The 144,179-nt window shown below is 41.8% G+C and overlaps 2 protein-coding genes and 2 long non-coding RNA genes across 5 annotated transcripts; 3 read left to right on the forward strand and 1 right to left on the reverse strand.

Annotated features, from left to right (window-relative positions):
• Positions 1 to 6,721: 6,721 nt before the first annotated feature.
• Positions 6,722 to 36,059, reverse strand: LOC115208300 (uncharacterized). 2 transcript variants are annotated; one of them, XR_003881138.1, is made up of 3 exons: positions 35,983 to 36,059; positions 35,210 to 35,382; positions 6,722 to 7,093 (listed from the first exon to the last, which is right to left on the reverse strand). It is a non-coding gene; the product is annotated as an uncharacterized LOC115208300 (long non-coding RNA). The 2 variants fall into 2 exon arrangements; XR_003881139.1 differs by lacking the exon at positions 35,983 to 36,059 and adding an exon at positions 35,549 to 35,574.
• LOC115208299 (uncharacterized protein KIAA1755 homolog) lies at positions 11,618 to 71,173 on the forward strand. Its single transcript, XM_029776241.1, has 24 exons — positions 11,618 to 12,465; positions 38,027 to 38,224; positions 38,997 to 40,605; positions 41,685 to 41,897; positions 42,056 to 42,179; positions 45,074 to 45,167; positions 45,784 to 45,870; positions 49,293 to 49,409; positions 49,587 to 49,685; positions 49,780 to 49,928; positions 50,432 to 50,570; positions 50,789 to 50,911; positions 51,810 to 52,007; positions 52,461 to 53,512; positions 55,912 to 56,161; positions 56,739 to 56,828; positions 59,710 to 59,934; positions 63,888 to 64,058; positions 64,625 to 64,802; positions 66,127 to 66,243; positions 66,424 to 66,696; positions 69,567 to 69,820; positions 70,204 to 70,254; positions 70,458 to 71,173. Exons 1-23 carry the CDS (start codon positions 12,463 to 12,465, stop codon positions 70,240 to 70,242), a joined length of 5,802 nt encoding a protein of 1,933 aa, XP_029632101.1. The 5' UTR covers positions 11,618 to 12,462; the 3' UTR covers positions 70,243 to 70,254; positions 70,458 to 71,173.
• Positions 71,174 to 84,553: 13,380 nt separating this feature from the next.
• Positions 84,554 to 105,939, forward strand: LOC115208301 (protein-glutamine gamma-glutamyltransferase 2-like). The gene is made up of 13 exons (XM_029776242.1): positions 84,554 to 84,793; positions 94,229 to 94,408; positions 95,544 to 95,762; positions 97,028 to 97,146; positions 98,944 to 99,072; positions 99,239 to 99,416; positions 99,630 to 99,765; positions 101,800 to 101,903; positions 102,178 to 102,417; positions 103,318 to 103,593; positions 103,881 to 104,041; positions 104,407 to 104,543; positions 105,547 to 105,939. The coding sequence occupies exons 1-13, from the start codon at positions 84,784 to 84,786 to the stop codon at positions 105,695 to 105,697; spliced, it is 2,040 nt and encodes a 679-aa protein (XP_029632102.1). The 5' UTR covers positions 84,554 to 84,783; the 3' UTR covers positions 105,698 to 105,939.
• A 1,051-nt stretch (positions 105,940 to 106,990) lies between these two features.
• On the forward strand, positions 106,991 to 108,101 carry LOC115208302 (uncharacterized). Its single transcript, XR_003881140.1, has 2 exons — positions 106,991 to 107,342; positions 107,375 to 108,101. It is a non-coding gene; the product is annotated as an uncharacterized LOC115208302 (long non-coding RNA).
• Positions 108,102 to 144,179: the final 36,078 nt, after the last annotated feature.

A 144,179-nucleotide genomic window follows, 5' to 3' on the forward strand; every position in this document is an offset into this window, starting at 1 on the left:
CATGCAGTAGCAGAGAAAACAGTCTATGACTTGGGTGACTGGAGTCTCAGACAATTTTATGGTCTTTCCTCTGACACCGGATGAGCGATGGCCAAACAGCATAGGCAAGATGCAGTAGATGGCATAGAGTACAGTATATACATATATTTTTTAATTTTACCTTTATTTAACTTGGCAAGTCAGTTAAGAACATATTCTTATTTTAAATGACGGCCTAGAAACAGTGGGTTAACTGCCTTGTTCAGGGGCAGAACGACAGATTGGTACCTTGTCAGCTGGGGGATTCAAACTTGCAACCTTTCGGTTACTAGCCCAATGCTCTAACCACTAGGCTACCCTGCCGCTCCAAATGCATATGAGATGAGTAATGTAGGGTATATAAACATTATATAAAGTGGCATTGTTTAAAGTGACTAGTGATACATTTATTACATCCAATTTTTTATTATTAAAGTGGCTAGATTTGAGTCAGTATGTTGGCAGCAACCACTCAATGTTAGTGATGGCTGTTTAACAGTCTGATGGCCTTGAGATAGAAGCTGTTTTTCAGTCTCTCGGTGCCAGCTTTGATGCACCTGTACTGACCTCGCCTTCTGGATGATAGCGGGGTGAACAGGTAGTGGCTCAGGTGGTTGTTGTCCTTGATGATCTTTTGGTCTTCCTGTGACATCGGGTGGTGTAGGTTCTGGATGGCAGGAAGCTTGGCCCCAGTGAGGTACTGGGCTGTACGCACTACCCTCTTTTAACTTCATGATATATCACTCAAGTCTGGTTTTTAGATAGTTGACAGCAAGGGCGTCACGCATGGCAAAAATCTGAGGGGGCACAAAGTAAGTGAGGATGGCTTGGGGGTGGGCCAGCTTTTTCATAATCATTATGCTTTATTTCATGTTAAAAAACATGTTTATTGTTCTACATATCTAAGCATACCTCTTGAGCTGTCTGTGTCCCCTTCACTGGATTTTTTTTTTTTAAAGAAACTAAATATGCTTCTTTACTAAAATCTGGGTAAAAGATTGAAAGGAATGTGAGTCTTATTCAGTACATTTAGTAATTGTTTGCTTTTCTAAACTCTACCAGTCTTGCCAGCAGGCATGCCAGCTACAGTAAGACAGCTAGACAAGCTAGCTACTCTAACTTAAGTGATAGTCTGAAATGGCTTCTTGGTAGCTAGTTATGATTAAGAGGTTGGAAGTTTGGAAACCTATCTGGGCTAGCTAAAGCCAACTTCATAACATTTCTAGGTGGCTTGTAATATTACAGAGAAACAGCAAATGTAACAAAAATATATTATTATTCATATTTCTAATACAGGACAAATCTGAGGGGGCACGTGCCCCTGTGCCCCTTATGGGCATGACACTTCTGGTTGACAGTCTACTATACCAGACTGAACAATGACGTTATCAGGAATCAAGGTAAGACCCAGATGCAGACCGTGTTGAAGTAACAATGTTTATTACAGCAACAGGGGCAAAGGTACAGGAATGCAGGCAGGCTCAGGTTAGGCAGAGGTCGGTAATCCAGAGGTGGGGCAAAGGTACAGGACAGCAGGCAGGCTCAGGCAGAGTGGTCAGGCGGGCGGGTACAGGGTCAGGTCAGGCAAGAGTCAAAAACCAGGAGGACGAGAGACTGGGGAAAAGCAGGAGCTGAATAAAAAAACACTGGTTGACTTCACAAACAAGATGAACTGGCAACAGACGAACAGAGGTATAAATACACAGGGATAATGGGGACGATGGGCGACACCTGAAGGGGGTGGAGACAATATGAAAGACAGGTGAAACAGATCAGGGTGTGACAGAAGTGCAGGCAGGCAGGCAGGCATAAATGCAGAATTCCAGGCTGTTTTACTCAACCCTCAGGAATGCACTCCTTAGTGTTTCCCAGTACGACCTTTGTAACCTATAAGAAATACAGCAAATGACACACTAGCAGTCCAAACAAGTCTCTTAATCCCTGTAAGCCCCTCTTAAAAGAGGTATGCCCCATGTGAATACCTCACACAAAATCACATCTGGAGTGAGGACAGATAGTTGACGACGGTCTGCTCTACTGCCTGCTGTCTGTTAAGAGAGAGAATGTAAGTTGGTTTTCATTATGCACCAAACGGAAGATAACGGACTGAAACAGGGAGGGACTACCATTAAGAAGCGCTCAATTGCATTGTCCGTTGCAAACTTTTTGCAGTAGAGTGCCCTAATGAATATGACCTAGATAGTCTAAATCACCACTATGACACCCCAGGCCAAGAAGGATATGATGTCATAGTCTATATAGCTGCTGATCTCCAGACAGAGATAACAAGACACTCTGCCTGAGAAAAGTTAACTGAGAAGGGGAAAACAGATAACATCAGAGGAAGAGGCAAAGCGACAGGGATAAATGGGCCCAAAATCTTTCTTCTCCAGCAGGTGGCGTTTTTACTTTTTTGTATGGAGGTCAATGGGTGTCGAATTTGGTAAACAAAAAATGTAAAGGCTTATTTGCTACATGTGGCTTATTTGATCGAATACACGTTCCGTAATGATTAGGTTGGTACAAGTGTGCTGATATAGGTAAGACATGTGACATCCTGACAACTTTGAGAAAAACCACTTTCAATCAGCGTTGTGCCTGGTCGTCACTAGTTACCACAGCTACAACATCATAAACCCTGCCTATTTCTACGTCTCCTCTTAAAGAGCGACTGCCTTTAAAAAGCAACACATCCATTTGAAAATGGCCTATGTGGCATCGATATGAGTCAGAAACAATTATTCTAGTATCAAAATTGACAAAGTGTAAATAGGATACTTTTGGTCATAAGGTCCATGCTTCAGAACGGGTAAATTAAGGTTGGGTTTTGATTTGACGATGTCTATTTGCCCACTAACATGGGGTGAACAGCTGCGGCGATTGATCTCTATCCAATAGCATAGACCCTGAGACAGACTTGCCCGGCAGTTCCGACTTTGTTTACATACAGTAAGCCAACATGTCGCGCATTTTTTTTACTTGAGAAATACTGGACCAAACACCTTAGTTAGATGTAAAATTGCGCAACTAAAACAACCTCGGCAAAAACGTAAGAATTCTGTAATTAATTGACGTTATCTTATATTCATTCTGGAGATTTTGAGGAAGTGCCTCATGGGGGACAAACGTCATTAACCAATTGTGGAATCGGGCAGGAAACACGCCTCCAAGACTCAAATCCCGTTTTTCTGTGGCTCTTTAAAATGCGCTTTTAAACCTAACCTTAACCACAATGCTAACCTTATGCCTAACCCTGACCTTAAATTATGACCTTAAATTAATTTAATGGATTTTTACGCTACAGCCAATTGTGACGTCGTGGCTGTGGTAACTAGTGGAAACCAGAGTGCCTGTTGTTCACACGTGTACACTGAGTGTACAAAACATGAAGAACACCTTCCTAATATTGAGTTGCACCCTCCCTTTTGCACTCAGAACAGCCTCAATTTGTCAGGCATGGACACCACAAGGTGTCAAGCGTTCCACAGGGATGCTGGCCCATGTTGACTCCAATGCATCCCACAGTTGTGTCAAATTGGCTGGATGCCCCTTGGGTGGTGGACCATTCTTGATACACACGGGAAACTGTTGAGTGTGAAAAGTCCAGCAGCATTGCAGTTCTTGACCCAAACTGGTACGCCTGGCACCAACTACCATACCCCGTTCAAAGGCACTTAAATATTTTGTCTTGCCCATTCACCCTCTGAAAGGCACACACACACAATACATGCCTCAATTGTCTCAAGGCTTAAAAATCCTTCTTTAACCCGTCTCCTCCCTTTCATCTACACCAGCTATTCCAAACTGGCTATTCCCCAGGGTTACGCCCAATGTCGTCGGGGGTACGCCAAATAAAAGTGTGATTCACATTTTCAAACAGTCCATTTTGATTTTCCAATGGGGCTATACATTTGGGTGATGTTTTTTTCCTCGGCTGAGTAGTGCGTACAGCCCAAAAATGAAATTAAACCATCTAGTGTTCAGCAGAATAACAACACAATGTCAAATACAGGTAGCCTAGTCAAATAATTAACATCCAATCACATTAACCGTTACTCTCTCGCGGGAAACCTTGCGCAGACATTTAGAAACGAAACATGCCCATTTGAAAAATAAGCCACGGGAGTTTTTTTGAGCGAGAATTAAGATGACTTTCAAATAGTAAGACATGTATAAAAGCAACAGATACCATTTATAAGAAGGGGCTAGAAGCGTCTTATATGGTGAGCTACCGAGTGGCTAGGACAGGCAAGCCCCGTACTATTGTGGAGGACTTAATTCTTCCTGCTGCCGTGGATATGGCTGGGACAATGCTGGGGGAAAAGACACCAAAAAATATACAGACAATATCTTCATCAAACAACACTTTCATGACGCATCAGTGACATGGTAGGAGATGTTTTGAAACAATTACTGCTTCGCATACAAGCTAGTGAATTATATGCGTTACAGCTGGATGAGTCAACAGACATGGTGGGCCTGGCACAGCTCCTGGTATGTGTCAGTTACATTTATGAGGGAGTCAATTAAGGAAGAGATCCTCTTCTGCAAACCACTGGAAACCAGGACAACAGGAGAGGATATTTTTAAAGTACTGGACAGCTTTCTGACATCAAACGGACTTTGGTGGTCAAGATGTGTTGGTATCTGTACGGATGGCGCAAAAGCCATGACAGGGAGACATTGTGGAGTGGTAACGCACAAGCAAGCAGTACACTGCAGCATTCACCGATAGGCTCTTGCTGCCCAGGGAATGCCTGACAGCTTGAAAAATGTTTTGGACACTACAGTGAAAATGGTTAACTTTGTTAAAGCATGGCCCCTGAACTCTCATGTATTTTCTGCATTATGCAATGATATGGGCAGTGACCATGGAACGCTTTTACAACATACAGAAGTGTGCTGGTTGTCAAGGTGCAAAGCATTTACATGTTTTTTTGAATTGAGAGACGAGCTTAAAGTTTTCTTTACTGACCATTTTCACTTGTCTGACCGCTTGCATGATGAGTCTCTCACACGAATGGCATATCTGGGTGATGTTCTCGCCTGAATGATCTGAATGTAAGATTACAGGGACTCTCCTCAACTATATTCAATGTGCGGGATAAAATTGAGGCTATGATTAAGAAGTTGGAGCTCTTCTCTGTCTGCATAAACAAGGGCAACACACAGGTCTTTCCATCATTGAATGATTTTTTGTGTGCAAATGAACTCAAGCTTACGGACAATGTCAAATGTGATATAGCGAAGCACCTGAGTGAGCTGGGAACCAATTACCTATGTGAGAGTGGGTTCTCGGCCCTCACTAGCATGAAAATGAAATATAGGCACAGACTGTGTTTGGAAAATTATTTAAGACAGAGACTCTCTCCAATTCAACCCAACATTGCAGAGTTATGTGCATCCTTTCAAGGACACCCTTATCATTAACCTGTGGTGAGTTATTCACCATTTTTTATGAACAAATAAGATTTTATATGTAAGATGGCTAATTAAAGGGCAAAATTATTGATTATTATATAATCATTTGTGCCCTGGTCCTATAAGAGCTCTTTGTCACTTCCCACGAGTCGGATTGTGACAAAAACTCACACTCATTCTTATGTTTAATAAATGTATTGTGTGTGTGGCAGGCTTACAATGATGCGCTGACCCTGGTGCTAGAGGGGGTACGCAGCTGGAGGTTGAATGTTTTAAGGGTTACGGGACTATAAAAAGTTTGTGAACCACTAAGAATGAGTGATTTGAAGTGGATTTAACAAGTGACATCAATAATGATCATAGATTTCACCTGAATTCCCCAGTCTATATCAAGGAAAAAGCAGGTGCCCTTAATGTTTTGTGCACTCAGTGTATCTGATAATATGACTTGACTATTCCCTGATGTCTATCCTTTCATCTCACCTCAAGTTTTATAGACACACACACACACACACACACACACACACACACACACACACACACACACACACACACACACACACATACACACACACACACACACACACACACACACACACACACACACACACACACACACACACACACACACACACACACACACAGACTCTGAATTGCAATTTTAGGGTACGGAAGGGAGCAAGGGAGGGGGTTATTTGTTTAAAGTAAATCACTGCAGGAAAGGGATGGAATTGGGGAGTGAAGGGTGTTTGTGTGTGTGTCTCAACCTGGTGTTTGTGTGTGCTCACCTAGCTGTGTGTGCACGTGTGTGCGCGCGCCCGTGTGTGCGCGCCCATCTGCGTGTCATCATCTATATCTGGCTACCAGTATCGCTGCATGCGTTTGTCTTTCTCTGTGTCTACATTACGTCTGATTCAGTGCTTGTGTTCATGTGTCTTCATGTGTGTTGATGTCTTGGATATTTCCATGTGTGTCTGTGTGTGAAATGACTGGCCCAGCTCTGCCTCATCCCTCGCCGGCATGACCGTGGGGGGGATTTGAGATTAATGTCAGCTGGTGTGGCCTCTTTGATCCTGCACAGCCTGACCAGACAAGCATCTTTCATATTGGGCGACAGCACCAGGAGGGATCGCCTCCTAGCCGATGAGTGAAACCAAAACAAGACACAGACAACTTTCCTACATGTGCACATTGACCAGATGCATATTGAGGCACATTCAGTGAGTTAGGAAGTGCAGTGTTGAGGAATGTTTCGGTACAGAAGTAGAATGAATGGAAAATGGTTCACTGCCAGAGGTTCTGAATCTTTATGGTGAATATGTACTGTGTCTTGAGCATTCCATGATGGCTTTTCAATATGCCCCCTGGTCCTTTTACCCATGCAGAAAGCTGACAGAAAGAGAAAGAGAAGGAAAACGGAGAGAGAGAGAGAGTGTGAACTTCAGATGTTTTAGAACCAGAGAGAAAACCTTTTACCTTTTAAAAAAGGGGGAAGGGAAGAAAAAGAGGTGGGAGTCGGAGTACAGTACCTGCTGGTTCTCTCGCTGGCGTCCTAATCCCCTCTGCCAAAACATCTGTCCATTTTAAGGCCCTCTCTCCCCGAGTGACACATCTGTACACACATCTGTGGAAAACCTACAAGCAGGCTCTTGCACTTCTCGGAACCAAAGATAGAGAGAGACAGCACCTGCATATTTCTACATTCCACATAAAGTATTTTCACCTATACTGATATAAATGTAAATGCAACAATTTCTAAGATTTTACTGAGTTAAAGTTCATATAAGGAAAACAGACAATTGAAATAAATTCATTAGGCCCTAATCTATGGATTTCACATGACTGGGAATACAAATATGCATCTGTTGGTATACCTTTAAAAAAACATAGGGGCGTAGATCAGAAAACCAGTAAGTATTTAGTGTGACCACCATTTGCCTCATGCAGTGCAACATCTCTTTCGCACTGAGTTGATTAGACTGTTGATTGTGGCCTGTGGAATGTTGTACCACTCCTCTTCAATGGCTGTGTGAAGTTGCTGGATATTGGTGGGAACTACAAAATGCTGTCATGCACGTTGATCCAGAGCATTCCAAACATGCTCAATCAATGACATGTCTGGTGAGTATGCAGGCTATGGAAGAACTGGGACATTTTCAGCATGCAGGAATTGATGAATGGGGACTCTGTTCACAACATTGACATCAGCAAACTGCTCGGCATCACAACGCCAAACACATGGTGTGTGGTTGTGAGGCCGGTTGGACGTACTGACAAATTCTCTAAAACGATGTTGGAAGCTGCTTTATGGTAGAGAAATTTAAATTGAATTATCTGGAAACAGCTCTGGTGGACATTACTGCAGTTAGCATGCCAATTACACGCTCCCTCAAAACATTTTAGAGGGGCTTTTTATTGTCCCCAGCACAAGGTGCACCTGTGTAATGATTATGCTGTTTAAATAGCTTCTTGATATGCCACATCTTTCAGGTGGATGGATTATCTTGGCAAATGAGAAATGCTCAATATCAGGGATGTAAACAAATGTGTGCACAACATTTTTGAGAAATAAGCTTTTTCTGAATATTGGAACATTTCTGGGATCTTTTATTTCAGCTCATGAAACATGGGACCAACACTTTACATGTTGTGTTTCTATTTTTGTTCAGTATACACTACCTTTCAAAAGTCTGGGGTCACTTAGAAAAGCACTTTTTTTGTCCATTAAAATAACATCTAATTGATAAAAAATACAGTGTAGACATTGTTAATGTTGTAAATGACTATTGTAGCTGGAAACGGCAGATTTTTTATGGAATATCTACATAGGGGTACAGAGGCCCATTATCAGCAACCATCACTCCTGTGTTCCAATGGCACGTTGTGTTAGCTAATCCAAGTTATTCATTTTAAAAGGCTAGTTGATCAGTAGAAAACTATTTTGCAATTATGTTAGCACAGCTGAAATCTGTTGTGCTGATTAAAAAGCAATACAACTGGCCTACTTTAGACTAGTTGAGTATCTGCAGCATAAGCATTTGTGGGTTCGATTACAGGCTCAAAATGGCCAGAAACAAAGACCTTTCTTCTGAAACGCATCAGTCTATTCTTGTTATGAGAAATGAAGGCAATTCCATGCGAGAAATTGCCAAGAAACTGAAGATCTCGTACAATGCCGTGCACTACTCCCTTCACAGAACAGCGCAAACTGGCACTAACCAGAATATATAAGAGGAGCGGGAGGCCCCTGTTCACAACTGAGCAAGAGGACAAGTACATTAGAGTGTCTAGTTTGAGAAACAGACGCCTCACAAGTCCTCAACTGGCAGCTTCATTAAATAGTACCCACAAAACACCAGTCTCAACGTCAACAGTGAAGAGGCGACTCCGGGATGCTGTTGCAAAGAGTTTCAAAGAAAAAGCCGTATCTCAGACTGGCCAATAAAAATAAATATTAAGATGGGTAAAATACCACAGACACCGGACAGAGGAACTCTGCCTGGAAGGCCAGCATCCCGGAGTCGCCTCTTCACTGTTGATGTTGAGACTGGTGTATTGTGGGTACTATTTAATGAAGCTGTCAGTTGAGGATGTGAGGTGTCTATTTCTCAAACTAGACACTAATGTATTTGTCCTCTTGCTCAGTTGTCCACCAGTTTGCACTGTTCTGTGAAGAAAGTAGTACACAGCGCTGTACAAGATCTTCAGTTTCTTGGCAATTTATTGCATGGAATAGCCTTCATTTCTCAGAACAAGAATAGACTGACACGTTTCAGAAGAAAGGCCTTTGTTTCTGGCCATTTTGAGCCTGTAATCGAACCCACAAATGCTTATGCTGCAGATACTCAACTAGTCTAAAGTAGGCCAGTTGTATTGCTTCTTAAATCAGCACAACAGTTTCAGCTGTGCTAACATATTTGCAAAATAGTTTTCTACTGATCAACTAGCCTTTTAAAATGATAAACTTGGATTAGCTAACACAACGTGTCATTGGAACACAGGAGTGATGGTTGCTGATAATGGGCCTCTGTACCCCTATGTAGATATTCCATAAGAAATCAGCCGTTTCCAGCTACAATAGTCATTTAGAACAATAAAAAATGTCTACACTTTATTTCTGATCAATTTGATGTTATTTTAATGGAGAAAAAATTAGGACATATCTAAGTGACCCCAAACTTTTGAACAGTAGTGCACATTCTTTTGATCTGTTTTTAATAAACACTATTATGCGATCTATCTATGCATTTTTCTCTCTCGCTCTTCATGACAATGTTTGCGGCATATAGTTGGGTCTTGAAGCCATATTGAACCAGATTGAGAAAGTGAACAGCTCAAATGCTCTCCATTCCACCAACTTAATCTGCATTCTTCCTGTGCGTTTGTCTGAGAGAAATAAACACTTTCTCACTTTTGTCTCCCGTTACAAATGAAAATGTTTAAGGAATGCTGTTTACCGGCTCTCGAAACCATCGACTTGAGGGAGAGAGAGCCGCCATATTCAATTTCACTTTATTCTAAGTCCTTCACTTTAATTCCTTGTAGCTTTTGGCTGCTAGAAATAAACACAATTATCTTTCTCTCTCGGTCTCCCGCTACGAAATTGTTCAAACAACCCCGCCACTCACACACTAGCTCTTGGGTTTCATTCACCATAACCCTGCATTCCATCAGTCTGCTGTGGAAGCAGCAAGCTACAGCTAGCCTAGCACTCTGCTAATGTCCTGCCGGTGCCCCGGGTCCTGTTCATTAGGAAACAAGTGGAATAAAACGGACTGAAACAAGGAGGGACTAGATGGACCTGGTCCAATAAGTTCAAAAATCAACATTCATTGTCAATGTCTGTTGCAAAAACATGACCCTGGATGAAGTGTTGAAACGCTGTAAGCCATTCCAAAAAGTCACCCTACAGTATTCCCTATACAGTGCATTCTTAAAATATTCAGACTCCTTGACCTTTCCCACACTTTGTTACGTTACAGCCATATTCTAAAATATATTAAATGAAACATCAATCTACACACATTACCCCATAGTGACGAAGCGAAAACAGGTTTTAAGTATTTTTTATCTTATTTACATAAGTATTTAGACCCTTTGCTATGAGACTCGAAATCCTGTTTCCATTGATCACCCTTGAGCTGTTTCTACAACTTGATTGGAGTCCACCTGTGGTAAATTCAATTGATTGTGCATGATATGGAAAGGCACACAGTTGACAGTGCATGTCAGAGCAAAAACCAAGCCTTAAGGTTGAAGGAATTGTCTGTACAGCTCCGAGACAGGATTGTGTCGAGGCACAGATCTGGGGAAGGGTACCAAAAAATGTCTGCAGCATTAAAGGTCCCCAAGAACACAATGGCCTCCATAATTCTTAAATGGAAGAAATTTGGAACCACCAAGAATCTCCCTAGAGTTGGCCACCCGACCAAACTGAGCAATTGGGGCACCATCCCTACTGTGAAGCATGGTGGTGGCAGCATCATGCTGTGGGGATTTTTTCAGCGCCAGGGATTGGGAGACTAGTCAGGATTGAGGGAAAGACGGACTAAACAAAGTACAGAGAGATCCTTGATGAAAACCTGCTCCAGAGCGCTCAGGACCTCAGACAGGGGCGAAGGTTCACCAATGACCATAAGCACACAGCCAAGACAACGCAGGAGTGGCTTCAGGACAAGTCTTTGAATGTCCTTGAGTGGCCCAGCCAGAGCCCAGACTTGAACACGATCAAACATCTCTGGAGAGACCTGAAAATAGCTGTGCAGCAGCGCTCCCCATCCAACCTGACAGAGCTTGAGTGGATCTGCAGAGTAGAATGGGAGAAACTCCCCAAATACTGGTGTGCCAAGCTTGTAGCGTCACACCCAAGAAGCCTCGAGGATGTAATCGTTGCCAGAGGTGCTTCAACAAAGTACTGAAAATGGTCTGAATACTTATGTAAAATGTGATATTTCAGTTTTTTTATTTTTTATTTACAAACATTTCTAAAAACCTGTTTTTGCTTTGTCATTAAAATATATTGTGTGTAGATTGATGAGGGAAAAAAACAATGTAATACATTTTAGAATAAGGCTGTAACGTAACAAAATGTGGAAAAAGTCAAAGGGTCTGAATACTTTCCAAATGGACTCTATAATGCACTACTTTTGTCCAGAGCCCTATGGGCCCTGGTCAAAAGTAGTGCACTATGTAGGGAATAGGGTGCCATTTGGGGTGCAGATATAGCCTGCAGCAGCCACTGGGTGTCTTTGGTGAAAGGAGTAAAGAGAAGAGACTCTAAAGGGGACTAAGCTATGAAGCTATACCCTACCCAAGCCCTAATGAATAAAATAGAGAGAAGGGGTCCACTAGAAGGAGGGGTTGGATTTTTCTGTTTTGTTCTCTCTGATGCTGGCTGTGTGGGGATAGAGTGTGTCTTGTAATTGTGTTGTGTGTGTGCCGACATTTGAATACTGATTTCACTTTAGATCTTAATACAGTATTCAAATGAATGTGTGAGGTGGCCCAGACACTCATTTAAATAATGTATTGAGATCTAAATTTAAATAAAGTTTTCAAGTGTGTATGTGTGAGCATGTGTGAATCCCACACTGGTCTGAAGCTGCTGCTGCCTCTGAAAAAAAGCCTGAAAAGCCTAGAGGGGATTTCCTTCTGAAAGGCAAAGCTTTTCTCCTCCCCCTTCTCCAGCAGTCTTTCCCTCTCTCACGCTCCCACTTGCTCCAAAAACACAGTGCTGCCAGAGAAGCTCAAGACTGGAGCCAGCGAAGCAACAGGAAGCAAGACACTTCATCGCTTGGAACTCAACTCACTCAAACTTGCAGAAAGTCACTAAGGGATGGGAACGTTCCTACTTACTCGCAGACCACTAACTGTCATGTGGACCTACCTTCATCAACGGCATTATCATGGCTAAGAAACATGAGAAGAAGACCTCGCTCTCACTAGAGTCAATTATCTGGACGGAATTATCAGGACAAAATGTGAAGAAACATTCTGCAGGATAGAAGAGATACTGTCAGAAAGATGGTAACTAATGATACTTTTTCTATTGAGCTGTCATGTGCTTTTGTCTCCGTTGTCTCATGTTACCTCTTCCAGGTCTGTGAGTTGCGGTGCTCCACTGACCTACTGAGTGAATAACCTACGGGTTTGTCTTTCTCAGTGGCTTCTTCTGTAACGCATAAATGGAGTGTATCGTGTATGAATTTTGTATTCAAAGCACACTGTCTGCAAACTGAGACACAGAGTACATTACGGATTGCATAGATGAATAGCAAAGCAAGATACTTAGACTTTTTTTAAATGGAATTTAAATCATGGTAGCTAGCAGTTCTACTGCAGCAAGTACTGCATTTTGATATAGCCTTGATTAAACACATTTATTTCAGATTAAAGTTAAGTCACTACAAGTATTGACCATTTTGCTCTCCTAAAAAAGTTACACATATTCAATATGTTGTCCCTAAAGCACAGTGTATGTTGTTAGGGACACCGTTTCATGCAGCGAACTGAACACAGCATCTCAAGCCCCTCAAGTGTCCCTCCACTAGAGAGAAAAGAAGCTGCAGCAAAGAGTCTTTGTTTTGTTTGCAATATGTAACTTTTTGGGCAATCCGACTAAATTCAAAAAGAAATGTCTGTCATTCTCATTGAAAGTATGTCTAAGAAGCGGTAGATCTGTTCTATGTGCGCTATTTCTATGCTTTCCGTTCTAAAGTTTTTCGGGTTTTTTAAAAACTTTTTTAACTTTTACTTTCGGTTTTGTACACCAGTTTCAAACATCTGAAAATACAATATTTTTGCATATGATAAAGATATTTTCACAGCGGTTTAGATTTTACAATGATTCTCTACACTATAGTTGTTTCTTTTGCCACATAAACTGAAATTAAGCAAACATTTATGGAGCGATTTCTGCATAGTACATCTTTAATCATCGTTATTGTGCCAATAATCATCTACAAGTTAGTAGCAGGCTGCATTTCACACACCAAGTAGGATAGTGGGAAGACAGGCAGCACTTAATAAAATATATGGCCCTAGCAAGCAAAAAGACAGTACTAGACAACAACAGATAAAGACACAAATTATACTTATCACTCCTGGAGAGATCAGGAGTCCTCTAGCTATAGAATGAAGCACTCTTCCCAAGTGTCTGATCACGCTGCTCACACTGCTCTGATCTGGGGAAGGGTACAAAAAAATGTCTACAGCATTGAAGGTCTCCAAGAACACAGTAGCCTCCATCATTCTTAAGTGGGAGAAATCTGGAACCACCAAGACAGAGCTGGCTGCCTGGCCAAATTGAGCAATCGGAGGAGAAGGGCCTTGGTCAGGGAGGTGACCAAAAACCCAATGATAACTCTGACAGAGCTCAAGAGTTCCTCTGTGAAGATGAGAGAACCTTCCAGAAGGACAACCATCTCTACGGTACTCCACCAATCAGGCCTTTATGGTAGAATGGCCAGATGGAAGCCACGTCTCAGTAAAAGGCAGACGACAGCCCACTTGGAGTTTGACAAAAGGCACCTAAAGACTCTTAGACCATTAGAAACAAGAATCTCTGGCATAATGAATCCAAGATTGAACTCTTCGGCCTGAATGCTGCCAAGTGTCACATCTGGAGGAAACCTGGCACCATCCCTACGGTGAAGCATGGTGGTGGCAACATCACGCTGTGGGGATGTTTTTCAGCAGTATGGACTGCGAGACTAGTCACGATCGAGGGAAAGATGAACTGAGCAAAGTACAAGAATCTCCCTAGAGTTGGCCACCCGACCAAACTGAGCAATTGGGGCACCATCCCTACTGTGAAGCATGGTGGTGGCAGCATCATGCTGTGGGGATTTTTTCAGCGCCAGGGATTGGGAGACTAGTCAGGATTGAGGGAAAGACGGACTAAACAAAGTACAGAGAGATCCTTGATGAAAACCTTCTCCAGAGCACTCAGGACCTCAGACTTGGGTGAAGGTTCACCTTCCAACAGGACAATGACTGTAAGCACACAGCCAAGACAACGCAGGAGTGGCTTAGGGGCAAATCTCTGAATGTCCTTGAGTGGCCCAGCCAGAGCCCGGACTTGAACCCGATCAAACATCTCTGGATAGACCTGAAAATAGTTGTGCAGCAATGCTCCCCATCCAACTTGACAGCGCTTGAGAGGATCTGCAGAGAATAATGGGAGAAACTCCCCAAATACTGGTGTGCCAAGCTTGTAGCGTCATACCCAAGAAGACTCCAGGCTGTAATTGCTGACAAAGATGCTTCAACCAAGTACTGAGTAAAGGGTATGAATGCTTATGTAAGTGTATTATTTACGTTTTTTATTCTTAATACATTTGCAAAAAAAAATCTATAACCCAATTTTTTTCTTTGTCATTATGGGGTAATGTGCGTAGAATGATGAGGGGAAAAAACTATTTAATGTAATGTAACAAAATGTGGAAAATGTCAAGGGGTCTGAATACTTTCCGAATGCACTGTATAAACTGGTTACCAACGTAATTAGAATAGTACAAATAAATATTTTGTCATACCCGTAGTATACGGTCTGATATAGCACGGCTTTCAGCCAATCAGCGTTCAGGGCTTGAACCATCCAGTTTATATTTAATGGGTTCTAACTTAAAATTCTTTGTTAGTTTACAATTGTGAAATGTATGCTCCCTGCATATAAAAACCACAAAGACTGGATCCTAATTTCTATGACTCACACGGTGGAAGAACATATTGCCTGTAGCCTACTGTACATGGTTTATTTTTGTACGGAAAATGGCTGTGAGGACTTTTTCTACAATATTCACAACATATTGACACAATTACAATCTTAATCAAATTAAAATCAAATGTATTAATTTACATAAAGAAATATGTATTTGATTGAACATAATAAACTAGCAGCAGATGAAACAGAAAGTGAATTCTCTCCTCCCTCTCTCCCTTGTTTTAGCTTGCCGTCTAGCTGGCTAGGTTTTGGATATTTACTAGCCCATACCAGTGACAAACTTAGCTATGTTATCGACATATGGCAGTACACAAACAGAATCTATCTCACTAATTTTACTAGCTAGAAAGAAGTAGCCACTAATTCATTCAGAAAAGGTGGAAGAGGATAGCTAGCTATAGCAAGCTAATGTTAGCAGCTGCCTCTTCAATAAGAAGCAACTGGTGATAGCATTGATCCTAGTAAACTTTACCTTTGAGTAAAATCCACAATCCACCCCTCCAAAGAAAGCATGGCTCTGGGGCTTCTCTGAAATGCCACTGCAATCACTCAGCAGGCTGTATAGAAAAGTCCTATAGTAAGTACACCAGCATCAGCAATTAGCTACCAACAGCTGGCAGACATGTTTACATTTGGTTAGTTTCATCAGTGTTATTTAGATGGAAGATGTGAGATAAATGCGCAATGGCTAACTAACATTAGCACAGAGGTAGCAAGCTAGCTCTTTGACTTTCACTTACACGGCTGACTTCCATGCTCATTGAAGCCCATGATAATGCTTGGTCTCTGCTGGTGCTGCTGGCTGTTTCAGATGCTTTAAAGCCATATTGGTGGTAAAGACAGCATCCACTTTGAGATACATCCACTTTGAGAACTTCTTGCTGAAGCACTCCTTCCATTGTTGATAGCCGTTCCACTGTTTATGGGCGTTGTAGGATTTTTTCCGAAGTTAGAGCTGATTTGGAGAAAACCTCAAAGCCAACTTTAAGAACATTATAATATTATAACGATTGATTTAAGAGTTTGTAATTTGGGATTGTTTTCTTGAGTTTCTCTAAATTACTATTATATGCGTTTCTGGCATTGATAAATAAATGCTACATTGCCTTTAAATGCATTGGGGTCATGCAGGGCCTATAGGTTGGCATGCTATCTCTCAGTATGCAGCTATTAATTAAGCCAGTGGTTCTTAAACTCTACTAAACTAACATATGGAATTGTTTTAAGATGGTCATACCAAGGATAATTTAGCTATTTAATTTTAGGACCCCTTTAGGTATAAAAAAAATAAATAATAATAATTTGATGAAACATTGATTTTGGTCTTACTGCTATTAGACCATAGAAATTCATTGAATAACAGATTCATACATGGAAAAACATCTTTCCATAGAGTGGTGGACACCACAGACGTTTTCATGAGAAGACCGACTTTCGGGATGTCTCATGGTCTGACAAACACAGGTGTAGCTAGACCACCTTCCACCACAGAGGCGGATGTGGTGGATTGAGACGTAGCCCATGCATGGGGATGTTTTTATTATGCCGATTAGATTTTTGCGGGGCACGGACATCGGCTCTAGTGGGTTAATAGGCTATATTTGGTTATTATGATATGTATTAAATAGCTGTGTAATATAATTAAACAGTGTAAGTCATTACTTTATTCTTTAGACTTGAATTGTATTAATTGCATACATTTTTGTTTCTAAGGTATGTCATTTTGAGAATATTTTTTTTACATCTCAAAATAAGACGTTGCACTTTTAAGACAATTGCGTTCCAAAAGAGATATCAACCTGGCTACAGGAAAAAGTGAATCTCTATTTTTGTAGCTTTCTTTATGCAGACTATCTGAAAGTAGCCAGCATATTGCTAGTATGGTCACTAATGAAGGTTTACTTTTGTAAATTACTTTCTCTTTAATAAATAATCTCAATAAGAAGATTGATGGGCACTTATTTTTGTCCAGGACAGATTTTGTGTGCTGTGTGAACGTAGCTATCAACTTCTGTACTGCTCAAGAAGTTGTGGTGTTTGAATGAACTGCCAATCGTATTGCTCAAATACGAATAGCACAACTTTTCTGCATGTAGTCATCAATGGTTTTCAAAGGCAGACTGCGACAGAGCAGGTAAATGTTGAAATGGAATGCAAAAATATGCTAAGAAGTTACTGGCACGGTCTGTGCTGCTGCTTTGAAACTGGGGCAAATGCTGTCTCGCCACACGTTTTCCGACGGCTCTGCGTAGTATGCAATTTTCGGTGACCACTTTTGGCTTGTGAACACTACTTTCAGAACTACTGGCTAAAAAGTATACAAAAGTACGAGAATCTCTTAAAAACTCTAAATTCTGTTACCAAATCTGTAACAGAATTTCTAAAAATCTGTAACGGAATTACTGCAGTTAGTAATTCATAGTCACAAACCACAGCTGGGCCACCTGCTACTGTCCTCCCTTCCACTAGCATACTGTTATGTTCAGCTCATAACTGTTTATTTTCTATTTCTGTCGTCTGGTGGTCAAAGCAAGTGTTTAAGTTTTAGTTTAGTTTATGTGTGCTTGTTTGGAAAATAAGCACACATAAAACTTGAAAAAGCCATACATGCACATGAATAAAATCATTGAGGATAACACAATAAAGTCGGGGACTTATTTCTGTTGTGGTCCTCTTGAAACATTATGGCTAGGGAAGATCAAACACGGTATGACAGCAAGATAATAAAACAAAAATGCAAAGAAGAAGAACATCTATCTCATCGTTGCAGTTACATCATAGGGGTCATTCATATTGGCACAGAAGACAAACAGTTTTTTACTTTATTTTTGAAACTGGCTAGAGAGGACGTCGTTTTTATGGGCAGAGGCAACTCATTTCACTCTGAGGCTCCAGTATACAAGAAAGTACCTTTCCCAGCATTACTCCTGAACCTGTATAAGCACACATTAGCAACACCTGATCTGGTGCTGTGATTGTGTGCATCCGTAACACAGGGAAAGTAATCAGATAGATATCTGGGCGCAGAACCTAGATACTAGATAGATATAGATACTCCTGTAAACCAAACCCAGTCTAATCTGGGACACCCTAGCCTCAACAGTTGAGTTCCTGAAAGCAGCTCCTGCCTATGTGAGTATGTGGACTCACCTTCAATACTACCCTGGGCTATCTGGAGCTTTCTAGACAAAAATGTAGTCCTGAAATTAACCTTCCCTAGCACTTTAGTGGCCATGCTCACACCTCCCAAGCTTCCGTTATGGATGCATTCCAGGTAGCTAACAGAGGTTTTAGTAGTCAGCACCTCACCCCCTAACTCCACTGTGATATCAGAGGACCTACTCAATTTAAGTCTGGATCAAAAAATAATTGCCTCAGTTTTACCACAGTGCAGAGATAGCTTATTATCTCCAAGCCATTTACTAATGTTAGTAAGCTCTGTGCTCAGTATGCTCTCCAACAGAGTTTTACTTTTGTGAGACACCAAAAGTGTGGAGTCATCCGCATAAAGGAACAGATGACAAGAACAGCATCTTTCATATTGTTAATATACAGTAAAAACAGTAGAGGCCCAAGCACGCTCCCCTGCGGAACGCCACAACTCATTAACCTCTACTACTTGCTCCCTACCTAATAAATAGGACTTTACCCAGCCTAGAGGGATATTGCTTAACCCCAGCGCCTTCAGTTTGGAGATTAGGAGACAGTGCTTAACTGTATCAAAGGCCTTTTGTAGGTCAAGTAGTACCATTCCACAGAGATTTCCTTCATCAATCTGTTTACTGATAAAGTCAGTCAAGTGAAGTAGACATGAATCAGTGAAGTATGTTTTTCCAAAACCCGACTGAAAATCATACATTAGACTTTGTTTGTTGACATATTCATAAATGCTTGAATAGATTCTAGAATCTCATGATTAAACCAAGGGCAAGACAGTCTTGACAACCCTCCCTTTCTCTCTCCCTCCCTCCAGTTAATGTCACCTCTCTCAGCTCTTACTGACACTTTGACATGAACCACCTCTCTTTCCATTTACTGAAACCAGCATCCTTACCCACTGAGCACCAACACCGGACATCTGTGGACGTTGAACAGTAGTTGAAATTTGGTCAATCTACCCTTGCTTTGATTTCAAGGTCCACAGGCATCATTTTTTGGTACGGTCCAGACTGGCTTTAATTTCAATGTCCACAGACTTTTATTTTTAGTGTGGTCCAGACCATCCTTGATTTGGCACAAACATAGACGTCCATGATTGGTTTAGATTTAGTCCAGTCTATGTTTCACAACTTTGGACAGCACAGTACAGTACAGTAGAGCACAGTAGAGTACATACGAGTACAGTACAGTCCTGTAGAATATAGTTCAGTAATGTACAGTAGAGCACACTAGTATAATGTACTGTACTGAAGTATACTTTACTCTACTCTACTGTGCTGTACTGTACTCTACTAATCTCTATTGTGCTGTACTTTATTGTCCAAACTTGTGAAACATGGACGTCTATGGTTGGTTCAGCTTTGGTAGGGTCCGGACCAACGAAATTTGATATTTGTTGGGGGCGGTGTGTAGAATAATAACCACATATGCAAAGGAGGATATTGCATTTTTCTAGCTTTGTGTCCCTATTCAGGCTATATCGGCATTAAGAGAATGATATTCATATTCATAATTATGCATTTCTGTATATTACAGATCAGGGACCCATGATTAAATTCCGTTACTGTAATTCTGTTACCGGATGTCAATCCACTTCACTTACTGTAGTTCAATAACCCATTTGTTTTTTGAAGTCAAGGCGTCATGTCATAGCTGACACTGGTCACATAAACATATATTTTTTAACCGAAATTCTGTTACCAAACTTTGCATCTGCATAGTTCTTTGAGTAAATATATTTTTTTTAAATGTCAGTATAAGTTGTTAAGATTGGTCCTTGTGCATAGAGTTGAATGGTTAAACTTTGAAATCAATGGTTTTTGTTTGACATACATTTTTAAGTCAAAAATCTGAGTCTCAGCAAAATGCTATTATTGTGGAATTGCTCGTACCAAACATTTAGGAACTCTTTCTTCTGCATGTGCATTAAGTTCTCTTTAGATGACAACACAATATTTGATTTACTGAGCCAACCCTATTGGAGATGCAGTATGTGAGAACTACTTTATCCATGAAGGATGTTTCACAATATCATGGCACATTACCACAACAGGACACTCATACAGTACGTACTAGTAGACCGTTATTGTAAATAAGAATTTGTTCTTAACTGACTTGCCTAGTTAAATAAAGGCTAAATAAAATAAAATATATTTTTTAAATACTGTAAATTCCATTATGAATGTAGTCAATGAAAGTTTCCAAGATTCTCTACATAATGGCAAATGTGGCAATGATCCACATTTACAAATGCTACATTTCAGTGCAGTAACACGTGATAGGCTACATACAGTAGATCACATAATAGATGTACAGAAACAGACACACACTGTGTGTGTGTGTGTGTGTGTGTGTGTGTGTGTGTGTGTGTGTGTGTGTGTGTGTGTGTGTGTGTGTGTGTGTGTGTGTGTGTGTGTTTCTGGATGCTGATTGGTCAGCAGACGTTTGAAGTGGTCATGGCATGTAAACAGCCACGCCTGAGCCATCTAGGCCTACATCTCCCACCCCAGCCATTTGACAACTCATCGCATCTCAACAATGACGCTGTTTGTGTTCACTTTGGCAGCCAAGAGTTCAGACTACTTCAGTTCAGACCACAGGATGCATTCTATGTGTTGGCAGGGCTATGTGAAAACGTTACTAGCTGTGAAATCCTTCCCCCGTCCTGGTTTCCTCAAATGCTCTCAAAGCACACTTAAGAGGTCTGAGGGAGAAAGGGAGCTTGGATCCTCTCTTCCAATGAGCTTTCAGAGGAGTTGAGGAAACGAGTACGGAGGAAGCAAGAACTTGACAGCTAGTTTTCCGATTCAGTCGAATAATCCCATCTCAGCAGCTACAGATAAAAGTGTACAGGATGGGCATTTAGTGTAAAGTGTGTTATTGTAAAATGTGACTTTTAGTTGTCTTTCTGTTTAGCCCATTCAGATAACTGACATAGGGTAGGGCAGAGTACAGGTTAATGTAGTGGATGGCTAAGTAAGTGAGCATCACTTAAGCCTTCCTGAAAATTGAAGAACCGTTGCCCCAGACCCAGAAATACCTTGGCCGGGGTTGAAATCTCGATAGACCATGTTATACCATGTTATATTCCAGATGTATAAACTGTATTCTACTGTATTTTGGTCAATGCCACTGCGACATTGCTCATCCTAATATTTACAGAATATATTTCTTCATTCCATTCTTTTACTTTTAGATTTATGTGTATGGTTGTGACTTGTTAGATACTAATGCACTGTTGGAGCTAGGAACACAAGCATTTTGCTACACCCGTAATAACATCTGCTAAATATGTGTATGTGACCAATAACATTTGATTTGATTTGATTAATACTACACCACTGGTGCAGTGTATTAAGGGAAAGGGGGTTACCTAGTCAGTTGTACAACTGAATGCATTCAACTGAAATGTGTCTTCTGCATTTAACCCATGGCCTCTGAATTGGGTTTACTGTCTCTAGTTCAATGTGGGTCAGGCCAGAGGAAGTCGAGACCGTTGTGATCTAAATTTACTGGCATCTATTCAGAGAAAGTATTAATATGTGGCAATAACTTTTCTAAGAGTGAGTTTCTCGTGTGAAGTCCTTCCAGGGACAGAGTGAGAGTGTAACGAAGTGATTTCCTGCCTAGACTGAGCATCAAAGGTGTTTATAGCAGTCTGTCTTTTCAGGAAGAGAATGATTGTAGGTCATTGTTGTCTTCTAAGCATACTGTGGTTTTTGCAATGGTGGGTCTTCTCCTTACTTTAAGTTAAAGTGATAGTTCACCCAAATTAGAATTTGACCTCAACTTATGAATATGTAGGAAGTCATAAACAGACCAAAAAAAAATTCAGGAGGAGACTCCATGCAACTTAGTGGTATACTTTATAAGGCCAGGACGATGCCAGTATTGCGATACTCATTAGTATCGTGGCAAGGAAACAAAACACAAAGCTGATTTAACTTCTTTAAGAAAACAGCCTAATGTTGGAAACATACATCATTATGTTGTCATCCAGAGTCACATTTATTTATTTTCCAAGCTACAGCAGACAATATTTTACATCTAGGTTTTTAAAGGACCAGAGTTGGGTCTGCTTCGTGTTTACATTTTTGCCATAGAAAAAATATTGTGATACTACTATTGTCCCGCCCCTAATACTTTCAGAGATGGTCGAAGTATCGGTGTCTATCCCAGTTATCAAATCAAATACATTTTTATTTGTCACATGCGCCGAATATAACCGGTGTAGACCTTACCGTGAAATGATTACTTACCTTAACCAACAGTGCAGTGTTAAGAAAAATATGAGCTAAGAAAATATTTACTAAATAAACTAAGTTAAAAAAAATGTATGATAAACGATATTGAGTCAATGTGCGGGGGTACAGATTAGTCAAGGTTATTGAGGTAATATGTACATGTAGGTAGGGGTAAAGAGACTATGCATAGATAATAAACAGTGAGTAGCAGGAGCGTACAAAAAAGTGGGAGGGGGTCAATGAAAATAGTCCGGGTAGCCATTTGATTAGCTGTTCAGCAGTCTTATAGTTTGGTGGTAGAAGCTGTTAAGAAGCCTTTTGGACTTAGACTTGGCACTCCAATACCGCTTGACGTGTGGTAGCAGAGAGAACAGTCCATGACTAGGGTGGCTGGAGTCTTTGGTCATTTTTAGGGCCTTCCTCTGACACCGCCTGGTATAGAGGTCCAGGATGGCAGGAAGCTTGGCCCCAGTGATGCACAGGCCCATTCGCACTACCCTCTGTATCTCCTTGCGGTCGGAGGCCGAGCAGTTGCCATAACAGGTGCTGATGCAACCAGTCACGATGCTCTCGATGGTGCAGCTGTAGAACTTTTTGAGGATCTGAGGACCCATGCCAAATCTTTTCAGTCTTCTGAGTAGGCATTGTCGTGCACTCTTCATGACTCTCTAAGTGTGTTTGGATCTTGATAGTTTGTTGGTGATGAGGACACCAAGGAAATTGAAGCTCTCAACCTGGTCCACTACAGCCCCATCGATGAGAATGAGGGTGTGCCTGGTCCTCTTTTTCCTGTAGTTCACGATCTTATTTGTCTTGATCAAGTTGAAGGAGAGGTTGTTGATATAGTATATTAGGCTCCAAGAAGGTCAAAATCAAATTTTATTTGTCAGATGTTCCGAATACCAAAGGTGTAGACCTTACTGTGAAATGCTTACTTACTACAAGCCCTTAACCAACAATGCAGTTCAAGAAATAGAGTTAAGAAAATATTTACTAAATAAACTAAAGTAATTTCTTAAATAAAAATAAACACAATAAAATAACAATAAGGAGGCTATATATATATATATATATATATATATATATATATATATATATACACTTTTTTTATTTTTATATTTCTCCTTTATTTAACCTGCGACCTGGCCAAGATAAAGCAAAGCAGTGCGGCAAAAACAAAAACACAGAGTTACACATAAACAAACGTACAGCCAATAACACAGTATAAAAATATGTACAGTGTGTGCAAATGTAGAAGAGTAGGGAGGTAAGGCAATAAATATGCCATAGAGGCAAAATAATTACAATTTAGCATTAACACTGGAGTGATAGATGTGCAGATGATGTGCAGTAGAGATACTGGGGTGCAAAAGGGCAAGAGGATAAATAACAATATGGGGATGAGGTAGTTGGGTGTGCTATTTACAGATTGGCTGTGTACAGGTACAGTGATCGGTAAGCTGCTCTGGCAGCTGATGCTTAAAGTTAGAGAGGGAGATATACATGTAAGACTCCAGCTTCAGTGATTTTTGCAATTCGTTCCAGTCATTGGCAGCAGAGAACTGGAAGGAAAGGCGGCCAAAGTAAGTGTTGGCTTTGGGGATGACCAGTGAAATATACCTGCTGGGGTGCATGCTACAGGTGGGTGTTGCTATAGTGACCAATGAGCTAAGAGAAGGTAGGGCTTTACCTTGCAAAGATATACACAGGGTACCAGTACAGAGTCAATGTGCGGCGGTACAGGTTAGTCGAGGTAATTTGTACATGTAGGTAGGAGTAAAGTGACTGTGCGTAGTTAATAAATAGGGAGTAGCGGCATTTAAAAAAAGGGGGGGGGTCAATGCAAATAGTTCAGGTAATCATGTTCAGCAGTCTTATATCTTGGGGATCTGAGGACCCATGCCAAATATTTTCAGTCTCCAGAGGGGGAAAAGGTGTTGTCGTATCCTCTTCACGACTGTCTTGGTGTGTTTGGACCATGATAGTTTGTTGGTGATGTGGACACCAAGGAACTTGAAACTCTGAACCTGCTCCACTACATCAGTCATAAGTTAGCATGGTGTTATGGATCCCTATGTATCTTGTGCTCCATGTCTTGTGATACTCCAGCTGTTGGAGCAACTCCACAGCTCGCCCACTGTTAGGAACTTTTGCTCTAGGAACTTTTTGGCCTCAGAGAGAACTTGGCATGAGCAGAGAGTGACAAAAAACACAGCAACTGTCAGTGCCATTCAAATCAAATAAAATGTATTTATAAAGCCCTTTTTACATCAGCAGATGTCACAAAGTACTTAGACATTCGCTCACATAAACACACACACACACTACACCCCAGAGTCTTCACAACAGCATTTACACACGGCAAATCATTCACCGTGATATCTGGAGTGCCTAGGGTAAATGGGATGCCTTTCGGCCTAAGACCACCCCTATTGACGCTGCGTCCACTGCATTGGCCTACTTAACCTGGTGAACGGTACTCAGGGAGCCCAATACTACAACTCCCCAAAAACAAACAAGTACTTTTCCTGATGTTTTTCCCGAAAAGCAAGCTCTGGGAATACTCGGAAGATGAGGAAATGTTATTGTTTTGTCATGCTAAGTGGGTCATCAGAGTTCAGCTGTAAGAAAAGTGCCATATAAAAAAGTTAAACATCTTAAAAGCTGCCAACTGTTGCTCTCACACTAGGGGCTTTTTCTTTGGGCCAGATTGCCAGATTTGAGGGTGAGGGTTGAGTGTTTGCATGCCAAACCTGTGGTGAGCCCAGTGCAAATCCTGCCCCACTTCCTGGCAACCCTGTGTCCCATTTGACCCAGTTCCACAGGTGTGCATCTATGTCGGGCATTGGTAATGGTGTTGAGATGTAAGGAGCTCACTTGGAAAGTTTTTTTTATCCTTCCTTTCTTCCAAGCAAACAAAACAGACATAATTGAATAGATGAAAGCCAGGTTGAACTTTATATTACTTTCACCTACTGTACCATAGCATGACACTAAATTCAAGGACAGGAGAAAGGAAGGATGCAATTTCCACTATTCAGGATTCTGCATTTAAATCATAACCACTGCTGCTTTTGGCTAAAATATGACAGGGAATGCTCACCCAGAGGTGGCACTCCTTGCGGCAGGAAATCAAATCCATTTTACATCATTTCTACCAGCATGTCACCTGTGCAACTGGAGGCGAAAAAACTCTAGATCACCTTTATTCCACAAACAGAGACACATAATACAAAGCTCTCCCTCACCCTCAATTTGTCAAATCTGACAATAACTATACCCTCCTGATTCCTGCTTACAAGCAAAAACTCAAACAGGAAGTACCAGTGATGCACTCAATACGGAAGTGGTCCGATGAAGCAGATGCTAACTACAGGACTGTTTTGCTAGCACAGACTGGAATACGTTCCTGGATTCAGTGACCATACAGTGACCATACGTATATATCCCAACCAGAAGCCATGGATTATAGGCAACATCCACACTGAGCTAAAGAGCTGCCGCTTTCAAGGAGCGGACACTAATGATTATAAAAAATCATGCTACGCCCTCCGACAAATCATTAAACATGTAAAGCATCAATACAGGACCAAGATCGAATCCTACTACACCGGCTCTGACGCTCGTAGGATTGAAAACTATCACGGATTACAATGAGAAACCCAACTGTGAGCAGTCCAGTGACGCGAGCCTACCAGATGAGCTACATACCTTCTATCTTCACTTCGAGGCTAGCAACACGGAACCATGCATGAGAGCTCCAGCTGTTCCGAACGACTGTGTGATCACAGATGGCTCACATCAACACCATCATCCCAGACACCCTGGACCCACTCTAATTTGCCTACCGCCCCAACAGAGCCACAGATGATGCAATCTTTATTGCACTCCACACTGCCCTTTCCCATTGGGACAAAAGGAACACCTACATGAGAATGCTTTTCATTGACTACAACTCACCGTACAAGACTATATTGCACTCCAAGCTCATCACTAAGCTAAGGAACCTGTGCTGAGGAGTATTTCTGTCTGTAATAAAGCCCTTCTGTAGGGAAAAACTAATAGGTGGGCCTGGCTCACAAATCGGTGGGCCTCCCAGGCTGGGCCAATTGTGCGCCACCCTATGGGACTCCCAATCACAGCCGGATGTGATACAGCCTAATTGACTGAATTACTTATTTGAACTGTAACTCAGTAAAATTGTTGAAATTGTTGAATGTTGGATTTATATTTTTGTTCAGTTGTTAACCAGTAGCTACCCGGACTATCGGCATTGAACTCTTTGTTACTGCTGTTACTGTTTATTATCTATCATGTTGCGTAGTCACTTTATCCCTACCTGTATGTAAATATCTACCTCAATTCCCTCGTACCCCTGCACATCAACTCAGTACTGGTACCCCATGTACAGTTGAAGTCGGAAGTTTACATAAACCTTAGCCAAATACATTTAAACTCAGTTTTTCACAATTCCGGACATTTAATCCTAGTAAAAATTCCCTGTCTTAGGTCAGTTAGGATCACCACTTTATTTTAAGAATGTGAAATGTCAGAATAATAGTAGAGAGAATGATTTATTTCAGCTTTCCTTTCTTTCATCACATTCCCAGTGGGTCAGAAGTTTACATCCACTCAATTAGTATTTGGTAGCATTGCCTTTAAATTGTTTAACTTGGGTCAAACTTTTCGGGTAGCCTTCCACAAGCTTCCCAAAATAAGTTGGGTGAATTTTGCCCATTCCTCCAGACAGCTGGTGTAACTGAGTCAGGTAACTGTAGGCCTCCTTGCTCGCACACGGTTTTTCAGTTCTGCCCACAAATGTTCTATAGGATGAGGTCAGGGCTATGTGATGGCCACTCCAATACCTTGACTTTGTTGTCCTTAAGCCATTTTGCCACAACTTTGGAAGTATGCTTGGGGTCATTGTCCATTTGGAAGACCCATTTGCGACCAAGCTTTAACTTCCTGACTGATGTCTTGAGATGTTGCTTGAATATATCCACATAATTTTCCTGCCTGATGATGCCATCTATTTTGTGAAGTGCACCAGTCCCTCCTGCGTCAAAGCACTCCCACAACATGATACTGCCATCCCCGTGCTTCACGGTTGGGATGGTGTTCTTCGGCTTGCAAGCCTCCCCCTTTTTCATCCACCGGTACACCTACAATTGACTCAAATTATGTCAATTAGCCTATCAGAAGCTTCCAAAGCCATGACATCATTTTCGGGAATTTTCCAAGCTGTTTAAAAGCACAGTCAACTTAGTGTATGTACATTTCTGACCCACTGGAGTTGTGATACAGTGAATTCTAAGTGAAATAATCTGTCTGTAAACAATTGTTGGAAAAATTACTTGTGTCATGCACAAAGTAGTTGTCCTAACCGACTTGCCAAAACTATAGTTTGTTAACAAAATTTGTGGAGTGGTTGAAAAATGAGTTTTAATGACTCCAACCTAAGTGTATGTAAACTTACGACTTCAACTGTATATAGTCAAGTTATCGTTACCCATTGTGTATTTATTCCTCGTGCTATTATTTTTCTATTATTTGGAAAGGGCTAGTAAGTAAGCATTTCACTGTTAGTCACCACTGCTGTTTACGAACCATGTATCAAATAAAATATGATTTGATTAAATTGTCATACAAAGCAATCATCATGGTTTATGGTGCCATTTAATTACTCTAAGCCTATGGTCCTCAGAGCCATGGCACAATACTCACATATTTTCTGCATGACTAATGTTTACAGTACAGTAAAAGCCTAGATATTTTTCATCTGTAACTCAAGATTCAAATAATTTGTTTTTGAGTTGGAATCCCAGCACACCCACAGGGACCTCTTTTTAATGCTGGCCATTCTGAGGACAAGGACAAAAAAGACATCAGACACCCAATACATTGTTTATGTGGCCTCTTAATTTCCCTAACACAGCCTGAGAGTCTTACAGGCCTGGTAAAACAAGTATTATATAGGCCCTGCCAAATCCACTTGTAGGCACCACACAAGACTTCGCAAAAGCAAGCTAGATAGATAGATAGATGAATGGGTGGAAACATGCAGGGGGCCTTGTCTTGTTGGGGCACTTTTTTATTAGGCGGTTGTGTGCCCCTTTGCCAAAGCCCTGAGCCGAGGTTTTACAAGAGGGTCTCAGACAAAGACATTACTGTCCCACCAACCAACAGGAGTAACCCTCTCCTGAAGAAAGGAGGAGGGGATGAGATGCTGAAAACAGGGAAAGGGGTTGTTGCACGTCGGAAGCTGGAAATACAGGCCTTCTTACACCTTAATGCATTCTGTTTTTGCTTTGTTTATTTATAAATGTACTGCACATTTATTATACATGTCTTCACTAAAACAAGTATCTTGCCCTATATAGAGCCCATTTATATTGTGTGGTGGTTGAAAGTAGCTCTACTTGCTGACACATGATGCATGAGGTATACGGTACAAGTTACACTATCAATCAATCAATCAACCAATCAATCAAATGTATTTATAAAGCCTTTTTTACATCGGCAGTTGTCACAAAGTGCTTATACAGAAACACAGCCTAAAACCCTAAAAAGCAAGCAATGCATATATAGAAGCACGGTGGCTAGGAAAAACTCCCTAGAAAGGCAGGAACTTAGGAAGAATTGTTTTATTTAACCTTGATTTAACTAGTCAAGGCAGTTAAGAACAAATGTTTATTTACAATGACGGCCTACACCGGCCAAACCCGGACGACACTGGGCCAATTGTGTGCCGCCCTATGGGACTCCCAATCACAGCCTGGAATCGAACGAGAGTGTCTGTAGCGACGCCTCTAGCACTGAGATCGAGTGCCTTAGACTGCTGCGCCACTCGGGAGCCCAAGAAACCTAAAGAGGAACCAGGCTCTGCAAAACCGGACAGGAAGATCACGTCAGTGACTCAACCCACTCAAGTCAAGTACAGCGAATGCACACAAAAAGCTTATTTGTCTCAAATTTTGTGAACACATTTGTTTACATCCCTGTTAGTGAGCATTTCCCATTGGCCAAGACAATCCAGCCACCTGACAGATGTGGCATATCAAGAAGCTTATTAAACAGCATGATCATTACACAGGTGCACCTTGTGCTGGGGACAATAAAAGGCCACTCTAAAATGTGCAGTTTTGTCACACTACATAACATCACAGATGTCTCAAGTTTTGAGGGAGCGCATGCAATTGGCATGCTCACAGCAGGAATGTCCACCAGAGATGTTGACAGAGAATTTAATGTTAATTCTCTACCATAAGCCACCTCCAACATTGTTTTAGAGAATTTGGCAGTCTGTCCAACTGGCCTCACAACAACAGTCCACGTGTAACCACACCAGTCCAGAACCTGCACAATTAGCTTCTTCATCTGCGGGATCATCTGAGACCACCCACACAGACAGCTGATGAAACTGAAGAGACATTCTGTCTGTAATAAAGCCCTTTTGTGGGGAAAAATCATTCTGATTGACTGGGCATGGCTCCCCCGTGCGTGGGCCTATGCCCTCCCAGGCCCACCCATGGCTGCACCCCTGCCCAGTCATGTGAAATCCATAGATTTGGCCCTAATGACTGATTTCCTTATATGAACTGTTGCATGTTGCTTTTATATATTTTTTCCGTATATTTTACAATTCCCGTAAAACAATGTTGAACCTTGAATATTTATTATCAAAAAATGTGTTAACTTGCATATGTTGTAGCATAGACCCTATTTTACATAATCGAAGGTTTTTGTGATGTGCCCACCATCGGTTGAGACACAACATGCTCTTGAATATAAGGTGTGAATGGGACCAAATCGCTATAAGCCAGAAATAATTTTAGATAGAGAGAAAGCATTGAAATACAATGCAATGGCATCAATACTAATGGAAACAAAGCAACAAAAAATGTATCCTCACTTCCCCTTACACTAAAGTATGGGGTTATTTTGGGCAGTAGGGTTTGCATTCTGGTTTCCTATTTTAGGTGATTTGCTATTGTTACCGAGTTGCTCATACCATCACATTCCATTTAATCATAACTAATTAGATATTAGATTTTAGAGTGCAGGTAGCATAGCAGTTAAGAGCGTTAGGCCAGTAACCGACAGGTCGCTGGTTTGAATCCCTGAGGCACCTATGTAAAAAAAAATCAGTCAATGTACCCTTGAGCAAGGCACTTAACCCTAATTGCTCAAGTATGTCGCTCTGGATAAGAGTGTCTGCTAAATGACGAAAATGTAAAGCTGCTCAAAGCCTGGTCCAAAGCTGGTCTAATTTAATGCTTAGCGTGTGGTCGGAGGCCAAAAAGGCTGCTATCAGAGCCCCATCAGAGAGATGGTTCCTTTATGCAAATACCTGACCCATCTGCCAACAAACACAACGTTTTTTCCCTGGGAAGAAGTCATGCTGAACTGCGCCTGGCCATGGCCTGTTTAGCATGTGGCGCTGGCAGTTTGTCAAAGGTAATAGGATACAAAATAACTCATAACACCACCTCATCCTCACTCCACTTGGCTTAGGGGCAGTCTGAACTAGGTCCAGCTGCGGAGCTACACTATCTATACACAAAAGTATGTGGACACCCGTTCAAATTGGTGGATTCTGCTATTTCAGCCACACCTGTTGCTACCAGGTGTATAAAATTGAGCACACTGCCATGCAATCCCCATAGACAAACATTGGCAGTAGAATGATCTTACTGAAGAGTTCAGTGACTTTCAACGTGGCATGCCACCTTTCCAACAAGTCAGTTCATCAAATGTCTGCCCTACCAGAGCTGCCCCGGTCAACTGTAAGTGCTGTTATTGTGAAGTGGAAACGTCTAGGAGCAACAGCAGCACAATGCGCAGTGGTAGGCCACACAAGCTCACAGAACGGGACCGCCGAGTACTGAAGCGCATAGTGCGTAAAAATCGTATGTCCGTCAATGACGGCCTAGGAACAGTGGGTTAACTGCCTTGTTCAGGGGCAGAACAACAGGTTTTTACCTTGTCAGCTTGGGGATTCGATCTTGCAACCTTTCAGTTACTAGACCAACGCTCTAACCACTAGGCTACCTGCCGCCCCCCAAAGTGTTGATCCCATGTTTCACGAGCGTGCAATTGGCATGCTGACTGCAGGTATGTCTACCAGAGCTTTTGGCATTAAGTCCAACCGGCTTCACAACCGCAGACCACGTGTATGGCGTCGTAGGGGCGAGTGGTTTGCTGATGTCAACGTTGTGAACGGAGCGTCCCATGGTGACGGTGGGGTTATGGTATGGGCAGGCATAAACTACGGACAAGAAACACAATTGCATTTTATCGATGGCAATTTGAACGCACAGAGATACCATGACGAGATCCTGAGGCCCATTGTCGTGCCATTCATCAGCCACCATCACCTCATGTTTCAGCATGATAATGCATGGCCCCATGCCGCAAGGATTTGTACACAATTCCTGGAAGCTGAAAATGTCCCAGTTCTTCCATGGTCTGCATACTCACCAGGCATGTTACCCATTGAGCATGTTTGGGATGCTCTGGATCAACGTGTACGACAGCGTGTTCCAGTTCCCACCAATATCCAGCAACTTCGCACAGCCATTGAAGAAGAGTGGGACACCATTCCACAGGCCACAATCAACAGTCTGATCAAATCTATGCGAAGGAGATGTGTTGCGCTGCATGAGGCAAATGGTGGTCACACTAGATACTGACTGGTTTTCTGATCCACGCTCCAACCTTTTTTTTAAGGTATCTGTGACCAACAGATGCATATATGTATTCCCAGTCATGTGAAATCCATTGATTAGAACCTAATGAATTTTTTCCAATTGACGGATTTCTTTATATGAACTGTGACTCAGTAAAATCTTTGAAATTGTTGCATGTTGCGTTTATATTTTGTTCAGTGTAGTATGAAAAAGGGAAAAACACAATGGTGTGTCCCCACCCCTGTTTCGATAAAAAGCTGAGGGATGGGTCTGGATAAATGTTACCACTCTCACATTCATAGACAAAGCTATGGATGCAAAGTCTGATCATCCATGATATCAAAATTATTGTTTTAACCATGTTTTGAGGCTATATGCTGTTTGTTTACATATACTTTCTTTATAAACATTGGGTACAACAGGTTAGGGCAATTGAATGCAATTTTTTTTAAATGTTCACAAAAGATTTTTAAAACATTTCTAGCCTGTCTATCCGTGGGGACCCAGGGTTTACGTGTTATACTTGAACCACTCAGTTGTCCACCACAAAACAGCCAAAAAGAGTAGAACCAGCCCAGCTGCTTTTACACTATGATTTGACTATGAAATGTTTATTTTGTAAAACATTTGTTTAAGGAGTAGTTTCACCATATTAAAATGAGAGATCAGTTCACGTAGTAGGTTTGACCTTAAAATGAGGGGCAGGTTATTTTTACTTGAACATGAATCACTAAATCACATGAAATAAATAATGATCTTCAGCAAATGCCTTTGTCAAGGCATCATTATAACTAGGGCTTTAGAATGGTGAAAACCTGGATTAATGTTTGGGTGAAGTGGGCTAAAATGTTACTGTAAGTCACAGAGGGTGCATGGATGGACATGTCAAAATGCCGAAATTTGGCATATTAGCAAGTCTTTATTCATAGAAGAAATATATTGAATACTTCATGTGGTCTATATTAAAGGGCACTTCATTGAATATAACAGGCTTTTAAAATGTAAAATTGGTGCACAATTTCTACATAAAATATCAAAGGGACAAAAAGGGCACTCATTTCATGGAATGACCCGTTGGACTTTTGATTTTGCGTGTAACATCCTTTTCAACCTCTTCCCAAATTGCTTCCGTATGTTTTGTTTGTACTATTCTCCACAGCTGGTCGAAGTAGCAGAAACTGGGGCATAACCACAGATGTGACCTAGTTCTTAGTTCCTATTGCCATGACTATCTGAAACAGACATGTGTAGCCTAGCATATATGTAGTAAACGCTACCATCATGGATGACTTAAGCGCGCAATGGTGTCCTTTTATACAGCCTTCTTTCTACAGCGACTTGTGATGGAGACCGTATATTTCTTCTTTCTCTCGCTCGTACTTGTCCGCTTGAATCTGATCAGAACCTCACCCTTCCCCAGCTTGAAGTATACCAACTCAAATGAGGTGTATCTTGGAAGTACATGAAACACTCACAGAGGACAGAGCTAAGCATATCCAGAGCATGGCAAAGGCTTTCTGATTAGTTTATTTCACTACTCAAACAGAAACCTTGATCTTTCCAAATGTCTGTTTTTTATTTCCCTCTTGAACTAAGAATGAAGATATAGACTGAAATGTTTACATTTTAGAGGAATTTTTTGGTTTTGGGGACATTGTTCCTCCTTTGCATCATTAAAATCACTTTTGTATGATGTGGATGTCTATGCTGAACATGAAGACACAACTGAAGGCTACAAAGCCCCCAAAATCACATCTGTACTGTTTACTGCAGAGCAGTGGAGGCTGGTGACTTGAAAAAATGAGGAGGATGGTAGACTCTAACTTTAAATAATATTTATCTCAAAACTGTGATTCCTAAAAAAAAATGGTCAACTCCGTCAGATTTGTCTAAAATCCTGAATTAATCAGGAATGAGCAGGGGCAGCTATACCATAGTGACCCCTTCTTCATGTCCTCATTACATGTTGTGCAACAAGACCACTCATGGTCTGTAACGTTCTCTACTTTTGATAGATATTGAAATCACCACGGTCACGATCATAAACTGTCAACTCCATCTCCCTGGTAGATTAAGAAAGGATTTTCATTTTGGTTCAAATAGGTTTATTTTAAATAGGGTTTAGAGTCATAAAGCAACTGAGGGAAAAACTAAATTGATACTTTGTAGCTCTGTAAAACATCGACTCGGTCAGATTTTTGTCTAACGTCAACTCCGTCAGGGTGCTGAAAGATCTGATAGAAAGATTATTTAGTTATATATTTATTATTATTAATAATATTTTTCTATATTTTACAAATGTTAGTATTGAACTTTTCTTTTTAGAGACAAAAATATGTCTGTTTTGAGTATTTGTTGTCAACTCCATCAGTGGCATGTCAACTCCGTCTAACCCCCATAAGATCGATTTACTTGTAAATATTAAAAATATATATTTTAATCACTGTTCTGCAACATTATATGTGCTTAAACTATTGACGTATTTGCTGTGCTGGTCTAAGGGATAATCTTTGCTTTATAAATGTTGTTTTATGTTCTGAATCTAGAAAAACATGCCAAAATGCTAACGGAATTAGCCCTGGAGCATAATATAGCGCTATAAAATAAAACCCCAAAAAGTTTGGATATTGTTATTACATATTTGAATAATCTCATGTTAGAATCAAACAATCAAGGCCTTTACACTTGTTGGACAATAGATTTAAAGAATTAAATCCCTTTTATGGTGTCTGACGGATTTTACATGAATCCAGTTAGTTGCGTTTTATGAAAAAATAATAAAACATTTGGAGGTTGTTCCTTTACATGGTTTGATAGCTGATACTTTAGTCTATGAAAATACAGTATATACTTCAAATGTTGTTGTTATTATTAAGAAAAATATTTGTGGAAAAATATCTTTTCAAGTTACTGGTCGACTATGGTATTTTTCCAAACATGAGAGGGCTACTTACGCATGGATTGAATGACGTATGAGACATGAGTTGAGGTGTTCAGAGGCTTGACTTCAGCGCAGGACAAGGATTGAGGTGTTCAGAGGCTTGGCTTCAGTGCTGGACAGGCTCATCATGGATGGATGGCGTTTGAGAAGAGCTCAACTCTTCCACTGAGGGCGGACAGAATTTGACTGGGAAGACAAAAAACAATGACACAACACAGTTAGACAAAATAGCTAAGAATGAGTTAGTCCAAGCAAGAAGTAAAATTATCTTGATGTGTAATAATGTGATTGTGTTTGTGTATGTGATTGACTCTACATGCAGTATTAAGAGAAAATTGACTGGGCTACTCACAGTGCTTGGAAAGGAAACATGAATTGTGCCAGTGGATGAGAGGGCACATGTGACATGGCTTTAGTTCATGTCAGGAGAAAATTGACACTGGGAGTGGAGCGGTCAAATACAAATAGCAGATGCATTGAGTTGCAGAGGATCAGGGGCTTCAGTTCTTCAGAGGGCCTTGGGTAGACCAGGAGGGCAGAGGACCAGGGGCTTGGTTCTCCCCATCACAGTAAAACACTTGCAGCTCTGTTTTCAGACATGAAGAAAATGTCAAAAGGTCTGCGATAGGCTTGTCAAAGCATCATCTGGGAACTCTCTCTTGAATTAATAAAATGTACTACCATCTAACAACTCCAGGAATTGCATGGTGTCCAAGCTTTTGTACCTCTGCTATCTGAGACTTGATGTTATTGTGAATTGAGTCATACAGTGCATTGTAGGTGTACCTCATCCTGAGTGCCCTGCCGATGCTTTCCCTCTGTGCATGATCTCTGGAACCTCTGTCATGCTTGCTGCCTTCTCATATATGTCGCTGAATAAATATTTCATCAACAGTGAGAAAATACAAATATCTTCCAGCTTTGCCTTGAACTCATCTGCACATGACACAATATCATCATGCATGGTAGGGTGCTCTATAATAGAGTGACTGTGTCCTTCAGTTGCTCACAATCTTTCGCAACAGTGTTGACAATTCTAGAAGTGAAATTCCAATGTGTTTGTGCATTTTTCGTCAAGCATGCACATCCAGCCTGTTCAAGCAACATCATCCTCTTGGTCGACTTCACCCCCCAAAAAGTGGTGAAGCCGCCAAGTGTCACAAAGAAAACCTTATCTTTGAGAATGTATAGCAATGCACAAAGGTGGCCATTTTAAGTCAGAAGCCATTACAGAAGCACCATCATAGGTTTGGGCAACAAGTTTCTCCATGAACTTAAACTCTGACCTCTCAGATTTCACTAAGTCAAACACAGACTGCACATCTCGCCCACTTGACACATGAAAGTAGCCCAAAAAAACCGCTCCTGAATAAATCCCTGATCGTCCACATACCTGATGATAACTGACCACTGCTAGTGACTGCTGATGTCTGTGGTTTCTCCATTTGCCATGTGAGAAAAGACACTGTTTCAACCTCTTTTTAATCTCTCTTTTAATGGATGACGCGATGGAAGCTATCAAATCATTCTGAATTGACTTCGACAAGACAGTAGAAACGTCCATATGGTCAGTAAGTAAAGCATCATAACATGCAACTACCTCTGCAAGCTCCCTGTAGTTGCCCTGGTTGGCGGAACTTTCCCTCTCATTGTGCCCCCTAAAAGCCAACTCTTGCTTGCCCAAAAATGCAGTAGTGTCGATAAGACAACACCCGTTTCTTACCTTTTTGTTGTGTTGCACAGGTGGAATACGCAGACCCTTGTCCATTACATGATCAATGCTGCTTTTTTTCCAGAAGCTTGAATCTGATGTGGGCATCTATTTCTGTGTACTCCAGAGAATGAAAAGGGTTCTTCAACAACAACAATTCACTGTACTATTCACTATTTCAATCTCAATCTCAATGTCAATCTATCCAACTCACCACGCTTCTAAATCACACATGCGTAGTATTAGGTTCCTTCTCTGATCCTTTGATTGGATGGACAACAAGTTAGTTCCTACTGCAAAAGCTTTGATTGGTTGGAGGACATCCTCCGGAAGTTGTCATAATTGAGGGGGTGAGGAGCACGAGCATCCTAGGTTTTGTATTGAAGTCAATGTAGCCAGAGGAGGACAGAAACTAGCTGTCCTCCGGCTACACCATGGTGCTGGCCTAGAGTGTGTTGTTGAGACTAATGTAGACCTTCATTGTAAAACAATGTGTTTTAATCAGGTATTTGGTGACGTGAATATATTTAGTATGGTTTTATCTAAAGAGGATACATTTGTATAATGTTTCAGAAAAAAAATCTAAATCGGTCCTCCCTTTCCCCCTCTGAGGAACCTCCACTACCGTACAGTACTTCAAAGTTCAACATTTGTTGGTTGCAGATGCAAAAGTGATTTGCTTAGAGACATTCCAAAGGGCCCAGTACAGGGGTAAAGGCCAACAAAAATAGCTGTCCCGTGGCTTGACATTTACCGTGTGTTTATATTTTTGGAAGTTCTGCGGTTATGTTTACTTTCTTCAAACAAAGTGGTGCTGTCAACACCAGTGGAAGTGAAAATTGACACTGACCTCTGAAGCTATTCACGCACACGCACACGCGCGCACACACGCACACACACGCTCATATTTGGGGATTTGCACTCTGGCAAACACACTTGCATTCCAATTTCTGCAATGAAAAAAAGGGTCAGGGTACAATTACATTGTCATTCACTCTTTGTTCATGCTCTCCTATCTTACATGAAAGTGAAATTAAATAAAAGGGGACTTGTGTGAACATGTTAGTTGATGTGGGAGGTGACTTGAAACAAAAATATCTCTTCCGCCCCGTCCCTCAGAACCCAGAATCCCTGGACTCGTCCATCCAGAGTGCCCTGTCAGCTCTGTTCCCGCCCTTTGAGGTCACAGCGCCCACCGTCCTCAGTCAGCTGTTTAGGACCATCGAGGAGCGCTTCCATGGTGACGCCCTGCACTGCTTACTGGACTTCCTCATCCCGTCCAAACACCTCTTGGAGAGTGTGCAGCAGGCGGCGTGTGTGAGTACACAGAAGCACTCACGCATGCGCACACACACGCTCACACAGAATAGATGGAGCAACTTGAGTTCAGTAACAGTAAAACCGCAGAGGTTCACATTGTGGTTCTAACTGTATTGAAAAAAAGACATCAACAAAAGGTTTACTTGTCTGTCGCGGGATATATCCAGGCTGTTGTTTATGCTTTATGAATTTTCTGTGGATCCTAGCCAGACATGCAACTGAGCTGACATCGCTCAGCAAAGGATCACATTTTATTGTTTCTCCTCAAAGGGTTCAATAGAAAAGAGAAAACACAGTCTAGGATTCCATTTGTCTTTGTTTGAGGCTCAAGAAAAGTCGGGGTTAGGCCAGAATCTGGGGTTCAGTTTTTCATAACCACAGCTCAGCTATGAAGATGAATTTGAGTTATTTATCCTTCCCTCATTGCATTCCAGTCTGTAAAATGCAATTTAAAGTAAAAGTAAGCCTGATATGTTTTAGATTATAGTCTTCTCATGTCACATAATACATAGCTGAAGAACACCCCTAGTGGGAACCCCGGGAATTTAAATGTTGGATCATTTAGTATTTTTTCTTCAAGTCCAGCATTAACCCACCTGATTAAACTCATCAAGGGAGTTGATGATTGGTTAAGATCAGTTGAGCTGGTGCTGGGCTGGAACAAAAAAGTGCCATCCTACTGCAGTACTCACGATGAGAAACTCTGACATAAGGGATCATAAATCCATGCAACTCACCCCCTCTCCAATCTCTCCCACCCCCTCCCCAGGCTGCATACTCGGATGTGCTGTTCCGTTGTGAGGGCTGGCCCCTGTGCCTCCATGACAGGACCGTGATCCAGCTGGCCCCCCTCAACCCTCTCCTGCTGCGCCCCGGAGACTTCTACCTGCAGGTGGAGCCCTTTGGCGAACAGGCAGCCCGCATTGTCCTTAAGAGTCTCCTGGAGGAGGGCTGCCACGAGGTGGAGGAGACCCCCATCCCCGACACCACTTACCCCTATATCTTTACCCTTGATTGGCTGAGGGAGGTGAACGACGGCCGCCATGGCACCCCGCTGTCCCACTGCCTGCTTTCCACCGACCAGGGAGTGATGAAGGTGCCCTGGGCGCAAGTGGCAATCCCCGAGTTTCTGGTCAAGCACAAGATCATGACTAAATCAAGTGTTATCCGGGACGTTCCGTTTGAGTCACGGCAGTTGCAGATTCCATCCTCTTCCGACTCTACCTCTTCCGCCCTTTCTCTGGAGACCATGATCCTTCCTGCCAGGGATGGGATATCTGTGTCCTTGCGACTCATGGACGGTACCTCGAAACTAATCAAGGGTGACCATGAAAAATCTGTCACCAAACCACATGTCAAACCATTAGTCAAGCCTGTGGGCTGGGTGTCGCCCAACACCTGGGACACCAGCTGGAACTACTGCGAGATTGAAGGTGACTATGTGGATTTAGTGGAGTTCTCCAAGGAGAAAGAGTCTCCTGCGGGACGCAGTAGGACTCCCAAACCTTCTAATCCTCCCCCTTTGTTCAAACCGGTCAGGCCCCCTCCTCCTATACCACTTGGGAGCAGCACCCCCTGTGGGTGCACCCTCAGGTTTTCGGAGGAGTCTTGCACACCATGCAGCCAGAGGAGGCTAGGGCAGGAGCCTAGTGGACATGAACTAAAGTGCAGGTACAGGGACTCTTACCTAGCAGCACTGCGCAACCCAGTTCCCTTTGAGAGGGGGAGCGTAGGACTGCTAGCTGCTCTGGAGGAGTCCGGCCCCTGCGGAGGGGAGGAGTCGGGCTTCAAGGGTCACGCCAGAGGTCTGGGTCAGGATCACTGGGAGTGCTGTAACCACTATAAGGAGCCTATTGTAGGTCACGAGCCACACCAACATGGGCACTTTGCTAAGGAATCCCCAAACCTAAATCACATACCACGCAAATCTATCAAACCTGCCATAACTCACAATCCAGGAAAACATACTAAAGAACCTCAAGTCATTCATAAACTCTACCAAGTCGAACCCCATAACCAGGAACTTCAAACAAACCACAAAGCCCATCAAACAGGACCTGACTCAATGCTAATGTTACCTCCAGTGGGCCATCACCAGGGTGCGGTTGATGCCTTTGACTGTGACTTCACCTCCAAGCCAGTTTGGAACCCGGAGGCAGTGAAAACCATTGGTAAACACAAGGCCAAGCCCAGGGCACTCTCCACTGTGTCCGAGACTGCAAGAGGAAGTCCTCTGGTCCATAAACTGAACAACAGGAGCCACAGTGACATCTGTCCAGAGATGACCCCCGTCTGTGTCCAGGTAGTGCAGTGTAAGAAAATCAATGCCTTCGGCCTGGTGTCCCCCAAGCTGGAGAGGCGGCAGTCTGCAAAGAATGGTAAGAGGGACTACTGTTCCCTTTACACACTTTTGTGCTGACCTGAACCATACAGTGATGTCATTGGTATTGCAACAAAATTGCAACATAGACTAGTATTGTTGTTCCCCATCCAGCTTACTGTCTTGCGTCATAAATAGTGCATGTTTCAAAGGGACAGTGAAACCATCTCTGAGAACACCAATTAATTTAAACTCAACCTCGGCTCCGTTTTGCTGAAGGGAGTGTGCTGTGTCGAAGGGGGCCCTTAGGCCAGTGGCCATTGGCTATGGTAGTAAACATGACATTCCTTTTATAGAGCGAGACAGGGGGTGAGGGAGGAGAAGGCACTGTTCCCATTCCCTACACCCTCACACAAGGGCACTCAAGAGGTCTAGCAAGGGGCTAGGGAAGAAGGAGAGGGGACTGTCCCCATTCCCTATTAAACCCTTCCTCCCTACACCCTCACAAGGGCCCTCCGAGGACTCAAGACTATTGGACTGGTGAGGGAGAGGGAGCACAGACGAGCCTTTGTTGGCTCTAGAAGAAGCCAATTAGGATGCTAGAAATCAAAGCCATGCTTAACAGCCTGGCAGTGTTTGGTTACAGGGAGACAGCATGTGCAATGTTTAAAGGCTTTACATAGTGCAACTGTGGCACGTAAGTTTAAGGTTTGTATGAAAGACAGCCATTGAGATCTATGTCCAGAAAATAAATGCTCCCAGTGCTAAAAGGTCAAATCTTGACCAGGAAGACTTTACAGTAGAGCGTTGTTCTTCAATCCTGGTTAGTGAGAAATCTATTATGCGTCACTGATGTCTCCTTCTGTGTTTATCATTTAAAAAAAAAATGAATCAGTATTGTTCAAGACTGTGAGCAGGCTTTTGTTTTAGCCCAGCACTAAAATACAGTATGTGATGATTAGTTGTTTAGTTGGATGCGATGTGTTGGTGTTAGGCTAGAACAGTCTAAGCACAGTCTTGAACAACATGGATTAAGTTGATTAAAATGATAAACACAGACATAATCAGAAGATGCAATAAATGACGTGAACACATTCACTTTCTGGTTGGTCAAAAGTATCTGTCATTTTTTTTTAGCTCAAGATCCCTCGCCTGGCAAAGTTGAAACGCAGGCTACTGCATCCTCCATCGGACCTGACACCAAACTCCAGAGTCCAAAGACCAAGCCCTCAGCGCCCCCAATCCTACCCCCCTCCCACATACACAGAGCTCCTCCATATCCCCCCTCCCAAGACTCCATCTTCAGAAGTATCAGTGGCCTACTTCACCTGGGCTTCATCAGTCTACCAGGTATTGTGTTTGTTCTGCATGCCATCCAGTGTTACCCAGTGTTGTCCAATAACAAACACAAATGTAGCTACGGTGTTCCCTTATGAATACGCCCCTGGTCAACACTTGTCTTTATCTAACCTCTCCATGACACCCTCTACTGTCCCCTCCACCCCCAGGTAGCAGAGACAGGGTGGGCAGGGCCGTGCTGGAGGTCCATGGGAACAGGCAGGCCTGGATGTCTCCTCTGCTGTCTGCCCAGGAGGTGTGTAAAGTGCTACTTTACCTCCACTCCATCCCCAGGTAATACCAATCAATCCCTAAACATCTTCGGTGATAGTTCAAGGGAGTTTACTGTATGTGATTTTGTATAGGGTGTAGGTGATCAACTGGTTTGGGCCCAGTTTCCCAAAAGCAATGTTACTAAAGTTGACTATCAATACAAAGTTGCCAATGTCTTTGCAACTGTTTCAAACAAGCAAAGGATTAAAACATTTTTGGAATGAAACCGACATGATTGCATTAATAGCCTACAGTTCTGTTTTGCAAATTGTAGGCTGCACTGTCTGTTATTTTTGACTCAACACACACTGATCAAAAATATAAACGCAACATTTAACAATTTCAAAGATTTTACTGAGTTACAGTTCACTGTTCCCCGGACACTGAAGACATGGATGTCGATAAAGGCACCCCTTGACACCTCCCTGATTCAGAGGGGTTGGGCTAAATGCGGAAGACACATTTAAGTTGAATGCATTCAGTTTCCATATAAGGAAATCAGTCAACTGAAATAAATAAATTAGGCCCTACTCTATGGATTTCACATGACTGGGAATACAGATATGCATCTGTTGGTCACAGAAACCTTTTTAAAAAATGGTAGGGGCGTGGATCAGAAAACCAGTCAGTATCTGGTGTAACCACCATTTGCCTCATGCAGCGTAACATCGCCTTCGCATAGAGTTGATCAGGCTGTTGATTGTGTCCTGTGGAATGTTGTCCCACTTGCTTCCCACACCCTGTCGTACACATTGATCCAGAGCATCCCAAACATGCTCAATAGGTTACATGTCTATTGAGTATTCAGGCCATGGAAGAACTGGGACATTTTCAGCTTTCAGGAATTGTGTACAGATCCTTGCGACATGGGGCCATGCATTATCATGCTGAAACATGAGGTGATGGCGGCAGATGAATGGCACGACAATGGGCCTCAGGATCTCATCACGGTATCTCTGCGCATTCAAATTGCTAATGATAAAGTGCAATTGTGTTCGTTGTCCGTAGCTTATGCCTGCCCATACCATAATTCCACCATCACTATGGGGCACTCTGTTAACGTTGACATCAGCAAACCACTCGCCCCTACAACGCCATACATGCTGTCTGTCATCTGCCCGGTACAGTTGAAACCGGGATTCATCTGTGAAGAGCACACTTCTCCAGCGTGCCAGTGGCCATCGAAGACGGTGGAGAATGGTAGAGAAATTAACATTAAATTCTCTGGCAACAGCTCTGGTGGACATTTCTGCAGTCGGCATGCCAATTGCACGCTGCCTCAAAACTTGAGACATCTGTGGCATTGGGTTTTGTGACAAAACTGCACATTTTAGAGTGGCCATTTATTGTCCCCAGCACAAGGTGCACCTGTGTAGTGATCATGCTGTTTAATCAATTTCTTGATATTATCTTGGCAAAGGAGAAATGCTCAATAACAAGGATGTAAATAAGCTTTTTGTGCGTATGGAAAATTCTGGGATCTTTTATTTCAGCTCATGAAACATGGGACCAACATTTTACATGTTGAATTCACATTTTTGTTCAGTATATTTCATGATGTGTAACAACATGTCTGCAAGGATGTGCCAAATCTGTGATTTCATACATTATTATTGGTTAAGCATTAGAATACGCTTCCTCAATAGTTGCAGCGATATAAGCCTGGGGGATTATATTTCTCTGATCCGAGAGCAGCAATGCTGTTTTTTTGATGATATCAGTATCAACAACGCATTTAGCAAACGTTCTTTCATTGTGGTGTTTTGGGAAACACGTTACATATTCGGACATGGTAGGCATGGTGCATCGTTAAAACTCTCATAAGCCTAAATTCCATCGCTATCGGGAAACCGGGCCCTGTTCTGTCCACTCTTACCTTACTATAATTGTGATTGATGCATTTTTTTGTGTGTCCTTGTAATACATATTGTGAACACACTATGAAATGGAAGTAAATATTCTACATTGTTTGGAAGTCATTTAGGTAACCCTCTCATCACTTTTTAATGCATGCTGTCAAAACATTTGACATGGATTTGTGGCTTTATCTTTTCACCACAGGAGGGCAGTGAAATATCACCAATCGTATGTCTCACGCAACCCTACTATGCCCTTTTCGAATACTTTGATAATGCATCCTTCCTTCCACCCTTGCTTGAACTTATCAGCAAAACTGACATGGTTTGTTGTGAAATTGTTAAATCATATCAGTGATTACTCCAATGGAAGGAAGGAAGGAAGGAAGGAAGGAAGGAAGGAAGGAAGGAAGGAAGGAAGGAAGGAAGGAAAGATGCAGTTTTAAAGTATTTGAACAGGGCCATAGTCTCCCACTTCTAAAACGGATTAACAAATAAAGACATGTCATCCACTGTGTTCTCAGTTACCCCCAGCTGACACTGGTCTCGCAGCCAGAGCTGTTTATAAGCCAAACGTTCTCATAATTCACATTTTACAATCTAATCTCTTTACACAGCTTTAATGGACACACATTGAAATTCAAGGTGACGGCCGTCTTGTTTAAACAGATTGGCCCTTTAATGTCGTCCCCGGAATGTTCCTCATTTAACCTTTTAAGAGGCATCCCGTCCTGACAAACCACAATGACAACATTATTGCCCGCAGGCCATAGGCTGACTGCCAACTGTCTGGTATGCAGGTTTGTAAAGAACAGCCAGACCCAACTGGTAACCTAAGATAGAGCAATTACGGTGAGGCGTGTGTGTGGGGGGGGGGGACTTTGTGTGCATGTGGTGCATGTGCGTGCATGAGACGGACAGACTCAGTCAGTGGGAGAGGAGAGGTGAAACCATTAAAACTGCTCAAATAACACTATCGATCTGATAGTGAGAATTCCAGGACAGTGTGAACAACTTTTAAATGTGCCCCAACACGCTTCCCTGTTTTTTCTTTTCTAGAAAAGAGGTCCAGGACCTGGGAATGACAGTGGTGATCAATGCCAGAAAGATGCACCCTCCCTCCCTCTTCTACAAAGCCCTAATGATGGTTCAGGTTAGGAAAATATGAGTCATCACATCGCAATAAGTCAACTCTTAAACTATAATACACACATTTAGATTTGGAGATAGAGAGCTGATTGTGGTATATCTAGTTACTCACCGTTGAAATGCAATATGGGGGCAGGTCAAGCAGTTCATCAGTTCAGATCAGTTTAGTTCGCGTTATTGGCTCTTGCAAGATTTCTCTTGCATTCACAAGAACTGAGGTAAAAAAGACTATCAACATAGACAACATGGCATAGATGACAACAGGTCATACAACAGAGCCATACAACACAAGCTATTGCTCTGAGTAAAGTAAAGTATTGTTGCTGCAGTTCATGATAGTTTGGGGATTGCTGTGGCCTGGGAAGTCCACAAGGAGATATTGGTTGCTGCACATGACTGACTTCACCAAATGTATCCTTTATGAATTCATAGGGATTTCTGTCCACTGCACAGTAGTCAATTATGTCATTGACAATGATCTATCACTTTCTATCATAGATATTTACAGACCATTTGAACACATCTTGGGGACACATACACATGTGAATCCCTAGAGTGAAGAACACATTATTATGAGCTTGCCTTGTCCTGACATGTTTCCTTATTGGTCGACCCCAAAGGAACAAGCCCTGAATGCAGTCCATAGTGTGCTGATACTGGTGGATAAAGACACAAGCCCTCGCTCTGAAAGACACCCTGGGTTACAGGTCAGAAATCACATACAGTACCAGTTAAAAGTTTGGACACACCTACTCATTCCAAGGTTTTTCTTTATTTTGACTATTTTCTACATTGTAGAATAATAGTGAAGACATCACAACTTTGAAATAACACATATGGAATCATGTAGTAACCACAAAAGTGTTAAACAAATCCAAATATATTTTATATTTGAGATTCTTCAAAGTAGCCACCCTTTGCCTTGATGACAGCTTTGCACACTCTTGGCATTCTGTCAACAAGGTTCATGAGGTAGTCACCTGGAATGCATTTCAATTAACAGGTGTGCCTTGTTAAATTTAATTTGTGGAATTTATTTCCTTCTTAATGAGTTTCAGCCAATCAGTTGTGTTGTGACAAGGTAGGGTTGATATACAGAATATAGCCCTGTTTGGTGAAAGTCTATATTATTGCAAGAACAGCTCAATGACAATCCATCGTTACTTTAAGACATGAAGGTCAGTCAATACAGAACATATCAAGAACTTTGAAAGTTTCTTCAAGTGCAATTGCAAAAACCATCAAGCATTGTGATGTTACTGGCTCTCATTAGGACCACCACGGGAAAGGAAGACCCAAAGTTACCTCTGCTGCAGAGGATAAGTTCATTAGAGTTACCAGCCTCAGAAATTGCAGCCCAAATAAATGCTTCAGAGTTCAAGTAACAGACACAAGACTCAACATCAACTGTTCAGAGGATACTACGTGAATCAGGCCTTCATGGTCAAATTGCTGCAAAGAAAACACTACCGAAGGACACAAATAAGAAGAGACTTACTTGGGCCAAGAAACATGAGCAATGGACATTAGACCGATGGAAATCTATCCTTTGGTTTGAGGAGTCCAAATTTGAGATTTTTGGTTCCAACCACTGTGTCTTTGTGAGACGCAGAGTAGATGAATAGATGATCTCTGCATGTGTGGTTCCCACCGTGAAGCACGGAGGAGGAAATGTGATGCCGTGGGGCTGCTTTGCTGGTGACACTGTCAGTGATTTATTTAGAATTCAAGGCACACTTAACCTCTCTCGGGTATGTGGGACGAAATCGTCCCACCTAGTCAACAGCCAGTGGAATCGAGTGGCGCGATATTCAAAAACCTTAAAAATGCTATAACTTCAATTTCTCAAACATATGACTATTTTACACCATTTTAAAGACAAGACTCTCGGTAATCTAACCACATTGTCCGATTTCAAAAAGGCTTTACAACGAAAGGAAAACATTAGATTATGTCAGGAGAGTACCCAGCCAGAAATAATCACACACCCATTTTTCAAGCTAGCATATAATGTCACAAAAACCAAAACCACAGCTAAATGCAGCACTAACCTTTGATGATCTTCATCAGATGACACTCCTATGACATTATGTTATACAATACATGCATGTTTTGTTCAATCAAGTTCATATTTATATCAAAAACCAGCTTTTTACATTAGCATGTGACGTTCAGAACTAGCAAACATACCGAAAACTTTCGGTGAATTTACTAAATTACTCACGATAAACGTTCACAAAAACATAATTATTTTAAGAATTATAGATACAGAACTCCTTTATGCAATCGCGGTGTCAGATTTTAAAATAGCTTTTCGGCAAAAGCACATTTTGCAATATTCTGAGTAGATAGCTCGCCATCACGGGCTAGCTAATTTGACACCCACCAAGTTTGGCGTTCACTAAACTCAGAATTACTATAAGAAAAATTGGATTACCTTTGCTGTTCTTCGTCAGAATGCACTCCCAGGACTTCTACTTCAACCACAAATGTTGTTTTGGTTCAAAATAATCCATAGTTATGTTCAAATATCCTCTGTTTTGTCCGTGCGTTCAGGTCCCTATCCGAACGGTGACGCGCGGACTCATGTCGTGACAAAAAAAGTTGAAATATTCCATTACCGTACTTCGAAGCATGTCAAACGCTGTTTAAAATCCATTTTTATGCTATTTTTCTCATAAAATAGCGATAATATTCCGACCGGGAGACGTTGTTTTCGTTCAAACGCCCGTGTCATTGTTCTCAGATCGACCACTTTCTAAATGCGCTACTGTTTTTCACCCAGGGACTGCAGAGTCATCATTCCCCGTTCTGGCGCCTTCTGAGAGCCTATGGGAGCCTTAGAAAATGTCACGTTACAGCAGAGATCCTCTGTTTTCGATAAAGAGGCTATAGAAGGCCAAGAAATGGTCAGAGAGGGCACTTCCTGTATAGAATCTTCTCAGGTTTGGGCCTGCCATATGAGTTCTGTTATACTCACAGACACCATTCAAACAGTTTTAGAAACTTTAGGGTGTTTTCTATCCAAATCAAACAATTATATGCATATTCTAGTTTCTGGGCAGGAGTAATAACCAGATTAAATTGGGTACGTTTTTTATCCGGACGTGAAAATACTGCCCCCTACCCAAGAGAGGTTAACCAGCATGGCTACCACAGCATTCTGCAGCGTTTCACCATCTCATCTGGTTTGCACTTATTGGGACTATCATTTGTTTTTCAACAGAACAATGACGCAACATATCTCCAGGCTGTGTAAGGGCTATTTGACCAAGAAGGAGAGTGATGGAGTGCTGCATCAGATGACCTGGCCTCCACAATCCCCTGACCTCAACCCAATTAAGATGGTTTGGGATGAGTTGGACCACAGAGTGAAGGAAAGCAGCCAACAAGTGCTCAGCATGTGTGGGAACTCTTTCAAGACTGTTGGAAAAGCATTCCAGGTGAAGCTGGCTGAGAGAATGCAAGGAGAGTGCAAAGCTGTCATCAAGGCAAAGGGTGGCTACTTTGAAGAATCTCAAATATAAAATATATTTTGATTTGTTCAACACTTTTTTGGTTACTACATGATTCCATATTTCAAAGTTTTGATGTCTTCACTATTATTCTACAATGTAGAAAATTGTAAAAAATAAATAAAAACCCTTGAATGAGTAGGTGTGTCCAAACTTTTGACTGGTACTGGCACATGGAAAGCACATTCACAAGCACATATACACACACACATAATCCTGTTTTACAAGACACAATGGCTGTGTCTCAATAGTCTAATAGTCAATGTCTCCTCTCCATCTTCTCCTTCAACTAATCTGAAAGCAATTGGAGGGATGCGTCTTCAAGTATGCTATCTGTGACTATTGAGACACGTCCACATTGTCAGGCCCTCTATCTGAAATATGACTGACCCCTCCCCTCATTGTGGGGTGGCAGGAAGCCTAGTGGTTAGAAATTCGGACTAGTAACCGAAAGGTTGCAAGATTGAATCCCCAAGCTGACAAGGTACAATTCTGTCATTTTGCCTCTGAACAAGGCACTGTTCCTAGGCTGTCATTCAAAATAAGAATTTGTTCTTAACTGACTTGCCTAGTTAAATAAAGGTAAAATAATAAAAAGGCCTCCTGTCAATCAGATGGAAGTGGTGACCTCTCTGAAAGCCCTGCACAAGACAGTGGAGGGACAACAGCTGACCTCTGACCTAGGTGGGAACTTTCCCTACAGCCACACTGATTGGCTGCAGTTTCACCAGGTGCAGTATAATATTTATAAATGGCTTTAGTGGGCAAGAAATCGGTTTGGAAGTGAACTTGTTCGCAATCGTGTGGCTGTTGTCTTTACTATTCTGAAGCATCAATCCAAGAAATCTATTGTATCGGCCTTGTTTTGGGAAGAATCTGGATCCTAAAATCGTTTGCCTGTGTTTCAGAAACTGGTTTCCTTTGTGTCGGACTTGCAAGGGGCAGCCCATTTACTACATAGAGCAATCAAGAAGATTGATGCTAATCCAAAAACGGACACCGCCCAGGTAGCTCATTAAAATTATAAATTAAAAGTCTATAGCATTATTTTTTCAGAGCTGATTTTTTTTTTTTTTTTACATTGGGTTGTTTTTGGTTCAGGATGTTCAGCTATCTATTCAAGATCAGAAGACCTCAATGAAAGAGGTGCTGCAGGATGCCCGATTGGTCCCTTTACAGAGAGAAGGTGGGGCCATTCTGACCAGAATGAGGAGGGAGGAGTTTCGATTTACCAAGTCTGACGACTACAGGTACTGTTATTTATCTAATTCGTAAATGGTTGCGATTAACTGTGTGTAGCACCCTTAGAGATGGAAAGAGAGCACACCTATCTTTGCCATTGATCGCTTCTATGTCCCACCTACCCAGTCGACTACTTGCCCTCCGTTGCATTGCCCATTCTAAAACAGGCTTCTTGGCAAGTGAGCCCTCTATCCATCTCTATGGTAGCAACCATCTGTGTCAGGGGTACTCAATTCTTACCCTACGCAGTCCGGAGCCAGCTGGTTGTCTGTTGTACCTGATAATTAATTGCACACACCTGGTGTCACAGGTCTAAATCAGTCCCTGATTAGAAGGGAACAATAAATAAATGCAGTGGAACTGGCTCCGAGGTCCAGAGTTGAGTTTGAGGGATCTAGGTAATATCAAGGCAGCCTTTTTCTGCCAGAACACCACTGACCACACATAATCTATCAAGTTGGAGAGGTAAGGACTGGAGTGAATGTTTGACAACGTCCACCTCTCATTACAGGGATGCCTTGGAGTCAGCGACGGTCCTATATAACCAGGTGGAGGAGAATGTTCACACCCTGGTGATGAAGTCCAATGAATCACTACAACATCTGGACTTCCTGCTCAAACTCAGGGAGGCGGAGTCAAATCTTAACACGGTAGATAAGGAGGTTCTAACCTTACAGAACATTCAGCTAGAAGTACTGTATATTGTGTAGTACATACCTTCTTCCTTATTACTAAGGAACTATGCCTGCTTGCTCTTACTAAATCAAGCACACCTAACATTATTGAAAGAAAACGAATACTCTTTTCACCCGGGTCTGTTCGTATGCCTTATGATGTATAATTCCATATCTGAATTTGTACCTGGTAGGCCAAGGCATGGTTTGATACAGAAGGAGAGCAATGGCTGAAGTCCTCCAACTCCACTGAGGACACACTGGAGAGTGTGAACCAAGCCCTTCAGCGCTTTGACACCGCCCTCACTCAGGCCAAGGTACAGTTGGGTTGGGGGTTAGACTATAAAATAAATAATATAAATACTGAGCTATATTGTATGCTAAGAAAAATGGGGAAATGTATATTATTTTATAATACAATTGCTCAGATAGAGATTTTGTTCAAGTAATATTCTTTTTCTCAAAAAAATGGGGGTAAAAATGATTGGCACCCCTGTTTTAAATACCGTTCCATACCTCACATTGCGAGGATAACGGCACTGAGCCTTTTTGTAAATGGTTTTAGAATATTGGAGAACACATTAGGGATATTAGACCCTTCTTCCATACAAAAGCCTTCCAGATCCTTGATATCTTTGATCTGCACTTTTCAATTCAAACCACAGGTTTTCAATGGGTTTCAAATCCGGAGACATGCAAAATGTTGATTTTGTGTTAAATTAACAATTTCTTTGGTGATTTTTCTGTGTGCTTGGGGTTGCTGGAAGTTCCACTTGCAGCCAAGTTTCAGCCTCCTGACAGAGGCAACCAGGTTTTTGGCTAAAATGTCCTGGTACTGGGTAAAGTTCATGATGTCGTTGACCTTAACAAGGCCCAAGGACAAATGGAAGCAAAAGAGCCCAATTACATAAAAAATCTGGCGTGAGGTTCTTTTCTGTTTATGCATCCTTATTTCGACACCAAACCCATCACTGGTGTGCATAGCCATAGAGCTCTATTTTCATGTAATTTGACCATAGCACCGATTACAATCCTAGTGCCAATGCCGTTTAGCAAACTCCAGGCATTTACATTTGTAGGATGACATGAACATAGTTCTTTGGCCATGCACACCAGTGGTGGGTTTAGCGTTGAAATAAGGGTGCATGTGCAGAAAATAACCCTACTGTAAAATATGATGGTGGAAATGTTGACATCTTTTGTTATTCATCATAGGAGAAGAAACAGAAGACCTTGACCCTGGTGATGGAGGTGGAGAAGATTCTGGGTTCCACCAACTCCAACCCCGAGACTGAGGTTTTTAGGACTGTCATGAACACCTTCAAATCTAATATGGCCGACTTTATGTTGCGAGCTGAGCAACGGCGTACCGAGCTTGACAACATGGTGCATGTCTACCGCTTCTGTGAAGAGGTTAGTTGAGGAAGACCCTGGTCCTGTCAAAATACTCAGGAAAAATAGTCCATTCCTTCTCTCCCTTTCTTAAGTCCTTACCTTCTTAATTCCATTTAAATTTCTCCCAATTGCAAGAAATGTTTCTGACTTTTATGGAGGAATGTCAACTAATTCGAATTGATATGAAATTGACCTTAACTCTGCTTCATTTCTCCAACCATACTTTTACCACCACTACCACCATGCTGTTTGTTGTAACTCATATCACGTATGAACTGAGGAACTGAAGGAAGGATTGATACATTTTTACAATATACGGACAGGCCACCTATTTAACCCCTAGCCACAACACTCATCAATATTCCCATCAATCTTTTCAGAACCCTGACTCCCCATCCAAGATATACACAAATAAAACTAACTTCTCTAACACTTCTGAAATAACACTGATCTCTGTACTGTTTTCTCTAGGCTGCTACCCTTGCCAAGGAATGCAGGCAATATCTTGAGCAGCTAGAGACAGGGCGCTATCCTGCCAAAGCCTGTCTAAGCATGCTTAAGACCTACGAGGAGAGATTGGGTGACTGCTACTCGTCCCAACACTTCCAGAAGATCAAAGCCAAAGCCTGCAGCGTGAGGGGCTCTAGGGGGATGAATTTGTGGAATGCAGCCTGGATCCAGTGCCAGGAAGTCAGCCAGCGGCTGGGGGAGAGACTGCAGCAGCAGGGAAACGCAGCCAACCAATACCAGCAGCAGCTCACAGCTGGCGGAGCTCAAGTGAAGGACAGGGTGTTGGAGACATGGAAGGAGAGGGAGGAAGATGAGGAGGAGGTGGTTGTGGCCCCTTGCTCCCTAACCCAAGCCTCAAACTCCCCTCCAGGGGTGGCCGATATGGCCAATAACTCAGGGAGGGCCTCCGTGGAACAGATGGAGAGCAGAGACAGCCGTGCTAGGTACAGCGCTAACATCGCGTGTTTTAACCTCCCTTTCAAAGAGGACTTGAAAGAGAGCAAAGGAGCCAAAGAAGCATCCCAGTTGGCCAAATCCCCAGGCGTAGAGGAGAAACTGACACCAGTGGTGCCCCAAGATGGAGAAGGTGGACCAGGAAGGCACCACAGCGAGACGGACCTCAAAACGGGGGATCTGGTTGCTGGGTGTGAGGCGTTTCCATGGAAACATGGCACTTTGGGGGGATCCCTGAGTGAGGGTTCCTGTATCAGCTCTCCCCTGTCCTCAAAGTATGGCTCCTCCCCCTTGTCGGCAAGACACTCCCATAGTCAGGCCTTAGTAGTGGCCCTGCAGTCCCCCCAAAACACTTATGATATCTCCCATAATGGAAGTTTCTGCTCCTGCAACTCCTGCTGTAGGACAAATGGGGAAAGGGACGATGACAGAGAAGATGGTGACCCCATAGAGGTGTCTTCAGTGTCCTTCCTTGACCCCTGTGACCCCACTGGTGACAGGACCCAGAAGGTCTCATCATTGGCCGACACACAAGCTGAAGATAATGGCAACAATGTTCTGTGAGTGATGCACCTCCCCCTTCTCAACAGCTATGAGAAAAGCAATCCCAAAATGACATGCAAATGTTTCCCCAGAAATTCCAACAAAACCAACATGCCAACAGTCACCCAAGAGTTATTAACAATCTGCAATTCAGACAAACAAAATAGCATTGTTATTGAAATGGTTCTGGGGAAACAAGTCTTGATATCATGCTTACTGGCAGTTTAAATAAACAAATGAATGACAAATTACATTTACAGCATGCAGTGTTAGTAGAAGGGCAGCATAGAGATGGTTTTTCTTTGGGTCTTTGTTAGATTTCAGATGAAGATTATTTGCCTGAAACGTTGACAATAACTACACTAAGTATACCAGTCACACTTTATTAGGATATACCTACATGAAAAAATACTATTGTATAAACAATATAGTATTCACTGTAGTGTTTTTGCAGGCTAAAGTCTCCAAAGACACTACAGTGAACACTGTAGTATGTACTGTATTATACTGTAGTATTTACAGTAAACTATAATATACAGTGCATTCGGAAAGTATTCAGACCCCTTGACATTTTCCACATTTTGTTAGATTACAGACTTATTCTAAAATGTATTAAATATTTTTTTCCCCTCATCAATTTACACACAATACCCCATAATGACAAAGCAAAAACAGGTTTTTAGAAATGTTTGCAAATGTATTAAAAATAAAAAAAGTAAATTACATAAGTATTCAGACCATTTACTCAGTACTTTGTTGAAGCAACTTTTTGCAACGATTACAGCCTCTAGTCGTCTTTGGTATGACGCTACACGCTTGGCACCTGTATTTGAGGAGTGTCTCCCATTCTTCTCTGCAGATCCTCTCAAGCTCTGTCAGGTTGGATGAGGAGCATCGCTGCACAGCTATTTTCAGGTCTCTCCAGAGATGTTTTGGCTGGGCCACTCAAGGACATTCAGAGACTTGTCCCGAAGCCACTCCTGCATTGCCTTGGCTGTGTGCTTAGGGTTGTTGTCCTGTTGGAAGGTGAACCTTCACCCCAGTCTGAGGTTCTGATTGCTCTGGAGCAGGTTTTCATCAAGGATCTCTCTGTACTTTGCTCCAGTCATCTTTCCCTCGATCCTGACTAGTCTCCTAGTCCCTGATGCTGAAATGCATCCCCACAGCATGATGCTGCCACCACCATGCTTCACCGTAGGGATGGTGCCAGGTTTACTCCAGATGTGACGCTTTGCATTCAGGCCAAAGAGTTCAATCTAGTTTTTTTGGCTTATGCCAAGCGGACTGTCATGTGCTTTTATCTGAGGAGTGGTTCAGTTTGGCCAATCTACCATAAAGGCCTGATTGGTAGAGTGCTGCAGAAATTGTTGTCCTTCTGGAAGGTTCTCCCATCTCCACAGAGGAACTCTGGAGCTCTGTCAGAGTGACCATCGGGTTCTTGGTCACCTCCCTGACCAACGCCCTTCTCCCTCAATTGCTCAGTTTGGCCAGGCGGGCAATTCTAGAAAGAGTCTTGGTGGTTCCAAACTTCTTCCATTTAAGAATGATGGAGGCCACTGTGTTCTTGGGGACCTTCAATGCTGCAGAAATGTTTTGGTACCCTTCCCTAGATGTGTCTCAACACAATCCTGTCTTGGAGCTTTACAGACCATTCCTTCGACCTCATGGCTTGTTCTTTGCTCTGACATGCACTGTTAACTGTGGGACCTTATATAGACCGGTGTGGGCCTTTCCAAACCATGTCCAATCAATTGAATTTATCACAGGTGAACTCCAATCAAGTTGTAGAAACATCTCAAGGATGATCAATGGAAAGAGGATGCACATGAGCTGAATTTCGAGTCTCATAGCAAAGGGTCTGAATAGTTACATAAATAAGGTATTTCTGTTTTTTAATTTTTTATAAATTAGCAAAAATGTCTAAACCTGTTGTAACTTCGTCATTATGGGGAATTGTGTGTAGATGGATGAGGAAAATATTTAATTTAATCAATTTTAGAATATGGCTGTAATGTAACAATGTGGAAAAAGGGGTCTGAATACATTCCAAATCTACTGTATATGTGCATACTGTAGTAAAATAAAACTGTAGTGTATATACTGTAATAAATGTAGTGTTTTTGCTGATTGAGGTATAATGTAGTATTACTGTAGTATTTAATATAGTGTTTTTGTTTTATTATCTTTGGCTCAGAAGTGGAAGTGTTCACCTTGAGAGAACCTACTGGTGAAATACTAAAAGAGCACATTTTCCATAACCTGTAGGTAGGCAGGACTGAACGGACAGCTTTTCTTTTCTATAACCTATAGGGAATGCAATATATGGTCTATATTTGGCATGTATGTTTCTTAATGTTGGGAATGCTTTGTATAAATCTTAAAAAAGATCCCTATTCCATGTTTCTTGTGTGGACAGGAAGTTGCAGAGGATCATGGAGGAGCTCTTGTTGACTGAGAGGGAGTATGTACGATCTCTAGGTTATGTCCGAGAGCACTACTTCCCCGAGCTGGAGAGGCCTGACGTGCCTCAGGACCTAAGGGGCCAGAGGGGGAGCATTTTCGGCAACCTGGAGAAACTCCATGACTTCCATCGACACCACTTCCTGAAAGAGCTGGAGGGCTGCCTCCGAGAGCCCTTCAGGGTGGGACGCAGCTTCCTACGACATGTAGGTTCCCATAGTTACGTGCCTTAACCGCTTGATAACTAACCCTAACCTTAAAGGGATATTTCACACAAAACAATCTTTCATTATTTTGTTCATAAGTCCACTGTTATTATAACAATTGTTCTATAGTTTTCGAGATCAAAAACTGTGATGCGTTTAAGTGAAGGACGGCACCCTTTCCAGGGTAGTGTCCCCATCACTTCACAGAGAAGTTAAAAGGAAAGTAACACTGGTATAACAGTATCTTGTAATCCAACTGCTCTTACACAAACAATCAACAGAAACTTATTAGGGTGAGAGACGCTTTAGTCTTTTTATTGGATCTTATCTGTGATCTGCAATCACCAACAAGTGATGTGGACCACATGCCACAAGTCAGTTCAACTAAAATCTTGTTGAATCAACAAGCAGGTAGTGTCTACCACTGTCTAAAATATTCCAGATGTGCACACTGGTGATTAGACAGAGTTCCTGAGAATTTCCTAAGATTTTTATCCCATTTCCTGTTTTCCCAACAATACGAAAAACGGGGATATTTTCTGTTGTCTTTCATTTCATTGTTTTTTCCTCTATCCAGAGTGAGAGCTTTGGTCTGTACGCCCTCTACAGCAAGAACAAACCCAAGTCAGACAGCTTACTCATCAACCACGGCCATGACTTCTTCAAGGTGAGGACTTCAACCATCCCTCACAGTACACTGATATTAGATAAATTAATTTGTTGTGGAAGTGACACTGGAACAACCGGTTTTGCAAATAATTATGAGGCCTTAACCTCTCTAGGGCCGGCGGGACGAAATTGTCCCACCTACGTAACAGCCAGTGGAATCCTGTGGCGCGTTATTCAAATACCTTAGAAATGCTATTACTTCAATTTCTCAAACAAATGACTATTTTACAGCATTTTAAAGACAAGACTCTCGTTAATCTAACCACACTGTCCGATTTCAAAAAGGCTTTACAACGAAAGCAAAACATTAGATTATGTCAGCAGAGTACCCAGCCAGAAATAATCAGACACCCATTTTTCAAGCTAGCATATAATGTCACAAAAACCCAGAAGACAGCTAAATGCAGCACTAACCTTTGATGATCTTCATCAGATGTTTCAGCCTGGGGCTGCCTCGATATCGTTCAGCTTTTTCGCGGGCTCTGAGAGCCTATGGGAGCCGTAGGAAGTGTCACGTTACAGCAAAGATCCTCAGTCTTCAATAAACAGAGGCAAGAAGAACAACAACTTGTCAGACAGGCCACTTCCTGCATGGAATCTTCTCAGGTTTTTGCCTGCCATATGAGTTCTGTTATACTCACAGATACCATTCAAACAGTTTTAGAAACTTTAGGGTGTTTTCTATCCAAAGCCAATAATTATATGCATATTCTAGTTACTGGGCAGGAGTAGTAACCAGATTAAATCGGGTACGTTTTTTATCCGGCCGTGTAAATACTGCCCCCTAGCCCTAACAGGTTAATAGTATATTTTAACATGCACTTCCCAATACTCCTGCATTTTCACAATCTTTTCCTATTGTATGACATTCCTACTAAGACGCTGTTGAAGGAATAACTTGCATGAGCAAAGGCCTAACAAATCAATACTAAAGTAGGGCACTGATGTATTGTATCTACCCTAAATCTATTGTAACCTATAAAGTGCATTCGGAAAGTATTCAGACCGCTTGACTTTTTCCACATTTTGTTACGTTACAGCCTTTACTAAAATGTATTAAATAAATGTCCTCATCAATCTACACACAATACCCCATAATGACAAAGCGAAAACAGGTTTTTAGATTTAAAAAAAAAAGTATTACAAACAGAAATACCTTGTTTACATAAGTATTCAGACCCTTTTCTATGAGACTCGAAATTTAGCTCAGGTGCATCCTGTTTCAAATTGATCATACTTGACATGTTTCTACAACTTGATTGGAGCCCACCTGTGGTAAATTCAATTGATTGGACATGATTTGGAAAGGCACACACCTGTCTATATAAGGTCCCACAGTTGACATTGCATTGTCAGAGGAAAAACCAAGCCATGAGGTCAAAGGAATTGTCCGTAGAGCTCCGAAACAGGATTGTGTCGAGGCATAAATCTAGGGAAGGGTATCAAAACATTTCTGAAGCATTGAAGGTCCCCAAGAACACAGTGACCTCCATCATTCTTAAATGGAAGAAGTTTGGAACCACCAAGACTCTTCCTAGAGCTGGGTGCCTGACCAAACTGAGCAATTGGGGGAGAAGGACCTTGGCCAGGGAGGTGACCAAGAACCCTATGGTCAATCTGACAGAGTTCCTCTGTGGAGATGAGAGAACCTTCCAGAAGGATAACCATCTCTGCAGCACTCCACCAATCAGTCCTTTATGGTAGAGTGTCCAGACGGAAGCCACTCCACAGTAAAAGGCACATGACAGCTGTGGTGGAATATTCTAATCAAGTTAGAGAGACTTTGTCATTTCTTCAAACAATCATCTTTATTCAATATTGATTAATTATTGCAATAATGAGACTGGTCCACCCAACAGTCTTGACTGTTGGGCTGAATAGCCTAACTGAAAATGAACAAAGATATTATATTGGACCTAAAAATGCTTAGTCAGGGCTGGTTCAACCCCTCCCATAAGCCACCTTGGTCCATCTCCTGGTTATCTACACGGGATGTTGTTTTACCCCAACCCAGCTTAGTTTCCCAGATTTGAAGAAGATGAGACAATGAGAGATTGTTCTAAACTCCTCCAGACTATCTCTATCTCGGGTCACACACACCAACATCTTGTCTATGGATTGCCAGCTTTTATGTTTTTATCACCAAGTCGTTGTCAGCTCAAGCTATCTCTAGTAAAAACCATTTCCTTGACCCTCTGTCATGTCTGGAGGAAACCTGGCACCATCCCTACGGTGAAGCATGGTGGTGGCAGCATGCTGTGGGGATGTTTTCCAGCGGCAGGGACAGGGAGACAAGTCAGGATCGAGGGGAAAGATGAACGGAGCAAAGTACAGAGAGATCCTTGATGAAAACCTGCTCCAGAGCGCTCAGGACCTTAGACTGGGGCGACGGTTCACCTTCCAACAGGATAACGACCCTAAGCACACAGCCAAGACAACGCAAGAGTGCCTTTGGTGGCCCAGCCAGAACCCAGACTTGAACCCTATCAAACATCTCTGGAGAGACCTAAAAATAACTGTGCAGCGACATTCCCCATCCGACCTGACAGAGCTTGAGAAGATCTGCAGAGAACAATGTGAGAAATTCCTCAAATACATGTGTGCCAAGCTTGTACCATCATACCCAAGAAGACGCAAGGCTGTAATTGCTGCCAAAGGTGCTTCAACAAAGTACTGGGTAAAGGGTTTGAATACTTATTTATATGTGATATTTCAGTTTTTTTTCTTAACCTGTTTTATCTTTGTCAGTATGGGTATTGGGTGTAGATTTATGAGGGGGAAAAAACTATTTAATCAATTTTCGAATGAGGCTGTAACGTAACAAAATGTGGAAAAAGTCAAGGGGTACGAATGCACTGTATATCTCCCCAACATTCTAGCAAAAACAGACACAGCTGGGCGACAAGATGGATCTGTCATCGTACCTGCTGAAGCCGGTGCAGCGGATCAGCAAGTACAGCCTGCTGCTGCAGGACATGGCGAGGGATTGCGGGCCCCACCGGGGCCGCGAGGAGGCCGAAGTCCAGCGTGCCCTTGAAGTCATCCAGTTCCAGTTGCGCCATGGCAACAACCTGCTGGCCATGGACGACATACAGGACTGTGATGTGAGTGTTAGGGGGTGAAGCCAATCAATCAAATGTATTCATGAATCCCTTTTTTAGTGGGGGTTATCGGCAGTTGTCACATGTGCTTTTACAGTAACCTGGGCTAGACCCTAAAGAGCAAGCAGAGACAGAAACGCCATCTTTATTCCATATATACTACCGGTCCAAATTTTAGTACACTTACTCATTCCAGGGTTTTTCTTTATTTTTACTATTTTCTACACTGTAGAATAATAGTGAAGACATCAAAGCTCTGAAATAACACATATGGAATCATGTAGTAACCAAAAAAGTGTTAAACATATCAAAATATACTTTATATTTGTCACAGATTCCCTCGGTACAGCTGCTCATTCCGTTCAGTTCTAAGTCACCGGCCTTCCAGGCGTCACTGAACTCGATCATTACCACCAACCCCGGACTGTCTTGTCTCATTACGCACACCTGGTTCCCATTCCCCCTGATTAGTATGTGTATATATGTGCCCTCTGTTCCCCATTGTTCTTGTTGATTATTGTTCCATGTCCGTTGGTCTTGTGAGTACCTGTGCTCTGTTGTATAGGCTTGCGCGTTACCGTGTTAGTGTGCACTTGTTATTACGGGTTTCGTCCTGTGTATTTATTATAGGTTTACACCTCGCTCTTTGTTTGTGTTACAGCCCTGTATTATTTATTTATTTATTTATATATTATGTACTCTATTTTGAGTAGAAGAATAAAAAAACTATTTCGTATTCCTGCTCCTTCCTCATATCATTATACAACGTGACAATATTTGAGATTCTTCAAATAGCCACCCTTTGCCTTGATGACAGCTTTGCACACTCTTGGCATTCTCTCAACCAGCTTCACCTGGAATGCTTTTCCAACATTCTTGAAGGAGTTCCCATATATGCTGAGCACTTGGTGGCCTCTTTTCCTTCACTCTGCGGTCCGACTCATCCCAAACCATCTCAATTTGGTTGAGGTCGGGGGATTGTGGAGGCCAGGTCATCTGATGCAGAACTCCATCACTCTCCTTCGTAAAATAGCCCTCACACAGCCTGGAGGTGTTTTGGGTCATTGTCCTGTTGGAAAAACAAATGATAATCCCACTAAGTGCAAACCAGATGTGATGGTGTAGCGCTGCAGAATGCTGTGGTAGCCATGCTGGTTAAGTGTGCCTTTTAATTCTTAATAAATCACTGACCATGTCACCAGCAAAGCACCCCCACACTGTAACACCTCCTCCATGCTTTACGGTGGAAAATACACATGCAGAGATCATCCGTTCACCCACACCGCGTCTCACAAAGACATGGAGGTTGGAACCAAAAATCTCAAATTTGGACTCCAGACCAAAGGACAAATTTCCACCGGTCTAATGTCCATTGCTCATGTTTCTTTGCCCAAGCAAGTCTCTTCTTCTTATTGGTGTCCTTTAGTAGTGGTTTCTTTGCAGCATTTTGACCATGAAGGCTTGATTCACATAGTCTCTGAACAGTTGATGTTAAAATGTGTCTGTTACTTGAACTCTGAAGCATTTATTTGGGTGGTAACTCTAATGAACTTATCCTCAGCAGAGGTAACTCTGGGTCTTCCTTTCCTGTGGCAGTCCTCATGAGAGCCAGTTTCATCATAGCGCGTGATGGGTTTTGGGACTGCACTTGAAGAAACTTTTATAGTTCTTGAAATATTCCATATTGTCTGACCTTCATGTCTTAATGTAATGATGGACTGTCGTTTCTTATTTGAGCTGTTCTTGCAATAATATAGACTTGGTCTTTCACCAAATAGGGCTATATTCTGTATACTCCCCATCTTGTCACAACACAACTGATTGGCTCAAATGCATTAAGAAGGAAAGACATTCCACTAACTTTTAACAAGGCACACCTGTTAATTGAAATTCATTCCAGGTGACTACCTCATGAAGCTGGTTGAGAGAATGCCAAGAGTGTGCAAAGCTGTCAAGGCAAAAGATGGCTACTTTGAAGAATCTCAATTATAAAATATATTTGGATTTGTTTAACACTTTCTTTTTTGTTTACTACATGATTCCATATGTGTTATTTCATAGGTGTGATGTCTTCACTATTAGAAAATAGTAAAAATAAAGAAGAACCCTTGAATGAGTAGGTGTTCTAAAACTTTTGACCGGTTGTGTATGTCCCTATCTAAACATTACGTTCTTACACATCCTCTTCTTTCTGGGTGTACCGTAGTAGGCATGTGGGGTTGGGTGGGGGATGAGGTCCTCTGAGAGTAGAGGAGAGGACTGGGCAGGACAGGACTAGACTGGACTGTTGGTTATTCATTGTTGTAGTGTTGGATAGGACATACTACTCCCGAGGCGACTTTATCCTTGGAACAGTTGTGTGTGTGTGGAATGCTAGTTGTCTGTCTCATATCAGTTCCAGTATGTAAGAACATAAACTGTAGAATAGATAGGGAAGAATAGGAAATTAAGATGGATTGGGGTACGGAGGAGTGGACAGGAGTAGTTGGTGGTCCTATATTGTTAGTTTAAAAAACCCAAGTGGTCAAAGCCGTTTTCATTGTGGCTCAGGGAACTCACTTCATCCACTACCAATGTTCTAGCACCCATCCTGGTTTTATTATGACAAGACATACAAAAGCAACATTTTTATCCAATATTATCTCAGCATGGGTATAATATTGAAATGTAACAGAGTACAGCTTGTATTCAAAGGATGGAATGAGAGGGAGTGGAATGGAAAGCAGAGGTATGTTGAGTGTTATTTATTCAGATTTGGTGTTTGTGATAAGACAGACTATCGAAGCAACATTTCTATTGATGTTTGTTTATGGGATACCGGTTGTCCATGTCAGTGGTTTTCAAACTTTCTTTCAGAAGACCCACATTGGAAATATGATTTACCAACATGACACAAATAACTATCTGTAGCCTATACTGTGAACCACATTTACATTTGACATTTTAGTCATTTAGCAGACGCTCTGATCAAATCAAACTTTATTTGTCACGTGCGCCGAATACAAGTGCAGACCTTATCGTGAAATGCTTGCTTACAAGACCTTAACCAACAGTTAAACTCAAGAAGATATCAACCAAACCACCTCACAAACTTGTTATCTCTCTCAGAATGATCTTCTTGACCCTAGCCAGTCAGGCTTCAAGGCAGGTCACTCAACTGAGACTGCTCTTCTCTGTGTCACAGAGGCTCTCCAACAGCACCTAGAACCCTAGTCATCGTCAGCCATTTGCTAATCTGATCTGGGGCCTTGGATCCTCAGCCAGGAGAGTCATGACAGATGATATCAGAGAGTGTGCAGAGCCTGAGACGCCCAGCCCTGAGAGGGTGGAGAGGAGGATCTGATGGTTCAGTGTCGAAGGCAGTGGATTGAGCCTGGAGGATGAGAACAGAGGAGAGGGACTGTCAGCTTTGGCAGTGCTGAGTGCCTCTGTGACACAGAGAAGAGCAGTCTCATTTGAGTGACTTGCCTTGAAGGGTCAAGAAGATCGTTCTGAGAGAACGAGTTTGTGAGGTGGTTTGGTTGCTTGTTTGTTTGGTTTTGTAAGATAACAAGCTTGTTTTAACCCTTTCACTCCTGCCTGTGCAGGCAGTATACTGTAGACCTGTATACTGCCCATGCAGTTGACTGCACTCAGTCCACAACTCTTGTTATCTCTGAACTTCAAGGCACCCCTTGGCTCTGATCTACTGTGCATTGGTAACTGACCTTGCGGTCATACGGTATAGTGCAGGGGTCTTCAAACTTTTTTTTTCAGGTGACTCACTTTGGCATAATGATTTACCCACCTGACCCAAATAACTATTTACCACATTTGTGAGGTTGTTCAGAACCTAAAAAAACGGGGTGAACACAGTATAATGTCAAATGTCAAGGTACTAAAAATGGTCCATCTTACCATAGAAATATCCTGACAGAATACAGCCCGCCCTCAATGTCATCTTTCTTTGCCTCTAGGTCAACCTGAAGGAGCAGGGGCAGCTGATTCGTCAGGACGAGTTCCTGGTGTCTTTCAGGAAGAAGAAATGTTTCCGCCACATCTTCCTCTTCCAGGACCTCGTCCTCTTCAGCAAGACCAAGTGGACTGATGTGGGCAATGACACTTATGTCTACAAACAGTCATTTAAGGTATGCAGACAGTAAACAACACAGCTACTTCCATTGGCTTTCATTGAAACACATGTTTAAGTTATAAAAGGCCTTGTGTGACATGAGAGAGCATTATATGGAGTTTCCCATTTGACCTAGCTGCACTCCTAAAGTTACGCTTCCTCTATTGCTTAGAAAAACTGTATATGATACATTAAAAAATACCCTACTTTAAAATGGAGAAGGAAAACTGTGCACTGCAGATGACCTCGTCTGTCTAGGGCAGGGGTTTCAAACTCATTCCATGGACGGCCTAGTGTTTGAGTTTTGGGTTTTTCCTTTCAGTTAAGACCTAGACAACCAGGTGAGGGGAGTTATTTACTAATTAGTGACCTTAATTCATCAATCAAGTACAGACACTCGGCCCTCAGTGGAATGAGTTTGACACGTGGTCTAGGGTGACTAATTTCTCAGCAAAAATTAAGACGAAGTTGTACACAATAATATCCGTAAAGTGTAGGCCTTTAGTCTTTATAATGTTTATGAAGACTTCATAAGCCTTACAAGTTGTATTTAGGTAAATGCCACGTTGTCTATTTTGACAGACCTCTGACATTGGGATGACCCATAACTCGGGGGACAGCGGGCTGTGCTTTGAGATCTGGTTCCGAAGGAGGAAGTCCCAGGACACGTACACGCTGCAGGCCGGGAACAGTGAGGTGAAGGATGCCTGGACCAAAGACCTTGAGCGCATCCTCTGGGAGCAGGCTGTACACAATAGAGGTGAGAGGTCACCCTGCCAATCAGGTCTCTCAGAATCACCAGAAAGAGTCCTCAGGTGATCTGGTCTGTGTCGGAAAACATTACTAAACGTCAATTGGTAATTGAGGAAAGAAGGACGGTGGAAGCAAGGATTTTAAAGCTACAGATGTAGGATCTTAATTGGATCAGTCTTTTGTTGCTGAGAATTTTCCTGTACCGAAGGAAATGTAGATTCATGATTCACATAAATGCACTGAAAAAAATGCAACACACGGTTATATGAACAGTATTCCCCTTTTCATGTAGCCTAATTTTGGCCAGCTAATAGCCTTACCGCCGATCAAGCAACATTATGGACTAAATGATAAAACCCTGTTTCTGCAGAATGATTTTGCTGCTACAATACTGGTCACAATAAGATCCTACACCTGTAGTAACATTTTCAGAACTGTCATACATTTATGTGCCAGAAGTGATAGTAAAGATGTAGTAGTAGTAGTAGTAAAGATGTTGGATCTTAATTTGACCTGTATTGTCACTGCAAAATGATCCTGCAGCAACAAGAACGTTTAGTCCATAATGTTGCTTGATTGTTGGTTAGGCTATTAGCTGGCCAAAATGAGTTTACATGAAAAGTGCAATACGGTTAATATAACCGTGTGTTAATGCATGTTTTCAGTGAAATATATGTATATCTTGAAGCTCAATCATGTGGTGCAGGAACATTTTAACCAACAATGAAGTGATCAAATTAAGATCCAACACCTGTAGGTTTTATTGGTTTCAAGCAGTCATATAGTATGTCATTCTCTTTCCCGCATTCCCCCTGATGTGAATGGAATTGATGGGTGAGTGCAATGTGATGTACACCAACACTTTCAACTGTGATCATTTGGTCAGGTGGTTATGAAGGAATAGAGGCAAGGCAAATAAAACATGTCAGGCTTCTGGCATATAGCTCGCCTTGCCATTACTATTAACCTGGATTTTAAGTAGAAGCAGAAAGTGCCATGACGGGAAGCTCTTGCAACAAAGTAGTACATTTAAAGCACTCTACCTGATGCACTGTTCAAATACACATCTTGGAATGAGACTAGTACACAGCCATAGTATTTCTTGGGTCAATGTTTGAGTTTTGTTGTTGTGTTCCTACCCTTATATGTCAATTACTTACTAACTAAATCCTTTTCATTCCTTTGTCACATGCGTAAGGCTACAATTAGATCCTTCCACTTCTTTCTGTCCATGGTAATATGTTGTGCCTTGCTCCAAGAAAAATGTATCTGTCAGCTCATCTCTCAAAATAGGTCAATGTTTAAACGGTATTATGTTTGCTATATTCTAGAGATTCGTATGCAGGAGAGGGTGTTCATGGGTATCGGGAACAAGCCCTTCATGGACATCCAGCCTAGCGATGAGGCCATCAACGACAGGGCAGTCAATTGTGCTCTGATGGGAAGAGGTACACACCCGTAATAGAATATTTAAATTAGACTATAATTGGAATGGTTCTTCTTAGTAATAAATTAACACCATCATAAATATGTTTTTCCGAGGTCCTGGTTGATCCACCTTTGGAATTTCAATTTTTGTCTCATTCATATCCCGTCTTATACAATTTGATTTCATCTGGCCCTCCCAGAATCCAAGGCTTTGGCCTCCTCGGGGACGTCTAGCTCGCAGGGCGGGTGTCCTGTGCTGCGGCCTAACTCCATTGGCTCGGGTAGCTGTTCATCGTCTTCCGGCAGCCACTGCTCTTCCTCCTCTGGGAGAGGGTCCCTGTCGTCCGCCGTGGAGGGGTACCTGTGTGGCCCGAAGCGGAGGGGGGCGGGGGGTCATGGGGGCTACTCCCCGCCCCCTGGGGTCCTGGAGGAGGATGACATGGACCAGGAGAGCGGAAGTCAGAATCTACTGAGTGAGTGGATATAATGAGAAGGGTAGCTAATTTGGGGAATATACACTAAAACATACTAATTTGGGGAGAAGTTTGCATTTGGTTTTGACAGTAGCCAGGTAAACAAATCCAAAGCATGAATTGCTGTCTCCTTGTCCGAATACTGTTTACAGGGTCAGACGCTCTTCCTATGATTCCTATTTGTTGTAAGACACAGCTACTGTTGAGAGAGGCTAGGTGGTTCTCAGAAATGTTTGTTATGAGTGACCCAGCCACCAAAAATGGTGGGGATTTTTCTGTGACCCCAGAAATTAAGAGAGAATGATCTATTTCTGGAGAGGACCAAATCTCATACCACAGCCCAAAATTAAGCAGCCATGATCAAATCAAATTTTACTGGTCACATACATGTGTTTAGCAGACGTTATTGTGGGTGTAGCGAAATGCTTGTGTTTCTAGCTCCAACAGTACAGTAATATCTAGCAGGTAATATCTAACAATTTCACAACAATACACACAAATCTAAGTAAAGGAATGGAATTAAGAATATATAAATATATGGATGAGCAATGTCAGAGCGGCATAGACTAAGATACAGTGGAATAGAATACAGTATATACATATGAGATGGGAAATGCAAAATATGTAAACATTATTAAAGTGACTAGTGTTCCATTGTTAAAGTGGCCAGTTATTTCAAGTCTATTTATATAGGCAGCAGCCTCTAATGTGCAAGTGGTGGCTATTTAAGTCTGATGGCCTTGAGATAGAAGCAATTTTTCAGTCTTTCGGTCCCAGCTTTGAAGCAACTGTACTGACCTCGCCTTTGGGATGATAGCGGGGTGAACAGGCAGTGGCTGGTGTGGTTGATGTCTTTGATCTTTTTGGCCTTCCTGTGACATCAGGTGCTATAGGTGTCCTGAAGGGCAGGTAGTTTACCCCCTTTGATGTGTTGGGCAGACCGCACCGGTTACGGGAGTTGCAGTTGCCGTACCAGGCGGTGATACAGCCCGACAGGATGCTCTCAATTGTGCATCTATAAAAGTTTGAGGGTTTTAGGTGCCAAGTCAAATTTCTTCAGCATCCTAAGGTTCAAGCGGTGCTGTTGTGCCTTCACCACACTGTCTGTGTGGGTGAACCATTTTAGTTCGTCAGTGATGTGTACGCCGAGGAACTTGAAGCGTTCTACCTTCTCCACTGCTGTCCTATCGATGTGGACAGGGGGGTGCTCCCTCTGCTGTTTCCTGAAGTCCACGATCATCTCCTATGTTTTGTTGACATTGAGTGAGAGGTTATTATCCTGGCACCACACTCCCAGAGCCCTCACCACCTCCCTGTAGGCTGTCTCGTCATTGTTGGTAATCAAGCGTTCTACTGTTGTATCGTCTGCAAACTTGATGATTGAGTTGGAGGCGTGCGTGGCCATGCAGTCATGATGGCCCACCATTTGGTCCCCAACCCAACATTTGGGTATCAAAAACTGACATGGGATAATTTACTTCATAGAATAAATCATGCACACAACCCACTGGGCAAAAACTGGTTGATTTTTAATGTTTCCAAATAATTTTCCAAGTCATTTCAACCCCAAATATCTGATGACATTGAATCAATGTGAAAAACTGATTGGATTTGCTAGAACTCATCAACGTAAATAAATGTAGTATTTTTTTTCCCCTCAAAACATTTTACTTAAATCCACAGGGCCAGATTAAGAAATCACAGGTGCTGGGGCTTTGTTTTTTGGTAGCCCCCCCCTTCCCCAACCTCCTGTCACACCATAATTTTCTGTAAACAAATCAATAAAATTCCAATCAGCAGATGCCACAAAGTGCCTATACAGAAACCCAGCCTAAACCCCAAAGAGCAAGCGATGAACAGTGGCTAGAAAAAACCCCTAGAAAGGCAGGAACCTATGAGGCCAGTCCTCTTCTGGCTGTACATGGCCATTAAAGCGAGATCATTCTTCAAGATGTTCAAGCATTCATAGATGATAAGCAGGGTCAAATAATAGTCACAGTGGTTATAGAGGGTGCAACAGGTCAGTGCCTCAGGAGTAAATGTCTGTTGGCTTCTCATAGCTGAGCATTCAGAGGTCGAGACAGTGAGAGCCTCCCCTCCCTCCCCCAACGGGCCTGGGCCCAGATTCTTCAGCTGGGGTAAGCCCCTGCATTAATTTGGCCCTGTAAATCCAATAACACAGTGACATGTTTTTTTGTTGATTTCATGTTGAATTCAATCCACAAAAGAAAATGACCAAGGCTATTTTACACCCTCTTCCAAATGGTAGCTTTAAAGGCAGAAAAAAAATGTATGAAATGTGTTTATAAAAGGACACTTTTTTTCATGCAAAGAAAGGAAAGAAACGTACAGTATCTGTTATAGCCTAGCCTAGGCCCACTCCACTACTCGCTGCTGTCTTTTCTGCTAATAGGGATTGAGTTATGTTATAATCTTAAATTATGAGCTTCCAATTTACTCATCACCTTAGCAATAGTAGCCTATCTTACATAAGTCTGTAAATGCGACGATGAATGGAATGCTTTATTATAAAGGTCAATTTGTATGGTGAAAAGGTGCTTCGCAAACTTGAGTCTCACTGCCAGACAGATAACTAATTGCATTTGCGAATGCTTTATTAATATGACAGAGGATCTATTTTATAATTTATGATTGAACTAAAGACAATGTATAAAGAATCAGTCATTTAAAAGCCCTGAGCCCATATTTACTAAGTGTCTAGTAATGTAGGAGTTCTGATCTCGGATTAGTTTTGCCTTTTGAGTCACAATGAATAAGAGGTGGGACCTGATCCTAAATCAACAGTCCTCTGAGCACTCCTTTCAGGTTAGAATGTGGACAAGTCTTACGGTTTCCTCTTCCTATTCCAGTGAACAGCTCAGAGTCTTCAGGAGAGAGCGTGAGCGGCTTCAGCAGCTCCAGCCACAGCTGTCACTCCGCCATTGGTAGAGAGGCGGAGGACGCCTCCTCCGTGTGCGCCTCCGTTGTCAGCCTGAAGGAGGTGCTAGCCCACAGACCCGAAGCCAACCTCCACAAGGCCAAGAGTCCCACCCGGTCCACAGAGAAAACCACCTCGCCCTCGCTCCCACACAGACCACCAGCCATGACTAAGGATCCACCTAAGGTGTGGGTTGAGCCTAACCATGAGTTGTACAATTTCCCAGGATTATAATACTATTAGGATGAATTCTAAATCAAATGTTAACCTAGTCATGCATTGAGGTGGTGTAGAGCCCGTGGTATAGTGGAAACACAGCTGGCGCTGGTATGCCTCCCCACCGAAGACCAGGCCCGCCTTACCTCCTGCGTCTCCCTTCTTTACCTCCTGCATCACCATCTACTTCTGCACTGTTTGAATAAAGCATAAAAATTACTAAAAATAACAATATAAAAAATAAAGTCATACACAGATGTCAAAGGGAGGCTAAGTGAAAATTCACCTCTTTGTGATCTGGTAAGCTATACAACATGAAGTGATGTTTTATTATTTTATTTTTTCCACCACAGGTTCAAAATGTGGCCATTGGAAAGTCAACTGAGGTTTGAGCTCTGAGTTTGGTAAGTTTGTCTGTAATAATGAGATCACTATTCACCATCTATAGTTGGCCTGTATTTATGTCTACGGATTTAAAAAAAATATAATTCCATATGTTTGTTTTGTATGTAACTGTATGTACTGTATTTTACACATGGATGTTTCATGCTTTCAATCATTTTCCTTAAGTTATCCAACTACAATCCTATATTGTCTCTCCTCACAGAATTGGACCTATCGACAACAGAAGGACACCATGAACTGTGTCACTGTATAAAGGGGACTATTATATGACTCTTATATGACAGTTACTGTACTCTACTTTTTCTATTCCTTTTTTATCTGACCACTAAAATGTACTGTATTTCACATATGTTCTTATATTGTTTTGCAATTTAAACATGTGCGTCTGAATTATGTTTGCGCTGTGTAAGACAAGTACATTCAACATGTAATTAACCTTAGTGTTATCTCAGATTCATTAGATTCCAATACAATATGGTCCCTCTTTTAAACAATCTACAACTTAGCCTTTATGTAACACATGACATTACTTTTCCTATCTGGGGCCTTTCCTTAAGACTAGCAATGTCACATACATGTAATGTCATCATATGCATTGCACAATGTCACCCTATGTAAAGCACAGCTTTTTAGGGGATTGACAAAATAGGTTATAGTGAATTGCAAAATGTGACAAAGGAATTGTTGCACGTGATGCAACCATCATACCTGTCCTTGAGCGTGCTCTGACCTGGAGCGGCAGGTGTGAATGTCATCCCAGGCCAAGAGAATGTTTTCTGCCAAGCTAAACCAAAAACCCATGATCTCAGTAAACTGTGCAGGTAACCTTTTCATAAATACAGTGGTGAATTAATCAATGAATCAACTTCAACTGTCTTTTTATGTATACTGAAAAAAAATATAAACACAATATGTAAAGTGTTGGTCCCATGTTTCATCAGCTGACGTAAAACATCAGAGATTTTCCATATGCACAAAAGCTTATTTCTCTCAGATTTTGTGCACAAATGTGTTTACATTCCTGTTAGTGAGCATTTCTCCTTTTCCAATATAATCCATCCACCTGACAGGTGTGTGTGATATCAAGCAGCTGATTAAACAGAATTATCATTACACAGGTGCACCTTATGCTGGGGACAATAAAAGGCCACTCTAAAATGTGCAGTTTTGTTACACAACACAATGCCGCCGATGTCTCAAGTTTTGAGGGAGCGTCCAATTGGCATGCTGACTGCAGGAATGTCCACCAGAGCTGATGCCAGAGAATTTCCCTACCATAAGCCGCCTCCAAAATCATTTTAGAGCATTTGGCAGTACGTCCAACTGGCATCACAACCGCAGACCACGTGTAACCACTTACAGCCCAGGACCTCCACATCCGGCTTCTTCACCTGCGGTATCGTCTGAGGCCAATCACCCGGACAGCTGAGGAGTATTTCTGTGTGTAATAAAGCCCTTTTGTGGGGAAAAAACAATTCTGATTGGCTGGGCTGGCTCCCAAGTGGGAGAGCCTATGCCCTCCCAGGCACACCCAAGGCTAGGCCCTTGCTCAGTCATGTGAAATCCATAGATTAGGGCCGAATTGACTGATTTCTTTTATATGAACTGTAACTCGTTGAAAATGTTGCATGTTGCATTTATATTTTTGTTCAGTATAGATATGTTAATTTTTTTTAACATATGCTCTTATTACATGAAATATGCAGTTCTGGCATGACATTACATTTACACCTGCCATGCTTCAGACCAGAACTACACCCGAGGTATGGTGCATCACGTGCAATAACAATATTACAATAGCCAAAACTTGCTAACTAGTTTAAGCAATTTGATAGACAAACATTGTCGTATCAAATGTGCAAGACCAAACATCTTTTAACAGCAGAACCATAAATTGGTTCCATGCCATCCATGCAGTAGGAGAGCCATGACAAGATCTGTCCATGATTTTTAAATCTCATGTTGAAGAGAGCTTATCAACTAAATTAAATTAACGTTAACTGGTGCTTGCTTGTAATGTGTTTTATTGGATTTTATTAGTACAATTATAAGCACAGTATTGTGGCTAGCCTCGTAACAAGTTCATAATGCTGTCCGAGACTAATGAACGTTTCTCACTTTGATTCCTCAACATTAACATCTTTTTACTCTTATTTCCATGTTGTTAGCTCAATTTTTTGTATTAAATTATGAAACTGGTCAAAATATTTATGCTTTGTGTGTTTGTATTTTTGGTTACTTTGATAAGATAAAAAATATTTCATTTAATTCCAAACGTAAATTGATTTGTAAAAAATAATGTGATACGGTGCCCAACATTTTAATGGAATTATCCATCAAATAGGTAGTTTATATGAAGAAAAATGAGATGTCATAGAAATTACAGTGCCTTCGGAAAGTATTCATACCCCTTGACTTTTTCCACATTTTGTTATGTTACAGCCTCATTCTAAAATTGATTCAATTGTTACTTTCCCCTCGTCAATCTACACAAAATACCCCATAATGACAAAGCAAAAACAAGTTTTTAGCATTTTTTTGCAAATGTATAAATAAATATAAACTGAAATATTTAATTTACATAAGTACTCAGACCCTTTTACCCAGTACTTTGTTGAAGCACCTTTGTTGAAGCACCTTTGCCACTCCTGCGTTGTCTTGGTTGTGTGCTTAGGGTTGTTGTCCTGTTGGAAAATGAACCTTCACCCCAGTCTGAGGTCCTGAGTGCTCTGGAGAAGGTTTTCATCAAGGATCTCTCTGTACTTTGCTCAGTTCATCTTTCCCTCGATCGTGACTAGTCTCCCAGTCCATACTGCTGAAAAACATCCCCACAGCATGATGTTGCCACCACCATGCTTCACCGTAGGGATGGTGTCAGGTTTTGTTCAGATGTAACGGTTGGCTTTCAGGACAAAGAGTTAAATCTTGGTTTCATCAGATCAGAGATTCTGGTTTCTCATGGTATGAGAGTCTTTTGGGGCCTTTTGGCAACTTCAAGTGGGCTGTCATGTGACTTTTTCCTGAGGAGTGGCTTCCGTCTGACCACTCCACAATAAAGGCCTGATTGGTGGAGTGCTGCAGAGATGGTTGTCCTCATGGAAGGTTCTCCCATCTCCACAGAGGAACTCTGGAGCTCTGTCAGAGTGACCATCGGGTTCTTGGCCACGTCGCTGACCAAGGCCCTTCTCCCCTGATTGCTCCATTTGGCCAGGCGGCCAGCTCTAGGATGGTTCCAAACTACTTCCATTTAAGAATGATGGAGGCCACTGTGTTTTTGGGGACATTCAATGCTGCAGACATATTTTGGTACCTTTCCCCAGATCTGTGCCTTGACACAATGCTGTCTCGGGAGCGCTATGTAGAATTCCTTCAACCTTATGGTTTGGTTTTTGCTCTGACATGCACTGTCAACTGTGGGACCTTATATAGACAGGTGTGTGCCTTTCCAAATCATGTCCAATCAATTGAATTTACCACAGGTTGACACCAATCAAGATGTAGAAACATCTCAAGGATGATCAATGGAAACAGGATGTACCTGAGCTCAAATCAAAGGGTCTGAATACTTATATAAATAAGGTATTTCTGTTTTTATTTGTATTAAATTTGCAAACATTTCTAAAAACCTTTTTTTGCTTTGTTGTTATGGGGTATTGTGTATAAATTGATGAGGGCATTTGTTTACTTAATCCGTTCTAGAATAAGGCTGTAACGTAACAAAATGTTGAAAAATTCAAGGGGTCTGAATACTTTCCGCATGCACTGTACATAACATGCTATTGGTTGCAATAATTTAGTACAATCATTTAAACTGAAAAACTCTGAGTTTTGAATCTGGTGTTGTTTTGTATATCAGTTCATCAACCTGAAAATAGCTGTGCAGCGACGCTTCCCGTCCAACCTGACAGCTTTTGAGAGGATCTACAGAAGCTCCCCAAATACAGCCATTATGGTGTATTGTGTGTAGATTGATGAGGGAAAAAAACTATTTAATACATTTTAGAATAAGGCTATAACATAACAAAATGTCAAGGGGTCTGAATACTTTCCAAATGCAGCTCTGCAGATTTTGCTACGAAGAGACAGAATTAATAGATCATTTGTTTTGGTCGCCATTCAGGAATGGCTGAAGAATTGCAACATTTACCTGGAGCTAACTCTGCAAATGACACTGCTGGGTGTCTTGAAAAGCCATAGTCAATCGATCAATAATATTCTAATACTCAGTAAAAATGTTCACCTTTAATTTACAATCTGTAGAACTATGAGAATATAAAGTTTCAGAACTTTTGTGAAACATTGCAGCACAGTAGAAAAAAATATATGGCAATTAGAAATCAAAACTGGATGGTTTTGAGAGATAGATGGGAGGAGTTTAGTGTAGCTGAATGTTGGGAATAAAAACAAATAAAAAATAAAAAAGTCTGTAAAATGTATGTAGTGTATATATATATATAACAGTGGCGGTCGGTGCTGTTTAAGATTAGGGAGGACGCACATTTGTTTTTTATGAGCATGGCCTTATTTCTGTTACAACATATTGGATGACTGTCAATCATATTCCATGTAACATTGATAGGTTTACGCTACTACATGATACTAAAATTTTCCCTTTACCCATTTCATGAGGTTGCTACAACCTAGCCTATATGAATGAAAGTTTACAATGTAGGTGCACAGGTTGAGAGAAATTTAAGTAATCAAGGTGAAAGAAAGTAACACATTCAATACCGCCTTGCACACTCTTGCCTGCATCTAGCTGATCTAGGTTGTAATCATTAGTCCAACAGTTGCAAACAAAATCAAGTATGTTAATCTCAGTTTCTTTCCATTTGCCTCCGTTTAATATTTTTCAACAGAATTGGCGGAATGAATACACCCCTGACCACACTATCACAACTCAGGATAAGACCCAGATGCAGACAGTTCGAATAACAGACGTTTATTATAAAACAGGGGGCAGACAAACGATAGGTCTCAGGGTCAGGGCAGGCAGAGGTCAGTAATCCAGGGCAGTGTCAAAAGGTACAGAATGGCAGGCAGGCTCAGGGTAAGGGGGCAGAATGATAAAACCGGGATAACTAGAAAACAGGGCTCAAGAAAGCAGGAGTACGAAAAACACGCTGGTAGGCTTGACAAGACGAACTGGCGACAAGACGAACTGGCAACAGACAAACAGAAAACACAGGTATAAATGCACAGGGGATAATGGGGAAGATGGGCGACACCTGGAGGGGGGTGGAGACAAGCACAAAGACAGGTGAAACAAATCTGGGTAGCTCAGTTGGTAGAGCATGGTGCTTGCAACGCCAGGGTTGTGGGTTCGATTCCCACAGGGGGCCAGTATTTAAAATGTTTATTTTTTTTTAAATGTAATAAAATGTATGCACTCTACTGTAAGTCGTTCTGGATAAGAGCGTCTGCTAAATGACTAAAATGTAAATGTAAAATGTAAATGGGTGTGACACACACACAACAGTTCACTTTCAAAGCAGCCACATACAAACAGCATGATCACTTTGATTGTTCTAGCTATAATTCCTTCTCTCATCTACGCACTCTCCTCCTCTCACCTTTTCCTTTCGCTTGTGGACTTCAGTGCACAACACATCAGCTGTCTATGACCAGGCAATAAAAACTTTCCAAGCCAATCCTTCATATTATAACTGCTAACCGCTACACACAGCCTACATCGTTGTAACCGTTATAAGCTGTCATAGTCAACATAGCTACGAGAACTAATGCGTTAGTAAACCCGCTACAATCATGCAGTACAGTGTACAGTCAGCAAGCAGTTTAGCAGTTACACCAGCGTGCCCCAGTGGCAATACATTTATGAAACCAAAAGCTTATCTTGACTTGGAAGAGTTCCGGTGTTGGATACCCATACCCAGGTAGCTAACATAGCATCCATCTCTGTTTGAGCCATGTGTTTGAGTAGACTAAACTAGCTAGCTGCATTCGCTAGCTAAGTACGTGTGAGAGAAATAAAAAATACTAAGAAATTTCTCTCTCTCTCTCTTGCTTCTCCTTCATTATTGAAGAAATTAATTTGTTCAAAACTGTTTAACATTTTTCTCTCTTTGAGTCAACTACTCATCACATTTTATGCACATCAGTGCTAGCAAGCTGTAGCTTATGTTTTCAGTACAAGATTCATTCTCTGATCCTTTGATTGGGTGGACAACATGTCAGTTCATTCTGCAAAAGCTCTGATGAGGGTGAGAACCATGGGCCTCCAAGGTTTTGTATTGAAGTCAATGTACCCAGAAGAGGGCGGAAACTAGTTGTCCTCCGGCTACACCATGGTGCTAGCCTACAGAGTGCTGTTGAAGCTATTGAAAACCATTGCAAAACAATGTTTTAATCAGTTATTTGTTGACATATATTTACTATAGTAGTTTAATCTAAAAAGGATGTTTCACTATTTTTATTTATATGAAATTCAATAAGGAGGATGGTCGTCCCCTTTCATCCTATGAGGAGCCTCCGCTGATGTAAACTCAGCAAAAAAAGAAACGTCCCTTTTTCAGAACCCTGTCTTTCAAAGATAATTAGTAAAAATCCAAGTAACTTCACAGATCTTCATTGTAAAGGGATTAAACACTGTTTCCCATGCTAGTGCAATGAACCATAAACAATTAATGAACATGCACCTGTGGAACGGTCGTTAAGACACTAACAGCTTACAAACGGTAGACAATTAAGGTCACAGTTATGAAAACTTAGGACACTAAAGAGGCCTTTCTACTGACTCTGAAAAACACAGAAAGAAAGATGCCCAGGGTCCTTGCTCATCTGTGTGAACGTGCCTTAGACATGCTGCAAGGAGGCATGAGAACTGCAGATTTGGCCAGAGCAATAAATTGCAATGACCGTACTGTGAGACGCCTAAGACAGCGCTACAGGGAGACAGGACGGACAGCTGATCATCCTCACAGTGGCAGACCAAGTATAACAACACCTGCACATGATCGGTACATCCGAACATCACACCTGCGGGACAGGTACAGGATGGCAACAACAACTGCCCAAGTTACACCAGGAACGCACAATCCCTCCATCAGTGCTCAGACTGGCTGCAATAGGCTGAGAGAGGCTGGACTGAGGGCTTGTAGGCCTGTTGTAAGGTAGGTCCTCACCAGACATCACCGGCAACAACATCGCCTATGGGCACAAATCCACCATCGCTGGACCTGACAGGATTGGCAAAAAGTGCTCTTCACTGACGAGTTGCGGCTTTGTCTCACCAGGGGTGATGGTCAGATTTGCGTTTATCGTCGAAGGAATGAGCTTTACACTTGGAGGTGGAGGGTCCATCATGGTCTGGGGCGGTGTGTCACAGCATCATCGGACTGAGCTTGTTGTCATTGCAGGCAATCTCAACGCTGTGCATTACAGGGAAGACATCCTCCTCCCTCGTGGTACCCTTCCTACAGGCTCATCCTGACATGAACCTCCAGCATGACAATGCCACCAGCCATACTGCTCGTTCTGTGCGTGATTTCCTGCAAGACAGGAATGTCAGTGTTCTGCCATGGCCAGCGAAGAGCCCGGATGTCAATCCCATTGAGCACGTCTGGAACCTGTTAGATCGTAGGGTGAGGGCTAGGGCCATTCCCCCCAGAAATGTACGGGAACTTGCAGGTGCCTTGGTGGAAGAGTGGGGTAACATCTCACAGCAAGAACGGGCAAATCTGGTGCAGTCCATGAGGAGGAGATGCACTGCAGTACGTAATGCAGCTGGTGGCCACACCAGATACTGACTGTTACTCTTGATTTTGACCCCTCCTTTGTTCAGGGACACATTATTCCACTTCTGTTAGTCACATGTCTGTGGAACTTGTTCAGTTTATGTATCAGTTGTTGAATCTTGTTATGTTCATACAAATATTTACAGATGTTAAGTTTGCTGAAAATAAACGCAGTTGACAGTGAGAGGACGTTTCTTTTTTTACTGAGTTTATAAGCTGGAAGTAGAAGCCTAAGTATTTTTGTCCATTAGTTTACTCCAATTAGGAGTAAATAATAAAGAAAGAACAAATATTTAAGAAAACATATGGTCGATTGGAAATGATAGAACCCACAATCTATCTGCAATATTAAAGCTGATCTACCCCCTCAAAAAAACGAACATAAAAATAAAGTAAATCTGGCGACTTCTCAGTCATGCCAAATGGTTTTCCTACTAATTATTTGCCTCCTTTTGAAATGTCATCATGTTTCCAAGCCACTTTAATGCACTTTAGACCATTTTCCTCAGCGCCCATTGAGAGTGCACTTCAGTCGGGCATCAGTCCTCAAGAGAACGTTGAAAACAGCAATGTGATGAAATGTGCAGCACATGAAGAGTATGTGCATCTGTCCAAGAGAGATTAGCTTTCTTTTCCTCACGGTTCATCCATAATGACTGGCATGCTCACACGAGAGAGGTAATGCCCACACAGACAGGATGTTATTCGATAGGAAACTGCCCAATAAGAACTGGCTATGGTCTACTTAATCCCCAACCCCCCTCGCTTTCTCTTCCATCTTTGTTTGTACTTTATAAAACGGGTGGGTCTAATCTGAATGCTGATTGGTTTAAACCACATTCCAGCCGGTGTCTATTCCAGAAGTTGCCACTGGCTAAATTTAAAATGCCTATTTACTCTGTTCCATCTGACTGCACAAACCACTGTCTCATCAGCCCAGCCAGGCAAGTTATGAACTTGATCTCCACTATAAAAAGCCTTTAGACATTATCTCACATTTCTTTTAGACTAACTGTTAGTTTTCAACAGTGGAAATTTGTATTAACCTTTCTGTCTGACTCTCCGACATTTGCAACATTGTTTCAAAATTCAAATTAGATCCCTAGCTCTCCCAATGAACGTGTCGGGGGTCGAGACGAGACAAACAGTCAGGCAGCGTTTCTCAACCAGTTCAAAATCATGAATCAGTTGGCATAATGTTTATGGATATATATAAAGAAACTGAAAAAAGGTCAAACGAAACTAAGTGCAGCTAGGGTTCAGTCTTTCCAGCTTCAGTTTTGAAGTGATTGTGTTAGCTGTGTTGTTGGCTAGCTCCTCTGAACAACAGTGTCCTGACGAGTGAGCACATTTTCTATTCCATGCGAAATCGTGCCTTATTAGCTCAATGTTATGTATGTCTCCAGATAAATGTCACTAGAAAACAGGGTATTTGGCCTGGTTTGCTAACTACCTCTCTCAAAGAGTGCAGTGTATAAAGTCAGAACATCTGCTGTCTCGGCCACTGCCTGTCACCAAGGGAGTACCCCAAGGCTCGATCCTAGGCCCCACGCTCTTCTCAATTTACATCAACAACATAGCTCAGGCAGTAGGGAGCTCCCTCATCCATTTATTTGCAGATTATACAGTTTTATACTCAGCTGGCCCCTCCCTGGATTTTGTGTTAAATGCTCTACAACAAAGCTTTCTTAGTGTCCAACAAGCTTTCTCCGCCCTTAACCTTGCTCTGAACACCTCCAAAACAAAGGTCATGTGGTTTGGTAAGAAGAATGCCCCTCTCCTCACAGGTGTGATTACTACCTCTGAGGGTTTAGAGCTTGAGGTAGTCACATCATACAAGTACTTGGGAGTATGGCTAGACGGTACACTGTCCTTCTCTCAGCACATATCAAAGCTGCAGGCTAAAGTAAAATCTAGACGTGGTTTCCTCTATTGTAATCGCTGGTGACTGAAACTGTGCTGTCAGAATGTCAGTTTGTAAATTCAGAGCGTTTTGCGTTCAGAGCGCACACTGGACGCTCTGGCCAATAAGCAGTCATGCACCCAAGCTAACTGGCTAACATTGGCTAGCTACTTCCAGACACATAACGAGAGAACATCCCACTCTGACCATTTTACTCCCCCTAGCAGAGCTGGTTAGGCAATTTTCATGTTATCCAGAGCGTTGGTGACTGTAACTGTGCGGCTGGCAACAATTGAATTATGCTTTGTTGCAGACGTTTACTGACACTGGACATATTCAACGGGTGTTGAGCATTCAAAAATTCATCAGTTATTCTGCGCTCTGGCACACTAAGATGAGAGTCTTTTGTTAAGAAATGTAGCTAGATAGCTAGCTAGGTAAACAATGAATCCCAATGCATGATGTAACATTAGTTAGCGAGCCAGCCAGCTAACGTTAGCTAGCTAGCTAACAGTACACTAACTTGAAATGAAAATACTTAGTCAAAATTAGAGTGGAATCTTTTGTTAAGACATGTTGCTAGCTAGCTTAACAATGCATCATAATCACAACTCATGACATTATTACCCTTCATGAATCAGCAGGTAGCTAACCAACCAGGTTCTATGGCTATAACTAGTCAAGCAAATGTGTCTGAGATACGGAGAATAAGATCATACACAATGTAAGCTAACGACTCAGACAGCTAATGTTAGCTAGCTAACAGTACACTTGAAATGAAACCCCTTTCTGTCAAAATTAGAAACGTGTAATATCTGAAAATGTAGCTAGCTAGACTATCTTACCAGCATACATCATGGTTGGATGCGTCTCCTGTCTGATGCCATGCATGCTTGCCCTTAGTTTGACGATGTAATCCAGACTGGTGTTTTCTCCATACTCGAATTCCACTGATTTCAAAACTCGATCCTCCAGAAAGTGGAGAGCATACACATAACATTAGCTAGCGAGCCTGCCACCTAACGTTAGCTAGCTAACAGTACACTTGAAATGAAACCCCTTTCTGTCAAAATTAGAAACGTGTAATATCTGAAAATGTAGCTAGCTAGACTATCTTACCAGTATACATCATGGTTGGATGCGTCTCCTGTCTGATGCCATGCATGGTTGCCCTTAGTTTGACGATGTAATCCAGACTGGTGTTTTCTCCATACTCGAATTCCACTGATTTCAAAACTCGATCCTACAGAAAGTGGAGAGCATACACATAACATTAGCTAGCGAGCCTGCCACCTAACGTTAGCTAGCTAACAGTACACTTTAACTTGACATTAGGTTTATGCAGTTTTACTACTTGATACATTTTTTAAAAGCTGTTTTTGGCACAATTATCTAGACATACTGACCAGCTCCAATAGACAGAAGTGTATTATATGGCAGACCAATCCAAACTCATCTCTCGGCATGTCCAGCCCACTCATTATCTCAGCCAATCATGGCTAGCGGGAAGGTTGCTCACTTTTTCTGTGGCTAAACCAACTAGGCTTGTAATTTAACAATTTTATTTGTATTTACAGATGGTAAACTTAGTTAAAACAAGTCAAACTATGTTTCTATTTAATCCTCAGGTACCCTAAAATGTAAATAAACTATAATATTTAATACAGAAAGAAGTATGTTTAATAGAAAAGTAAAATTAGCAAGTGTGCGTCCTCTTCGTCGCACGTCCACAGACTGATTTCCAACTGTGGCTCCTGGTACCAGGAAGAAACAAGCCTGAAACCTTGAACAAAGACTGTTGACATCTAGTGGACGCCATAGGAATTGCAATCTGGGAGCTGGAATTGCATTGGACCCATAGCTTTCCATTTAAAGAAATTCATTCCTGTTGGTTTTTCTTTGGATTTTCGGCTACCATATCAATTGTGTTACAGTCTCATACATTATTTTAAAATTTCGACAAACTTCAACGTGTTTTCTATCAAATTATACCAATTATATGCATATCCTGGCTTCTGAGCCTGAGTACCAGCAAGTTTACTTTGGGCACTTCAATCAGGTGGAAATTCTGAAAAAAGGACCCTAGCCCAAAGACTCCTTCGTGGACATCTATACACTTTTTTGCATATCTGTCACACTACCAGTAACTTCTGCGTCCTGTGAGCACAGTTTTTCCTGCATGCAGTGTGTAAAAACCTACCTGAGAAACACATTGGCTAACCCCCGACTCAGCAACCTTGTCTGCCTGTCCATACACATAGAAAGAACCAAGGCCCTGGATGACCAGAAGATTATAGACTCATTTGCACTGAACCACAACAACAGATGCATCGTCCTTCTATAAAACTACACTTAGTGAGAAACTGAAAGGCCTTTTATTTATTGACAGAGCGCGCCTGTCCGGTGGTGGGAACATGATTCAATCGCGCTGATCTGGATCTGGATGGAACAAGATGACACATTCATATTGTCTGCCAGTTGGCCTACAAGTATTTTTGTAATAGAAATAGAATCGCTAAGATTGTGATGATAGCCAGCTCGTTTTACACCATGTCTGCACAGTTGACAGGCATAGGGTAAGTGCACTTCTCGTGCGCTTTGGATATTATTAATTTCATTTCTGACATTGTGATACCCATTTTATCCTAAACATTATTACCAATGCACAGTTGTCTGATTATGCATATGGAATAAATGTACTTATTGTTGTTGGCACATTTTGGATGTATTGTGTTGTTATTGCTGAAAGACTCCAGCACCAGACAGCGCCCGTGCTTAAGTCTTTCACCTTTGCACGTGAAATACTTTTTTTTGTCATTGCCTTGTGGTCACTTGTATTAGCCTTAAAGCTATTTTGATGAATATTCTTTGGCCAAATTCATTTAAAAACTACATTTATATTGAATGTGCTGTGTGGCATATCTGCTTTTATTGAAAAAAAGAGAACTTCCTTATAACTCCTAAGTCATGAAAATCAACTATTTTCTTAGCACCACCACGTATTGGTCAAGCTCCCCCTTAGCACAGGGAGAGAAAAAATCCTGTCGCCGTTTTGTTCTCCTACTATGTTGTGTGCTACCATGTTGTTGTCATGTTGCGTTGCTACCATGTTTTGTTGTCATGTGTTGCTGCCTTGCTATGTTGTTGTCTTAGGTCTCTCTTGTCGTGATGTGTGTTTTGTCCTATATTTATATATATATTCTTGGTCCATTACTGTTCACTCTCTACATAAACAATATCGGTGATGAGATAAGAATGTGTCAAATTCATTTATATGCTGATGACACTGTCATGTACTATATCGCTTCAACGGCTGACCAAGCATTATCACTATTGGAGACAGATTTTAAGATATTACAAGGGTCTTTTATACAGCTGAAACTTGTTTTAAATGCAAAGAAAACACATTTTGTGTTAGGTTCAAAAAGTTGGATGAAAATACACTTGCATTTACGAGCTTAGATGGTTCTCGAATTAATCAGGTCTCTGCATATAAATACTTAGGGACATGGTTGGCTGATAAACTGTCTTTTAAAATGCATATTGATGAACTTTGTAAACGGCTAAAAATCAAGCTAGGCTTCCTCTATAGAAACAGGACATGTTTGTCCTCTACAAATAGAAGACAAATTGTGCAAGCTACTTTTATGTCTGTTATAGACTATGGTGATATTATTTACATGCATGCTACGGCATCAACACTTAAATCGCTGGATGCTACTTATCATTGCGCACTTAGGTTTATTACGGGTGCTAGCTACAGAACTCACCACTGTGTTTATTATCAAAATGTGGGTTGGACCTCGCAGTCCATGAGACAAGAACAACATGCTCTCGTGTTTGTCTATAAAGCACTTCTGAATAAACTACATTCTTATTTATCATCACTCATCAATGTTATAATTATAATTCCTAAAACCAGGTCTCAAGCATGGATTAGACTTTAAGCCTATGCGATTTCCACAGAGTTGGGTATGGCTGCCTTTTCCTGTTACGCTCCTTGCCTATGGAATAGCCTGCAGAGTAAACATAAACTTGAGACTCTTGTCCCCCTTGCCCATTTTAAATATTTATCGGAGAATTTTTATTTTTGTATTGCTGTTTCGGGTAAATCACGGTTTGCCTGCCCTCGACTTTGTCTCGGGCCTAACAACACCCGTGCCAATATATCCTCCAAACACCAGCTTCTCGGGCATTATCACTTAATTAACCCTCACACAATGTTTCCATTAACCCTCAAATTCCCGACACATTTTATATACATTGATTAACAACGTGGGTCATTTTGACCCCAAGAAGAAACTATTGGATAAAGCATGAATCACAGCAAAATATTGTAACGTTATAAACCCAGGGTCGTTACAATATCAAATTATTTCTTATCAAAACATCAACCGGTCAGAGTCACTCCTACATTTTATTCATTAAAGTATGTCTACACATACATGAAAATGACTTCCCTATTCCCTATTGTCACACAAATTAATGTAGTAAATTATGCAACTATAGGTGGAGGTCTCAGTGGAGTGTGTCGTGTGTGTGTGTGTGTGTGTGTTTACGTGCGCGCGCACCCTTTCCATGCATGTGAGCGCGCGTATGCGGGAGTTCTTGGTAGCCCAATCACTCCCCAACCAAAATTATGCATTACGCTGTCGCCTTCTGCAATGTTTGGTGCGCTGTAATATGGCAAGAGTAGCCTACAGATCCAAGGAATTTCGGTGACGCGCATGACCACTCCAAATAAGACCTCCGTTCAGTCTGAATAGCGCGGCACAGTGTAATAGACACAGTCATTGAGAATAACCTACATCCAATATCCCCTGCCAGCCAGCATACCCCAGACTCTTGCCCGGCTGTAGATCAACGCGATCATGGCTCAAGGTAAGATTTTAATAACAAGACTATTTATAATGTTATATTGAAAATATTGTATATCTGCGAATCTTCTTCTGTAGTGCTTGCGTCACCCAATTTACTGCTTATTTGAACATAACTTTGAACTTGATAGCGACTATGAATTACATGTTTTTGTTTCATAAACAGTATGCTAAAACAACAAATGCATTTTTTGCAATATTAACAAAAATGTAGACTCTACACAGTGGCAGACTTTGTTTGTTTCTGACTCATTCTCGAGTAACATATCCTACTAAAATAGCGCATGTTATGTTATTGCTTCCAAAAATAAATCACTCCATACAGGGCTGAGCCACAACTTGGTACCTAAATATTTGAAGAATTTAGAGCATTTCCATATTGCCTTATAAGGCTATTGGAGAATAATTGCTCTGTTTAGAAAAAACGCTAAAAACTGAAGAGACAAAGTGAAATCTGACCCACCCCCCGCCATAGACGAATTATGACAGCAAAGAGCTTTGCTGGTTGTCATTTGATGACCTAGGATATGCTATAATGGTGTGAAAGTGCAGCAACAAATATTTTCCTATGGCCAATGCTTAAACCATAACTACCAACTTAACATGGTGCATACACTGTAGACATGGCTATGAGAAGATGTTTTGAGTTGGGGGGGGGGGGGTAACGTTTTTCTCAAAAACGCATTCTGTCATCGCATTTGCTAGTGGCATACAGTCCAGCAGAAGCGGTTTTAGGATTTACTAACATGTGGATTTTTAAGGTCCAGAAAAATGTGGCCATTTCATGCAATTCTAAGTCATTTAGGCTTACATGACAGGAGACATTATAATAATTTTTTTCCTACTACCCAAATGACCTAAATGAGTGTCTGACACTGTCAAACAGATAAATAAAAACAACCTTGTCTTGACCTGGTCCAGGGTCAATAAAAAGAAGGGAGATACAGATTGTACAATGTTAAGAGGACATATAGGCTACAGTTGGCTACTCAATCAACTTTCCAGTGGCACTGACTTACACAATGATGAAGATAGCATGGATATGTATAGCCTAGCCTTCTCACCATACCGGTTATGGTCTCAAGATAGGCAGGAGCTACTTTGAAAAACAGTGGTGTTGAGTTGTTGAGAAACAAAATTGTCGCGTCTAGTGTACTGACAGATTAGTCTTCTCATTTTAGCAGCAGGCATTTGCTTTCCAAACATATTGCCCACAATTATAATTTGAAACTTGCGAAAGGCCTATTAGCTATTCACTGACAGTGTGAAGAGAAATAGAATCTATAAAAACGGAATCCAGAGAATGACTGTGCCCATTCAAGTCCGGACTGGCAGCCATTTTGAGCATACCTATGAGTTTACCAGTCAAATTGCCAGGATGAGAGGCCACAACAAGCTGTTTGGTGTGTGTGATGCCCAAATTCAGTCAGTGTTTAGACAGGAGTAATTATATCATTTTTGCAAAATTATTTCAATTCATCAGGGGGTGCTGCAGCACCTTCAGCACCCCTACTTCCCATGGCTATGCATATAAATCATCATTTGATTATTATAAATATAAAACCAACATTTCATTTTTCTGAATCACCATTTCTGATGACACTAATGATGTCTCGCACTTTGTCAGTTTTGTTTCGTATAGCAAACATCTGAAGAATGTTACACCCTTGTGTTTGAGGGGGAGTTAATTGTTGCTAAGGGACATTTGGGCTTTTATTAATTGCAAATGACAGCAGCTGTAAATGCAACCAATAACTGTCCCACACTACATTTTGTCCTTGGAATGAGTTTGACCCATGCCTAAGCCTAATATATTGGCATATACACTGAGTGTACAAAACATTAAGAATACCTGCTCTTTCAATAACTTAGACTGACCAGGTGATTCCAGGTGAAATCTATGACCCCTTATTGATGTCACTTGTTAAAGCCACTTCAATCAGTATAGATGAAGTGGAGGACACAGGTTAAAGAAGAATTGTTAAGCCTTGAGACAACTGAGACATGGATTGTGTATATTATGTGCCATTTGAACAGGGTATGATAGTAGGTCCCAGGCCCAAGAGTTTGAGTGTGTCAAGAACTGCAACCCAGTGCATTTGGAAGGTTTTCAGACCCCTTGACTTTTCCCACATTTTGTAACGTTACAGCCTCATTCTAAAATTGATTAAATCATTTTTTTCCATCATCAATCTACACACAATACTCCATAATGACAAAGCAAAAAAAAAAAGTCTGATTTTTGTTTTAAAGGAAATATCACATTTACAAAAGTATTCAGACCCTTTACTCAGTACTTTGTTGAAGCACCTTTGGCAGTGATTACAGCCTCAAATCTTCTTGGGTATGATGCTACAAGCTTGGCACACCTGTATTTGGGGAGTTTCTCCCATTCTTCTCTGCAGATCCTCTTAAGCTCTGTCAGGTTGGATGCGGAGTGTCGCTGCACAGCTATTTTCAGGTGTCTCCAGAGATGTTCGATTGGGTTCAAGTCCGGGCTCTGGCTGGGCCAGTCAATGACATTCAGAGACTTGTCCCGAAGCCACTCATGTGTTGTCTTGGCTGTGTGCTTAGGGTCGTTGTCCTGTTTGGAAGGTGAATCTTCGCCCCAGCCTGAGGTCCTGAGGGCTCTGGAGCAGGTTTTCATCAAGGATCTCTCTGTACTTTGTTCCGTTTATCTTTGCCTCGTTCCTGACTAGTCTCCCAGTCCCTGCCGCTGAACAACACCCCCACATCATGATGCTTCCTTCACCATGCTTCACCGTAGGGATGGTTCCAGGTTTCCTCCAGACGTGACGCTTGGCATTCAGGCCAAAGAGTTCAATCTTTGTTTCTTCAGAACAGAGAATCTATTTCTCCCCCGATTGCTTTGTTTGGTCAGGCAGCCAAGAGTTGGTGGTTCCAAACTTCTTCCAGATTGATGGAGTTCACTGTGTTCTTGGGGATCAAGGATGATCAATGGAAACAGGATGCATCTGAGCTCAATTTCGAGTCTCATTGCAAAGGGTCTGAATATTTATGTAAATAAAGTATTTCTGTTTTTATTGCCATGATAGTACAATGAAACATTGTTAAATGCCTCTAAGCTTAAGCTGCATGCTGCATACTACAGCATTCGCTCATCTTTTGGAGCCATGCAGGGCAGTTTGGTTCAATGTGCTTTAATGAAACAGTTAGGGAATGGGGAATAAGTGTCACCTGTTTACAATGTGTCTCTCTCTACACATGCACAAAGTGCTTGATTATGATGACTCCCAGGAGTGCACAGCGCTGCCGGTATGAGGGGAAAAACTAAATACCACATTTCCAACAGAGAGTGGGCCGGCATTTGTGACACAGTGTTGTGCTTTTACAACTGTCAGAGGAGAGAGAGAGACCTGCTTCATTCATGACTAGGCTGGGTAAGTTGCTTGTAATAGCTGAGAGAATGGAATTCATTTTTCCAGGGATTTACTGTACCTGCCTCTGTAAAAATGTTACTGACTAGGATCCTTCATAGCCCTGACCTTAGTGAATTTATGCTGGCCTAGTAGTTCTGCTAGGCCTATAGCACGGGCCTTGACGTGGGAGTGGTCAAGGTTAGTCGACTGGAAGCAAAACAGGGGAGGGTAAGCCAAGAGTGATGGCATGATGGAGATGGCGACCTCATAGTAGTACTGTTGCTTCACTCAATGGGGTTATGTGACAACCCAAATGGGAAGACACATGCCCTACACACATAGCTTGTACTAATCTTTGTCAATTCATTATTTTTAGCAGACTGTAATACAGTGATATCATTGATTCACAATTAAACAGTGGAATAATCCAAAACAACAATAACTACACCCTACCTACAGAAACCCTCTCAATTCAGATGGCACATTATCTTTCATACCACAATGCTAGAGTGGCTAATAAAAATGTATTTTATTTGACACCAATGATGTAATGCGATTATGACACGCAGCAATAAACTGCAGTTTACCATTACATTGATTTAGCCATTGCCTGTGTTGTCAAAAAACAACATTTTGGTTCACCATCTCTCATCTGCTATTAATCTTCGTAATGGTCTCCAGATTATGACATTGATAGATCCATTTTATAGGCCTGTTGCCTCTTGGTGTGCAAAAGCACAAGCTCCGGTATACTTTATGGCTGAGTAAAATAGGGTTACTGCCAACTATGTTCCTCTTTAGGATGAGCTAATAATGCCCCAGAGTTGGACTGACGACTGGAGTTTGTCTCCTTTAAGGCCCACCTTTCAAATACGGAAAAGTATGAAAATGTATGCACTCACTTGTCACGTCCTGACCAGTAAAAGGGGTTGTTTGTTATTGTAGTTTGGTCAGGGCATGGCAGGGGGTGTTTGTTTAGTGTGTTTCGTTTTATTTTGGGCCAATGTTCTATGTTGGTATATTTCTATGTCTGTGTCTATTTAGTCTATTTCTATGTTCAGGGTTTTTGGTTTGGCCTTCAATTAGAAGCAGCTGTTCTTCGTTGCTTCTAATTGGAGGTCATATTTAAGTAAGGGGTTTTTGTCACTGTGTTTGTGGGTAGTTGTTCCAAGTGTAGCTATGTGCCTCACAGGACTGTTAGTGTCATTGTTTGTTATTTTGTTTTCACGTTTTCTTCTCAATAAATAAGAAGATGAGTTTACACATTCCCGCTGCGCCTTGGTCCCATCCTTACGACGAACGTGACAGAAATACCCACCAACAAAGGACCAAGCAGCGGGGTAAGAAGCACTGTAAAGAAGGATGGATATGGGAGGAGATGAGGATGAGTATATCCGGGGCTATGGAGAATTTAAGGAAGACCGAGAGGCTTCCCCCCAAAAAAATGTTTGGGGGGCACATGGGGAGTTGGGCAGAGTGAGGATGGAGACCTGAGCCAACTCCCCGTGCTTATTATGGGGAGCGACGAACGAAGAAGGCACCGAGCTATGCGGAAATGCGCACTGTATTGCGAAGAAGCATTCAAAGGCCGGTGCGATCTATGGAAGCTCCTCAGCATGGCCAGGCTATATTGAGCACTCAGCCAGGAAGGGTTGTGCAGGCCGTATGCTCCAGACCTCCATTAAGTCTTCAGGGTCCGGTTTACCATGTTCCTGCTCCTCGCACTAGCCTTGAGGTGCGTGTTACCAGTCTGGCGCCTCCAAAGCCAGCCCCACGCACCAGGCCTGTAGTGCGTCAGCCCAGTCCAGTACATCCTGTTCCTGCTCCTCGCACTAGCCTTGAGGTGCGCGTTCCTAGTATGGCGCCTCCAAAGCCAGCCCCACGCACTAGGCCAGAGTCGCCCTCCAGTCCGGCGCCGCCAGAGTCGCCCTCCAGTCCGGCGCCGCCAGAGTCGCCCGCCGCGAGTCTCCCCAGTCCGGGGTCGGCGGCGAGGGTCCTCGCTCTAGCGGCGCCACCAAAGTGGGGTGAGCCAGTGGTGGAGCGGGGTCTGCGTCCTCCACCTGAGCCACCTCCGTAGGGGGGAGAATTGGGAAGGGGGGGTGTTGCACAAGAACCGTCGGTGATGGTGGCCACCCTCCCTTCACTCCCTTTAGTTTGGGATTATTTTTGTTTTGGGGTTTATTTTTGTGTTTTTTTGTTTGAGGTGCATCCAGGGTCTGCGCCTTTGGGGGGGGGGGGGGGGGGGGGGTACTGTCACGTCCTGACCACTAAAAGGGGTTGTTTGTTATTGTAGTTTGGTCAGGGCGTGGCAGGGGGTGTTTGTTTAGTGTGTTTTGTTTTTTTTTGGCCAATGTTCTATGTTAGTAGATTTCTATGTCTATTTAGTCTATTTCTATGTTCAGGGTTTTTGGTTTGGCCTTCAATTAGAAGCAGCTGTTCTTCGTTGCTTCTAATTAGAGGTCATATTTAAGTAAGGGGTTTTTGTCACTGTGTTTGTGGGTAGTTGTTCCAAGTGTAGCTGTGTGCCTCACAGGACTGTTAGCGTCTTCGTCATTGTTTGTTATTTTGTTTTCTGTGTTCACGTTTTCTTCTCAATAAATAAGAAGATGAGTTTACACATTCCCGCTGCGCCTTGGTCCCATCCTTACGACGAACGTGACATCACTACTGTAAGTCGCTCAGGATAAGAGCGTCTGCTAAATGACTAAAATGTAAGCGTAAACTACAAGGTGTGAAACATGCTGTGGGTAAAATGTAGAAGATGTACTATCCAGATGGTCTTAAACTCCATAAATGTTAGCACCCTAACATTCTTCAAGAAGTAGCACCCTGGCAAGTAGGGTGTACAAGCACCCTAGAGCAAGCAACCTTAAGTTTGAAGAAGACATCTCTGATTGTGTAATATGGTTAATGTAACTTCATTTTCTTAGCTGTTTGTGTGAAAAAGAGATGTTATGTTGTCCTATAGGCAATTAGGATGGGACCCAATATAGTGTGTTAGCTTAACACTTGAAATGTTAAACAGTGGTCAGTGTTAAAACACCAAGCTACAATGCACCATGTAAATAAAAACAAATATACAGAAACACTTGTCAGTCAGTGTTTTAAATGGGCATAACCTTTGGCACTGCACGTTCATTTTCCATCAAGTTTTTTTCAATGCCCAAGATTATTTAACAACACCCTGTCTTGTCTTGAGGAAGCAGGGGGACTGTAGTTCTTCCTACTGTATAAACAGGAAATCAAAATGTGGGATTTTAGTCACACCGGGGGATAAGGTGAAGTACAATATTTGCTTGCGCACTTCGCCTAGCAGGCAGTGACAGAAAATGTACGTTGTCTCATTTTCTCTCTTGTGAAAAATGTCCCTTTTTTTTAATAAATCAATAAAAGTGTTGAGATTGGGGAGCCAGGAGCAATTGGAAGAGTCAAGTTCTCAGCCTATGGCTGAAGACATAGAAAGCCTGGAAATAACCCTACTGTCCTAAAAGCAAGGGCAGGGTTGGTCCACCACTGAGGCGCCAAGATAGTTATTCAATAAAATGTTATTTCTATAGCGCTTTTTACAAACACATTTGTCAGAAAGTGTTAAACCATACTATAATGAAGGTGGGCCTACAGCAGTGGTTCTTAACCTTGTTGGAGGTATTGACCCCCACCAGTTTCATATGCGCATTCACCGAACCCTTCTTAATTGGAAAAATAAAATTCAAAACATAGGTATATATTTTACTGGTGCACAAAATGAACCGTGCATCAACATCAGTGTTCAAAGAACAAAACCATTAAAACATGATTTTCACACAAAAACAAAAACATAATAATGAATATTTACTGCAAATCAGTGTGACTTCTGCTGTTGCCTTTCAGAGACCAGTTCAGAAATGCGCGGCTTCACCTTGGCAAGTGCCACTCTCATGTCATTTTCGCAACAAAGTCTGTTCCTTTTCTTCGTTTTTATGTCCAGCATCCTCGAAAAGGATTGCTCGCAAAGATATGTTGTAACAAACGGTATGAAAATCTCCAGAGCTTTCTTAGCAATAACAGGGTACGTTACCATTTGTTGACACCAAAACGTTGAGAGCGTTGTTGTTCTGAAGAGTTGCTGTTGAACCTGGCTCTGCTGAATTTCAATGATTTCATCGAGGTATTCATCATTGACATCTGTTGTCTCAACACTAAACGTGAACGGCTGTCTCACCCATGCTGGATATGACTCTCTTGTAGAGAAGTATCCGTCGAGAGACTTTGCAAGCTCATCTAAGTGCGTGGCAATTGCTTGCTTCAGTTCCGCGGGTACAGAAATGTCTCCGATTCCAGATACATCTTCGATCTTACTTACACAGTCGTCCAGCAGGGGAAAGTTGGCGAAGTTATCGTTCTCTGTTCGTCGTTTCCATAACGGTAGCTTTTTTTGAAAAGCCTTCAGGTTTTCTTCCGCTTCGATGATGTTGACTCCACCGCCCTGCATCTGTTGATTGAGATGATTGAGAGCTGCGAAGATATCAGCCATGTACGCTAAAATGAGAATGAACTCAGAATTTTTTAAGCAATCTGCATGACGATGTTGGTGCTCTTGCAAAAACAGGGCTAATTCCACACGCACGGCAAAAACACGATTCAGCACCTGTCCCCGGGATAACCACCGAACGTTAGAATGGTACAGAAGTACCTCGAATTCAGAGCCCATTTCTTTACACAGCTCACTGAAGATGCGGTGCCTCAGAGCACTATTTCGCACACAGTTCACGCATTCCACTACAATTTTTAATACTTCTGCCAGTTTTGGAGGCAAGGTTTTTGTTGCCAACGCATGCCTGTGCAGAATACAATGCGTAACAATGATGTGTGGTGCATCGGCTTTCACTAGCGCACCAAAACCAGACTTTCTTCCCAGCATGACTGGAGCTCCGTCCGAACAAACTGCAGAAACCATATCCCACGAAAGATTGTTGTCTTTGAAGAAGTCATCCACAAGTTTCTTCACATCGGCTGCCTTAGTTGTTGTCGTAAGAGGCTTACAAAATAAAAAATCTTCCTTTATCACGTCGTCTTTCACATAGCGCACAAATACAGCAAGCTGGCTTCGATTGGAAACGTCTGTGGTCTCGTCGAGTTGAAGGCTGAATTTTGCCGGGCTTGAAATCAGATCTGCAACTACTTGAGCCAAGATGTCTTTGCTCATGTCCTCTATTCTGTCGCTAATGGTGTCATTTGAAAGAGGAATTTGGGATAACTTAACTTCAGCCGCTTTTCCCAGCATGATATTCGCCATCTTCAACACAGCTGGTTTTATGAGTGTTTCACCAATGGTGTGTGGTTTGCCCTGCTTTGCGATCAGGTAAGCAACTTCGTACGATGCTGTGAGGATCGGTTTGTTGATGGGTACAAAGCCGAGAACAGGCAGAGTAGCCTTTTCATCGAATCTGGCTCTCTTCCCCTTGAATTCAGCGAGCGTTGTGTTCTTGTATTGTCCATCTCCATGCAGCTTAAGGAAGTGTTCTCTTAGTTTTGCCGGTGCTAGACTAGAATTGCTCAACTTGGCATTGCAAATCATGCAGTTAGGACGCTGACTCTCATCACGTTCCGTTATACATGTGAATCCATATTGTACATTATAGTCCGACCACTTTCTTTTTTTGCTCGACATAGTTAGTATGAAGGGATTAAAATATTAAGAAAGAAATCACACGACGTACCATCACGACAGTCACAATTCGACTACTGAGCGCGCCAAATTCCCTGCAGCACAGATAGGCCAAGCGATGTTGCGTGATCACCTGCAGCCAATGATGGCCAAGCGGGGCGTATCATCACGAATCATATGAGTCGGGTGTGTGTCTTGACCTCCGCCGAACCCCTGAGACTGACTCACCGAACCCCTGGGGTTCGATCGAACCCAGGTTAAGAACCACTGGCCTACAGTGTACCCTCAAAGAACAAACAGAGGAACTTTCGAGCAGAATTCTGTTCCCTCGTAACTGGCTGGGTAGATGTTAAGAGGTCAATCCTGAGGTCATTCCACTCACTATGTCCTCTCTCTCTCATCCATCTCCCAGCATTGGAAATTGCCAGATGGGACCTGGAGTGTGAGTTCAACAACACAGACCACCGTACGGAGCTCAACGGGGTGGAGCAGCTGATCGTTAGAAGAGGCCAGCCGTTCACCATCAACCTGCACCTCCGCTCGGGGGAATACCAGCCTGGCGGCAGTGCACTCAACCTCACCGTGGAGACAGGTAACTGTGTTTTCACTGGGTTGTTAGCTGACATCAATTCAGTGTGAAAGGCGCTAGCTCAAAATAAAAATCATAGGTTAAAACAATAGAAACAAAAAGAGCATAGTCTGTTGTTATGGTGTTACACACTAAGGAGCAGCGCATGCATGAGGTATTTTCAAATTTGCAGATTTAGACTTGATCCCCACTGAGCAAAAACTTGTTGAATCAACATTGTTTCCATGTCATTTAAAAACTATTGAAACACAGAAAACCAACTTTTAACCTAAATCCAATGTCATGGTGACAGGTTTTGTTGATTTTACGTTAAATTCACATTAGTTGACAACTCAACCAAATAAAAAATTTACGTTGAACTGACGTCTGTGCCCAGTGGGGAGATGTTGCTGCCATGCCCAATAGACTGTTTTAATTTAATCAAATAAAAATTTAAGCACGTATTCACTGAGGCTATTTAAAAGTCCTTACATATTTTGGAACTAAGTTTCTGTTTAGATTTTGAACAGGGAATGGAGAACATTCTTTAACCGGGTCTTGTCTGTCAGGAAATGTCAAAGGTACTATGGAAATGCATAATTGTGTGTTTCTACTGGCACTTGGACCTTGTTGATTCTCTCCAATGGCAATTGTGATCTAGAAGACAATAAGGAAAAATAAAAAAGATGATGGTGATGTTGTTTCAAGGAAAGGGAAACTGTTTTAGCCTGGTCCAATTGTCAGTGATACCAGTATTGAGCAGAATAGTTAGTTGCCTCCTCTACCATTATTTACCCTCAGGGTAAACATTTTCAGTCAAATTTTTATCAGTAACATAACTTTTGGATTACTCAAACTTAGTAATGGAATCTGATAAGTTTCCGTTACTTTTGGATTGATTACTTTCCCCTTTAGAGGCAGCAGAAGACAAAAAGGATCCATAAAACGAATTTGGTGTGTGATCATAGTGGTCTCTGACTTGTGGTCAGACTCGCTCAGATGGAACCAACTTAAACTTGCACCTATTTTCAATGTTGAATTGAATGTCATTGAGAAAACAGAAAGGTGTCAATGTATTATTTTTCACAAACATCAGTTCTGTGTTTCAACAGTTCCTATTCCATCCCTATCCCTTTCTCTCCTCCATGTCCTCTTCCAGGTCCCCAGCCCAGTGATCAGTATGGCACACGGGCCTCCTTTGGTCTGACTGACCAAATCGACACCTCCCGCTGGAGTGCCGCAGTCACCAGTCCCCCCGGGTACATGGTGTCCCTGTCCATCTGTTCCCCCCCGGACGCGCCTATCGGACGGTGGCGCTTGACCCTGGGTCAGGGGGGCTTGGTGGAGTTTGTGCTGCTATATAACCCTTGGTGCACAGGTGGGTAAACATTCCTTGAGTCATGCTGTCTGCGAGTGCATCCATTCAGTGTAGTGGGGCCTATGTACAGCGAGGGAATGCCTTAGATGTCTCTATTACATAGACAGAGAACATGATCAATGGAGAGAATCGGACCTATAGCAGTGGAAGGATCACAAAGTGTGGAGAACAGGATGGATGGGTGGTAGTTTGGGAGAGGATATGATGATCATGAATTGGATGAATGGGGATGGATGTTTTGCCCTACTATGTGCTGTATCTACAATGCATTTCACAAGGCGGCAGCGTAGCATAGTGGTTAGAGTGTTGGACTAGTAACCGAAAGGTTGCAAGATCGAATCCCTGAGCTGACAAGGTACAAAATCTGTCGTTCTGCCCCTGAGCAAGGCAGATTACCCACTGTTCCTAGGCTGTGATTGAAAATAAGAATTTCTTCTTAACTGACTTGCCTAGTTAAATAAAGGTAAAATAAAAAATTCAATTAGAAATTGTGTCCCCATAGGCAACAAAGTCATTAATTAGAGACAATACTAACATGCATGTTTTAGCCAGCAGCCTCTGAAAATAAGCTGCTTGGTCCCTGGTCCCTGGAGACCAGATGCTGCTGAAGGTGGTGTTGGAAGGCCAGTAGGAGGGATTCTTTCCTCTGGTCTAAAGAATATCCCAATGCCCCAGTGCAGTGATTGGGGACATCGCTCTGTGTAGGGTGCCGTCTTTTGTTGGGATGTTAAAAGGGTGTCCTGACTCTTTATGGTCACTAAAGAGTAGCAGCATCTCTTATCGTAAGAGTAGCGGTGTTAACCCCGGTGTTCTCAATCTGGCCCTCATTCCATCATGGCCACCCCAGCTTCCAATTGGCTCAGTTACCTGGTTAAATAAATATTGCAAAAAAGGGCATTTTAAAAAGGTACACTCAGCAAATGGCATTGCCACGAGCAGCACCGCAGATATTGAGATGAGCGAGAATCAAGACTTCACTCTGACACAGTATCTGCACATGTGCATGGTTAGTTTTATGCAGTTCACAGCCTGGTAACCAGGGCACCAAAACAGAGAAGAAGTTGAGCTTCGCATTTTAACACTCTTAGTTGTTGCGGAAATTAACCCACTACCTTTAATAAACCCTATGCATGTTGAAATACTGTTTTCTTACTGCAAGCACATAATGAGGTATCCTTCATTCCATTTGCTATTTTGGGAGCTTGTCTTTTTCTATGGAAGACGATACCTTATTACTGTATTATTTGTATGTCTCTTGGCAACAGGCGATGTGGTGTACATGGACAGCGAGGAGAAACTGATGGAGTACGTCTTGGCTCAAGATGGTATCATTTTCCGAGGCAGCTGGAAATACCTCATCCCTACACCTTGGAACTTTGGCCAGGTACCAACACCAACACAAGTGCTATCAGCTCCACTTTGGCCCAAGCTTACCCCAATAAGGAAAAATTGTCCGTTATCAAAAAATGTGCTCTTAACCACTTTCCTACTACTGTACTGTGTACTTTCAAAATAGAGATAGTGTTGCCTATATACTTATCAGTGGCCTGACAAGTTTGATAAAGTAAAAAGGGAAAATAGGGTTCAGATGAATTTTTGATGGATGGGACATCCTATCAACTGCTGACTGGAAAAATCCACTTCAGGCTGATCGATTTCCAAATCTAGACACTTCCATTGGTTCAATCAGTGTATGATTGACAGATCATGATCATCCCACTGTGAGATTTTGAGACATAGATTCCATTGTTGATACAGCTCTGTATTTAATGGGTGTGTGTCATAGTTGCATACTGCTTATGCATGTGACTGGTAACCAGCTTTACTAAGCATTTGCACCTGTTATTTTCAGGAGGGAATCAAAGTCAAGAAGCAAACTTCTAATCCTTTGATCATTATTTGACCTTTTGCTCACTCTTGCATGTTTAGTTCCATTTAGAAAATATATACAGTACCAGTTGAAAGTTTGGAGACACCGACTCATTCAAGGGTTTTTCTTTATTTTTACTATTTTCTACATTGTAGAATGATAGTGATGACATCAAAACTATGAAATAACACTTATGGAATCATGTAGTAACCAAAAAAGTGTTAAACAAAGTAGCCCCCCTTTGCCAAGATGACAGCTTTGCACACTCTTGGCATGCTCTCAACCAGCTTCATGAGATAGTCACCTGGAATGCATTTCCTGTACTCTGGGGTATCAGTTTGCGTGTTACCGTGTGCACTTGTTATTACAGGTCTCGTACCTTGTATTTATTAGAGGTTTACACCTCACTTTTTGTTTGGGTTACAGCCCTATAATATATATACAGTTGAAGTCGGAAGTTTACACACACCTTAGCCAAATACATTTAAACTTCGTTTTTCATAATTCCTGACATTTAATGTCAGATTAATAGTGTAGAGAGTGATTTATTTCAGCTTTTATTTCCTTCATCACATTCCCAGTGGGTCAGAAGTTTACATACACTCTATTAGTATTTGGTAGCATTGCCTTTAAATTGTTTAACTTGGGTCAAACATTTTGGGTAGCCTTCCACAAGCTTCCCACAATAAGTTGGGTGAATTTTGGCCCATTCCTCCTGACAGAGCTGATGTAACTGAGTCAGGTTTGTAGGCCTCCTTGCTCGCACACACTTTTTCAGTTCTGACCACAAATGTTCTATGGGATTGAGGTCAGGGCTTTGTGATGGCCACTCCAATACCTTGACATTGTTGTCCTTAAGCCATTTTGCCACAACTTTGGAAGTATGCTTGGGGTCATTCTCCATTTGGAAGACCCATTTGCGACCAAGCTTTAACTTCCTGACTGATGTCTTGAGATGTTGCTTCAATATATCCGCATGTACAGATGTAGGACCTTAAATTGGACCTACAGGACAGGTATATTGTCATTGCAAAATAATCCTGCAGCAACAGGATTTGAACATTTAGTTCATAATGTTGTTTGATTGGTAGTTAGGATATTAGCTGACCAAAAGTAGGCTACATGAAAAGTGCAACACTGTTAATATAACTAACTGCGTGCTAGTGTGGATTTTCAGTAATTTTTTGTAAATCACAAAAATAATCTGCATTTCCTGTGGTGTAGGAAAATTTGAGCAACAAAAGAGTGATCAAATTAAGATGCTACATCTGTAGTCCATCTTTCCTTATTTGTTTTGTCTGTGTTGTGTAGTTTGAGGATGGGATTCTGGAAGCTTGTCTGAGAATCCTGGAAATGAACCCCAAGTGCCTGCGTAACCCTGGGAAAGACGCTTCAGGGAGGAAGAACCCAATCTATGTGTCCAGAGTTCTCAGTGCCATGGTGAGATCATATCAAATGGGTTTCCCATCCTGTCATGCACTACATTACACACTACAGTGCATACAGGAGAATAGTTCAACATAGATGGCAAATGGCACCTCTCAAAATAACAAAGTAAATTTAACGTGAAATGAAGAGCCTGACCATTGTTGTCCATGTCCCTCAGGTGAACTGTAATGACGACAAAGGGGTCTTGCTGGGCAGGTGGACTGACGACTATGACGGTGGGGTGAGCCCCCTGTCATGGAAGGGCAGTGTGGAGATCCTGCGGAACTGGGACACAAATGCCTGTCAACCTGTGCGCTTTGGCCAATGCTGGGTGTTTGCAGCAGTGGCCTGCTCAGGTTAGACATGAACGCATAGAAATGCTAACAGCACGTTTACATACTGTATCGTGATGTAGGATAAAAACATTTTGTTTTGCACAAGACACATTAAGTAACACATTCTCTGAACTACTTGTGTACAATGTATTTATAATGCCATATGTTAAACCTGAAGTAGAATAGTTCATGAGTAGTACTGGCTAACTGTACATTATTTCTCTGCCATATCAGTTTCACGAGCCCTGGGCATCCCTTGTCGAGTGGTCACCAACTACAATTCCGCCCACGACACCAACAGTAACCTGGTGATAGAGCGCTATGTGGATGAGAACGGACAAGTTGTTCAGAAGTCGAGAGACATGATATGGTGAGAACTCAGGACTATCAAATTAATGAGTGACTGAATTTCCACTCAAACAAATTCAACACAGAGCTAGAGGATGTTGTACAGTATATAGTCGGAAAATACTGTTTTTCACTGTAAAAAATGAATAAATAAAAAAACGGTCAAAAGTACGGCAGCGCAGGGTGCCAAACATTAACTGAAAAAAAGACATCAAAAGACGTCAAAATCTTAAAATTACAGACATTTACATTAAGAGTCAGAGTGACAAAAACGGTAACATATATCAACTGCTTTGGCAGGCTAAAATGACAGAAAAAACCCCAGTAATTTCTGATTAAGGTATCTTTTTTAAGATGTAAATTAACTGAAACGTATTGTAGAAATACATTCTAAATAGTACATGTTTGGGGTAACTTATTGTATATTTACAGTTTTCAATGGTTATTCTATATAAATACAAAATCAAAATGCAGTAATTTCTGATTTTAAGATGAAAATCGATTAAATTTACTCATGCCTTTTAGACAACAATCTGGAAATAGTCAAAGCATTCCGGAAGATGAACAAATGAACAAATGTCCTGCTCTTTTGCCAGACAGCAATCTGGAAAGGTCTATTATCCTAACAACGGGACATTAAAAACTATAATATCTTATGTTTCACTGAGTCGTGGCTAAACAAAGACACGGATAATATAGAGCTGTCTGGGTTTTTTGTCCCTCGGCAGGACAGAACAGCTATGTCTGGTAAGAAGAGGGGTAGGGGTGTGTGTCTATTTGTCAATAACAGCTGATGCGTGATGTCAACACCATAGTGCCCACAAAGCTCATCACTAAGCTAAGGACCCTGAGACTAAACACCTCCCTCTGCAACTGGATCTTGGACTTTCTGACGTGCCGCCCCAAGGTGGTAAGGGTAGGAAACAAGAAATCTGCCACACTGATCCTCAACACTGGGGCCCCTTAAGGGTGCGTGCTTAGTCCCCTCCTGTACTCCATGTTCACCCACGACTCCAAAACCATCATTAAGTTTGCTGACGAGGGAGGAGGTCAGAGACCTGGCAGTGTGGTGCCAGGACAACAACCTCTCCCTCAATGTGAGCAAGACAAAGGAGCTGATCGTGGACTACAGGAAAAGGAGGGCCAAACAGGCCCCCATTGACGGGGCTGTAGTGGAATGAGTCGAGAGTTTCAAGTTCCTTGGTGTCCCATCAGCAACAAACTATCATGGTCTAAACACACCAAGAAAAGTTCTACAGCTGCACCATCAAGAGCAACCTGACCGGTTGCATTAGTGCCTGGTATGGCAACTGCTCGGCATCCGACCATAAGGCGCTACAGAGGGTAGTGCGTACAGCCCTGTGCATCACTGGGGCCAAGCTTCCTGCCATCCAAGACCAATATACTAGGCAGTGTCCAAAAAAATTGTCAAAGACTGTTCTCTCTGCTACCACAAGGCAAGCGGTACTGGAGAGCCAAGTCTAGGTCCAGAAGGTGCTGAACAATTAATCAAATGGCCACCCAGACTATTTACATTGACACCCCCCAACCCTTTGTTTTTACACTGCTGCTACTCGCTGTTTATTATCTATGCATAGTCACTTTACCCCTGCCTACATGTACAAATTACCTCGACTAACCTGTACCCCGGAACATAAAGCCTCGTTATTGTTATTTTATTGTGTTACTTTTTATAAAATTTTTTACTTTAGTTTATTTAGTAAATATTTTCTTAACTATATTTCTTGAACGGCACTGTTGGTTTGTAAGTAAGCATTTCACGGTAAAATTTACACCTGTTGTATTCGGCGCATGAGACAAATACAATTTGATTTGATTTGGCTGTTGTGTCCTTGTAGGAACTATAAAAAAAGAAAGGAAAATATACACATCCAACTTATCAGTTGCAGGACAGAAGCGAAAAGGAACATATCAAAGCAGAAAGGAACGTCCGCAACTCTGGTGTGCTCCAACTTGGATCGAAAGGTTGTCTTTTTTGTCCGTCTGATTAATTCACCATGGGAACATACCAGAGTTGTTATTTTTTTCTTTGTAGGAACTACCACTGCTGGGTCGAGAACTGGATGACCAGACCTGACCTTAAACCAGGTTTTGATGGCTGGCAGGCCATGGACCCCACACCACAGGAGAAGAGTGAAGGTAAGGCATTGAGAATAACACTAACTATAATAACCCCAACAAATACAGTGTAGCCCATAAAAGGGCCTGACCCCAATTCAAATGTGTATTGATTCCCGTGATACGATTAAAGTTACGTATTGGGATTTGGTGTAGAAACTGCTAAATCGCTAATCGTCATAGTTTACTAGTAGAGATAAAGATATGCCTTAAGATAAGACTTAAAAACATGTCATTTTCAGTTCTCTCACAGATTGTATGACTTTTTCACTCACTCCCTATCCCGTTCTTTCAGGAGTTTACTGCTGTGGCCCTATCCCGCTGAAAGCCATCAAGGAGGGCGAGCTCACCTATAAATATGATGCCCCGTTTGTGTTTGCGGAGGTCAATGCTGACGTGCACACCTTTATGAAGCACAAAGACGGCACCACAGAGAAGATAATTAGCTCCGTCCAAGTGGGCCTGAAGATCAGCACTAAGAGTGTGGGCAGTGATAGGAGAGAAGACATCACACACCTGTACAAGTACCCTGAGGGTAGGGAGCTTCGCTACAACAAACAATAAGGACCCCCAATACTTGATAAACATTTGAAAGCGTGGCAATAGGGCCAGGCATGGCTGGCATCCTATTATGTCTGGTGACCAACAGAGTCAGACAAGTGCTGACATGAGGTGCATTCAACAAGGGAAATTGGTTGCGAACGTTAGCTAACATATACCATTTGTCTTGTGTTAGCCGTGACCGTTCACTAATATTAGTGAACCATCTGAGAAGGTAGTGTGCGGCGAACATAAGTGTCTGTTTCGGTCTAAACGGCTGCTACAAATAATCAAGTGACCATGTAGGCTTTCTATTACATGTTGTAGGAATGTTTGAATATTGTTGCTAAAAAGCCACAGTAATCCTTACAAAAAGTAGCTGTTTGATGTTTCACCATAACATTTTAGAATGTTAATTCAAATCGTTCAACTGAAATTGTTACTCTGGCAACATTTTCGCCGCAACAGAAGCCTTGTTGAATTCGCCTCAGGTTGTGAGTGAAAAGGCGAGGATATAATAAGGGGAAGGAGAGGTAGGAAACAGGAAGCTTGGGTTTGATGATATATACACACCACTGCATCACACTGACTGAAAATGGACAAACTAACAAACACACCACTGTAACATGCCATCAGGACACACTAATGTCACATTACACCACGATATGCCACCAAGACAGCAGATAGGAAAATCACATAATATGTATCAATATTTGTAATAGTCTGTTCACTATATGTACAATCCAAGAGCGTATAGAGCAATTTGTGGTGAAGGACACTAAGGACTACTCTGGTTTGGAAACAAGTTCTTATTCTTCCCTGAATGTGTCAGGGTTGATCAGAGGCTATACACAGTATGAAAGCATGTATAACTTTTAGTTTTTTGTGCCCCCAGGTTCTGACGAGGAAAGGGAGGCCTTTACAAAAGCCAACCACCAGAACAAACTTCTGCAGCAGCAAGAAAATGCTGGCCTGCTTATCGCTATCAAGGTTTCTGCGGAGATGAGGAAGGGCTGCGACTTTGACGTGTTCGCCGTGGTTACGAATAACACGCCGAATGGGAAAAAGTGCCGTCTGGTGTTCGGCTCCAGAGCTGTGTCCTACAACGGCATTCTGGGAGAGAACTGTGGGTTCAAAGACCTGCTCAACGTAGCGTTGGCACCTGGAGAAGGTCAGTTGGCTTTGTAGAATGGAGTGTTCTGTGTATAAATGTATGAGTGTGATATACTGTATCTATTTCTGGATTTGATGATCATTTACACCTAGCTCTTTTAGAGTATAAGCCTGTGTACAGATGTATCTCTTCATGTTCTTTCATTGTCTAATGCTAATTGTGTGTCTATGTCAACGAATGCAAACTGTCCAGTGCTTTGTGTCTCTGCTTATGTCAACGTGTCAACCTGTTTTAAGTTGTGCTTTTGTGAGTGTCACTTTCTAAGCTTTTATGTCTCTCTCCAGAGAAGCGAGTACCTCTGAGAATGAACTATTCCAAGTATGCCGAGAACCTCACTGAGGACAATTTGATCCGGCTGGCGGCTCTGCTCCTAGACTACGGCACCCGAGAGGCCTACCTCGCTGTGAGGAACGTTGTACTGGAAAATCCTGAGATCAAAGTCAGGGTACGGTCACTACTGTAACACTTTACAAACCAAGAATAAAGCATACAATAAAAATGTGTAAGTGCAATCGTTAACATGAATAGTTTATTAATTAATGCATGAATAAAGCATAATCAGCGGGGTAGTCTGACTTGGGAATCAAAGTTTCAAACATTTGGTCCCAAGCCAAGTAGACTAACCACAGTTCCAAGAAAACAAAGTTGCCTGGAAGTACTCATGCTAGGACAGAGGTCACAATACTCATGTGAAAAAAAATGGTTCTAGCTGGCATTGCAAGCTTGTGTCAGATTTGTATCGATGGAACATTTCTCTTGCCGATGAAATGCAACGTCTCAGAGCATTAAGTGATGTCCCTTACGTTGTAGATTCTTGGGGAACCCAAAGAGAACCGTAAGCTGGCGGCTGAGATAACTCTACAGAACCCTCTGCCAGTACCACTGCAGAACTGCTGTTTCACCGTGGAGGGTTCCAACCTCACTGGAGGACAGATCATCACTGAGAAGTAGGACAACCATGGCAGTGTGACATCTACGTTATGTCCAATAAGGACTGATAACAGATCAAGTCCATGTATATCAAACACTAACAACAGGACATGTGCTTTTGTGTATACAGTATAGGACATGTTAGTAAAGGTCAAAGCGTATAGCCATTTAGTGTACATATAATCATCTAGTGGTGTATGTCCATGCTTTGGTAGTTGGAGTCAATGATAAGAGTAATGTCTGTAGCAGACAATAACGCTTACATGTCACAAGCAGAGTAACAGCCTTATTAGGGCTAAGATGGATATTGAATTCCCAGCCATCTACAAATCAAGCAGACTAAAACTATCCAAGTGTCTTGCCAAGGTCACAATTCATGAAGCTTCTCAAAAAAGTGTTTTGATTGGAAAAGTAACACTTTCACATCAAAGACTAAGGAGTTGGCTAGGCAAAAGCAAGATGTTTCACCAGTTAATTAATGTTTGTCCGGATTTATTCACTATAAATAAAATAATTGGATTTTGAGAGCATCGCTTTGTCAGAGTTGGATCTCCAAGCATTCAGATGCTGGTGACGATAGGGTTTGGTTGACTTGCAATTCCCAGATGTTTGGCTCAATGTGGTGTTACGCAATCGAGACAACTGCCTAGGGGCAGAGAATATGAAGGGATTTGATTATAAAGACAGTTTTGAATGAGTTTGAGAAGCTCCTATGACAGATTTATATATCCTATACGGATATATGAATATGGTTATTTAGCAGATATTTTAATCCAAAGTGACATCTAGTTCACACATATGTATATGGCTGCTGGTGTAGGATGAGAGCATACTGTAGACAGTGAAGCAATACATACACAGTCCTGGCTGGTCAACTCAGCAAAATTATTACAATCACACTAGCTAAAGACATCCCAAAAAAATATCAACTGTCTGAACAGTTATGCTGAGAATGCTGAGCATGATAGAGTGTTCCAGAATATGTCGATAGAGTAACTTCTAAATATGTACCTTCCTTAGACTTAACTCCACGGTGGAACCCGGGCAAGATGCCAAGGTCAAAATCTACTTCACGCCAACCCACTCAGGCCAACGGAAACTGGTGGTCGACTTTGACAGCAATAAGCTGTGTCACGTCAAGGGCTACAGGAATGTCATCATCGGCAAATAGAGGACCCACCCTGAGTCTACACTCCATATAACCCAGTGAAGACAAGGATATACAGCTGTTTCACAATCTATGCATATTTCTATACTCCAAGATCTCTTTTATCACCTATAGATAAACAAATTCTCTTGTTTGTTAGGATTACACAGTGCCTTCGGAAAGTACTCAGACCCCTTGACGGTTTCCAAATTGTTGCGTTACAGCCTTTTTCTCATCAATCTACACACAATACCCCATAAGAACAAAGCGAAAACAGGTTTTCAGATATTTTTGTAAATGTATAAAAACAATAATAGAAATACCTTATAAGTATTCAGACCCTTTGCTATGAGACTCAAAATAGTGCTCAGGTGCATTCGGTTTCCATTGATCATCCTTGAGATGTTTCTACACCTTGATTGAAGTCCACCTGGGGTAAATTCAATTGATTGGAGATGATTTGGAAAGGCCCACACCTGTCTATATAACAGTGCATATATGACAGTGCACGTCAGAGCAAAAACCAAGCCATGAGGTCGAAGGAATTGTCCGTAGAGCTCGGAAGCAGGATTGTGTCAAGGCACAGATCTGGGGAAGGGTACCAAAACTTTCTGTAGTATTGAATGTACCCAAGAACACAGTGGCCTCTATCATTCTTAAATGGAAGAAGTTTGGAACCACCAATACATTCTAGAGCTGGCCGACCGGCCGAACTGCGCAATCAGTGAAGAAGGGCCTTGGTCAGGGAGGTGACCAAGAACTAGATGGTATCAAAAGTATCAAAAGTAAATGCAATTACTAAAATATACTTAAGTATCAAACGTAAAAGTACAAATCATTTCAAATTCCTTATACTAAGCAAACCAGATTGCACCATTTTCTTGTTTTTATTTTATTACGCCTGAATGCCAAGCGTCACATCTGGAGTAAACCTGGCACCATCCCTACAGTGAAGCATGGTGGTGGCAGCATCATGTTGTTGGGATGTTTTTCAGCGGCAGGGACTGGGACACTAGTCAGGATCGAGGCAAAGGTAATGGAGAAAAGTACAGAGAGATCCTTGATTAAAAACCTGCTCCAGAGTGCCAAGGACCTCAGACTAGGGTGAGGAATGGAAGAAACTCCCCAAATACAGGTGTGCCAAGCTTGTAGCATCCTACCCAAGAAGACTCGATGCTGTAATCGCTGCCAAAGCTGCATCAACAAAGTACTGAGTAAAGGGTCTGAATACTTATGTAAATGTTATATTTCAGTTATGTATTTTTTATAAATTAGCAAAAATTCTAACAACCTGTTTTTACTTTGTCATTATGGGGTATTGTGTGTAGATTGATGAGGGGAAAAAACTATTTAATACATTTTAGAATTAGGCTGTAATGTAACAAAATGCGGAAAAGTCAAGGGCTCTGAATACTTTCAAGTAAAATTCTGAGTATGTGTAAATATACTTGGCAAATAAAGGAGTTTCTGATTATACATTTTTTGCATGCAAAGCTTTGAAATGTAGGACTTTTATATTTTTGCATATAAACCTTTCATCGGTGATTTTACAATGAGAAGAGCAACATTACCAAATGTGGCTTGCTATCAGTAATCCTTTGGCAAATACTGAGCATTTTGTTAGGGAGGACAAAAGGTTCATTTCCATCTTCTTGACAAAAATGAAATAGTAAGACATTGGATTATTGGACGAAGCTAGAGATACAAATCATTCCACAAAACTGATTCAAGACATGAGAACGCACATTGGCTCCATGTAAAAACTCCCTGTACCTGGAAACTGGTCCAGTCCATCATGAACGGACAAAGCACTGTGGTAGAATTAATCTTTAACACTTAGCACACTATGGAATTATTTATACAACTAGTCCCTTCACATTGAACAATCCACAGGTATATTACCGTTCAAAAGTTTGGGGTCACTGAGAAATGTCCTTATTTTCCATGAAAATATACATGAAATTAGTTGCAAAATGAATAGGAAATATAGTGAAGACATTGACAAGGTTATAAATAATGATTTTTAATTGAAATAATAATTGTGTCCTTCAAACTTTGCTTTCGTCAAAGAATCCTCCATTTGCATTAATTACAGCCTTGCAGAACTTTGGTATTCTAGTTGTCAATGTGTTGAGGTAATCTGAAGAGATTTCACTCCATGCTTCTTGAAGCACCTCCCACAAGTTGGATTGGCTTGATGGGCACTTCTTACGTACCATACGGTCAAGCTGCTCCCACAACAGCTCAATAGGGTTGAGATCCGGTGACTGTGCTGGCCACTCCATTATAGACAGAATACCAGCTGACTGCTTCTTCCCTAAATAGTTCTTGCATAGTTTGGAGCTGTACTCTGGGTCATTCTCCTGTTGTGGGATGAAATTGGCTCCAATTAAACGCCGTCCACAGAGTATGGCATGGCTATGCAAAATGGAGTGATAGCCTTCCTTCTTCAAGATCCCTTTTACCCTGTACAAATCTCCCACTTTACCACCACCAAAGCACCCCCAGACCATCACATTGCCTCCACAATGCTTGACAGATGACGTCAAGCACTCCTCCAGCATATTTTCATTTTTTCTGCATCTGACGAATGTTCTTTGTGATCCAAACACCTCAAACTTAGATTAGTCTGTCCTTAATACTTTTTTCCAATCTTCCTCTGCACAGTGTCTGTGTTCTTTTGCCCATCTTAATCTTCTATTTTATTGGCCAGTCTAAGATATGGCTTTTTCTTTGCAACTCTGCCTAGAAGGCCAGCATCCTGGAGTCGCCTCTTCACTGTTGACGTTGAGACTGGTGTTTTGCAGGTACTATTTAATGAAGCTGTCAGTTGAGGACTTGTGAGGCATCCGTTTCTCAAACTAGACACTCTAATGTACTTGTCCTCTTGCTCAGTTGTGCAACGGGGCCTCCCACTCCTCTTTATATTCTGGTTCGAGCCAGTTTGCTCTGTTCTGTGAAGGGAGTAGTACACAGCGTTGTACAAGATCTTCAGTTTCTTGGCAATTTCCACCTTGGAATAGCCTTCATTTCTCAGAACAAGAATAGACTGACAAGTTTCAGAAGAAAGTTATTTGTTTCTGGCCATTTTGAGCCTGTAATCAAACCCACAAATGCTGATGCTCCAGATACTCAACTTGTCTAAAGAAGGCCAGTTTTCAGCTGTGCTAACATAATTTCAATTAGCCTTTTAAAATGATAAACTTGGATAAGCTAACACAACGTGCCATTGGAACACAGGAGTGTTGGTTGCTGATAATGGGCCTCTGTACCCCTACTGTATGTAGATATTCCATAAAGAATCTTCTGTTTCCATTTTAGTCATTTAGCAGACGCTCTTATCCAGAGCAACTTACAGTAGTGAATGGATACATTTCATACATTTTTTTTTTCTGTACTGGTCCCCCGTGGGAATTGAACCCACAACCTTGGTGTTGCAAACACCATGCTCTACCAACAGAGCCACAGCTACAATAGTCATTTACAACATTAACAATGTCTACCCTGTATTTCTGATCAATTTGATGTTATTTTAATGGACAAAAACAAGGACATTTCTAAGTGACCACAAACTTTTGAACGGTAATTTACATCTTAATGTCTTCCATTGAATGATGATGCCGTGAAGAATTGGGGTGCCATTCCGCCATACTGCCAATGTGCATTCTGATTAAAAAACAGGCCCCCTGCCTTGGCTCAGTTATTTCAGGGAGTTTTAACCTCAATGAGAAAAACTAGTAATCCATAATTTTACATACCATGCAAAATGCTAACGTAAATCATATCCAGGGGGAAAATGCAAACAAATGCAATATCTCATTTTGAGCAGGACATCTGGATGTAATGGTCTGGTTCTGGTTAGGTTCTGATAGTTGGTTCTTACAAATGGACCTTGTGATAGAAAAATTATGTATTCACCTTATTTGGTGGATATTTCATTTTTATTTACTTAACAAACAGTAAGGTATTTCTGTCCTGCTAATGCTGAGTTTTATTGTGTCAACTCTAGCTTCCTGCAGCTAGTCTGGGTGTCAAGGACATGGGTTTTACTAGAAATGGCTTGAAGCTGACAATTGATTGATATCTTGGTGATAAGAAACCAAACAGCCACATTCCATTCTATGATTAGTGGTGCATGTGAGACATATGTCTCTGGTCTGATTGAGCCAGCATTCCATAGACAAGATATGATGTATGTTTAGCTGGGATAGAGAGGAGTAGAACAAAGGCCTCAGTGGTCCTTAGACATCCTGGCCTGGGAAATTAGGCCGGGGTCGGGGGTTAAGATAATGCCAGGGGCAGATAAAGACAGGATGAGCCCAAAGTGGCTCATGGTGCCCCCCAATCTATCTGGGAAGGGTGGAGCCAGCCATGGTTGAAGCATTTTTAAGTTTGGTATATAAAGACACGGTATTCTCTGTATGATTCAAGCACTCGGTCCGACAGTCAAGACTGTTGAGCTGAGGGTTTCATTATTGCAATAATTAATCAATATTAAATAAAGATGATTGTTTGAAGAAATGACCAAGTCTCTCTCAGTACTGAATTTCCATGACAACCTCCACTTTGCTGTGCACAGAAAAGTTAGCCACAGGGACATTCTAAGCCCGGATTTTTCATTTCATTGTTGACTTTGACAAAACATTACATGTTATTAATTAATAGATGTTAAATCCCACAAATGGATGTGGATGGATGTGGGGTGCAGGAACTCAGTCCGACTTTTAAGGAACTCAGTCCGGCTTTAAAATTACTCTTGACAGTTGTAATAGTAGAATGCACAAGGTGCAATTTCGAAATTGGGTGGTCCATCATCAGTCCCTCTTGTCATGTTAGTAATTGCATACCTTAGAGAGCTATTTATAACTTGTCAGAAATATCCAGATCAACTAGCCCAGCTAACATTTTCTTATTTAGGGTTTTTAGCCCAGAGATGTTGTTGTAATATTTTAGTCACTCAAATATCACATGAATACCTATTAGACATGGCAAAATGTAAAATTGCAAGACAGAAGCTTTAAATCTGCTGAATTCTCTTCACCAACAAGACGGGTGTGAACAGTTTGTGTCATGAACAGCGCTTGTGCCCATAGAAATAGACGTAACGCAAAAAGTTTGGGAACCTCTGCTTTAGAGCACCACAGTGAACTAGCTCTGCTGAAATGGAACATGTCTCCCACCATCTGAAGGAACCTGAACTGCCTCATATCTGTGTAAAATACCTCACACACATAAACAAAGGCAATATGGTTCCCCCTTATCTAAGATAATTTACTTTCACAGCAGATACTTTGGAATCAGCATTAACTCAAACCAAAACCTTTTGACTAGGGTTCATGGTGCAACCTGGTTTACATGGTCTGTGACAGTAACATCACTCCACTGAAAACCGCACAAGAGCAGTTATTGAGAAAGACGTTTTCAAATTGATAAGTAGTCTAAAAAATATGTGTAATGGTTTATGGTTAGAGTTTTTCCTGGCCCTATAAGCTTAGCAGGGAAAGCTCAGGACCTACTACAGTCAGCAGGGGATAGGCTGGTGTAACACTGACCTCTACTGTTTAAAGAAGGAAGTGTAACTAAGCAGGCTGAAGAGCACCCGGTAGTTGTAGTTCATTGTTAATACTGTGTGCGGCAGTAATGCACTGTATCTCAATCTGTATTGATAGGTACGGTGTGAGAAGAATGATAAAGGCTGTGTGTAAAACGTCCTATTCCTTTGTTGTATCCCCAGACCAACTAAAGGGGCCAATTTTATTTTTTATTTAATTTTATTAAAAAGACCATAATTGTTTTGTGTATCCTAAAATATTTCCCAGTGGCAGTATAGCCTTGTGTATGTTGCATCCCTGCTCTCCTTTAAAATGTTCAGAGAGTATGTAACTGTAGATACATACTCTCCTTCACCCACTTTGCTCTAATTGTACAGTGCCTTGCAAAAGTATTCATCCCCTTGGCGTTTTTCCTATTTCATTGCATTACAACCTGTAATTTAAATTGATTTTTATTTAGATTTCATGTACTGGACATACACAAATAATCCAAATTGGTGAAGTGAAATGAAAAAAATAACTTGTTTCAAAAAATAAATAGAAACAGAAAACGTCAGCATGCTTAACTATTCACCCCCCCAAAGTCATTACTTTGTAGAGCCACCTTTTGCAGCAATTACAGCTGGGAGTATCTTGGGGTATATCTCTATAAGCTTGGCACATCTAGCCACTGGGATTTTTGCCAATTCTTCAAGGCAAAACTGCTCCAGCTCCTTCAAGTTGGATGGGTTCCGCTGGTGTACAGCAATCATTAAGTCATACCACAGATTCTCAATTTGATTGAGGTCTGGGCTTTGTCTAGGCCAAGACATTTCAATGTTTCCTCTTAAACCACTCGAGTGTTGCTTTAACAGTATGCTTAGGGACATTGTTCTGCTGGAAGGTGAACCTCCATCCCAGTCTCAAATCTCTGGAAGACTGAAACAGGTTTCTTTCAAGAATTTCCCTGTATTTAGCGCCATCCATCATTCTCTCAATTCTGACCAGTTTCCCAGTCCCTGCCAATGAAAAACATCCCAAAAGCATGATGCTGCCACCACAATGCTTCACTGTGGGGATGGTGTTCTTGGGGTATTGAGAGGTGTTGGGTTTGCGCTAGCATTTTCCTTGATGGCCAAAAAGCTCACTTTTAGTCTCCTCTGACCAGAGTACAGTCTTCCATAAGTTTGGGGAGTCTCCCACATGCCTTTTTGCGAACACCAAACATGTTTGCTTATTTTTTTCTTTAACCCTTTCACACGTACCATCACACGGGTGTGATCATTCTACAGTGGACCCTGAAGCGTACGATCACACCTGTGTGATTAGAACGTTTATTTAGAATGGACAGTTTCGAATGACGTAACATTCAGCATTTGAGCTGGCCACACTTTTTTCAGAAACTATTTACACAAACACAGTCCTTACAAAATTATGTCCAGAATGTGAGCAGTTTACTTTTGGATGCAATGTTCAGACATTCACAGAAGTATCTATAGCATAACGCAATCATCCAAACCGGAAAAATGTAGGCTACATTTGTCCTAGCGCTAATTGAGTAAAGATTGACGTAACACAAGCGGTCAAATTTTATAACTCTCAGCTGACAAACTACAATATGAATTAGCTAATAGCAATTACTGCTTATAATTAATCACATCATGGGTGAGCTTCCTAGAAATCGAAAGTAATCCAACGATTAGTTTCAGCACGCTGCCATGCTTTTTTTCCTCACAGAAACCAAAGATAAGAGAAGACAAGATGAGTTTGGTCTGTTTATAGTATACATTTTGAAGGGGTGTGTTGTCTACCATTGTTCACATCCCACCATTCACTTCCTGAAGTTTTCAAAAAATGAGTGAACCTTTACTCACCTCATTTCGTTATAGCATCTTTGGTCCGACAGACAATTACGTGAAACCCAGAATGCATTGTATGTCAACAAACATGGCTCCACACATAGCTGGATTTAGCTTAGCTCATCATAATCAGTACAAACTTCAAAAAATTGGAATGCATGATTTATTACAGGTACTTGAAAAACGTGAATAAAACAGTAAATATCAATAATTACCACACAAAACATTTTATGATAGTGATTTATTGATACAAATTGCACATGCAGGCAGTCAATCACGTAACCTCTCACTCCCACTCTGAGCCATTCAGTGTTGTGTATATATGTAGCTAGTGAGCTAAGCTGTAGCATTAGCAATGTCTTTCAAAAGGAGACAACTCACAAAAGCGGAAATTCTGGAGATTTTTTACAATTCTGACAATGAGTCTGAAAGTCAGGAATCAGATTCTGACAGTGACAGTGAGGAGCTGCTGTTTGCTTTGATGAGTCCCAGTCTGGAGTGCAACACCCCTTGACATTTCCATCTGAGACAGAATGCTTCAAGTTGTTTCTGACAGAGGAGCTGGTGGGAGACATTGCAGAGACTAATCGCTATGCCTTGGAGCTACAGGAGAAGAGAGCCAGGAGTGGGGTGGGGGGGACAACCACAATTAGTGAAATGTGTACCTTCCCGGTGACAGTCCTTCTCATGGGGATAGTGAAGAACTCCCTAAGAGAATACTAGAGCACAGATCCTACGTTTGCAACTCCCTTCTTTGCCACCCTTTTTTCCCAAGACTGCTTCCTAGTTCTGCTGCTATGACTTCTGATGCAATTAGCATTGTTTTGCAGAGGTAATAGAAGATTGTAGCTAGCTACATAAGCACGGTTGAATATAACACCATAAAGGTTATGACATGAGTAACGTTACCTCATGTGTCCGCAGTTATAAGGAATATACACAAATATTATGCTCCATACACAGTGAGCTACGGTATAACACGACATACAGAAACTATAATCACATAATAAGGCACTTACTTTGATAGAAACGCAGTCTGGATTTGAACCTAGGTGTCTGTAGTGATGCCTCTAGCACTGAGACACTGTGCCTTAGACAGCTGTGCCACTTGGGAGTCATAAGGCCAGGGTAGCTTCAAAATACAACACAAGCTAATACTTCTCTGACGCAATTAGCGTTGTTTAACAGAGCTAATAAAAGAATGTAGCTAGCTACTTAAGCATTGAGTATAACACCATAAAGGTTATGAAATTAGTAACATTACCTCGCGTCTCCGCGGTTATAAGGAATATACACAAATATTATGCTACAGTAGAAACGAAAACACGACATGCAGAAACTATACTGCTCAAAAAAATAAAGGGAACACTTAAACAACACAATGTAACTCCAAGTCAATCACACTTCTGTGAAATCAAACTGTCCACTTAGGAAGCAACACTGATTGACAATAAATTTCACATGCTGTTGTGCAAATGGAATAGACAACAGGTGGAAATTATAGGCAATTAGCAAGACACCCCCAATAAAGGAGTGGTTCTGCAGGTGGTAACCACAGACCACTTCTCAGTTCCTATGCTTCCTGGCTGATGTTTTGGTCACTTTTGAATGCTGGCGGTGCTTTCACTCTAGTGGTAGCATGAGACGGAGTCTACAACCCACACAAGTGGCTCAGGTAGTGCAGCTCATCCAGGATGGCACATCAATGCGAGCTGTGGCAAGAAGGTTTGCTGTGTCTGTCAGCGTAGTGTCCAGAGCATGGAGGCGCTACCAGGAGACAGGCCAGTACATCAGGAGATGTGGAGGAGGCCGTAGGAGGGCAACAACCCAGCAGCAGGACCGCTACCTCCGCCTTTGTGCAAGGAGGAGCAGGAGGAGCACTGCCAGAGACCTGCAAAATGACCTCCAGCAGGCCACAAATGTGCATGTGTCTGCTCAAACGGTCAGAAACAGACTCCATGAGGGTGGTATGAGGGCCCGACGTCCACAGGTGGGGGTTGTGCTTACAGCCCAACACCGTGCAGGACGTTTGGCATTTGCCAGAGAACACCAAGATTGGCAAATTCGCCACTGGCGCCCTGTGCTCTTCACAGATGAAGCAGGTTCACACTGAGCACATGTGACAGACGTGACAGAGTCTGGAGACGCCGTGGAGAACGTTCTGCTGCCTGCAACATCCTCCAGCATGACCGGTTTGGCGGTGGGTCAGTCATGGTGTGGGGTGGCATTTCTTTGGGGGGCCGCACAGCCCTCCATGTGCTCGACAGAGGTAGCCTGACTGCCATTAGGTACCGAGATGAGATCCTCAGACCCCTTGTGAGACCATATGCTGGTGCGGTTGGCCCTGGGTTCCTCCTAATGCAAGACAATGCTAGACCTCATGTGGCTGGAGTGTGTCAGCAGTTCCTGCAAGAGAAAGGCATTGATGCTATGGACTGGCCCGCCCGTTCCCCAGAACTGAATCCAATTGAGCACATCTGGGACATCATGTCTGGCTCCATCCACCAATGCCACGTTGCACCACAGACTGTCCAGGAGTTGGCGGATGCTTTAGTCCAGGTCTGGGAGATCCCTCAGGAGACCATCCGCCACCTCATCAGGAGCATGCCCAGGTGTTGTAGGGAGGTCATACAGGCACGTGGAGGCCACACACACTACTGAGCCTCATTTTGACTTGTTTTAAGGACATTACATCAAAGTTGGATCAGCCTGTAGTGTGGCTTTCCACTTTAATTTTGAGTTTGACTCCAAATCTAGACCTCCATGGGTTGATAAAATGGATTTCCATTGATTATTTTTGTGTGATTTTGTTGTCAGCACATTCAACTATGTAAAGAAAAAAGTATTTAATAAGATTATTTCATTCATTCAGATCTAGGATGTGTTATTTTAGTGTTCCCTTTATTTTTTTGAGCAGTGTATTATAATGTAATAAGGCACTTACTTTGATAGAAATGCACACATTTCCAAAGTTATTATTGGTAACGAAAACAACTATGACTGCGATGCAGGCAACAAACGGAAAATGTGAACACGTGTGTGCAGGACGGGAGATGAGCAAATGTCCGCAGACTTTATGTGACATTCATCGTAGAGAGGAGACCAAGGTGCAGTGTGGTAAGTGCTCATGATTTATCTTTATTTAACTCAGAACACTAAAACAAAACAATAAACAACGGAAAACGAACGTCACTTTCTGCAGGCTAACTGAGCTGTACAAAAACAAGATCCCACAACTGAAAGTGGGAAAAACAGCTGCCTAAGTATGATTCCCAATCAGAGAAAACGATAGACTGCTGCCTCTGATTGGAAACCATACTAGGCCAACAAAGAAAAAGACAACATAGAAATATAACACAGACTGCCCACCCCACGCCCTGACCTAATAAAATAGAGAAATAAAACGTCTCTCTCAGGTCAGGGCGTGACACTTGAACTGCACGAACAATTAGGAAGTGTTTGGGGAATTTTGTCTGGGTCAGAAAAAATATATATATGAATTGGTCCGCAAAAGTAAAAATGACTACTTTCATGTGAATGAATGAGGCGGGATACACCTCAATTCAAACTGTTCTTAGAACATAAAAAACTTGTTAGAAAATAATTTGACAAGTTGAAAACAGCCTATAAATAAAAACAGGCTGTGTGCCTTGGTTTGAGGGTTAAATGTACTGTTGCTGAACAATCACATTCTGGAATGGAGAGAACGTTCTAACATCACGTGCATAAAAAAAACTCACGCTGGGGTGACCGTTAGAGATATTTGGTATTCACCCATGAAAGGGTTAAGCAATGGCTTTTTTTCTGGCCACTCTTCCATAAAGCCTGGCTCTGTGGAGTGTACAGCTTAAAGTGGTCCTATGGACAAATACTCCAATCTCCGCTGTGGAGCTTTGCAGCTCCTTCAGGATTATCTTTGGTCTCTTTGTTGCCTCTGATTAATGCCCTCCTTGCCTGGTCTGTGAGTTTTGGTGGGCGGCCCTCTCTTGGCAGGTTTGTTGTGGTGCCGTAGTCTTTCCACTTTTTAATAATCGATTTAATGGTGCTCTGTGGGAATGTTCAAAGTTTTGGATATTTTTTTATAACCCAACCCTGGTCTGTACTTCTCCACAACTTTGTCCCTGTCCTGTTTGGAGAGCTCCTTGGTCTTCATGGTGCGGCTTGCTTGGTGGTGCGGCTTGCTTGGTGGTGCGGCTAACTTGGTGGTGCGGCTAACTTGGTGGTTAGCTTGGTGGTGCGGCTAACTTGGTGGTGCCGCTTGCTTGGTGGTGCAGCTTGCTTAGTGTTGTTGCAGACTCTGGGGCCTTTCAGAACAGGTGTATATATACTGAGGTCATGTGACAGATCATGTAACGCTTAGATTACACACAGGTGTACTTCATTTAACTAATTATGTGACTTCTGAAGGTAATTGGTTGCACCAGATCTTATTTAGGGGCTTCATAGCAAAGGGGTGAATACATATGCACATACCACTTTTCCGTTTAACAACATTAATTTGGACTATTTTGTGTATGTCCATTACATGAAATCCAAATAAAAATCTACTTAAATTACAGGTTGTAATGCAATAAAATAGGAAAAATGCCAAGGGGGATGAATACTTTTGCAAGGTACTTTACTCATGCCTGAAACAAAATACACAAATAAGTCAAACCACCCCCTAAAGAACAAAAGGATGCTGGTGGAAGTAATATGGACAAAAATATATCAACAATCAGAAACAGTTCAATTGACACAAAGGGAAAATAGTGAATACATGAGTTAAAACAACTGATTATAAAGGCCATAGAAACAGAAAATACATTATATTACAAATACAATATCTACAAAATATTAAATACATTCCAGTTTAAAGTAAAATCTTGCACAAGAGAAGAGATCAAATAAAAAGTGCAGTGACTTTAAATGTACAATAAGGACGATATGATTACAATATGACATTCACAATCAGTTCATTATTCAAGCCTTTGTAAGAAGAGACTTTGCAATATAGGAATCATGTCTGTCACCACCTAAACAGACGGATTTCAACATCATTAGCGTATAAGTTATTAAAGCATTGCTATATACAGACCCTTAGTGGATTTGGCTATTTCAGCCCCACCCATTGCTGACAGGTGTATAGAATCGAGCTCACGCATATGCAATCTCCATAGACAAACATTGGCAGTAGAATGGCCTAACTGAAGAGCTAAGTGACTTTCAACGTGGTACCGTCATAGCATGCCACCTTTCCAGCAAGTTATTTCATCAAATTTCTGCCCTGCTATAGCTGCTATTGTCAACTATAAGTGCTGTTATTGTGAAGTGGAAACGTCTAGGAGCAACAAAGGCTCAGCCGCTAAATGGTAGGCCACACAAGCTCACAGAACGGGATCGCAGAGTGCTGAAGCACGTAGCACATACAAATCGTCTGTCCTCGGTTGCAACACTCACTACCGAGTTCCAAACTGCTTCTGGAAGCAACGTCAGGACAAGAACTGTTCATCGGGAGCTTCATGAAATGGGTTTCCATGGCCGAGCAGCCTAAGATCACCATACCAATGCCAAGCGTTGGCTGGAGTGGTGTAAAGCTCACCGCCATTGGACTTTGGAGCAGTGGAAACATGTTCTCTGGAGTGACGAATCACGCTTCACCATCTGGCAGTCCAAAGAACGAATCTGAGTTTGGCAGATGCCAGGAGAATGCTACCTGCCCCAATGCTACCTGCCCCAAAGCTAAGTCTCTTAGTTCCAATGAATGGAAATCTTAACGCTAGAGCATGCAATGACATTCTAGACGATTCTGTGCTTCCAACTTTGTGGCAACAGTTTGGGGAAGGCCCTTTCCTGTTTTAGCGTTACAATGCCCACATGCACAAAGCGAGGTCCATACAGAAATGGTTTGTCGAGGTCAGTGTGGAATAACTTGACTGGCCTGCACAAAGCCCTGACCTCAACCCCATCGAACACCTTTGGGAGGAATTGGAACGCCGACTGCAAGCCAGGCCTTATTGCTTAACATCAGTGCCCGACCTCACTAATGCTCTTGTGGATGAATGGAATCAGGTCACTGCAGCAATGTTCCAACATCTAGTGGAAAGCCTTCCCAGAATATTGTAGGCTGTTAGAGCAGCAAAGGGGGACCAACTTCATATTAATGCGCATGATTTTGGAATGAGATGTTCAACAAGCAGGTGTCCATATACTTTTGGTCATGTAGTGTAAGTGTACAACAAGCTATTGTAGGCCTACTGTAGCCTTTCCTGGGACTCCAAGAGCTAAAGAGGATTTATTAGGAATAATACTGCGATGAATAGCTTGTAGGGCTACCCAATGAATTTGCACAGTAAAATATACATTTTTTATCAGATATTTATGAAATGACAAGCAGCCTAGGATTAACATATCGCTTGAAAACAGAGGAGAACAACTCGTAGGAATAGCCTACAACAGGGATCATCAACCAGATTTTCTTGATGGTCAGGGGGCCGGAACATAATTACAAATAATTTGTGGGCTGCAAATTGACCACAAGAAGCCCAAATAATTTCAAACCATGCTTTTAAATAATCACATATATCTCTGTAAATAAAAAAACATATTAAACCCTCCCCGTGACTGAAAAAAAAAATCGGGACACCCCCATTTTTCTCCTGGTAACAATTCTTAATTCACAACGTCTGCTAAAATGTAAATCAATGTATTAAAAAAAAATCCATAGGAGATCTGTATCTAGAGGGAAATACAGTAAGTGCATTCATCTTAAGATAGCTACAGTAGGTGAGACAACCAAATATCACAATCAAATATACAGGATACGAATATTCCATTGCATTCTAAACAATGGATATACACTGAGTATGCCAAACATTAGGAACAACGTCCTAATATTGAGAAAGCATTCCATAGGGATCCTGGCCAATGTTGACTCCAATGATCATAGCTTTCACCTGGATTCACATGGTCAGTCTATGTCATGGATAGAGCAGGTGTTCCTAATGTTTTGTATACTCAGTGGATAGCATTTCGAAAAAATAAAGTCTGAGAACAATAATATTTTACACACATGAAGCAATAATTTCTGATGAAAAAACACAAATGTGAAAAATTGGTGGATGCAGCGTTTTGGAAAGAAACACTTCAAATATAAAATATAATTTCTCATTTGATATTTCTTTTAAATCAGCTGAGGATTGTGCTGCTGGGAAAAACCAGAGTTGGAAAGAGCAGTGCAGGAAACACCATTCTGGGAGAGACATTTTATTTAATTGTTTATTTAACCTTTATTTAAACAGGTAAGACCCATTGAGGTTAAAAACGTATTTTGCAAGGACAACATGGCAAGAAGGCAAAACAGGGAAATAGCATGTGTGTACATAAAATATTAGAAAGAAAATACAAAATACACACAGACAAAGTGTCACAAGTTACAGATACATTTGAAGATTAGAAACAACTGCAGCTATCAAAAACTGTTGTGATCAGAGTCTTAAAAACTAGCAAGGCCACTAACTCCCTAACTTTAATATATTTTGAAGCATGTTCCAGGATGAAGGGGCATTATGGGAAAAAGATTGTTTCCCCATCTCAGTTCTAGCCTTAGGAACAGACAGCAGCAACTGTGAAAAAAGACTGCATTGAGTGACTTATCTGGTCAGTAAGGAACAGAGATCCAAAAGGAGTTGCCCTATCAATGCCTTGTATACAAAAGTGTGCCAGTACTTTAGCTTCCTGATGGAGAGAAAGGTCCATTGCACCATGGCATACAAATCACAGTGATGGGTGAGTGATCTAGCATTTGTGATAAATCTTAAAGCACCATGTGTCCAGAGTTCTTAAGGTACTTGTTGAGGCCTGCATAGACTATCACCATAATCCAGCACTGATAAAAAAATAAATAAGTGATTTGAACAAGATCCTTTCTGACTGACAGTGAAAAGCAATATATTTTCCTAAAATAGAAACCCAATTTCAACTTCAGTTTCTTGGTCAAGTTATTAATGTGCGGTTTAAAATTCAGCTTTTCATCTAACCAAATGCCAAGATTCTTATAGGAGATGACCCTATCAATTTGCTGGCCTTTTAGAGTTAAAATCTGCAAGTGACTCCATCTGTCTACTTTCAGAGAAGAGAAAATCATACATTTAGTTTTCCTTGCATTAAGCACAAGTTTCAATTCGAAAAGTTGCCTTTGAACAGCATCAAAAGCCAACTGTAAGTCCTGAAAAGACTTCTCAATATTACATGCGCTAGAATAAATACTTGTGTCATCAGCATACAGATGAAGATTTGCAGAGTCAACAGTCTTCCCTATGTCATTTACTGTACAGTATACTGTATACAGTGTAAAAAGGATCGGACCTCAAATTGAGCCCTGGGGAACTCCTTTCATAAGCCTTCGAAACTCAGATTTCATACCCCAGTGCTACACACTGTGTTCTGTCAGAAAGGTAATTTCGGAACCAATCCAATACATCAACACTTAAACCAACCAGTTTCAGTCTATACAACAGCAGGGCATAGTCAACCGTGTCGAAGGCCTTTGATAAGTAATTTAAAAGTGAAAGCTGGTTGTAATTGTATTATGCTTGGCTCTAAAACCCGACTGGAATTGAGATAAAACGGAGTAACATGTATTATGAAGAAAGTCTTTCAACTGTGAGTTCACCAGTTTTCCTAAACTTTTGCCAGTGCAGACAGTTTAGATATGGGACGGATCTCCACCCTTATGTAAAGGCAGCTTTTGATAACTCTGGACACTGCTTTCCAGACATTTGGAATCATATTACTCGCCAATGAAAGATTTAATATGAGTGAGATGGGCAGCAATGATCTCTGCACCAATTTTTTTTAAATTAGGGTTCAATTCATGCGGGCAAGCCGCTTTCTTAATGTCAACTTCTGAAAGCTCAATCTCCTTCAATCTGCTGTCCAACTCATCCCAAACCATTTCAATTGGATTGAGGCTGGGTGATTGTGGAGGCCAGGTCATCTGATGAAGCACTGCATCATTCTCCTTCTTGGTCAAATAGCCCTTACACAGCCTGGAGGTGTGTTTTGGGTCATTTTCCTGTTTAAAAACAAATGATAGTCCCACTAAGCGCTAACCAGATGGGATGCCGTATCGCTGTAGAATAATGTGGTAGCCATGCTGGTTAAGTGTGCCTGAATTCTAAATAGATCACAGACATTGTCACCAGCAAAGCACTCCCACACTATCAAACCTCCTCCTCAATGCTTCAAGGTGGGAACCATCATCCGTTCACCTACTCTGCATCTCACAAAGACACATCGGTTTTAACCAAAAATCTCAAAAAGGACAGATTTCCACCGGTCTAATATCCATTGCTTGTGTTTCTTGGCCCAAGCAAGTCTCTTCTTCTTATTGGTGTCCTTTAGTAGAGGTTTTCTTTGCAGCAATTCGAAAATGAAGGCCTGATTCACAGTCTCCTCTGAACAGTTGATGTTGAGGTGCAATCTGAGGTTCAGTTATTTGCCATTTTCTGAGGTTGGTAACTCTAATGAACGCATCCTCTTCCTTTCCTGTGGTGGTCATCATGAGAGCCAGTTTCATCATAGCGCTTGATGGTTTTTGACACTGCACTTGAAGAAACTTTCAAAGTTCTTGACATTTATTTTCAAGATTGACTGACCTGTTGAGGACAGACGTTCCGCTAGCGGAACGCCTCGCCAATATGTTTAAAATCAATTTTTATGGTATTTTTCTCGTAAAATAGCGATAATATTCCAACCGGACAAGTGTATTCATTCAAAGAGGAAAATAAAAAACAGCGTGGTCTCGTGAATGTGCATATCCAATCTCTTTGTCACCAGGCAGACCACTGACAAACTGAGCTACCATACTCTGCCCAGAGACAGGAGATGCCTCAATCTGCTTTCTGAAGGCTTTAGAGAGCCAATGGAAGCCTTAGAAAGTGCTACATAACCCCACAGATACTGTAGTTTCGATAGAGAACCAAAAGAAGAACTACAAAATCTCAGACAGGCCGCTTCCTGCTTGGAATTTTCTCAGGTTTTTGCCTGCCATATGAGTTCTGTTATACTCACAGACACCATTCAAACAGTTTTAGAAACTTCAGAGTGTTTTCTATCCAAATCTACTAATAATATGCATATTCTAGTTTCTGGACAAGAGTAGTAACCAGATTAAATTGGGTACGTTTTTTTCATCCGGCCGTGAAAATACTGCCCCCTATCCACAACAGGTTTTAAAGTAATGATGGACTGTCATTTCTCTTTGCTTATTTGAGCTGTTCTTGCCATAATATGGACTTGGTCTTTTACCAAATAGGGCTATCTTCTGTATACCACCCCTACATTGTCACAACACAACTGACTGGCTCAAACACATTAAGAAGGAAAGACATTCCATAAATTAACTTTTAACAAGGCACACCTGTTAATTGAAATGCATTCCAGGTGACTACCTCATTAAGCTGGTTGAGAGAATGCCAAGAGTGTGCAAAGCTGTCATCAATGCAAATGTTGGCTACTTTTATATAAAATATATTTGATTTGTTTAACACTTTTTTGGTTACAACATGATTCCATATGTGTTATTTCATAGTTTTGATGTCTTCACTATTATTCTACAATGTAGAACATAGTACAAATAAAGAAAAACCCTTGAATGAGTAGGTATGTCCAAACCTTTGACTGGTACTGTATGTAAATGAGATCATCATTATTTCATTTTCAACTTGCAAAAATGTCTGCTAAAAACATGTGTTCACTTTGTCATTATGGGGTATCATGTCTAGATGGGTTAGAAAAAAGATATTTTAATTCCTTTTGAATCCAGGCTGTAGCATAATAAAATGTGGAATAAATTAAGGGGTATGAATACTTTCTGAAGGCACTGTATCAATGCTTCAAGAAACACACCTGCTCCAAAAGGATGCACATAGAATGCAGAACTATTTGTACAGCTGCTTTTTCATCAGCCCCAAACAAAACTAAAGGGGTAATCATAATAATACATAAGAAACAGAAAATCACCATCTTGGATAAAGGCAAAGACCAAGAAGGCAGAATCACTATCTTAAACGTATCCATAATGGAAAGAAAATTGCTTTTTTTAATATGTATACTCCATATTCATATAATCCTATGTTTTTTGATTCTCTGAACAACCTATTGTTAGAATTAACTAAATTCCATCTGGTTATTGGGACAGACATGAATGCCATTTTGGACATGTGGGGACAAATCTAATAAGACCAATGACAAGTCACAAGCAAACAAGGCTCTCCAAGGTATACTCTCCGATTACAAGCTCATTTATGCCTGGATGAGTACGTAATCCAAAGCAAAAAAGTAACCTTTTACTCAACAGGCATAAAACATTCTCCCAAATCGATGTTATATTATTATCTACACCTGTATTCGACATATGACCTTGTCTGATCACCACACTGCCATAACAAGCTACGCAGTAATGATCAATCAGCTAATATAGAAATTATTGAATCTGAAACAGGAGAATTACTATCAGAACCCAAATGAATCAGTAAAATATTCTCCCGCTTCTATAAACAACTGTTCGCCACTGATTGTAAATCCACACCAAGCCAGACTAAGTCCTTTCTAAAATAATTAGGAACTCCTCTCCTCTCCAAAGAGGAAGCCGCCTTGTTGGGAGCCCAAATGTCTCTCAATGAACTCAAAAGGGCATTGGATAGCATGCATAAAAGGCAAATCACCTGGATAGGACAGTATTCCTCCTGAGGTCTATTTGAAATGTTGGAATTAATTACGTCTTCTATTGCTCAAAATGATTTGAACACCATGTCACAAAGGTTCATTTGGGAGAGATGTGAATACAGCACTAATTTTGCTTTTATTAAAGGGGAATTTCACCCTGGCTCTGACATGGCATATAGTCATTACTATATTAACAACATTATATTGTTAACATAAACATCACTATTATCCAAACCACAAGCTAGAACTGGGACATTTTCATTTCACTGGTAGAATCAGGAACTTTTGACTCCCTGTGTATTCGTCTGCTCATAGTGAACCACGAAGTCCGGCAAACATAACAAATACTGATACCGCCCGCTAGGTAGAGGAGGCGTGCCCACAAACGTGAATAATTGCGTTATTTACTTCGACCAACACTCAGTAATCTCAGATTTTTTTCACTAATGTTTGTCATCATGCCTGTGTGATGTACTGTGCCTGGCTGTGCTATTACAAACAAGTGTGAAAATGAGTTACCGTTCAATGTTCTACCTACCAGAGATTCACCAAAATTCTGCTAGTGGCTTGCAGCTATCAATAATGATGCGGTGACCAACGATTATCAGAGGGATTTTCAGGCTGAACTGATGGGGACAGCTGAGAAGTGATTATTATCCATTATCTTCACAACAAAACAGTAGATTCTCAATTAGAGGTAACATAGCTTGCTAGCTTGCTTGCTAGCCTAGTTGGACTACTGTAGCTGGGAAAGTTAGCTAGCTAGCTAATACAGTCCTGTATTGAAATCTGAAAGCTATCAGCTAAATCATATAGCTTTTTTTGACACACTGTCAATCAATTTTGTTTATGCCATGGTTGTCACTACCTTTGTTATATGTTTGACTGACGTTAACTAACGTAAGTTAGCCAATGTCAGACTTATTTGGTATCAATTTGGTAGCCATGTATTCCACCCTTGTCTGGAAAACATTCCGTTGCTAAAAATAGAATTGTTGATATAGCTAAGTCACTCTCTGTTTGTGCGTTGGTAGCAATGATGCTTGTGTATAAATCATCTGTGGTTGTTTAGTTGGCTCTCAACCAGTCTCAGCTGGCTAGCACCTCTAAACTACTTTGATACGTGTCAGTAGGGATTAAGAAGTGAGTATAAGCAATGCCCACTAATAGAAAGAGTGTGTATACAGCTTATACCTGTGTATACCCTCCACTACACCACTGGCCCTTTGTGTTTTACAAAAAGTGCACTCTCCTACATGAGTGCGCTGGTATTACAGGTGTTGTCCTTTCAGAATCATGAACCTGTTACACACACTGAAGGCCTATAGGTTCGCCACTGTGCAAACATATCTATAATAGATATTAACGGGAGGCACTTTAGTTTTAGAAGTAGGGAGGACATAAGCGCCCTCAAAATTTGTTTGATCATCTAAAGCTCATTTCCTGCATTTTTACATAATCCAATATGCAGTCTCTATTTACAGTAGAATAAAAAGTCAGCAAAACTGCCCACAGTCATCAAGCTATTAAATATGTTTAAGTGATTAATAAGACTGAACTAGATCAAAGGTAATTCAATAATAAACATTGTGTTGCACCTTTAACCAATACCCAAACAAATGAACAACTCTTGAAAAAATACAAAGACTTTTGGTTGTCTTTATTAACCTCTAGGGGCTAGGGGGCAGTATTTTCATGGCCGGATGAAAAACATACCCAATTTAAACAGGTTACTACTCTGGCCCAGAAAATTTAATATGCATATTATTAGTAGATTTGAATAGAAAACACTCTGAAGTTTCTAAAACTGTTTGAATGGTGTCTGTGAGTATAACAGAACTCATATGGCAGGCAAAAAACCTGAGAAAAATTGAATCAGGAAGCGGGAGAATTTAGAAATGTAGTTTTTGTTTAGAATCCCTTGGAAAACTACAGTGACATAGGATTTACGTTACACCTCCTAACTCTTCCATTGGCTGTCAACAATCTTTATGAACAGGTTTCAACCATCATCTGTTACCGGGCAGATCATTTTGGCTCAGTCAATCATTGGCCAGTCTGAGGAGAGGTGTCTTATGATGCGCGTACACGTGACGTCATCGTCTTTTTATTTTTTCTCTGGGATGAATAGCTATTGCCCGGTTGTAAAATTATCGCAATTTTACGTTAAAAAATACCCTAAAGGATTGATTGTAAACATCGTTTGACGTGTTTCTACAAACGGTAATGGAACTTTGAACATTTTGTCTATGGATTTGCGTCCACGCCACATGACATTGTAAAGTGTTGTGGATGGGTCAACAAAACTGATGTATTTGGACATAAATGATGGACTTCGCAGAACAAATGAACATTTCTTGTGGAAGTGGGTGCCCATCCGAGTGCATTCCGCCGAAGATCAGCAAAGGTAAGTAAATATTTTGAACATATTGTTAGAGATTTGTCGACACCGTGATTGTAGGCTAACTGTATAGCTTAGCATTGAAGGCTAAGTTCTGTACTCAGAATATTGAACAATGTGCTTTTTCCGTAACGTTATTTTGTAATCTAACAAAGTGGTTGCATAAAGGAGTAGATTATCTCTAATTCTTTAAATAATTGTTATAACATTTTTCAACGTTTATGAGTTCTTCCGTAAATTAAATGTGGCTATTCACCGGAAGTTACGGGGAGAAAACATTTTCTGAACGCCACGCGCCAATGTAAAAAATGGGTTTTTGGATATAAATATAAACTTTATCGAACAAAAAATGCATGAATTGTCTAACATGATGTCCTAACAGTGTCATCTGATGAAGATCAAGGTTAGTGCTTAATTTTAGCTGTATATCTGGTTTTGTGATGGCTATCGTGCTTGGAAAATTGCTTTTTTTTTCTTTGCTGAGGTGATATGCTAAAATAATCTAATGTTTTTCTTTCACCGTAAAGCCTTTTTGAAATAAGACAATGTGATTGGATTAACGAGTTGAGTATCTTTAAAATGCCGTATAATACTTGAATTTTAATTTTGAGATTATTTTGTTTTGAATATCGCGCCGTGCTATCTCACAGGTTGTTGTCCAACCAATCCCATTAGCGGGATTGTAGCCTCGACATCCTCTATATCACATTTCAGCCAGACCGATCAGCCAGCCCAAGCCCCACCAGTCTAGCCTGGCCTGCTGAGGAGTGACGGACTCCATCCAGCTGGAGGGGTGCTCTCATCTTGTCTATCAACATACACAGGGCTCTAACTCCTCTAGCTCCACAATGAGATAGGGTGCAGGCCAGGCAGCAGGCTGTTAGCCAGCCTGCCAGTTTAGTGGAGTCTACCACTAGCACAGTCAGTGTAGTCATTGAGACTGTGTCTGTGCCTCGATCTAGGTTGAGCAATACTAAATATGGGGGTTATGGCTTTAGCAATCTCACTGGAATAAAGGCCTCCTCCAATCCTGTCATTATTGAAAGAGATTCTGATATCTCACATCTCAAAATAGGGCTACTTAATGTTAGATCCCCCACTTCCAAGGCAGTCATAGTCAATTAACTAATTACTGATCATAATCTTGATGTGATTGGCCTGACTGAAACATTGCTTAAGCCTGACTAATTTACTGTGTTAAATGAGGACATTCCTCCTGGTTACACTAGTGACCATATCCCCTGCGCATCCCGCAAAGGCGGAGGTGTTGCTAAAATTTACAACAGCAATTTTCAATATACTCCCCTAAAAATGACTGTGTTTTCATCTTTTGAGCTTCTAGCCTACTCAATCACTTTTTATAGCTACTGTTTACAGGCCTCCTGGGCTGTATACAGTGTTCTTCCCTGAATTCCTATCGGACCTTGTAGTCATGGCAGATAATATTCAAATTTTTTATGACTTTAATATTCACATGGAAAAGTCCACAGACCCACTCCAAAAGTATTTCGGAGTCATCATCGACTCATAGGGTTTTGTCCAACATGTCTCCGGACCTACTCATTGTCACAGTCATTCCCTGGATCTAGTTTTGTCACAAGGATTAAATATTGTGGATCTAAATGTTTTTCCTCGTAGTCCTGGACTATTGGACCACCATTTTAATGCATTTGCAATCGCAACAAATAATCTGCTCACACCCCAACCCAGGATCATCAAAAGCCATGTCATAAATTCTCGGACAACCCTAAGATTCCTAGATGCCCTTCCAGACTCCCTCCACCTACCAAAGGACGTCGGAGTACAAAAATCGAGGATCTAAATTTAACCTTACGTAATACCCTAGATGCAGTCACACCCCTAAAAACAAAAACATTTGTCACATGAAATTTGCTCCCTGGTATACAAAAAATATACAATTCCTGAAGCAAGCTTCCATAAAATTGGAATGGAAATGGCGCTCCACCAAACTGGAAGTCTTCCGACTAGCTTGGATATTGAAGAGCCCACTGTGCTGCTCGATCATCCTATTTTTTCAACCTAATTGAGGAGAATAAGAACAATCCAAAATGTATCTTTGATACTGTCCAAAGCTAACTAAAAAGCAGCATTCAACAAGAGAGGATGGCTTTCACTTCAGCAGTGATGAATTAATTAACTTCTTCGATGAAATGATCATGATCATTAGAAAGCAAATTACGGACTCCTCTTTGAATCTGCGTATTTCTCCAAAGCTCAGTTGTCTGCACTGAGTCTGCACAGAACTGCCAGGACCTAGGATCAATGGAGACACTAAAGTTTTTAGTCATGTATCTCTTGACACATTCATGAAAATGTCAAGCCCTCTAAACCCTCAAGCTGCATACTGGACCCTATTCCAACTAATTCCTGTGCTTGGCTCTCCTATGTTGAACATAATAAATTGCTCCCTATCCACCAGCTGTGTACCAAACTCACTAAAAGTGGCAGTAACAAAGCCTCTCTTGAAATGTAAAAAACAATCGGCCGATATCGAATCTCCCATTCCTCCCCCCAATTTTTTTTTAAAGCTGTTGTGCAGGAACTCACTGCCTTCCTGAAGACAAATAATGTATGCCGAAATGCTTCAGTCTGTTTTTAGACCCCATCATAGCACTGAGACTGCCCTCGTGAAGGTGGTAAATTACCTGTTAATGGAGTCAGACCAAGGCTCTGCATCTGTTCTAGTGCTCCTAGACATCAATGTTGCTTTTGAGACCATCATCACCACGTTCTTTTGGAAAGATTAGAAACCCTACGTGGTCTACAAAGTTTTTGCCTGGTTTAGATCTTAACTGTCAGATAGATATCAGTTTGTCTCTGTGGATGGTTTGTCCTCTAACAAATCAATTGTAAGTTGCGGCATTCCTCAAGGTCCCGTTCTAGGATCACTACTGTTTTCACAATATATTCTACCTCTTGGTGATGTCATTCAGAAACACAATGTCAACTTTCACTGCTATGCGGATGACACACAGCTGTACATTTTGATGAAACTTGTCGAAGCCTCAAATTTGCCTGTCCTGGAAGCCTGTGTTTCATGCATAAGGAGGTGGATGGCAGCAAATGTTTTACTTTTGAACTCGGACAAAACAGAGATGATAGTTCTAGGTCCCAAGAAACAAAGAGATCTGCTGTTGGATCTGACAATTAATATTGATGGTTGTACAGTCATCTCAAATTAAACTGTGAAGGACCTCGGCTTTAATCTGGACCCTGATCTGTCTTCTGACAAACATATTAATAATTTTTCAAGGAGAGCTTTTTTCCATCTTTGTAACATTTCAAATATCATAAACGTTTTGTCCAAAAATGATGCAGGAAAACTAATCCATGCTTTTGTCACTTCTAGATTAAACTACTGCAATGCTCTACTCTCCGATTACCTGGATAAAACACTAAATAAACTTCAGTTAGTGCTAAACACGGCTGCTAGAATCTTGACTAGAACCAAAACATTTGATCATATTACTCCAGTGCCAGCCTCTACACTGGCTTCCTGTTAAGGCTAGGGCTGATTTCAAGGTTTTACTGCTAACCTACAAAGCATTACATGGCCTTGCTCCTACCTATCTCTGCGATTTGGTCCTGCCATTCATACCTACACATATGCTATTGTCACAAGACACAGGCCTCCTTATTGTGCCTAGAATTTCTAAGCAAACAGCTGGAGGCAGGGCTTCTTGAATGGTCTGCCTATCCATGTGAGAGACATAGACTCTGTATCGACCTTTAAAGACTCATCTCTTCAGTAGGTACTATGATTGAGTGTAGTCTGGCCCAGGGGTGCGAAGGTGAACGGCAAGGCATTGGAACAACGAACCACTCTTGCTATCGCTGCCTGGCCAGCTCCCCTCTCTCCACTGGGATTCTCTGCCTCCGACCTGATTATGGGGGCTGAGTTACTGGCTTGCTAGTGCTCTTCCATGCCGTCCTTAGGAGGGGTGCATCATTGAGTGGGTTGAGTCACATACATGATTTTCCTGTTTGGTTTCGCGCCCCCTCGGGCTTGTGCTGTGGAGATCTTTGTGCACTATACTCAGCCTTCTCTCAGGGTAATAAGTTGTTGGTCTGTTGATATCAAATCAAATGTTTTTTGTCACATGCGCCGAATACAACAGGTGTAGACCTTACAGTGAAATGCTTACAAGCCCTTAACCAACGATGCAGTTTTAAGAAAATACCTAAAAAATTAAAATTAAGATAAAAGTAAGAGATAAGAAAAACAAATAATTAAAGAGCAGCAGTGAATAACAATAGCGGGGCTATATACAGGGGTACCGGTACAGAGTCAATGTGTCAATGTGCGGGGTCACCGATGTTGAGATAATTGAGATAATTGCATACATGCAGGTAGGGTTGTTAAAGTGGCTGAGCATAGATAATAACAGAGTAGTAGCAGCGTGGGAAGGGGGTGCAAATAGTCTGGGTAGCCATTTCGTTAGCAGTTCAGGAGTCTTATGGCTTAGGGGTAGAAGCTGTTTAGAAACCTCTTGGACCTAGACTTGGCGCTCCGGTACCGCTTGCCGCGCGGTAGCAGGAAGAACAGTCTATGACAAGGGTGGCTGGAGCCTTTGACCATTTTTAGGGCCTTCCTCTGACATCGCCTGGTATAGAGGTCGTGGATGGCAGGAAGCTTGGCCTCGGTGATGTACTGGGCCGTACGCACTACCCTCTGTAGTGCCTTGCGGTCAGAGGCCGAGCAATTGCCATACCAGGCAGTGATGCAACCCGTCAGGATGCTCTCGATGGTGCAGCTGTAAAATCTTTTTGGCATTGATCTGAGGACCAATGCCAAATCTTTTCAGTCTCCTGAGGGGGAATAGGTTTTGTCGTGCTCTCTTCACGACTGTCTTCGTGTGCTTGGATCATGTAAGTTTGTTGTTGATGTGGACACCAAGGAACTTGAAGCTCTCAACCTGCTCCACTACAGCCCCAGCGATGAGAATGGGGGTGTGCTTGGTCCTCTTTTTCCTGTAGCCCACAATCATCTACTTTGTCTTGATCATGTTGAGGGAGAGTTTGTTGTCCTGGCACCACATAGTCAGGTCTCTGACGTCCTCTCTATAAGCTGTCTCATCGTTCTCAGTGATCAGGCCTACCACTGTTGTGTCATCAGCAAACTTAATGATGGTGTTGCAGTTGTCCCTAGCCGTGCAGTCATGCGTGAACAGGGAGTACAGGAGAGGACTGACCACGCACCCCTGAGGGGCCCCCATGTTGAGGATCAGCATGGCGGATGTGTTGTTACCTACCCTTACCACCTTGGGGCGGCCCGTCAGGAAGTCTAGGATCCAGTTGCAGAGGGAGCTGTTTAGTCCGAGGGTCCTTAGCTTCGTGATGAGTTTAGAGGGCACTATGGTGTTCAACGCTGAGCTGTAGTCAATGAATAGCATTCTCACATAGGTGTTCCTTTTGTCCAGGTGGGAAAGGGCAGTGTGGAGTGCAATAGAAATGGCATCATCTGTGGATCTGTTGGTGTGGTATGCAAATTGGAATGGATCTAGGGTTGCTGAGATAATGGTGTTGATGTGAACCATGACCAGCCTTTCAAAGCATTTCATGGCTACAGACGTGAGTGGTCGGTAGTCATTTAGACAGGTTATCTTAGTGTTCTTGGGCACAGGGACTATGGTGGTCTGCTTGAAACATGTTGGTATTACAGACTCAGACAGGGAGAGGTTGAAAATGTCAGTGAAGACACTTGCCAGTTGGTCAGCGCATGCTCGGAGAACACGTCCTGGTAACCCATCTGGCCCAGCGGCCTTGTGAATGTTGACCTGTTTAAAGGTCTTACTCTCATCGTCTGAGGAGAGCGTGATCACACAGTCATCCGGAACAGTTGATGCTCTCATGCATGTTTCAGTGTTACTTGCCTCGAAGTGAGCATAGAAGTTATTTAGCTCGTCTAATAGGCTCGTGTCACTGGGCAGCTCTCGGTGGTGCTTCCCTTTGTAGTCTGTAATAATTTGCAAGCCCTGCCACATCCGACGATTATTTGACCCTGCTGGTCGTCTATGAACGTTTGAACATCTTGAAGAACAATCTGGCTATAATGGCTATGTACTCTTATAATATCCACTCGGCACAGCCAGAAGAGGACTGGCCACCACTCAGAGCCTGGTTCCTCTATAGGGTTCTTCCTAGGTTCCCGCTTTTCTAGGGAGTTTTTCCTTGCCACTGTGGTTCTACAGCTGCATTGCTTGATGTTTGGGGTTTTAGGCTGGGTTTCTGTATAGCACTTTGTGACATCTGCTGATGTAAAAAGGGCTTTAGAAATAAATGTGATTGATAGTCAATAACTAAATTCTCTCCCAACACAATTCCCTTCCCAGTTCACACCTTTTTTTCATTCCCAAGGGAAAGGTTTGGAAACAAAAAACAAAACAAAAAAACACATACACCTGAAATATACACTACCGTTCAAAAGTTTGGGGTGACTTTGAAATGTCCTTGTTTTGAAAGAAAAGCACATTTGTTGTCCAATAAAATAACATCAAATTGATCAGAAATACAGTGTAGACATTGTTAATGTTGTAAATTACTACTGTAGCTGGAAACGATACATTTTTTAATGGAATTTCTACACAGGCGAACAAAGGCCCATTATCAGCAACCATCACTCCTGTGTTCCAATAGCACATTGTGTTAGCTAATCCAACATCATCATTTTAAAAGGCTAATTGATCATTAGAAAACCCTTTTGTAATTATGTTAGCACATTTGAAAACTGTTGTTCTGATTAAAGAAGCAATAAAACTGGCCTTCTTTAGACTAGTTGAGCATCTTGAGCATCAACAGTTGTGGGTTCAATTACAGGCAAAAAAATGTCCAGAAACAAAGAACTTTCTTCTCAAACTCGTCAGTCTATTCTTGTTCTGAGAAATGAAGGCTATTCCATGCGTGAAATTGCCAAGAAACTGAAGATCTCGTACAACGCTGTGTAATTCTCCCTTCACAGGATTGCGCAAATTGGCTATAACCAGAATAGAAAGAGGAGTGGGAGGCCCCGGCACACAACTGAGCATGAAGACAAGTACATTAGTGTCTAGTTTGAGAAATAGACATCTCACGAGTCCTCAACTGGCAGCTTCATTAAATAGTACCCGCAAAACACCAGTCTCAATGTCAACAGTGAAGAGGCGACTCCGGGTTGCTGGCCTTCTAGACAGAGTTTCTCTGTCCAGTTTCTGTGTTCTTTTGCCCATCTTAATATTTTATTTTTATTGGCCAGTCCGAGATATGGCTTTTTCTTTGCAACTCTGCCACGAAGGCCAGCATCCCGGAGTCGCCTCTTCACTGTTGACCTTGAGACTGTAGTTTTTGCGGGTACTATTTAATGAACTGCCAGTTGAGGACTTGGTTACACAGTTCCTTCAGATAACAGTCTCTTGTATCAACATTTCCAAGCGAACAAAAACAGAAAGGAGAATCTGTAGACATGCTGAGATAAAAAATAACATACTCTTTGCCAGATTTCAGCCAACAAGACCATAACATTTGTAAATACAGTATGTCCCCTGTTGTCCCTTGTTGTGTTTCAAACACCTCCAGCACAGGAATGACATTTCTGAGTGCATGTAATTCAGTTTCACTGGCATATAGTACGTTCTATGGATGGTCTTAACTGATGCAGTAATTTATGTCTGAGATCATATGGACATGACTAGGCATTCAAACATACAGTATCTGTATCCATTCATCATCATCAATAGCTTCTACCAGGTCTTCCTCACATTTTTGTTTTACATGTTTTGTGTCATCAGGAAAAGCATCTATCAACCCTTGTTACAGTTTTGAAATCAACTTTGGAGGTTTGTCAGACTGCCTTCAAATCTGATCCTCCTAAAATGAGACATGACAAAGAATTACCTTGGTGTACTTTTATACATTATATTATACAATAAAATAATCAATGGTTCAGTAATTGAAATGACCCTTATTCCCAGATCACAGACTGTAGCTTTAACCTTAAACTGCTGTCATGTAGCTACTTTAGGTCTACCCATCCATTCAAGATGGAACTTTGTATCGTTCACTGACATTGTTAATATACTGCAAAATTCACCTGAGCTCCGTCCCTGGCTGTCTGATCCTGCTGGGACCCCTGTCACCATTTGATCCTGCTAAGACATGATGAGCATAGTGTTGTGTACTGACTGCACTAGAGGGCTGCATTCCTGCAGGATGCCTGTGGTCCAGACAGAGATCATTGTGGCACGGTAGGCATTTTTCATGCTGCAGGCGGTCAGACAGACGATTTTGGGATGACAATATTTTTGTTGTCCCACAGATTATTTGGGGATGGTCCTCTTTCTGCTTTGTATGCGTCAGTTTAACTGTTGTACTAAAAGCACATATTTTTCACATTATTCACACACTCAGATTTCGCTGCTTCAACTTCAGTAGCCTACCTCTCCTAGTTGAGCATGAGAGTACGGCTCCCTACATGGGCAAATAATCACGTGGCAGTTAACTTGAATATGAAACTAACTTAAAAATGATTCGACTGTAGTTTACTATAGTGTCTGTAAATATATATTGATGATCAAAAGATGTGGAAGGCGCTCAAACAACTTGAGTCGAAGTACAATCACATTTTTTAGGCTACTATGGTGAGTGAGCGTTGCGTCTTTTTATTTTCAATAAGTATTGATTACCTATTTGTGACCGACCGGCTCAAATCGGTCTTACAGTATGTAGCAACATTTGAAATTGTGTTTTTTACATAGGATAAAATTAGAGACTCAGAGCTACAAAATGGTATATCATACAATGCATTTGAGGAACAATGGGAAAGCAGTTTTATTTGAAAGTTGATAAACTTGCAAACTCACTTTTGAGAAAATGGCCTTTGAATGTTTTGGTACTACCACTGGAGAGCCCTTCTTTGTCTACAACCATTCAACATCATTCACTTCCTCTTAAGCTTTAGCCCCACCCATCTTTTTAAGGGTTGATCCAAGTGTTTTGTACTAACAACAGCAGTCAGGCACCCCTGTAAAGAACGTTATTATACACAGATTCAAAATAGATATTGATAACGAATGTGTATTTTGTGGTTGTGACCCAGAGACTCTTGACCATTTATTTTGGGACTGTTCTAATGTCAGAAGATTTTGGAGTGAGTTAAAATATGTTATTTTAAAAGAAACTACTATTAATGTTCATTTGAAAGACACTGAAATATTGTTTTATTTTGATCCAAATTATATGGACCCTGATTTAACTTTCATTGTCATTTGTTTATTTTTCATGGAAGATTCTTTATCCATAAAATGAAGTGGTTGGAGAACAAACCTCTCTTCACATTGTTTAAGATAGAAGTTAAATATTATTTAGAAATTATTAGTAAGTGTAAAAACAAAAAAGCAATAGGTAACTGTATCAAATAAAAAATGTATCTCGATATGTAATATCCTTGTCTGTTAGGTTTATGTTTGTATATTTCTGTTTTTGTATTTGTTTTGTTCATAATAGTAATAATAAAAAAATAGCAGTCAAGCACCCAAGCTAACTTGCTAGCAACTTCCAGACACAAATGAGAGAACAGCTCTGTTATGTTCCCCAGTTTCTGTTTTGTGGGTTTGTGTATATGTATGTGTGTATTTCAGGAAATGGCTTCCTGGATTCCCCCAGGCAGCTGATTGGTCGGCCCATTGCAAATTGGAGCTCTGATCCCGCCCTCTTGTTAGGGGATACAGTTTTCGGCAATTACAAACTCCTTCTGCAGCTGGATACAAGCCAGTGTTCTTTTGAGGAAGAGAGATCTTCTTGGATGTCCTGCGTTGGTAACTTCTTTGGGATCTGGGGGCAGTATTGAGTAGCTTGGATGAATAAGGTGCCCAGAGTAAACTGCCTGCTACTCAGGCCCGGAAGCTAGGATATGCATATTATTAGCTTCCACTAGATGTCAACAGTCTTTAGAACGTTGTTTCATGCTTCTACTGTGAATGGGGAGAGAATAAGAGCTGTTTCAACCTGGTGTCTGGAAAAATGCCATGAGCTCAGTCACGCGAGCAGCCGTGAGAGCGAGCTGAGTTCCTTTTCATTTCTAAAGACAAAGGAATTGTCCGGTTGGAATATTATTGAAGATTTATGATAAAAACATCCTAAAGACTGATTCTATACATCGTTTCACATGTTTCTACAAACTGTAATGCAACTTTTTGGACTTTTCGTCTGGACTTAGTGCATGCGCCTTCTGCATTTAGAATAGTGAACTGAACGCGTGAACAAAAGGAGGTATTTGGACATAAATATGGACTTTATCGAAACAAAACAAACATTTATTGTGGAACTGGGATTCCTGGGAGGGCATTCCGATGAAGATCATCAAAGGTAAGTGAATATTTATAATGCTATTTCTGACTTTTGTTGACTCCACAACATGGCAGGTATCTGTATGGCTTGTTTTGGTGGCTGAGCGCTGTACTCAGATTATCGCATGGTGCGCTTTTGCCGTAAAGCTTTTTTGAATCTGACACAGTGGTTGCATTAAGGAGAAGTGCATCTTTAATTCTATGTAAAACACTTGTATCTTATATCAACGTTTATGATGAGAATTTCTGTAAATTGATGGGGGAAGGGGAAGGCATCTTGGGAGTGCTTAGGCAAGAGGCCTGCGGGCATACATATACCTGTAGTATGTACTCTGTATGGGGGAAAAAAAGAAACGATGAGGAGAAAGAAAAGTTAGCAGTTTTGGGACGGACAGCAGAATTAGAAGCAGGGACAGTAGCGGCAGGTGGAGCAGCAGGCACAACAGCAGCTATAGTGGCTGGGCTAGGACTAGGAGCTGAGACTGCAACAGGAATAAGATTAGGAGCAGCAGGACGTTGTAGCCACAGCATGAGGAGTGAGAGGACGGATAAAATGAGCAAAAGTTGAAACAAACATCTGACCATACAAATGATGGTTCAAAGACAAAAAAGCTAACATTACTGATAGATATAAACCAAGAAGATGTAAACAATGAAGACATGTTTGCAGGTATGGAGTGAACAGGGGAAGGGAAAAGGAGATGGATAAAACAATGCAGTTCAAGTAGGGTCAGTAGATGAATTAGGTGCAGGAGCAGCAGGTGCATCAGGAGCAGCATGCGGGACAGTAGGTGGTTTACAGGCTGGAGTGGTTGGGGTAGGACGAGGAGCTGGGGCTGCAACAGGAAGAGGACTAGTGCCCAATGTCCACCAGATGCATATGTGTTTTGAAACAATAAAAAGCAAACATTACCGATGGATATAATCAAAGAAACAATGAAGACGTTATTGCATGTATGGAGGGAACAGGGACAGTAGGAGTAGTTGAAGCAGGAGCAGCAGGTGCGGCAACAGGCACCAAATGCATATGTGTTTTGTTATGCTGTATGTCTAGCCCGCTTTTTCCATACTTGATCCATATGTGCTTCGCTTTTCAAGTAGCTAAAAGCTAGCTAGTTGGAGTCTGTGTGGGTACTTCCATTTGTACCACCGCACGGTAAAGCATTGCAAGAGTTGAAAATATTTAACACATGCGGTACACAGAGGGCACTGCAGCTTAGTGCGGCACTCCCAATGTAGTGTTGCGGACTTCTCCATTGACAGTGAATGACTTCCGCCATGAGGAGTAGGAGTATCAGAAGGAGTGAGGGTGGGATAAATGGTGCAGAAGCTGGTGCAAAAAAATATGCTATAAACAAAGGCCCTGCAAAGCAGACATTACAGGTGGTTGGATTAGTGATGGGAAATGCAAAAGTAAAGGGATTGGGGACAGATAAAAGGCAGCAGTTTACAGAGGGACATCAGTAAAAGCAGGAGGAGTAGTAGAAATTGGGACAGCAGCTGGAGTGGCTGGGCTAGGACTAGGAGCTGGGGCTGCAACAGGAATAGGATTAGGAGTAACAGCTGATTTCTTTTTTGCCAGAGCAGGAGGAGTGGGGAGATGATTGTGGACTACAGGAAAAAGAGGACCGAGCATGCCCCCATTCTCATCGACGGGGCTGCAGTGGAGCAGGTTGAGAACTTCAAGTTCCTTGGTGTCCACATCACCAACAAACTAACATGGTCCAAGCACACCATGACAGTTGTGAAGCGGGCAAGACAAAACCTTTTCCCCTCAGGAGACTGAAAAGATTTGGCATGGGTCCTCAGATCCTCAAAAGTTTCTACAGCTGCACCATCGAGAGCATCCTGACGGGTTGCATCACTGCCTAGTATGGCAACTGATCGGCCTCCGACTGCAAGGCACTACAGAGGGTAGAGCGAACGGCCCAGTACATCACTGAAGCCAAGCTTCCTGCCATCCACGACCTCTATACCAGGCAGTGTCAGAGGAAGGCCCTGAAAATTGTCAACGACTCCAGCCACCTTAGTCATAGACTGTTCTCTCTGCTACCACACGGCATGCGGTACCGGTGCGCCAAGTCTAGGTCCAAGAGGCTTCTAAACAGCTTCTACCCCAAGCCATAAGACTCCTGAACATCTAGTCAAATGGCTACCCAGACTATTCACATTGCCCCCCCCCCATCCCCTCTCAACACCACTGCCACTCTCTGTTGTCATCTATGCATAGTCACTTTAACCTGTTAGGGTATAGGGGGCAGTATTTTCACGGCTGGATAAAAAAATGTACCCGATTTAATCTGGTTACTAATCCTACCCAGTAACTAGAATATGCATATACTTATTATACATGGATAGAAAACACCCTAAAGTTTCTAAAACTGTTTGAATGGTGTCTGTGAGTATAACAGAACTCATTTGGCAGGCAAAACCCTGAGACAGATTCTGACAGGAAGTGGATACCTGATGTGTTGAATTGACTTTAAGCCTATGCCATTGAAAAACAAAGGGGCTGAGGAATGTTTTGGCACTTCCTATGGCTTCCACTAGATGTCACCAGCCTTTACAAAGTGTTTTGAGTCTTATACTGTGAGATCTGACCGAATAAGAGACTTGGAACGGTGATGGCCGATTAGACCCCTGGCGTGCGAGTTGATGGTGGGTACTCTCGTTCCGAAACGTTTTAAAAGAGATCCCAATGGTCCGCCTTGAATTTTATTCATGTTCTGGTTAAAAAAGGCACTAATGATTTAAGCTATACAACGTTTGACATGTTTGAACGAACGTAAATATATTTTTTCCGTTCGTGAAGTGAAGTCCGGCTGGCTTAGATCATGTGCTAACAACATGGAGCTTTTTGGACATAAATGATGAGCTTTTTTGAACAAAACTACATTCGTTATGGACCTGCGATTCCTTGGAAGTGACATCTGATGAAGAGAATCAAAGGTAATGGATTATTTACATAGTATTTTCGATTTTTAAATCTCTCCAACATGGCGGTTAGTCTGTATCGCAATGCGTATTTTTCTGTGCGCAGTGCTCAGATTATTGCAAAGTGTGATTTCCCAGTAAGGTTAATTTTAAATCTGGCAAGTCGATTGCGTTCAAGAGATGTAAATCTATAATTCTTTGAATGACAATATAATATTTTACCAATGTTTTCTAATATTAATTAATTATTTTGTTGTCATGACTTGACTGCCGGTTATTGGAGGGAAACGATTTCCTGAACATCAACGCCATAGTAAAACGCTGTTTTTAGATATAAATATGAACTTGATAGAACTAAAAATGCATGCATTGTCTAACATAATGTCCTAGGAGTGTCATCTGATGGAGATTGTAAAAGGTTAGTGCATAATTTTAGCTGATTTTATGGTTTTGGTGACGCCTGTCTTTGAATCGACAATACATTACACACAGCTATTGTCAATGTACTCTCCTAACATAACCTAAATTTATGCTTTCGCCGTAAAACCTTTTTGAAATCGGACAACGTGGTTAGATTAAGGAGATGTTTATCTTTCAAAGGGTGTAAGTTAGTTGTATGTTTGAGAAATTTGAATTTTGACATTTATTTGGTTTCAAATTTGCCGCTCTTGAAATGCACCTGCTGTTGATAGGGTGCGCCACGGGTGGCACGCTAACGTCCCACATAGCCCCTAGAAGTTAATTAACTCTACCTACATGTACATACTACCTCAACTAACTGGTGCCCCCGCCCATTGACTCTGTACCAGCACCCCACTGTATATATTGTTATTTTTACTGCTCCTCTTTAATTACTTGTTACTTTTATCTCTTATTCATATCCGTATTTTTTGAAACTGCACTTTCGGTTAGGGGCTCTCTTGAGGATATCCTACCATAGGGGGCGCCACAGCGCATTTTGGAAAAAATTCGTTCCCATTTTCAACGGCCTACTAATCAAACTCAGAAGCTAGGACATGCATTTACTTATTTTATATGGATAGAAAACACCCTAAAGTTTCTAAAACTGTTTGAATGGTGTCTGTGAGTATAACAGAACTCATATGGCAGTCAAAACCCCGAGACGATTGAAACAGGAAGTGGGATTCTGAATTGTGGACTCGACTTCACAGCCTTCCCTGTAATTCACAACGTGAAAAAACGTTCATTGAGCACTTTCTAGTGCTTCTACTAGATGTCACCAGTCTTTACAAAGTGTTTTGAGCCTTCTACTGTCGAAACTCAGTGAAGGAGACGCTGTGGCAATTGGTCACAGTAGGAGGGCCATCAGCATTGTGACGTCGGCGGCCGTGTCTACCCCCACCTTTGGAAACGTTTTGAAACACAATGAAATCGTCCCACTCGAATCTTATTGGCTCTCTTGTTGAAACAGGCCCTGATGATTAATGTTATACAACGTTTGACATGTTTGAACGAACCTAAAGGTGGGAAAAAAGTTATTTTTCGTAACCTAAGTCCCGCGCCCGGATCAACATTTGGATACAGCCTTCAGATGCGCTAACAACAGGAAGCTAATGGAACATAAAGGATGGACTTTTTCGACCGAAAATACATTTGTCGTGGACCTGGGATTCCTGGAAGTGCTTTCTGATGAAGACAACTAAAGGTAAGGGATTATTGACAATATTATACAAGATCAGATGTGATTTGCGATTGTTCCAAGATGGCGCCGAGCTAGGTTTTCTAGCTCATTTTCTGAGTATTGCATCCCCTTTTATCTCAAAGTGTGATTACCCTGTAAAGTTAATTTAAAATCTGTTATGACGGGTGTTTTCAAGAGATATTCATCTATAAATCTTAGATTGACAATATAAAATAAAAAAATCGTTTTCGAATAGTAATTTATGAAATTGTAGCACTGTTTCCCGGGATGCATTTTATGGGAAAATAGTTAGCCAACGTCAGACGCCGATGTAAAATGCTGTTTTTATATAGAAATATGACCTTTATTGGACAAAAGAATGCATGCTGTGTGTAACATGATGTCCTAGGTGTGTCATCTGATGAAGTTTGTAAAAGGGTAGTGCTGCATTTAGCTGTTTTTTGGTTATTTGTGATGCATGTGGTTTGTCGGAAAATTCAAACGATGCTACTTTTACCATGTACTCCTCTAACATAATCTAATGTTGTGCTTTTCCTGTAAAACCTTTTTGAAATCGGACGACGAGGGTCGATTCAAGAGAGGTGTATCTATAAAACGATATGAGACAGTCCTATATTTGAAAAAATATATATATTGAATTTCGTTATGCTAATGTCGCTAGGAGTTTTCGCTGGAAAATGATCCCGCTAACGGGATGAGAGTCTCAAGAGGTTTTAAGTAAGCATTTCACTGTAAGGTCTACACCTGTTTTATTCGGAGCACGTGACTAATACGATTTGATTTGATTTGAAAGGAGGGATAAAAGGAGCAAAATCTGCAAGAACATCTGACAATGCAAATTATAGTGCAAAAAGCAAACATTACTAATAGATATAAACAAAGAAAGTGTAAACAATTGTCACATACAACTCCTGCTCCGGCACTCGACATCACCAGTATGCTAACCACCGGTCCTGGAAACCTATCTTTACGCACTGTAACGGCTTGTCTGTGGTGTGGCGGAAAGAAGCGCAGGAAGCAGCGAACACTGTGTGGTAATTTTAATAAAACCACATGTACAAAATAAAAGGTCTCCCAACAACAGGGAAAATACACTTGACAAGCACAGTCGAACAAAACGCAGTCGACACACAGAAGGACAATCCCGCACAATAGGGAGCGGGCCAGCTGAACTAAATAGCCCTCTTAATTTACTAACTCAGGGCAGGTGAGAAAACATAAAAAAAAGGAAAAACAAAAAGGGAATAAGTGGTAGCTAATAGGCCGGTGACGACGACCGCCGAGCGCCACCCGAGCAGGAGGGGGCGCCACCGTCGGTAGGAATCGTGACAGTACCCCCCTCCTGACGCGCGGCTCCTGCAGCGCACCGACACCGGCCTCGAGGCCGACCCGGAGGACGAGGCGCAGGGCGATCCGGACGGAGGCGGTGGAACTCCTTCAACATGGATGGGTCCAAGACGTCCTCAGCCGGCACCCAGCACCTCTCCTCCGGACCGTACCCCTCCCAGTCCACGAGGTACTGCAGGCCCCCCGCCCGGCGTCGCGAGTCCAGAATGGCCCTTACGCTGTACGCCGGGGACCCCCCGATGTCCAGGGGGGGTGGAGGGACCTCCGGCACCTCATCTTCTTGTAGGGGACCAGCCACCACCGGCCTGAGGAGAGACACATGAAACGAGGGGTTAATACGGTAATAGGAAGGGAGTTGCAACCGATAACACACCTCGTTTATCCTCCTCAGGACTTTGAAGGGCCCCACACACTGCGGCCCCTGCTTCCGGCAGGGCACGCGGAGGGACAGGTTCCGGGTTGAGAGCCAGACCCTGTCACCCGGTGCGAACACCGGCGCCTCACTGCGGTGGCGGTCAGCACTCCTTTTCTGCCTGGCACTGGCCTCCTTCAGTGAGTCCTGTACTGCTTTCCAGGTCTCCTTGGAGTGCTGAACCCAGTCCTCCACCGCAGGAGCCTCGGTCTGGCTCTGGTGCCATGGGGCCAGGACCGGCTGGTACCCTAACACACACTGGAAGGGTGACATGTTAGTAGAGGAGTGGCGACGTGAGTTCTGGGCTAAC

The sequence above is a fragment of the Salmo trutta genome, chromosome 14, assembly GCF_901001165.1.
Source record: "Salmo trutta chromosome 14, fSalTru1.1, whole genome shotgun sequence".
NCBI classification, from domain to species: domain Eukaryota; kingdom Metazoa; phylum Chordata; class Actinopteri; order Salmoniformes; family Salmonidae; genus Salmo; species Salmo trutta.

What these genes read in the sequence shown, in the direction of transcription:
- LOC115208299 (XM_029776241.1), top strand. An exon ending in CGGAGTCAAATCTTAACACG is followed by an intron (nt 50,571 to 50,788) that starts GTAGATAAGGAG and finishes TGTACCTGGTAG; the next exon opens with GCCAAGGCATGGTTTGATAC. An exon ending in TCTACAAACAGTCATTTAAG is followed by an intron (nt 64,059 to 64,624) that starts GTATGCAGACAG and finishes CTATTTTGACAG; the next exon opens with ACCTCTGACATTGGGATGAC.
- LOC115208301 (XM_029776242.1), top strand. An exon ending in CACCTTGGAACTTTGGCCAG is followed by an intron (nt 97,147 to 98,943) that starts GTACCAACACCA and finishes TGTGTTGTGTAG; the next exon opens with TTTGAGGATGGGATTCTGGA. An exon ending in ACCACAGGAGAAGAGTGAAG is followed by an intron (nt 101,904 to 102,177) that starts GTAAGGCATTGA and finishes CCGTTCTTTCAG; the next exon opens with GAGTTTACTGCTGTGGCCCT.